The 144,179-nt window shown below is 41.3% G+C and overlaps 2 protein-coding genes across 6 annotated transcripts in view; both read right to left on the bottom strand.

Annotated features, from left to right (window-relative positions):
- Positions 1-7,872, bottom strand: part of LOC142665595 (CMP-N-acetylneuraminate-beta-galactosamide-alpha-2,3-sialyltransferase 2-like) — a 36,986-nt gene extending 29,114 nt beyond the window's left edge. For both annotated transcript variants that reach the window (XM_075845302.1, XM_075845301.1), the window contains exons 1-2: positions 7,690-7,872; positions 7,334-7,388 (exon numbers count right to left, since the gene is read on the bottom strand). The gene's annotated coding sequence lies outside the window, so the exon portion shown is untranslated. The remainder of the gene's footprint in view (positions 1-7,333; positions 7,389-7,689) is intronic.
- Positions 7,873-25,625: 17,753 nt separating this feature from the next.
- LOC142665929 (arf-GAP with SH3 domain, ANK repeat and PH domain-containing protein 1-like) lies at positions 25,626-136,316 on the bottom strand. 4 transcript variants are annotated; one of them, XM_075845745.1, is made up of 28 exons: positions 135,856-136,316; positions 78,207-78,279; positions 67,755-67,900; positions 62,550-62,624; positions 61,211-61,260; positions 59,846-59,975; positions 59,029-59,114; positions 57,669-57,744; positions 54,457-54,543; positions 47,182-47,282; positions 45,279-45,348; positions 44,535-44,622; positions 42,405-42,453; positions 41,421-41,584; positions 39,609-39,742; positions 38,882-38,973; positions 38,501-38,687; positions 38,098-38,183; positions 37,860-37,975; positions 37,294-37,361; positions 36,603-36,710; positions 35,988-36,321; positions 34,823-34,981; positions 34,324-34,390; positions 33,879-33,934; positions 33,193-33,341; positions 32,733-32,855; positions 25,626-31,454 (listed from the first exon to the last, which is right to left on the bottom strand). In XM_075845745.1, the coding sequence occupies exons 1-28, from the start codon at positions 135,979-135,981 to the stop codon at positions 31,380-31,382; spliced, it is 3,075 nt and encodes a 1,024-aa protein (XP_075701860.1). In that variant the 5' UTR covers positions 135,982-136,316; the 3' UTR covers positions 25,626-31,379. The 4 variants fall into 4 exon arrangements, with proteins under 4 accessions (XP_075701860.1, XP_075701862.1, XP_075701861.1 ...); XM_075845747.1 differs by having other exon boundaries at positions 36,096-36,321; XM_075845746.1 differs by having other exon boundaries at positions 67,758-67,900.
- Between the last annotated feature and the right edge of the window lie 7,863 nt (positions 136,317-144,179).

The raw sequence follows: 144,179 nt of genomic DNA, 5'->3' as shown, positions 1-144,179 counted from the left end.
CTCTGATCTGCTTATTGGCGATCTCGCTTCTCGGAGAAAGCTTTTGGATAACATATCGGTGAGACTGGCACAGGGTATTTGGCTGGTTCCATGCCCATGATATCGTCACACTGGGGTTGAAAACCCGACGAGAAGGGGAGACCCTGCATTTGCTTGATATATAGATCCCCTCACTTGACTTATTGGAATTATGGATATAATGAGCTTAATAGTAACGGTTATGACTGTTATGTTTTTGTTCCCCTCCCCCCCCCCCTATTTTTGTTTACTTCTCTTTAATTTTATTGAATATATATATTTTTTTATTTTTTTTATTTTTCTCCTTTTTTATTTATTGTTTTATCCCATTATTTGATCTTTCTCAATGTCTTGTATATTTCTCAGCCCCCATCCTCCCCTTTCTACTTTTTGTACCCCTTATTGGAAAATGTTAATAAAAACAATTTTGAAAAAAAAAAGTTGCCTTGTATGCACTTCCCAGCCCTTAACCATTGAAATCAATGATAAGCTGTTTGCAGGCGTTTTCAAAGTGTGTGTGTGTGTGTGTGTGTATACCCTTAGGATAGGGCACATTTCCTGATAAATGCTGCTGGCAGCGGCCACTAGGGGGAGCTAGCTGTATGTGCCTTTATACTACTCCGACAGAAATGTATTGAGTTCTATGGCTGCATGAGGGGAGGCACTCTACTGACACAGTTTGTGAGGGGACACTCTGCAGGTAGTATTGTTTATTGGGGAACTCTGCTGGCACAGTTTATGTGCAATATTTTTATAGGGGTACTCTTCTAGAAGTAACTTATGCTTAGCGGAGGGCATAAGGAGGTAGTGCTTTTCGGACACAAACAGCAGCGACCCCCTGTGCAAGAACTGTATATGGCACCCACTTCATAAGATCAGTCCATTTGATAAAACCTTATTAATAGTAAAGTGACAATGGCCCCCCTTATCTACTGAGCACCTGTGTAACTGCACAGGTTGCACAAATAGTATATCCACCCCATCTCAGGGATTCAAAGAACAAAGGGAGGATCCCTATGGTATACACGGACCTCTCAGACCCTATACAAGCCACAACAGTAACTGTGCCACATTAAGGAGATTTACATCTTTTAAAAAGACGACCTAATTATAATGGATTCCATCACAACAGTAACCAATTGTACTTTATACTGCCCTGTCTAAAAGGGAATAGATATCATGTAGAAGTTCTCCAGCTTTTGTATACGTATGTTATCATGTGTCCACTAAAGAAGCGCACACAAGCAATTTTACTTGAGAGGTCTGCCAGGGTGCACCAAAAGATCTGTTACACTCTAATTGTAGCCCGTTAAATACTATCTTCCTGCTCACTTAGCATTCCATTTGTCTTTTCCCTTAAGGCCTGCTAATAAATGTTTCACAGTTGCCCTAAATAGACGACTGTAGTTTACTCATGACTACCACATGGCAGACGAAAATATTTGCAAAGCTTTATTTACTGGTACATAGTATAGTATAGCTTCACAGCAGTTTAAAGAGGACCCGTCACCTCTCCCGGTTTTAGTAAATAATTCAATTCCCCACGGAATAACAATTCTGTAACCGCTTTTCTTAGAACTCTACATTGTGCCGTTCCGCTGTTATTCCTACTAGAAATATATGAATAAATTGACAACTGGGTGTTACCAGTTGGGGGTGTGTCTTTACACAGTCTGACAACTTCCAATCAGTGCTGACAAAGTGAGACTGTAGGGACACGCCCCTTCGACAAGGGGAATGTTAACACCCAGTTGTCACTTTATTCATAAATCGCTAGGAGGAATAACAGAGGAATGGCACAATGCAGAGTTCTAAGAAAATATGTTCTAAAATAGTTATTTCATAGGGAATACAAGGATTTACTAAAATAGACATATCAAGAGAGGTAAAAGATCCTCTTTATTCAACACACTGCTTTTTCTGGTGGAAAAAAAGTGTATACAGGAGCATGTTGGGCAGCGGTGACATTTAAGGTTCAATCATTGCTATGACAAAAAAAATATATTTACCTTTAACAATCTAATAAATAGTTACGCTGCCAATTCCAGTAACCGTTTTTCCTAGTATTCAGACATCCACACTCTCCCGAGCAGCTCACATAGCCAAGGGTTAAGTCAGGGGCAAAGCTAAAGGCTCATGGGCCCCGATGCAAGAATTCTTACTGGGCCCCCCCCCCCCGCAAACTTCTCATGGCCGACGGTCCGCAGCTTTCAGCTGCATCGCTGGGTCTCCTAAGTGGCCCAACAATGCAGCCGGGGGCGTCACTAAGGCTGGGTTCACACACCCTATTTACGGACGTAATTCGGGCGTTTTAGCATTGAATTACGTTCAAAAATGCGGCTCAAAAGCGTTGGCAAACATCTGCCCATTCATTTGAATGGGTCTTACGATGTTCTGTGCCGACAGTCATTTTTTTTTACGCGCCGCTGTCAAAAGGCGCGCGTAAAAAAGACGCCCGCGTCAAAGAAGTGCCTGTCACTTCTTCAGACGTAAATGGAGCTGTTTTCCATGGACTCCATAGAAAAACAGCTCCAATTACGTCCGTAATGGACGCAGCGAAAGACGCCTGCACATGCCATTACGGCTGAAATTACGGTGCTGTTTTCTCCTGAAAACAGCACCGTAATTTCAGCCGTAACAGACGCTGCCGTGTGAACATACCCTCAGGGCTTAAAATGTCAGGGGAAATAGCCCCAATACATATGTGTCCGCCCAAAAAAAAGTGTGTATATGAGGCAGCATAGCATATCTATAGCACTACGACCCTATAAACTATGGATAGGATTAGATACAGTGGCTCAGAAGGCAGTATTACACATGAGAGGATTAGATACAGTGGCCCAGCAGACAGTATCACACATGATAGGATTAGATACACAGCTCAGCAGACAGTATCACACGATAGGATTAGATACAGTGGCTCAGCAGACAGTACCACACGATAGGATTAGATACAGTGGCTCAGAAGGCAGTATCACACGATAGGATTAGATACAGTGGCTCAGAAGGCAGTATCACACATGATAGGATTAGATACAGTGGCTCAGCAGACAGTATCACACATGATAGGATTAGATACACAGCTCAGCAGACAGTATCACACAAGATACGATTAGATACAGGGCCCAGCTCGCTGACATTGCGGCTCCAGCGCTGGACCCAGGATAGGTAAGAATAATAATTTTGCTTCTTTATGTGTTACGGATTATTTTTGTGTGTTTGTGTTTTTTTACAGGTTCGGTTGTTGGACTTCGGATACGAGGACTTCTATGATGGCGTTTTTTTTATTCTCAATAAAATGGTTAATGAGGGTTGTGTTTTTTTATTTCAATAAAATATTTTTTCTATGTGCTTGTATCTTTTTAAACTTTATTATCACCGCCTTAGTAATGGCCGCTGGCTGATTGACAACCTCCATTACTAAGGCGAGGCTTAATGTTAGCCGCTGCAGAGGCCAACACTAACCCCCATTATTACCCCGGTACCCACCGCCACCAGGAGTACTGGGAAGAGCCGGGTACGAACCAGTACCCGACCATCTGTAGTGACGGGCAGGCACCGGGGTGGCCGCAGGCTGGTATTAGGCTGGGGAAGGCCCAAAACAGTGGCCCTTCCCACCCTGGTAATGCTGCCTGCTGCTGCTGTGTTGCATCTGGCTGGTTATGAAAATTGGGGGGGACCCCACATCGTTCTTTCCAATTATTTTATTTTTTTAAATGACGTGGGGTCCCCCCCATTTTTCATAACCAGCCAGATACAATAAAGCAGCAGCAGCCTAGCATTACCAGGGTGGGAAGGGCCACTGTTTTTGGCCTTTCCCCTCCTGATAATACCAGCCTACGGCCACCCCAGTGGCCGACCATCACTACAGATGGTCAGGTACTGGATCGTACCCGGCTCTTCCCAGCACCCCTGGTGGCGGTGGGTACCGGGGTAATAAAGGGGGTTAGTGTTAGCCTCTGCACCGGCTAACACTAAGCCCCGCCTTAGCAATGGATGCTGTCAATCAGCCAGCGGCCATTACTAAAGCAGTAGTAATATAGTTTAAAAAAAAAAAAACACAGACATAGAAAAAATATTTTATTGAAATAAAAAAAAAAACCCACACAGACCTCATTAACCATTTTATTGATAATAAAAAAAAAAAGCTGTCATTTAAGTAGTCCTGGAATCCGACGTAGTCCAACGACCGAACCTGTAAGAAAACACACAAAAAATGATTAGTAACACATGTGTTAGGCTTAGATACAGGGCCCATGTGTGATACTGTCTGTGGGACCCTGTATCTAAGCCTACCACAACGTAGACTTAGATACAGGGTCCAGCAGACAGTAATCTTATACAGTATAAGATTACTGTGTGCTGGGGCCCTGTATCTAAACCTACAGTGTGGTAGGCTTAGATACAGGGCCCAGCAGACAGGATCACGCATGGGCCATGTATCTAAGCCTACCATGTGATTGGCTTAGATACAGGGCCCAGCAGACAGGATCACACAATCTGTGATCCTGTCTCATGGGCCCCCTAAGCCTGATACATCGTAGGCTTAGGGGTTGTGCAGTCCCTAAACATTGATGGCCTATCCACAGGATAGGCCATCAATAGCTGATGTGTCGCTCGGGACCCGCAAATCAGCTGTTTTGAAGGGGCCGCAGCACTCGTACGAGAGCTGCTTCCCCTTCATTTCACTACTTGCTCACACTGTGAATCGCCGACACGGATTCACAGTGTGACCGGAATGAAGTGACAGGAATGAAGGGGAGCAGCTCTCGTACGAGTGCTGCGGCCCCTTCAAAACAGCTGATTGGCGGGTCCCGGGAGTCGGTCCCCGCCAGTCAAGGCTAACCTTACCTTCCTCTTCGGCCGCGGCGGGAGTTCTGTCGTCTCGATGCTGTGCGCGGCGCATAGCGCTGTGACGTCATGCGCTGCGCACAGCGCCTGACGTCAGGACCTCCGCTGCCATCCGGAACCAGGAAGGTAAGTAAAGTATGTTACTATAGTAACAGGGGCCCGCGGCCCGAGTTACTATAGTAACTTTTTATTGATGTGGTGCGGGGGGCCGTGGGCCCCCCTGGCTTCGGGGCCCGGTCACAATTGCGACCGCTGCGACCCCTATAGCTACGCCAGTGGGTTAAGTGATAAAATTCTTTCTGCCTTCTGCTGCTGACATCAGGGGCAGAGAAAGAAATAATAGGGCTCCACCACAACATTTATGCTGCGGTTTTTTTCCGCAGCGTGGGCATAAGTTTTTCTAAACTTTGCTGCTACTGTAAATGCATCGGAATATCTGCACAAAATTCCGTTGCAGAAATTCTGCAGTGTTTATGCTACGTGGGAACCCGGCCTAAAAGTTTGCACCACGGGTCAAATTATGCATGCTTTGTTAACGGATTCTTTTTGCAGCGTGTTGGTTAAGATTTGTGCAAATCTCATCCACTTTGCTGCTACTACCGCTGCAGATTTTCTGCAATGAAATCAGTTGCGGAAAATCCGCAGCTAATCTGCCTCATGTGCACATACCCTTACTAATTTTGATTAAGTGAACGTTCACTGCTCAGCCTGATTACTGTACATTTTTATGCATTTACACCAGATAACTTGCATAGATACATTGATAAATCACTATACCGATGTAAACAGTATTATGTACTGCATTGACAAATGCTGCATGGGGCCTCATAGAATGTTAGGTAGCTTTTTGACTCAAGACATTTTGTAGTGAAACGGAGGAGGAAGCCAGACAAAAACAACATTTAGGAACAAAAAGTTAATGAAACTCTGCCAGCAAGCAAACCGCTCTCTGTGCATTTGCCCAAAATGGAGAAGAAAACGCTTAACCACCACACATTACGTTCCCCTTTTATCAGCCCAGGTTCGCGATTCCGTTGAAGTTACAACCTTGGCCTTCCGTGTACCTGGTCATTCATTTAAACTAGGACACACAGCAATTCATTATTTTGCATGAGAACTAGACTACCCATTAAGAATTTGGATTTAAAGTAAACCTCCAACTTTTATAAAATAACAGCTAGTCAGATCAGACTGCACACTTCAACAGCATTGTACAGATGTAGTAGGCATGATTTTGTCATTTAAAACTTATTTTTCTAAACCATCACTTTTGGCATATGAACTCTAGTTTGCTCGGTGGTTTCCCTAGCTCTCATAGATTTTAATGGAGAATGACACTCCTGTATCTCTGGCTTGTGGAGGGCTCCAGCTATTCGACACCCACTGATCACATTTTTATGGTATTGCTAATGATCATGAGAAACTCCTCTCCCGCGAGTTTAGTTAATGCAGTGTTGGTGTTATTCTCACTGCAAAGATAGCAAATAAAGAATTGTTCTTTATTCCTGCAGCTCTTTACCATTAATATGCATTTACAAGTTTTGCAAATTATAGCAGTTAGAACCTCCTGTAACACTTCTGTGCATATGTGATATGATGTTCACCCGGACAGGAGGTGTTAGCTATACAATCTGGAATAACACAACCTCCAAAATGCAAGGGGGAGCTCCAAAAAAAAACAACAATAATTCGGCAAAGGCATATAAATTAGGGGCAAATATACCACCTGTGCCGCTGCATGATAGACAGACTGTGCAAGTGGCTGCTAAAGGAGATTTGGACGGTACCATTAACTACTATAAATTGCACACTAACTGTATAGCTGACCGCCAGGGTCTGCAAGCTTACTGTACCACTGACCACAAAGACTAAATCACTGACCACAGCGATCACTTGCCGATTGTAACACAGACCACCGGCCACATGCACGGCTTCTTTAATTTATTTCTTCTAGGAAGTCCTGAGAGAGTCGCTCTATATAAAGCTTCTCTTTGCAAATCAGCTGCTGTCAGGGGGTCACATAATGTATACTAGCGGGCCCCAACCTTTTATACCTTGTGAGCCACATTCAATTTTGATGGCCGCAAGCCAAAAGTAAAAAATATTAACATCTTACACGTAGAGAAACATAAATCACAAAAGTTTAGATTTGCTGGTAAATATTTCAGTTTGAAATTTAACTCACTGGTATCCCAGCGCCCAGATTGGCAGTTTTCTGGGGATAGTATACGTCTGTAATATTGTTAATGTGGATGTCGTATTGTAGCAAGAGCAAATGGTTATAACTCGAGGTTCCTATGGCGAGCCCCCGGTTGCGAAACACTGCTGTATACAGTCCTGCAGCAGAATTAGGCTATAAATAACAACATAATTGTATCTTTCTGTACCAAAAGTTGCTTAAAAAAATATATTTTAAAAAGAATGGAGGCCTTCTTTAAGAACAGCTAAAATATGGCCAACTTACATAAAAACGTCGCAGTTCCAAAGATTTTTGGCGATTACTTCTTCAATGGCCCCAGCTAGGAAAAAAAAGAGCGAGGATTATATAGGCAGAGTAGCGATTATAGCAATTACTACGGCATCCTTTCTTATGTAACATGCCTTTATGTACAGTCCCATACAAAGCAACATCTGTCTCTTCTTGCCTTTCCATAGAAACTGCATAAAATAAAGCTCAGACATGTTCTCAGCTAATAAAATCTGTGCTATTCAAACAAATGCCAAGCACTAAGTATAGACAGCGTTTCATCCTGCACATTAAAAACCTGCAACACCCTGAAATCCTGTGTTCTGCCAGTCAAACACTTCTTAGGACATTACCTTGGGGGTCCCCGGCACCACCACAAAAACCTGGATGTTCCTCCTGTTTGCAGAATACAGAGGCAGCTGAATGTTACATGTGAACTGTGTGTAGGAGACCGGTGAATGCTTACATCCTCACTAGAACCTCCCCCACAGTCAGACAGGAAACATAGTTAGCAGATGTTTGGCCAGCTAGAGAGTGTGGAGGGTAATGAACTTGCTGCAAACAGCCACCAAAGTCAATCTAACGGTCAGATGCTGGGCCGATACATTGTAACCTGTTTTCCTCTGCTACTGTCAAACCTGCTGACCGCAACCAAAACTCTGCTACAAAAACATCCTGACACCGTGATACAGGATACAAGAACAAGAATAGTGTTATCAGTCAGAGAAAAACAGAAAACACTAAATAAAATATTATCAAGAGGAAAAAAACAGAAGGTCCAGAATTGGGACCTTCTCTTCTTTTGTATCCCACTGAGGCATCCTATATCCAGAGAAGGGGGCCGCATAGCACAGATTAAAATGGAATCTCCATAATGGTGCCCAGTTTTGTCACCTATGACAGAAGGGCCTGGTATTTGTTTTCCCATAACCTTTGGGCCAATTCCCCAACCCATTGCTTGTTAACAATGCAGTTCTTCTAGAGGGATGGCCCACACTCAGCGTAAACCGTGTTTTCGCAAGTAAAACTGAAATGCTACAGATTGAGAATCCGCACCGGCGGTCAATTTCCCCACACATTTTATGCTGGTTTTTTTTTATCATCCGCTTTGCTGCTACTGTACGGGTATGTCCAGATGTGCTGTATACACTGTAGATTTTTTGTAATGTATTTCATTGCGGAAAATCTGCAGCGTAATAGGGCAACAGCAGAGTAGATGAGATTTGAATGCATCCTTGGCATCGGACTAGAGAAGGGTGAAGAACTGTAGGTTACCTTAACCCCTTCCCAACATTTATCATAAGTATACGTCATGGAAAGTTAGTGGTTCCCGCAATTTGTCATATACTTACGACAAATGAATGGCACGGGCTCAGAATCCGAGTACGTACCATCAGCCTCGGGTGTCAGCTGTATGTTACAGATGACACCCTGCTGTATGGTGGGGACTGAAGTTAGCGCAAATCCCCACCATTAACCCCTTAAATGCAGCGGTCAAAAGCGACTGTTGCATTTAAGGAGTTTGTAGCCAACCGACACCCCAGGGAAGCGATCGCCAGAGTGCCAATGGCAACCAGAGGCCTAAAACTGCCCCCCCCGGTCTGCAAACTATGGAAGCCTCCTAGGCGCCATCCGGAGGTGGGGCCTAAAAGGTTTCCGGTAGCAATGGGAAGAGGGCGCGGGCTCAGAAGCTAAGCACGCGTCATCAGCGGCAGCTGTATGTTACAACTGACACCTTGCTGTAACAGCAGGCACTGGAGCTAGCTCCGATCCCCACCATTAACCCCTTAGAAAGCGAGCGCTGCATCTTAGTGGTTTTTAGCCAAATCGGCAACCCTGCGATGCGATCGCGGGGGGTGTAGGAGGCTTAACAACGGCGTCCCGGTCTGCCAATTACGGAAGCCGATTTGGCCCAGTCTGGAGTCGGAGCCTAATCATCTTGCTGTCAGTGAACGATTAACAGTTCTAATACCTTGCACAACATAGGTAGTGCAATGTATTCAGACACAAATCAGATAGTTGGACCTTCATGTCCCCTTGTGGGATTAAAACAAACAAAAAAAACAAAAAACAGAAAATAAAAAACAAAACAGCAGCTTATGACCACATATCGGGTATTTCCGTACTCTGGAAAAGTTGCTTTACAAATGTTGGGTGGGCTTTTTCACCTTTATTCCTTGTGGAAATTTTGGTTTTTAGCTAAAACGACATCTGGAAAAAAAAATTTCATTTTTAATTTTCATGTCCAAATTCGAATAAAATCTATGAAATACATGTGGGGTCAAAATGCTCAATACACCCAATTGTGGGGTGTAGTTTCCAAAATGGGGTATTTTTTTGGGATGTTTCCTTTGTTTTGACACCACAACACCTCTTCAAACCATACATGGTGCCTAAAATATAATCTAATAAAAAGAAGGCGCCAAAATCCTCTAGGTGCTCCTTTGCGCCAGAGAAAAGAGAAATACCCGTCCTTTTCTCCTATCTTTTCTAATCCAAGCTGGACTCTTAAGTGGTTTGGGTTACCATGTCCCTGGCCTCCTGGTCTTGGGGTTCCACAAGGCGGTGTCCCCAACCCAGACATACTAGTTGGACTACGTGTCCTATTTGGGTTTTTTTCGTTTCTACTGTTCAAAAAAATAAACTCAAAATGTACAAACATTTGACATTTCAAATAAAAAAAAAAAATGTGACCAATATAGCTGCTTTTCTTTTCAATAACGGTCATAAGGCTTCCATCCATCGGCATCGGTCAGTTTCTTAATCTGTTGACAATCAACTTTTTGTGCAGCAGCAACTACAGCCTCCCAGACAATGTTCAGAGAGGTGTACGGTTTTCCTTCACCGTAAATCTTCAGTTTAAGAAGGGCCCACAAGCTCACAATAGGTTTAGGTCAGGTGAGGAAGGGGGGTCAACTCATTATTCTTTCATCTTTAGGGCCTTTACTGGCTAGCCATGCAGTGGAGGACTTCGATGCATGCGATGGAGCATTGTCCTGCATAAAAATCATGATTTTCTTGACAGGTGCAGACTTAGGGACTCCTAAAAGGGCCTTCAAAAAACTGGTAGTAGGTTTGAGAGTAGATTTTTAGTCCATCTTCAACACGAAAAGGTCCAACTAGCTCAACTTTAATATTACCAGTCCATAGTAGTACCCCACCTCCATCTTGCTGGAGTCAGAATCGAACTGGAGCTATGTGCCCGTTACTGATCCAGCCACAGGCCCATCCATCTGGCCCGTCAAGAGTCTCTCATCTCACCTGTCCATAAAACCTTTGAAAAATTTGTCTTCAGACATTTCTTGGCCCAGTCTTGACATTTCTACTTGTGTGTCTTGATCAGTGGTGGTCGGGTTTCAGGCTTCCTTACCTAGGCCAGGTCTCTGAGCACTGAACACCTTGTACTTCTGGTCACTCCAGGGAGGTTGCAGTTCGGGAATATGACCGCACTGGAGGATAATGGGTTCCTGGTCACTTCACGTTTGATTCTTCTCAAATCTTTGGCAGTTACCTTGCGAGTTTCTCCCTCTCTCAATACGTTTCTTGTAACCCTGTTGACTATTTGCAACAAAACGTTTAATGGTTCTGTGATCACGGCCCAAATATCTCAGCAATTTCAAGAGTGCTGCATCCCTCTGAAAGACTTAACAATTTTTGACCTTTCAGAGTCCGTTAAATCTCTTTTTTGGCCCATTTTGCCAGAGGAAAACAAGCGGTATAATAATTCTGCACACCTTAACCCTTTCCTGCCGCAGCGCTTTTTCAGATTTTCATTTTCTCCTCCGCACCTTCCAAAAGCCATAACGTCTTTATTTTTCCGTCGATATAGTACTATGAGGGCTTGATTTTTGCGGGACGAGTTGTAGTTTTTCGTAGCACCATTTATTTTGCCATATTATGTACCAGGAAACGGGAAAAAAATATTTGTGGGGTAGAAATTGAAAAAAATACAGCGATTCCTCCATGGTTTTTTGCGCGCAGTTTTTACGGAATTCACTGTGAAATTAAAGCAACATGTTAATTTTATTCTGTGGGTCAATAGGATTACACCGATACCAAATATATATCGTTTTTTCTATATCTTACTACTTTTACAAGTAAAAATCTAAGTGTAAAAAAGAAAATTTATTTTGTGTCGTCAAATTCAGAGAGCCATAACTTTTTTATTTTTTCATCGATTACGTGGTGTGGGGGCTTATTTTTTGCGGGATAAGTTATAGTTTTTAATGATACTATTTTGGGGTACATGCGACGGTTTGATCACTTTTTATTAAATTTTTTGTGGGAGATTAGGTGACCAAAAAATAGAGATTCTGGCATTTACAAAAAATTTTTACGTCGTTCACCGTGCGGGTTAAATAATGATATAATTGTAATAGATCAGACTTTTACGTACGAGGCGATACCAATTATGTTAATTTACTTTATTTTTTTCACTATGCTCTAGGGGGAAATGCGAAAAGGTTTTTTTTTTTACTTTTAATATTTATTTTTACACAAAAAAAACAACAACTTTATTTAACTCATTTTTACTTTTTTTATTAGTCCCCCTAGGGGACTTCAACCAGCGATCGCTAGATCGCTTGCACAATATACTGCAATGCTAATGTATTGCAGTATATCGTGATTCTGACAGGCAACTATTAAGCCCTGCCGGAGGCAGGGCTTAATAGGTGCACAAAGATGGTGGACCTGGGGCCCTTCATTAGGCCCCCAGGCAGCCACAGCCACCATCGCCCCCCCCCCCCCGCGATTGCGTTGCGGGGGGCGCGATGAGCTGTTAAGCTGTTAGAGGGGGCCGCTCCCCTCTAACGATTGAAATGCTACGGTCGCTATGGACCGCAGCATTTAAAGAGTTAAAGGAGCGAGATCGCGTTCGAACGTGATGCTGCTCGTTTCTCTGAAGTGTCAGCTGTAACAAACAGTCGACACCCGCATCGTAAGGAGCGGGTTCACTCCGTGAGCCCGCTCCATACTTCCCCTATCCGACTTTGGCGTATGGATACGTCAAATGTCGGGAAGGGGTTAATATAGGGTCTGATCTCCTTAGGCCACACCCTCCCTCATTACACATCACCTGACATGCTACATCCAATAAGCAGTCAAGTTTATACAGCTTGGAGTTGGAAAATTATGATATTGTCAAAATATTGCCTAATAATTGTGCACACAGTGTATATTTATATGAAGACTTTCTTTATGGCATATTTGCCCAGCTACAAATACAGGCATGCATACTGAACAAAATGCAGGTGCTTTTTATTTTTCGGGATTACATGACACAAATATAGGCCATTCTGCTTATTCAAATGCAAACAAAAATAGAACAGTGTACTGCTCAGCGGAAAAACAGACTTCCTATTCTGGAGTTTCAAATACAGAATCTGCTGTGCTTACAAAAAAAACACATCCATGTAGATGAGCCCGAAAGCAAGAAAACATGCAGGATTTTCTCAGTATCAGTTAGTTACAGTTATCAGATGTTCACTGATGGCGGTTCGGTTTCGGATACAATTGCGTGACTTGCTCGGAAGCCAATCAGAGAGCGGTGACCTCTGTCTACTCCTCAAAACAAGTCATCAATAGGAAGGACTCATTTGCCGGTCTTAATACTGATCTCAGAAACACAGGGTCAAGCAGTAACTTAACAATAGACCGACTGTGCTATTTGACCACGAGAATTTGTGTAGCTCTGAATGTAGGAAACGATACATTTATTGAATATACTCCAGCGGTAAACTGACTATTTACATATCTAGTTGTGTATCATCGTTCCTTTTTATGAACTGTGCAAATGAGAGAATATTGATTATTATTAGTAATTAGACCCTATTCAAATCACATTAGGGGCTTCTGTCGGTTTATACGTCAGATAGGCCCCCAACGCATACCTCCGACACAAGGCCCAAACGTATCCCACTGTATGGCATACAGTGGGATACGTTGCCCGGGGACCGGCCCTGGTAAAACTACTGAAGTAACTGTATTTATGGACAGCGACTTCAGGATTTCCCTATACCTGGATTCGGCGAGCAGAGCTTTAACTGATGCTCAGCTCGGGGTCTCCAGAACTCCTCCTGACATGACTGTCCATATATGGATAGGGACTTTGAGTTTTCAGGGGCCCTGGACAGACCTATCAAATAGCGCTCTGACCAGGGACTCCAACACTGTGGAAGCTCCTGACTTCATTATCCCTATATGGACAGCGATGTCGGGAGCTCCCCGAGGTATACATTTGACATATACCGGTGGTAGATGCCATACAGTGGCATCCATCAACTATAGGCTTCCATGTTAAAAAACATATACTGTCTACTACGTTACTCCATCCTTCAAAAAAAAGAAAAAAAAAAAAGGGCATAAACGGTATACCGACGTTTACCAACCCGACAGAGGCCAAAAGGACACTCTTTTGGTCTCCGTCGGGATAACGGAGCCCTATGGGTACGTTTATCTTGTACGTTGGGAGCTTTCCTTACGTACAAGATAATTGCATTGCCTTAACGTGATGTGAATGGGGCTACAGAAAGCATCTGAAAAAAAAATGTTTTTAAATATTTTAGCTGTAATGTGGATTTGAATGTAATCGTTATAGGCTCAGCTGAAAACACTTTGTTAAAACGCACAGGTAGTTAAAAAAAGGATGTGCTTTTCAGATGTATTTTTGTGGCAGTGTTTGGAAACGCAAAAAAAACCGCACAACTTGAACCCATCCTAAGAGTACGGTTCAGATGCGACAAATATTTTTTTTTTAAAGAAATTTCTTCGATTGTCCCCACCATCTGAATGGGGCTTTCAGAAATCTATGCACAGGCTGTAGAAATAACCCAATTCACATGTTTAGGATGGATTTAGTCTCAGAAACGTCTTCAACAAATCTAATTTAGGCCAGAAGTTTGAGGTTTTCAATGGAAAAAAATCTTCAACACATTCGTTTGTGTAGTATTTGATTGTTTTTTTTTTAAATTAATTTCTTGTCAAAAGAGTAGTATGCTCCGAATGTGGATTTCTTTTAGGATGTTTACCCAACGTACACGAATTATAACAAAAACGACTATAATAAAAATAAAAAATGGGACATCTCAATTGCCCGCATTTGCTAATTTTTTGGACGCATTTTCCTCCAAAATAGAGTCTGATCTGCTGTCCACCAATTTTTATTGACTATAAACTATGACACAATATATATATATTTTTTTAGGAAATTGGCCCTAGGGAAATTAGATACTAAGCCCCATTGGGGTCAGATGTGCATGGTGACCATCTCTGTGCAGCGCTGCAGAATCTAATGGCGCTATATAAGCAACATGAAATAAAGTGTATGTGGTTTACTGCTTGGCCAGGATTAAGACACCTTTATCAAATGCAACTTTTTTTTAAAAACTCGCATGGTGTAGAAAAAGTGCTGTCATTTTATCCAACATGAAAGGTATTGATGTGCGTTGGGTCAAATTTATATGTACAGCCACACATTTGTCAAAACCGGTCAATAAACCAGCTTAGTTTTTAACGAAGACATTGGTTAAAATTACGCAACTTCTGATAAACATAGGCCAATATTGTGGCCCATACGGCACAAAACCCGCAATAGAAACGCGGCAAAAATACCACGCCAGCATCCCATGACTTTTCCTTAGGACTTATTCACACAAACGTGTGCGTTTTGCACGCGCAAAAAACGCTGCATTTTTTGCGCGTCGCAGTTCCGTGTGTCATAAGTGTTTGCTGCGTGGCTGCGTGATTTTCACGCATATGCCATCCTTATGACACGTGGTTTTGATGTTTAGAAAAAGAAATGAAGGAAGTGTTTTTATTTTTCCCTTCATTTCTTGATCTACTGTTGTGCGAATCACGCGCGACACACGGAAGTGCTTCAGTGTGCTGCGCATTATTTTCACGAACCCATTGACTTCAATGGGTGCGTGATGCGCGAAAAACGCCCAAGTATAGGACATGTCGCGAGTTTTACGCAGCGGACACACGCTGCGTGAAAATCACGGATTGTCTGAACGGCCCCATTGACTAACATAGGTCCGTGCGACACGTGTGATTTTCACGCGCGTATCACGGACGTTAAACACGTTCGTGTGAATAAGGCCTAAGTCAGTTATTGCTCTTTAGGTGATTGATGGAAAATATTTATGAAGGGAACACATATAGGTAACATTTGGCTGATGTATTTTAAGAAATATAATTTAAAAAATATATATATTTTATAGAGGATCAGTCACCAGCAGAGGCCATGTTATAGTCAGTGGTTTTAACTAATGACCCCGTGATAATAAGAATAACGTTCTTGCAGACATCAGCATTGGGTTGGAGTGAGGAAGATGGAAGCAGCAGCCATTTTGTTTGAACCCTTCGCATGCTCAGATGTAATGATGACACTGGCACGGTGTACTGGCTGCCAGTAGTGTTGTGTGTTCTGTGTCTCTACATAAATATATACTGTAATACACCACAGGCAGAGACAAATTCCTCACAGAAACACACAGCTATGGGGTAACACATCTACATTATACGTCTATTTGTATATGATGTGTGAGAAGTGAGAGACACTCTCCTCTATAGCCTTACAATCATTGGCTGCAGCCAGTCACATGACATCACTGGGAGTGGCTTATCATAGACTTGTGTGAAGTTTACAGACATTCAGTACACAAGGAAAGCAAAGACATCCCTGTCAGTATAAGGCCTAATTCACACGAACGTGTCCGTTTAGCGCACGTAAAAACGCAGCATTTGTGTACTGTGCGCATCTGCGGTTTTTACGCGCGTATGTCATGCGTATTTTACATCAGCAGAAAAACCTGAAGGAGGGGTTTTATTTTTTCCTCACACACGCTGCGTGAAAAACACTGAATGTCTTAATGGCCCCATTGAATTGCATAGGTCCGTGTGACGTCCGTTGTTTTAATGCGCGTAACACGGACATGAAATACGCTCGTGTGAATAAGACCTAAGGCCCAGTTCACACAGCATATATTTTGCTGCTGATTTTGACACAGAAAAGCGTCATGCCCTATCTTGGAGCGGTTTCCGCCTCTGAATCTCTATTGAAATCAATTGGAGACAGACAAAAAAAAAAAAAAAAGGATTTTTTTTTTAGAAAAAGTGTTTTCAAACGCTTGGCAAAAAACGCTGCATGCACATACCCTAGCATCACACGAGAACAATAAATGCAGTCTTTTTAGGATGTTTAATAGTTGTCCCTAGCCATACAAACACATCCAATGCCATACTTTCCCATAAAATTAAAAAAAATTAAAAAAAAAAAATTTCGGCCTATCCTGCGGAGTTTAGAAACCTGTACAGTAAGGGTATATTCACAGGATTCGGATTCTTTGCGGAAAATTCAGCAGCTTATCCGACCCAGAAAATCCAGGGAAATCTGGCTGAATATTCGCACCACATGGTGTCTTCATTTGGTGCGGATATTCTGCTGTATTAACCCCTGTATTAACCCCTGCAGAAAACAGGAAGTAGTAAAAAGCCTATACTCTCCTCAGCTGGTGCTGCCATAGCAACGTGTGCAGCTCTTCCAGCCGCTTTCTGTACCGCTCGTCTCCTGTTATGACGTTTCATCACAAGAACCGCAGCATCCTGTGATTGGCTGCAGGGGCCACACGTAACGAAACGTCATCACATAAAGCTGTCAGTACTTCGAGCAGCCGGAAAAACAGGGAAGCAGTAAAAATTAGTTTAGTTTTTTTTTCACTTCAGGAATTTGCTGCGAATACGTAGCGTAATCGCAGTAAGTTCCATAACTATTGGCATTTGTTTTGGAATTTAACTTCCCCATTGAACTCAGTGAAGACATTCTACAAGAAATGCGCAGCCTTTCTGCAACATAAATTGACATGCAGCAGATTTATAATTGCCTAAATCTCATCCACTTTGCGGTAAACGATTCAGAATTTCTGCAAGGAAAATCCGGTTGAAAATTCCACAGCGTATACACCATGTGTGAACATACCCTAAGGCCTCATTCAGACGAGCGCGTTCCACGTCAGTGTGCCGTCCGTTTAAATAACCGACAGCACACGGACCAATGCAATGTCATGGCGCTATTCACACATGCGGCTATTCATGCGTAGCATGTGCCCATTGTGTGAAACGCACTGCAAGTCCTATTCTGGTCATTTTTTGGGGACCTCGTTGCTCATTGAAGTCAATGGGTGTGTGAAAACAACGGACAGCACACAGACAACTTCCTTGGCTGCTAAAGAAACGCAGGAAAACATTTTTTTTTAAAGTTAAACCAGGAAGTCCTTGCAGAAGAGAAACACGGATGCCACACGGATAATGTTTTTTACAGACACACAACGAACATGCTCGTGTAAATGAGGCCTAACACATCATGCACACGACCGCGTGCACAATCCGAGTCCCGTCAGTGATCCGAGAAAAGATGATAGAACGTGTTCTATCTTTCCTCAGATCGGAGACTCGGACCATTTTCACGGACTCGATTCACCCGCTAAGGCCTCATGCTCTCTTCAGTTATTTTCTTCAGGGTGCTATCCGTTTCTTTAACTGTTAGCACCCTGACACTTTAATTTCTCTGGGGCCATGCACACTTCCGTTGTTTTGACGGTTCCGTTCTGTCCGTTCCGTCAAAAGTAGTGCATGTCCTACTTTTGTCCATCGTTCAGTGACGGTGGGGCCCATTGAAGTGTATGGGTCCATCAAAAAACGGACAGCACACGGAAGGCATCCGTGTGCCATCCGTTTTTCACGGATCTGTTGCTAAGCAATGGCAGGCGAGCCAAAGTTCCCTGCATACAAACAAACAAGATGGAATTTAACGGACTGTTTAAAACGGAAGACAAATGGAAGCACAACAGCCGTTTAAAACGGAGCGGACACGGAGTGACAATGGAAACCACACGGATGTCACAACGGACACATGGATCAGTTTTAAACGGACGTGAAACGGTAAAGGATGTGTGCATGAGGCCTTAAGTAAATGGGCCGTTTTTGACAGCATACGAGTGGCACCCGATAGTCTTCGCAGACCCGAGTGGCACAACAGTTGTGTGCATGAGGCATTAGTCTCCTTTAATCAAGGGGCGTGGGAAGAGACTGGGCATTAGGGACTGTAGGCATACCTGAACGAACTTGTTCTGTGGCTTACTTTCAGGGTTTGGGGCCCACAAGCAACAGTAATACAGAAATTGTGCGTGGCATGTTACACACAGCATTATTTCTACGGTTATACTAGCTATTTTTAATTGTTGCGTATTTGTTGTAAGATGTTTTTGTGAGTGTCTTGCAAATAGCCTGGTAGTAGCGTGCTCTTGCTGTGTGCGCGTGTGTTAATGAAAATTCACATACAGATGTGTTCATTCTTGCACATGCGGCGGATTTTCTGCGGATCTTCCTTTTGGATTTGCGGACAGAAAACCTGCTGCAGGCAAGTGGATGACATTTTTAAAGAAAACGGTCATCCATATGCTGCTGAACATTTTCCGCACGGAAATCAGAGAATGCTGCAGATTTCCAAATCTACAACATGCTCATTCTGGACGTTCATGGAAAAACTTTGCTATGAAAACGTGGTGGAAAATCCGCTGCGTGCGTGGGTATGCAGTGTGTCATGATACAAATTCAATACAATCCCGCTCCATTCAGCAGAAAAATGTATGTTAGGTCTCTCACATCTGTTTTAGGAGCCGCCATCGCAGATTCCGTCAGATGGCATCCATCACAGCCATACAGTAAAATAACGTATACTTTTTTATCATGTGAGTCTATGGGTGACAGATGGCAGGTGTCTTTTTTTTTTTTTACACGCTTGTTTAACATCTTGCGCCATACATCTCAGGATACGTCAGGTTTAGAGGTAAGCTAAGGAAGGGCACATCTGTACTTGTAACATCAGACAGTGGCAAAATGGCACCAAGATGCCCTGTGTGACCCCAAACACACATAAGCCATACTTGTATCCCTCTACAAGAATATAGTAGAAACCCGTACTGAAGATTGAGCTGCAGACCGGGAATAGTCTTTAAACACCTCATTAGGATAATAAATGTATTCTTGAAACTGGAGTAACACTACGGCCACAACAACATACCGGACTCCGAAGAGTAAGAGCACACGGCAGCGTACATTACGGCTGAAATCACGGAGCTGTTTTCAGGAGAAAAGGAGAAAACAGCTCCTGGATTTCAGCCGTAAAGACATGTTGCCGGCGTTTTTTGTTGCGTCCATTACGGACGTAATTGGAGCTGTTTTTCTATGGAGTCAATGGAAAATGGCTCCAATTACATCCCAAGAAGTGACAGGCACTTTTTTTAAAGCGGGCATCTTTTTTACGCACCGTCTTTTGACAGCGGCGCGTAAAAAAAATGACCGTCGGCATAGAACATCATAAAGCCCATTCAAATGAATGGGCAGATGTTTGCCGGAGCATTGGAGCCGTATTTTCGGACGTAAATAGGGTGTGTGAACCCAGCCTAACAGGTGCTGCCACAAAAAAGCGATATAATGCTAAACTATGTAGTGCTACTGCCACCTTGTGGGCAGATGGATGTTATCAGCTGCTTCGTCCAAAGTGGCACACTGGCCACATTGACGAAGTCTAGTTTGGGGAATTTTTTTTCTGACAAGTTCTTATGTATAGGACTTTTTATATTTTTTTCTTCAAATTCTCTTTACTTGTTATTAATAAACTCGATCATCATAGCATTTAATCAATTATCACATATGGAAAAAAAATAATTAAATGTCCAGAAACAAAACACCAGAACGCTGGATCAGAGACACGTATTGAATCCTGTGACTGGGTTTCTTCCTAGAGGTGGTTTCCAATATTTCTGCAGGTTTTTAGTAGTCATTTAGGGGAATGTCAACTGCAACTAGTATGGGAGGTTTATCAAAACTAGCACAAGTAAGAAGTGGAGAAGTTACCCATAGCAACCATTCTTTTTTCAGAGGTTTTCTTTTTTTGCACTAGTTTCGCTATATCTTCCCTATGATTTTATTATTCGGTAATGTACAAAAATGTCAAGGCAAAGGAACTCATTTCATTTGTGCCCCTCTGCCAGTCACCAACACTATATAGTATAACAGGAGACTCACCTCTCGCTGCAGCTTGTACTGCCAGGATCCCTGCTGTCCTCTGCTCTAATAAGAAACACCTGAGGGCAAATGGGAGGAGCACAATGCAAAATACAAACCTTCGGTCCACACCTACTAGGGATATGTTCACATGTGCGGCTATTGGTGTGGTGTTCCATTTGGGCTGTGTTTACATGTTGCGGTTTTGCCACCTTTTTTGGAAATCCAAAGTATGGTCATACTGTTGAGCAGAAGCAGAAGTGGATTTTGACACGGACTTCGGCCTTTGCAACGCATAACTTTAAACCTGTGGCAAATCCCTTGAAGAGTCCGCAACTAAATCTGCATGTTTCCAGTGACTGAATTTGCTGCAAAATGTGCAGCGGAAATTGTCCACCATATCCGAACAATGTAGAGGGGTGAAATCGCATGGATTTTGCTGTCACATCACCATCCTGTGCCCTCCAGCTCCGAGGTTTAAGATTACCACAGGGAAGACTAATCTGAAATAATGGTGAGACCCATGACAACCACTGTACTCATAGAAATAAAATGTTAGGCCAGGATATAGCTACTTAGACCTGGACATTTTATGAAAAGTTCCCCTTTGACTTTGAACAAATCTCATCCACACGCTGCAGAAAAGAAACGGAGAAAAGAAGTGCGGACATTTACCTGGGGTGCGGATTCTCAACCTGCAGCATGTCAATTTCTCTTGTTAACAGCTCTTGCACACAACCGAGATCGGGTCGTGAAAAACGATCCGTGTGTCGGCCATATTTTCCAGCCGACACACGGACCGTTTTTCACGGCCCGATCTCAGACGTTGTAGAACACTGCAAAATTTCCTCACAGAACATCCAGTCAGAAATTCTGCACGGTTTAGGCTAACTGTGGACATCCCCAAATGTCCAATTCTGATTTTAGCTTAAAAAGTGCATGCAAAATCTGCAGCAAATCTGCACTGTGTAAACAATGCCTTATGCATACGACCGTGAGGGTTTTTACTGTCCGCAAATACGGATCCATGATGCATTCGTATTGACTGATGCACTACGGGAGGCTGCAAATGATGGCACCAACATGTGTCAACCCCATGGTGAATCCCGTCGTCGCATAGCAACGATTCCGCAATTACAGATGGCTACGGAATCTCTGCAACGGAATTCTGCAGCATTTACAGTAGCAGCAAAGTGATTGAGATTTAGAAAATCTCATGCCCACGCTCCGGAAAAAAAACGCACAAAAGTTGTGCGGAAAGTGTTCTGTATTGCGTTTTTCAATTCCGCCTTATGTAATTTTATGCTGCATGTTCTGTGCGGAGATGCTACGTGTTTGGCCCATAGACGTCAACGGGGAGCAGAAATTCCAAAGCAGATTTGTGTTGCGGTTTTTACAGCGTTTACGCAGCGGAAATGCAGTATAAACCATTGGAAATCCGCAGGTGCACATAAACATTGGTTATAGCAAAGTATAACACTAAATCCGCAGGTAAAACCGCTGCGGAAAAAAACAGCGTTTCTGCAGCAATATGAGCAGGAAAAACACAATTTGGTGCAGATTTCTGACAGATTTAGGCTGGGTTCCCACAGTGCAGATTTGCTGCAGATTTTGCATGCGTTTTTTTAAGCCAAAACCAGGACCGGAACCTAAACAGAAGAAATATATAAAGGAAGGCCTTATAGATCTGCTCTCCTGTATCCAATTCTGGTTTTGGCTTACAAAATGCATCCAAAATCTGCGCTTTGGGAACCCAGCCAGGTGCTATAACCAATGTTTAATACTAAGGCCGGGTTCCCACATAGCATAAACGCTGCAGCATTTTCCGCAACAGATTTCTGTGCTGAAATTCGGCAGCATTTACAGTTGCAGCAAAGTGGGTGAGATTTAGAAAATCTCATGCCCACGATGTGGCAAAAAACCCGCAGCGTAAACGTTAAGGGCGGGTTCCCACATAGCGTAAACACTGAATGCGACAGATACTGTTGCAGGACTATTTCAAAATTAAAATAAGTTCCATTCATCTGTTGTTTCTGCAGCAAGTATATGAATTTCAGCAAGTTCCGTTCAGATGAATATAACGGATTTTCAGTCGCAGATATTTCTGCACCAAAATTTGTCATGTCTGACTGCACCCATAGGCTGGATTCACAAATTACGTATTTGCTATAGATTTTGATGCAGATTTTTGAGCCAAATCCAGAAGTGAATCCAGGAAGAGGAAGTATAAGTTTCACCTTTATATTTCTCAATCCTTTTGAAACCACTTCTGTCTTTGGCTTAAAAAAAACTACCTTAAATACGCGGTGTGAATCCAGTCTTAGACGTTGTTCACACAGTGCCGATTTTGCCTGCATTTTCTAAGCCAAAACCAGAATTGGAACCAGGAGAGCAGACCTGTAAGGTCTTCCTTTATATATTTCTCCTGTTTAGGCTCCGCTCCTGATTTTGGCTTGAAAAATACTGGCAAGTCTGCACTCTGTGAACCGCAGGCTGGGTTCCAATGGGTGGGATACGCTGCATAAAACTACGCAGTATATTGACCTAGAACCCGCGGCACATTCCGTCTGAAAAACCACACTACATTGTGGTGCAGTTGTTCTGGCAGAATTTCTGCTGCAGACAGCAGCACTAAAAAACCTTTCAAACTTCCATTTAAGTGCAGTCCGGCCTCCCGGGATGACGTTGCAGCTCATGTGACCGCTCCAGCCTGTGATTGGATACAGCAGTCACATGGGATGAAAGTCATCCCAGGAGGCCAACTTGGAAGAACAGAAGATAGCGTTGCTATGACAATGCCCGGGTGGTAAGTATAAGCTTTTTTTTCTGAGTTTTTGAGGCAGAATGGCAGCAGTCACAACACGGCTATTTGTTGGGGGTTTTACATCCCCATTGAATTCAGTGGGGAAAACCCGCAACAGAAAAGCAACGAAAACACAGCATGCCGCGGATTTAGGCTGGGTTCCCAAGGGTCGGATACGCTTTGTAAAAATCACGCAGCGTGTCCCACCTGGAAGCCGCGGTACATTCAGTCTGAAAAAAATCGCACCACATTGAACGGAACGAAGAAAGCCATTCATACTTACCCCCTCGGTCTCAGATTTTCTAAATCTCATCCACTTTGTTGCTACTGTAAATGCTGCGGAATTTCCGCACAGAAATCTGTTGCGGAGATTCCGCAACGCTTACGCTACGTGGGAACCCAGCCATAAAATCTGCACACACAGGTCAATTTATGAACGATTTCGCTGTGGGTTTTTTTCTGCAGCGTGGGCATGAGATTTTCTAAATCTCATACACTTTGCTGCTACTGTAAACTCAGCATATTTGTTGCAGAAATTCCTGCAACCGTCCTGAATGGTACTTGCAGAAAACCATGCACATGCTGCAGAAACAACCCCATTCAGATGAATTGAACCGATTAAGTGCAGAAATTTGTACTTTAATTTACCTTAGGCCTCAAGCACACATCCGTGGCCCTTTATACGGCCGCAAATCATGCATCAGAGAAACACGGACTGCACACGGATGGCTTCCGTGTGCAGTCCGTCGTTTTAAGGGCTTTCCCACACGTAGCTGAATTGCTGCGTTTTTTCCGTCCGGAAATGCGGACGGAAGAAACGCGGCAGAATACAGTAGCAGCAAAGTGGATGAGATTGAACAAATGCGTAAATACCAAGCGGCAAAAAACGCTCAAATGGACCTGTTAATTGTCTTTGTGGAATCGCTGCATATTTGCTGCAGGTTTTCCAATAAAATTCAATGGGGAAGTAAAACCTACAACAATTAGCAGTTGTTGCGGGTCTTTTTGCGGCGGGTTCGCAGAGATTCCGCGGCAAAAAACGCAACTCTGAATTTAAAAAAAACACTACACTTACAGAGGAGTCTGTGTTTCTTCCTCCAAGCCGGCCTCCTGGGATGTCGTTTAATCCTGTGTGACAGCCGCTGCAGCCAATCACAGGCTATAGCCGCGGTCACATGGATGAAACGTCATCCTAAGATGCCGGCCTGGATGACGTCAGAGGACCGGCCTCCTGGAATGGCGCTTCATCCTATGTGACCGCCGCTGCAGCCAATCACAGGCTGCAGCGGACTCCTGGGATGAGACGTCATTCTAGAAGGCCGGCCTGCCTGCCAGCAGGCTGGTTAATGCAGCATTCTTTCGCAGTGGACATTCCGGGCGAAAAACTGCACCACACTTTCTCGCCCTGAATTCCGGCACACAGGGCGGATACGGCCTAACAGAGCAATGAATAGAATGGCCGAGACTGATCTGCAAAAACGGACAGGAATAGGACCTGTTCTATAATTTGCGGAACGGCCACACAGAGCCGCAAAAATAAAGGATGTGTGCATGGCCCCATAAAAATCAATTGGTCAGTGTGCTATCCGTTAAAGAAAATTGAGAGCACACTGAAGAATGTCACTGAAGTGTGCTTGAGGCCTTAAAGTACCAAACTATGCAAAACTCAAATACAACGCACACATCCATTGATACAATCATTAATTTTATTTAATTTTTCTTGGCAAGATAAACATTTTTGCATAAATAGAGATATGTATATATCACATATATAACCTGATGTAGTTATTTGTACAGATGTATGTACAGCAGGTATATAGAACATAGAAGGAAATAGGGCATTATTTTTCCATACAACTGTCTTAACCAAACTCTTCATAGAGACAACACACACACACACACACACATACACGACCTGTAAACATAAGTAGGCTGGATAGTGGGAAAATAACGGTATTTGTGCTCTTCTACTTACATGCAGTACACCATAAAACTATGTAGGCCATCATGAAAACAGCCATTTATGCTTTTATTCATTCAGCTACATTGTACGAGACCCCCTAACCCTCATTATTGCCAAACCTAGTGTGGATTATGTAAAAACCGCTGATCTGTGCTCAAACCAACCCATATAAATAGTAGTAGCAGTCCAAAGATGTAACACAATCCTATCAAATTATGAGCAGTAAAACCCTTTCCTAGATGTAGTGGTCCCAAACAATGAATTCATAAAATAGACTATTACATAGTAATTTAGTACAATTGTTAAAGATTACAATAATATACGAATGCCAGTGCACTGGTAATACTATACATTGCGTTTAATTAGATGTTTTGTAAACTTTCATAAAATTGTTGTTAAAGGTGTTATGTGGGGACCAAAAATGAATATCAGTGTACTCATTGCAGTATGTGAGTACACTCGCTAATATATATTCCGTGTCCCCATCGCGCGGATTCTGTGATTTTTTATAGCGCTGCTGCGGGAGGCTGTCTAGTTGCACAGCCTTCTTTCATGACGATACGACTTTTCGCCGCTGTACTCCATGTACTTTCTGTATTAGGCCATGTTCACAGGTGGCAGTTTTTCCGCTGCAAATGTTGGTGCAGATTTGGGGCAATTACGCAACGAATCTGCACCAACATTTGCATATTTGACAGGTAATGCAGACGTTGCAGAAAAGACAGCGGACTTGCCACAGATTTCAGTTTTTGCATTGCAAAGGCTTCAATCCGCAGTGAAATTCCACTTCTTCTCCGCAAAAGACAGTGCATGCTGCGGAGGGAAAATTCCGCACCGCAGCCTATGGTCCGCAGCGGAGTTTTCCGCAATGTCTGAACTAACTTGCCTAAAAATGTATTGAAACAAATGTAAAAAACGGCCGCTGGAGAATTCCACTGCGGACTGTCCGCAGCGGAATTCCACAGCAATTCCGCCACGTGTGAACATGCCCTTACTGCTACTGCTTGTACATACAGCGGGGCCGGTCACATGACGAAGAGCCTTGCAAATAAGGCTGTGCAACTAGACTTCCGCTCCCTCGGCAGCGCTACGGCTGTATCTATCTTTATCTTGACTCTGATAACTGGCTGCAGTGTGATATCACAGAACAATTGAAAAGTCATAGAAAAAGTCAAAATAAAGGATCTTGCCACTGTGTATTTAATGCGTTAAAAGTCAAGATAAAGACGGCTACATCTGTATAAAGATCTATGAAAATCTCAGAATCAGCGCAACGGGGGACCGGAATGTATATTAGCGAGTGTACTCACATCCTACTGTGAGTACACTGATAATAATTTTTGGTTCCCACATAACCCCTTTAATAGTTAACTTATGAATTGTACCCTCTCCCTTATTACTACAGGTTTGGAGACCCAAGATAACACCTTACTATATAATTAGGGTTCTGTTAAGAATAACAATTAGATGGTTACATTACAGTTTACACAATGGGTATACCATCCATTATATGTAAACACTTAAGGCTTATTCAGACGAACGTGATATACGTCCGTGCAATGCGCGTGATTTTCACGCGCCTCGCACTGACCTATGTTAGTCAATGGGGACGTTCAGACAGTCCGTGAGTTTCACGCAGCTTGTGTCCACTCCGTAAAACTAACGACATGTCCTATATTTGTGCGTTTTTCGCACATCACGCACCCATTGAAGTCAATGGGTGCGTGAAAATCACGCGCAGCACACGGAAGCACTTTCGTGTGACGCGCGTGATTCGCGCAACAGCAGTAAAAACTATGTTTGTATGTTTGTAAACAGAAAAGCACGTGGTGCTTTTCTGTTTACATTCAGAGTGTCATAATGGTGGCGGCTGCGAGAAAATCAGCATCATACGGGGCTGACACACGGAGCTGTTATGTACCTTTTGCAGATTTTGCATGCATTTTTTAAACCAAAGCCAGAATTTGATTCAGGCGAGCAGACCTATAAGGCCTTCGTTTATAAATTTATGTTCTTTAGGTTCCGTTCCTGGTTTCGGCTTAAAAAATACATGCAAAATTTGCATAAAATCTACACAGTGTGAACAAGTGATTATTTCATGAAAGGGCTATTCCTGTCTAAGACATTTATCGGATAACCACAGGATATGAGATGTGGAGACATGGCCCTAAAACAGTCCTTCCTGGTGAGGCGGCTGAAAGCCGTTGCATCCATCTAGAAAAAAAAATGGAAAGATGGCCGCGCACGTACACAGCTCCTTCCATTCACTTCTATGGGAGTTACGGAAACCGCTAAGCAAGCTTTCACTCGTTTTCAATATAGGTGCAGTGACCAGAGGGGGGACCTGCACCTATCAGACATTTATGGCATCTCCTGTGGATATGATGGAGTAGGGTCCCCCACTAGGAAAGCTGCTGGAAAGAGTGGCGGCTCTTTATGTCTGTCGCCAAAAAGACTCCTTCTCTCTTGTTTTTAGGCCTATCATGTTAGAATTATATAATCTATTCTGCACAATGTGAGGATTATCTTCTTTATATATTTTATAGTAATTGTCCTAAATTACTGTGTATCTTAGTCATCATGGCTGCTCATTAATATTCATTAGGAGTTTCACCTCTGTCCAGCCCCCTTTCGAATACATCATTTAGCAGCTTCCTGTATAAGTGAATAGTTGGCTGGCCCTGTCATGTGACCTCACATTCATTGCTGATCAATGCGCAGACCTCTTCGAAGCTCCAGTCTTTAGACTCATTCAGAGATAGCCTAAGCCCATAGACTAATTTTCTCGTAAATAAAACTTGTCAGCATTTAGCTGAATATTCCAAAAAGAATACATTATAATATGACATTGGTTAGAAGTAAAAAAAAAAATTCTTTACGACAGGGGTGGGAAGATGAGCAGTTGCAGATCTAATCACCCTGTGCGCCTAATCAGGACATTTGTCGACTCCGTGACTCAAAATGTTTACTGGTATCTAGATCATATATATTTTTGATCTTTTTCAGGTTTAGGGATTATGTGAAGGTATGTGCACGTAGACATAGGCATAAAGGCCCTTTCACATTGGTTAATTATTGGACAAACGAGCGTTCATATGAACGCTCCTTCCCGATCATTTTCCGGTGTACATTTTTCGATGAACAAGCAAACACTCTTTCATCGGCTGATCGTATCGTTTATGCAGCAGAAAATATTATCGTTCATGGAGCACATCTCCCTGTCTAAACACATGATGGAAATGTATAGGGACGAGTGATCATAGGAACGATCGCTCATCCCCGTGCATTGCTCCTTGTGAAAGGAGGAAACATGCATCAGTCAACGAGCTGTCTCGTTGATCGGCGCTCGTTTACACGGACCATGTTAGGCCATGTAATAGGACCCTAAGTGATCTGTATGAACTCTGCACATCCTGATTTTTATCATCTTGGGAGGTGTTTTGCATCTCAGGCTCTGCTTAGATCAAATTTTTACCACAAACATGAATTTATTTGAATTTTTTATAAAATTAACTGCATGAAGGCACCCATAATTGAAAGGTGCTGGGTGGCATTTTCACAATGTGCCAAGAGTCTGCTTTCAGAAAATATATGGGTATGGGGGTATAATATTATTTTTTTAAATTTGTAATTCAAATCAGAGTCAAACAATATACTGCAGTTTTGTCAGAATGATGAAGCTCTTTTTCTAACCGAAACCAAAAAAGAAGACTTCTATTTCTCCTCTTTTTTTGGATCCAATCCTGGTTTTGCCTGGAAAAAAACACATGCAAACATACACCAAACCTGAACTGTGTGAACAAGGCCTAAAGCTTTCGACTTATTTCTTAAGTTGATCCACCATCGACAGGTATTTAGATTTTGTAATGCAAATGATACTTATGAAATGTGGACACTATTTGAAATAAAATTGCAATTTATTAAAAAAGCAATAAAACTACTAACATTTTCTAGAATTGTGACAAGTATTCATTTAGTATTCATATATTTGGCTTTTCTAAAAGCATTTGATACTGCACCTCACAGCTGCCTTGTACTAAAGCTACAGAGGCAGGGACTATGTATGTACATGGAAAAATAATTGGTTAAGGCACAGAAATCAAGCGGTCATTATAAATGGTACATACTTAAAATTGGCTAATGCTAGAAGTGGGGTACCAAGTGGATCTGTGTTAGGTCCAATTATTTATTATTAGCTATTAGTAACCTTGTGTCTCAGGTGTCAGTTTTTGTGAATGATACAAAACTTTGTAGGATACTTAAAACTCAATTGTAAAATATTATAGAAAGACCTTAATAAACGGTCAGCCTATGCAAGAACGTTGCAGATGAAATTTAATGTTGATAAATGTGAAGTAATGCACCTAGGACACAATAATAGTATTAATTCATATAAATGAAATGGAAAAAACGAAGGTAACAGAATAAAAGAAGGACCTGGGTATTCTGGTAACAAATAAGCTAAGTAGCAGTACTCAATGTCATGTAGCAGCTGCAAAAGCATCTTATGAACCCTGCAAAAGATTTTAGGGTTCATAAAAACAGAGATAAAAACCCTACAATTCCGGGGTAATATTACCCCTCTATAAATCCCTTGTATGATTACATCTCGAGTACGGCATTAAGTTTTAGGATCCACATTGTAAAAAGGATATAGGAGAGCTCAAAAGGGGTTCAGAGGCAGGCGTCTAGATTATTAAATGAGACGGGAGGTCTCTCTTATAAAGAGAGGCTAGAAAAATTGTGCTTGTTCAGGTGATCTTATTCACATATGTGTTCGGTCAATACAAAGAACTGGTACATGATTTTGTTCCAATAACTTAACGAAGGACCATTCTTCACGTGTGGGAAAAAGGGCGTTTTAGACATGAATATGGGAAAAGATTATAGTATGGTTATGGTATTTAAACTACACAATGCAAGAGGTTGCAATGACAGATACCATGATAGCATTCAAAAAAGGGTTAGATGCTTGTCTAATGGCAAATGGCATTGGGGGGGGGGGGGGTCATAAAAAATTTAGCAATGAATTGATCTGGAACAGGTTGAACTTGATGGATATGTGTCTTTCTTCAACCAAACTATATGACTAAGTAAGTTGGGTTTGTGGAGGGCTTAAATATCTGCTCCTTTTGACCTGAGGCTTAAACATATACACTGTGTTATGTCTAATGCAGGGCCTAAGGGGGTGGTGCATGTCTCGGGCACTCAAAAAACACACCAAACGTGTATCATAAACTCTAAAGGCCTTTTGTAAGAAAATAAAAAGATTATGCTATAAAAGCCCTTATTAATGTTTATTTAAAGCTCTCCCATGCTCCTTTGCTATTGGGTGAAATCCTATTTCCTGATTGGACACACATTGTGGATGTATGCCAACCAAAAGGAGATGTCTTAATTGTAGTAACACAGCAGTCAATGATGAGTGACATCACATCACAACCTTATGATGTCAACAAAAGGGTGGAGCTATGTCAACTTCTCATTCAAGTTAATAAATCACTTAAGTGATTGGGTAACATTTGGAAGGCTGAAATAAACCAAAAATAAATAAACATGGAATCGTCGATGTATCATATATTTTAAGTAATTACATGATGAAAATGGTGGTTCCTGCCACCATTGTATTTAATGCACACATACAATTTTGAGATCTTGTATAGACACAGCTGAGAGGCAATGGTGCGAACAATTCAGGATTAATAAAATGGAAATAAGATTTGGCCTTATATTCATAAGAATGTTGTAACTGCTTCTATCTATTTGATGACAGTGAAGTATGAGCTCTTCTATTGGAGACAACTGTCCCATGTTGTATAATATATAGACAGTAAATTAGCGGCTAAGCAGACACAATAAGAATATGTTTGTAAAAATGACACAAAACTATTTGCATTACAAGGCACAGCACAAGCATATTATGCATGTCTAATAACCCCTTTCTCTCTCGCTTATATAACACAGTTTAGAGAGTCACATATTTGGCGATTATGGTGTAGTTCCTCTTTATTGGAAGGTTAACTACCAGAATGACCTATGCAGTTGAATTTTCTTCATGTCTCATGCATTCACCATTATCTTAGCTATTGCCAAGCCAGTCACGGTTCCATAGAGAGACATAAAGGTCTGTCTCAATATTATATATACACAATTGAAATCCTTAATTTTTCTGTTCCTCAGTACATTTTATGCCCATGGGATTGTGCTTTTTAGTCAGACAACATATGCACAAAGGATGCTGGGAAAACACCTCTTCTATGTAGTTGTCCATCAATGTAGCCATTCTAAGAAAAAATGAGGAGAAAAAAATGAGTCATGACACGATACAACATAATATCTTATTTGCAAGTACATTATTATAGGGGTTGTCTGGGCATGGACAACTGATGACCTATCCACAGGATAGGTCATCAGTATATGATCGGTGCGGGTCGGACACCCGGAACCCCAAACCGATCAGGTGCTATGTTATGAAGGGTATGCAGTAGTTCGAGCTGGAAGCAGATGGCTCCGACTACTGCACAGTGTCGATTCTGCATAACTGCAGCTCTGCTCCTATTCACTTGAATAGGAGCAGAGCTGCGGTACTTCCGGCACAGACATCCAGTGCCTGGAGGCAGCCGGAGCAGCTGATTTGTGTGGGGTCCAGGTGTTGGTACCCACTGATCATATACTGATGACCTATCTTGTGGACAACCCCTTTAAGTCTATAAAGGAGAAAAAATTAAAAAAAGGTATTGGTCTGTACAAAATGAAAAATTTACAGGTGCATGTACGCTGTGACCATAAATACCACATGTAAACACAAAAAAAACCATGGAGACAGCACTCTGAGACCGCCAAGATTACCTAATACACTAAATATAAATAAATATGCATTACTGCTGAATCTACTTACAATAGTGAGGTTTTTAGTGTACATTTTGACCAAATTGTGGGAACCCACCTGCCTGTGTTTTTGCATGTTGCGCATAGAGGTGGTGACTGCCTCCTTTTTGGTTTAGCACTCCTTCCATTTGCCCAAGGCTGCTTTTAATTAGAGTAAAGCTGTTTCCCATCTAACCACAGTATATTCTGCATGCTTAGACCCAGAACAGAGGTGTATTTTTAAATTAGGGACCCACCTCAAAGGAGGTTCGCCTTGTCGTAGCAGGTGGGCTCACATAATTTGATCAAAATGTGTGCTAAGTACCTCACTATTTTAAGTAGATTCAGCAGTAATGCATAGTTATTTCGATTGTGTATTAGGTAGCCTTTAAGTCTATGCTTCTTGCTAACCCATTTGTTAAAATTCACTCTATTAGCCCTAACTGATAATTGATAGGTATCTGGGAAATTAATTTTATGTGGTTAGTGGCCTGAAGGTCGTGAACCATCATCTTCTTGAAATGTGCATGCAGTTTCACTGCACTCAATGGTAGATTCTGGTGATGAGTGGGGGGGGGGGGGGTCACTGGGCAAAGATCTTCCTCTATGACATCTGAGTCATGCCACTGATCTTTTTAAAGATGATCGTTCCCTACAACTAATTATTAAGTGCAGTAAATGATTTAGGTACTTACCCACCAGTTCTGATCCTCCTCTTCTGTGACTACAATAATTTCTCCTATACTAAATGTGAGCTCATCTTCTCTATCTGCAGTGCAGTCAAATAAAGCCTTCACCCGACGGAGCTTTGACTTGCTCTTAAGACAGACAGAAAAATACACAAAACATTAGGTACTTCAAGGATTAGTATGTGAGCAGGAGGGTAAGACTAGATCCATGTAAATACATATTGACAAGCTTTTAAAATCCGTTTAAATTCCAAGGTAATACATAGGCTAACATATCTGACAATGAACAACAGTAAGTCGAAATGCTTATAGGTGGACGTGTGCATTACACAGTTTTGCAGTGTTGGAAACTAACTTGGTTACTTGTTTCCAAGATCCCTGGCCACTCCAAACTTTTTACTATAGTCGGAGTCTTGCCAGTGGGAAAAATGACGTCACATAACGAAGGATAACAAAGATCTCTCACCAGGCTCATCCTTCGTGGCATGGGTAGAGGGGGCTCCTGGCTGGGGGTTGGGACATGATAGACTTCTTGCACAGATGACCCTGGAGATGTATTACTCTGAGTTGATCTTTGGTTCCCTGGTTTTGGATATCCTTCTGTTCTGTAATCAACTAATAAATAGTAAAAAGCCATTGAACATACATTGAACTAATCAACTGAAATACTCTTATATTGTGAGATCCCTTTTGCACTTGGAATTACACAGTTGAGTGAGAAGGAGGCATTAAGATATCCATGGTATGGAATGATTTGCTTGAATATCATAGTTATAACTGTACCTACACCAAGATCATATGTGCTGTGACATAGAGTTGTTATCTGAGTGAAAGAGAAGGCTACTACAAAAAAAAAACCCAGTTAAAACTGCAGCTAGCCATTTGGTCCAAAATCGGTCAACCATGTAATGCATATTAAAGCAACCCGACTGTCCCCTAATGGCAAGAAAAGTATGATCAAACATGTGAGGTTTTTCTTATTGAAATGAACACGCATGTTTGGCAAATCGTGCATGTTTTAGGGAGAGTTGGACGAGAGAGCTGGCTGCCAAACACTCATATATACGACCATCTTTACTCAACTGAGGAACGCACACATGATATGTAATTCTGAAGTGACTGTGTACCACGTATATTAATAGAAAAACAAACCTTTTGTTGGGATTTCTGGCACTTCATGTAAACTACTGAGTTTTGGAGATCCAATGCTATAGAACACAAAGACAAACAATATAACTATATAAACATACAACATATATTTTGGAAGTTGTGCTAAAAGTATGGGATTATTTACATAGGTACTTTCTACTGCTTAAATGTTGGGCCATTTACTCCACAAAGCCAGGGCTGAATCTAAAGAAGCCACAGTAGTCAGAACTTCCACAGGACTCATGCCTGTGGTCCCACAAACCCCGCTCTGCAGCAATCGGTCCAGTATTTGTCCACCAGTCCACCTCATGGACTACATTGACCTTATCTTCTGACACATTTCTGGGACAAGTCAGAAGATCAATTGGTGGTAAATATTCCCTTTAAGTATTTTTTAAACTCAAAGGACTTAATATACAGACCTATACTACATATTTGATATATTCACCTTGGTCTCCTAGATATAACTTCTGACTGGAGAAATTTGGATGGAGACGTGCTGCACGAACCATAATCTGTAATATGAAGACAGCATTTAACTTTACTATTTTAGGGAGAGAACACTATGCACAGGCAGAGGACATATTTTGTTTCTGGATTAATACAATTTACATGAAAATTAAGTCAATACGTTCAAGATTAACCTTATATGTTTGAATGTGTTTACAACTAACTTGAATAACCTGTGGTTGGTATTCATTTAAAACCTCTGTAACCCCATTTTATATATTAGATTATGCATATAAAGGCGTTTGTATTTAATATCACAATGCAATAATTTACTTAGCATTTTGTATCCTGATAGCAGGTTACAATAAGATTGAAGAACATGTCTTTAAAAAATAGTATAAAATAACTCACAATCTGCTATACAAAATAACAAAGAAATCATATTGTTCCGGCATAATCCATATATTCAGCAACAGCCTAAATGGAGTTCCCCTTACCAAAGTGTAGATTGCTTTGGCTGGAGGGGCTGTGTGGAATGATGGGTGATGGCTCCGAAAGTGCCCGCTTGTGCTTTGTAGTCAATGGAGGGGTGGCAGGCAGTTTTTTGGGGACAGGTGAGGGACTAGCAGGGGGAGGAGGTGGTGGTACATTGGGTGCTGAGAAAAAAACAATATGAATTGTATACATATACGATAGCATTTGAAGATGTCCCTAAATAGATTTCTTCCCTGCCATTAATCATCATAAAATCTAATAAAGTCATGCATATTTGATTACAAATATAAGTGCTTTGAGGAAGTGGCCAACAAAGAAAGCAGGGGGCCTAATAGTAAAGATCATACTGGACCCCACCATTATGGTGCCATGTTTTGGTAGCCAAAACAGAACAGCCTGGTGTTTGCTTCCCACTGTGCAGGAGAGTCCTGCACAGATTCTCACCACCTAGTAGCAAATGTATTGAGACCAACCAGGACTAGTAGACGCCTAGACGGTCTCTATACAACATACTGTACAAACTCTTTGCAAAGATTTCCATATGCTGGTTGCACCAATATATCTGTAACTGATTTGTTACGCCTAGCGCAGGGCCTGAGGGACGGGGCACAATACAGGGATTCTGGCTCTGGTACTCTTTGAATCCCTGTGTCATGCTCGGCCCCTGTACTAGGCAGTACACGGTGCATCAGTTTTGCCCGGCATGTTTCTTTAAACAGAAATCAATTGAATAATTTGGAAAGTAACCTTCTTTTTTTTTTTGTCATTTATTGTTAATCATAATTGTGTAACTTAATACTAAGAGGCACACTAAACCTAACGTTCATATAGTTTTGTGAATTCAACATTGTAACAATTATTTTGTTTGAGACACCATGTTAATCTTAAAAACCAAAGTATCCTCCCATATGTTAATATTTACTAAATTACTATAAAATTAGCTACATTTTCTCATAGAGAGTGATAAGGATATTATATAAAAGGGAACCCTTGCTTTAAAGTAATATGTCAAACACAAAAGTTTTGTTTAGATTGTCTTTTCCCCTATATCTATTGTTCCTTGTACACTACTATAAGGCCTGCTCAATCATTCATTTGCTTCATCTTTACATACACAGACCTGCAATAAGTCATTAACCCAAGTATCACTGTTCTGGGTTTGCATACCTCTAATAGGATTGCGTGATGGCAGAGGGGATGTGAAGGGAGCGGTTGGTGTCATAGCGTTTTCAGTGCAGGATTGTCCCTCGCCTACATCGTACTGGGTTTGCATACCTCTGATAGGATTGCGCGGTGGCAGAGGGGGTGTGAAGGGAGCGGTTGGTGTAATAGCATTTTCAGTGCAGGATTGTCCCCCGCCTACATCATAGCGTGAGTCTTGAGAAACCTGAGATGCACGCCTTAAAAATGATGTGGGAGGTCCCCTGTCTGAGAACTGAGCACTGGGGGACTGGAAGCAACTATATGGTCGTAACGTCCTATCCTTCTTAACAGGGCCCAGCTAAAAAGAGAAAAATAAATAAAGTTTAGAAATGTATATACTGTATTTTTTGTAGTATAATGCTGTACATTTGGCAAATAAAGATACAATGCAGAGTTGAGTTGGTTATTGCCATTTCTTTGTATCGATTTCCACTCAACACTTCCTCAAAACAGCAATAACTTGTTGGTAATATTATATGTGGTCTATATTATTATTGCTTTCTACTTGCTGCTTAAAAGGTTGTGCAGTGAAATTCTGATCTATTTTCAATAGACAATCTACTGTATGCGTCTTCTTACCTTTTCATCAAGATCATCATCGCTTTCATACATGTCATCCTGATACAAGCGCCACTCATACTCCACATGGACACGCATGTTAAACTGATTGTTCTGCGCTTGAAGAAGCTGATGAAAAGAAATAAAGTTAAAACAAGAACAATGAAAAAGGTTGATCGATAAGATAAAAAAAAAAAAAAGTGCTTTGGCCCCAGTGTAAATTCAAATGCATTAAAGGGTTGCACTAAGAAAATATTTGAGACTTAGTAGATTTTAAGTCAAGATATAAAAGGGTATTCCATTATCAGCAAGGGATGGCATATCACTAGATTGTTAGACTAAAGCTCCCTATAGGTCTTGAGGTAAAGTGCTCTGCACATCGCCTAGACGAGAGTAGCGTTGTGAAGAGAAAATGCTCCTTAATTCTCATAATCGCTTCGGGTGTCAGTGGTTGGACCAGCTGTGATAAGCAAGGGATGGCATAAACCTATTTCTTTCTACATGTGTACCTAGCTTTAAGTATTTTAAAATGAAATACACAATATTTCTAGAACACCATGAAAAACCTCTACCTATTCAAAAAAGAAAAATCTCAATGCCTTTCTTGTCTGCAGTGCTAGATGATACCAATGTGTGCGCTCACTGATACATACACTCATCGGAAGCTAGGTCAATACCAGTTGTGTATGTGTGACCATTATAATTAACCTACCAAATCTTCACAAAGAGAATGCTTGAGGCGTCTAGCAATATCCAGTGCAGTTTCCCCAGCTTCATTTTCTGCAAAAGGGAAATGTTATAAAAAAATAAAAATAAAAACTGTCCTGAAATATCAAAGCAACACAGTAGAAAGGGATTGCACTGGCTGGCATCTTAGTTATCAAAGAATAGAAAATCACATGTTGACCATTTCATTCTTAGAAACCTGTGTGGAACTAATGTATTCGATATGCAAATCGTTATCCAATTTAAGTTTAGCAATTCAATCCTCCTTGAGGTAAAATACACCGCTAGAAAATAAAATGCCCAAAGTTATCCAGGAATGTAAAGAGCCAAGGTTCTCCTGGCCAGATTAATCTGAATCATGACATGAAAGTTGCTTGCAGTGGGGTGTCATTTTGTGCCCCATCTCGTGCATAAATAAATATTCCTTCTGCTAGAGCTTTTTATTTAAAAGTTTATACGGTGGGACTTTTGGGTGAAGGGTGGGTACCAGGTGTTCTATTAGGCTTAACTTTAAGGTGCAGTTCTACCAGAAATAGCAAACTTGGCACTTACTTATCTTTATGTTAACTTTAGCTCTCAGGAAGAGTTTCATGCTCTCAGTTTTGTTGTATAAGCTGCAGTAGTGAAGAGGAGTGTTGCCACGGACAGTTTGCTTTATTAGATTTCCACTGTAAAAAAGTTTTTTTTTTTTTAAAATATATTGATAATAACACAGATCGCATGTAAAACAAATCGATTCATATTAGAATTACTGTAAGTATTTTCAATTAAAATGTATACAATTGCTTACCTGTTGTGTACCAAAAAATCTACAACATGTAACGAAGTTCGGTCTGACAATAACACCGCCAAATGCAGAATGGTCTCCCCAGCCTCCTAAATTAAAATAATAATAAGAAACGATGATGAACCATGGCATAACCTAACTTGAAAAGCAGGTAATCAAAGTCCTTATTATGATTATGGCACGTCTAATACCTATAAGTATCTGTTAATGTGAACCAAGTACCCTAACTACCCATGGATGTTTTTAAGGGTATGACAGATTTATAAACTTTTATTTGTATAATGTGCATGCTCAATCTATATCAAACAAGTTAATGCTTCTTTACTGACAATACTGCAGATACATATTTTTGAGGAACAGCCATTCAGTGTCCTGTTTTTTGCAACATTCTGTAAATAACAGTTACCTGTGCTGGTTGGGGTATAGGCTCTGTTAAATCAAGCTTTTCTGCATAGGCCTGGATCAGTGCATAAATATCCTTAAACCGGACAGCGTCTTGAAGATCATGCAGCCGTGTCAATGGGTGTGAGTTACTTCTTTTTGTATATAACCAGTGCACATACTTGGAGGTAATGAAGTCTTTTCTATGGGTCCTATTAAATGCACCAAAAAGAGTTCCTGAATTAATTATCGATTACAAGACTAAATTGATATCTTCTTTCAGCACATACTGTATGTGTTTTCTCTCAATCTGGGTCTTTGGTCTTTAAAAGAGACACCAATTGCAGCTACTCAGTGCAGAACATAGAATGTAGATACTGTACAATAATAAAATCCTGATACTCACATGGCACTGTCTATAGTGGGTTTGATTGTCGGAGATGATAGATTGGTCTCTACAATGTCATTGAATCCAGAGTTGCCTACATTTTTGGCAAGCTGGGAAAAAAACATGTGGATGACATAGAAGCTATTGGAGCCTGTCCATCATAAAAGTAATAATAAGAAGCCTGACACCTTGCAGTCTACATCCGAAAACCTCTAGTATTTCAGCAAGTGGTGGGAATGTCACCATCCGGCTTATGTACACAGCAGGGCACAATAATGTCCCTCTAATATTTTCAGCTTTCACAATTTAGCAATAACATGATGACTGAAAAAGTTTGATAAATATTTTGTATAATGCTTTACTGTTTGCAAATATCAAATACTGTACTAGTAGCAATGACATTTTCAGCTCTTTCAATGTCAGTTTACCATATAAATTGCCTCATAGTGCAAAATATTGATTTTTTTCAGTTGATTTTCCATTATTTTTCCCAGTATTTTACAAAGTGTGCTAATTTCACAAATTTCATTTTGGACACTTTAAGACCTTTTAGAAAACAGTCTAAGGGACTTATATTAAGAGTCACATTTACATTTTATAATATTCACAAATAATAGAATATTGTGCACTAAACAATATGGAACATTTATGAAAATATATGGAACAAAAACAAAATGTTTGAATTGCCTGAATAGAATTTTCTGAATGGAGATCTACAATGAATCAGGGATTTGTTTTATCTTACCAAGAGCTCTGAGGTTCCAGGTTTGTCAAGGGAGAGGGACTGAATACGGGAGTGATGGACGCCAAGTTCTCTATGAACCCCTGAACATTCAATACAAGTGAGGATACCCAGATTTATAGACAACCATGTTGGATCTGATAAATAAATATACACACATTAATAAAGATTTTGATGACATATGGATAAAACATGAAGAGAAACAAAACAACAACTACTTCTGTAAAAACCATTACTGACTTTATAGTTACGAAATGTTAGTCAGGGGCATTAAAGGGGCCTTGTACTAAAAACCAAAACCACTCCTCCTGGTGGTGGATGTTTTAGGAAAGGCAAGCCTGATGTTTGTTACCCTTTCCACTTTCCTTGTAGGGTTACCTCTTGGGTCAATTTTGCCACGCTATTTTGCAAATGTTGTGGTGTCTGTAGGGCATAGAACAGACTGAGAAAAGGTGCCAAGGACAACATGAGCTGAAACCCACTCCTCATTGGCCACACAGCAGCTGCAGGTGCTCTCTCTATATTAAGAATACACTTAAAATTAATACAGCGACTTGTCACATTATCACATCATAGCCATGTAGATTTTGGTAATTTCTTATTAAAATACAAGCAGTGACGTGCTACGTCTCACAGCACATTGATCACTGACAGTCTCCAGCTGGAGCTTGTAAATGAGAAGCATTGATTGCTTTGCCGCTGTTATGCAGGTCTTTTAATGTCAAATGTGACAGCACAGAAATTTGTAAGTGAACAGGGAACTGACTAATTGGATAAAAACTTTTAAAACAGTCAAAGAAAGTTCCATACAATGCATTAATAGTTGTGACTTAAGAAAACTGGGCCCCAGTTCAGATGTAGAAATCACAGTTTCATGTCTGTGAGCTGATATTATTGATGGGTAATGTGTGGCAGTTTTATGCACGCCTAATCGAGCTTTTAGTTTTGAAACATACATCTTGATACAGTATATTCTTACATTACATTACTGAAATAATACACCTTCATAGTAGAATGCATAGGCTAGTCCAGAATTACATTATTTTCTCCTAAAAACTGATAATGACAGGAAAAGACTAAGTCGCGGTCCAGTAAGTTAATGTTTTTCCCATTATATTTTTAGAAATGGACATTATTGCTTTCGGCTGACTTAAAGAGGACCTGTCACTAGATCATGCAAGTTGAACTGGTTTACTGACCTCACTAGCGCGGTTTCCCTGAATCCAGTTTTGTTGTTTTTTTTTTTTTCTTGGACCCCGCCGTTCCAGAGAAATGGCCCACTGTTGTGTTGGCTGCCTCCATGCTAATTTGCTGTAGTTAGCCAACAGGGCGTTAACTACCTCCAGGCTGCCTAGCGCTGTTTGGTCAGCATCAGAGGCAGAGAAGATAGGTCCACCCGGTTATTAGCATATAGGGAACCAAAATAACAAAAGGCCATATCGCTAGTATGGGAGGGGGGGGGTCCAGGAAATAAGAAAAACTGCGCTGGAATCAGGGAGACAGTGCTATTCAGGTCAGTTAACTAGTTCAACTTATTTGACTTAGTGTCAGGTCCTCTTTAAGATGCCACCAGGTTGCCTGCTTTACCTCTGTTAGGCTTAGTCATGTTATCTGCGGCATATGTTAAGTGCTCTCAAGGAAGCCTAGGTAATCTAACAGGGGAAGTCATGGGCTGTTTTATAGAATGACAATAATAAGGCATTCCTCTATTAAAGCTAAACATATATTGTTACAGATCTATGGTCTTTACAGGGAAAAATATTTCCTCAGATATAGTTAACAGACTAGTACTTGAGGAGTATATTGATGTCTCACCTGGTGCCCCACAGTCACAGCACACACTATTCCCAGGCATTCGTCTGATGTCTTCAATAATTGCATTGGTGAGATCTTCTATGCTGTTCTCCTCACTGGGACGAACTTCATGGAATGCCATGTTCAGAGCTTCCTGCTTGCTGTTTGTCAATACAGAGATCCATCTAAAACAGAATATATGTTATAGATACAGTTCTCCCAGAGTCCAGCATGAGAACTCATTCATGAGATTGGAGGCTGTCAAAGCTGCTGGACCCCACCAATCCTACTTTCATGACATATCTGATTAATGGAGATAAGCCCCTTAAATTATCGTATTTTGCAGACTATAGGACACACTGGACCATTAGGCACAATGAACGTACTTTGAAGCATTCCACTGTACATTTCTTATGGATAATATGCAGGTGATATGGTACAGATACAGTACCGCACCACAATGCCAGCCACAGTGCCCCAATACAATGCCAGCCACAGTGATACAATATATTGGCAGCTATAGTGTCCTTACTCTCTCCTGAATTCACCAGACATAAGAGGTGTGGAGAAGCAGGGGTTAATGGGGATGAATCTGCTCAGGTCACTCCTTGAGAGTTGATGCTGCTCATAGGAGAAAGGGGCAAGGCTAGAAGGTCCTTGCAGATGAGGTAGATTTATTGTGCAGCGTGTAAAAATGTCTGTTATTTGCTCAATGAACAGTCATATTTTACAGAATTTTGTGTGTAAGATATGACTATTCAGTGAGCATAAAACACAGAGCTTCTTTGCATACAGCACAGGACATGCTGCTGCCATAACACTAAACTGCATGAACCTATAAATCCCCGAGCTCAGTCTCCTGCTTCTTCATACACTGGCAGCTGCCTGCATTCGGACTATTAGACACACGAGAAGATTACAGCTCAGTTTATAGGACAAGAAGTGCATCTGCTAGTCCGAAAAATACGGTACTTTTTTTAACTTTATTTTTACACTTTCACTTACGCAATACACTCCTGATCATCCTCGGCCAAGAAATGGTATGTGCGGTTATCTGGAATTAAGAACAGTTCACGGATTATACACTATTTTCCAATATAGACTAATACAATAACCTATTAGTAAATGCTGCAAAGAAATTCCCTACAACAATGCCAATTTATGTGCCATTCAAGGCCTTTAGAAAGCAGGCTGACAACACCTATAAGTAGTGAAAATGCTGCCACCCGTAATTTTCAGATTTGGAAATCCTAAATCTACGAAAGAGAGCTTCCAGACAAAAAGTAAACTTGGCTATCTATTAGTGAATCAGTGTATTTTTCATGGATTGAGAAACTATAAAGTCTCCTATAAAACGAAAGGAAGCAAACATCGAAGTTTGACTGAGCAAAGTATTGATTTTAATCTCGGACTTGTTCAATGGTATTTACAAAGTTAAATAACTACTGTTTTCACAAATGTATTTTTGCAATGGTTCGAGAATTAATATGCCAAGATTGAGCTGAGAGGAAGAGTTTAAAGGGACACTCTACCTTATGTCTATCTGCCTTTAATATGCAGTTGAATGTAATCAACTGTTAACTGCAAGAAGCCAATGTAGGCTGGGGAGAGGTGAATTATACTCAATGGGACTGCTAACATGAAGTCTAGAAACATGTCTGCCCCTATGATCACTACTCTTACATATTTTCAGTATTAAGAACCTCTAGAAAAATTTACATTTGCTTTAGATGTAGTAGCCCTTTAAGTGGTATTCCCTTCTTATTATGTTATGACATATCACTGGAATATGCCATAACATAATGATCAGTGGGGGTCCCACCTCTAATCCAGAGAACGAATAGGCAAAATCCTCTTTGTTTTTTCCTGCACAGTGTGGTTACCGGTTGTGCAGGGAACTGCACCACAACTCCATTCAAGTGAATGGGGCTTTGTTGCAGTTCCCTGCACAGTAGTAGGTGGGTGGGAGCGCCACTGTGCACTAAAAACGTTTCAAGGAGCCACAATGCTTAACAAGCAATGCGACCCCTTCATTCTGAGAGTCATGGGGTCCCAGCAGTTGGATCCCCACTGTTCAACAAGAGATGGCATATCCTAGTGATATGCCTTCACTTGTAAAAGTGGGAAAGCCCCTTTACATTTTGCTTCCTTACATTAGAAGAGCTGAGTGATCCAAGTAATAAGATAATCCAAGATAAGAACAGGCAGGCCATTGAGTTAAATTTTTTTAAAACAAGGCTACACACGAAGGCTTCGTTCACATATGCGCTAGGGCTCCGTTCTGACGGAGCTTTCTGTCGGAACAGAGCCCTGACAGACACAAACGGAAACCATAGGTTTCCATTTCCATACCATTGATATCAATCATGGATCCGGTGCCAATGATTTCCGTTTGTCCCCGTTGTGCAAGGGTTCCGTCATTTTGATGGACTGAATAGCGTAGTCGACTACGGTATTTATTCCGTCAAGACGACCGAACCCTTGCACAATGGAGACAAACGGAAACAATTGGCACCGGATCCATCACTATTGAAATCAATGGTGATGGAAACAGTTTGTGTCTTTCAGGGCTCCATTATGATGGAAAGCTCCCAAGGAACGTCGGAACAGAGCCCTAGCACAGATGTGAACGAAGCCTTACAGCTCTTGCACATGACCGAGATCGGGCCGTGAAAAACGGTCCAGGTGTCGGCCGGATTTCCCGGCCCAACCACGGTACAGGTGAACGGGACTTCTGGCATCATATACATTTCTAATGCTAGGAGTCTTTGCCTCCCTACAGAACTGCTGTTCTCTACTGAAGCATTTTGTCCAGTATGGAACAGCAGTTACGCGGGGAGGCAGGGACTCCTAGCATCATAAATGTTTATGAGGTCAGGAGTCCCGTTCACCTGTACTGTAGTTGGGCCGGGGAATCCAGACAACACACAGACCGATCTTGGTTGTGTGCAAGAGCTGCTAGACACTTTCCAAAGAAAGATTGGCATACACTAGGAGGCAAAGTATTTCTAGTTGGGGATAAGTGAGCAAGTCTCTGTGATTAGTCTTGTGATTTGTAAATTATCTTTGTGATAGCATTTTAAGTGTATGTTGCAATAAAAAAACATATTGACTCGTATAATAAAAAGAACATACGGGATATCAGGTCAAAGCATTTCTTATCTTCCATATTAGGCTTCACTTGGCACGTCAATAGATTTAGTTTGGCTGGTTGTCGGTTAGGCTTAAAAAAACGTAGAGAATGATTAGTTGACCACCATAGTTTATGTCTTGTTGATTATACATTTATGCTTCCTGTATACAGTAGTAAATAGACCAATATCTCTCCACAAAATCCAATAAAATGCTTATAGAGATAGTGGAAATAAGTAGAAACATTATTCTTAATGTAAAAAACAAACAGGCCTGTCCACACTTTGAACACCGTTCTGTTTTTGGTAGTTGCCTCTGATCTCCAAAATAATGAATACAATATACTAGTATATACTAGGGGTCTGGGATATGTAAAAATCAGGAAAAGGGTAGGGACAGGGGATATCAGGCAGCAGAAATGTTCTTCAGACCCTACCCCCACTCATTTCAGTCCAGATTAATACCTAACCCAGGACATAATTTAGCTTTTCAGTCTAAGCCTTTCTTGTATAAAGTGAAAGGGGGATTTGTATTGTCTACTTTGCCATTAGTCACAGCAAAAAAAGCAAAGGAGAAAATGCAGTAATTGAAAAATAAGTATGATCACACGGACATCATCCCCTCAGGGTCAGTAAAGACTGATCCGTGTAAAAACTAATTTATAAACCAGTTACTAAACAGAAAAATATTTGAAGATAAACCCCAATTAATTTTTTGTCTTTATATATCAGCAGGTACATTCATTACCGTTCCATGTGCAATGGTCAAAAAACAGTTTTTGACTGAGCATTTCCTCTTCTGCCAAACCTTCCTGAGCCTGAAAGTAAAGAGATGTTAACATACGAACTCTACACCAATCTAATAAGAATATTACTCATAATGGACTTATATCCTGCATCGCTTTGCAATTGGGAAAGAAAGAAACAAGTAAAATGACATGTAATCAAAACAAATGAACAAACATTCACAAAAAGAGAGAGGACTCTGCATGGTCAAAGTTATTTCCTTGGAGAACCCACAATGTCCCATCTGACATCAACATTGTGGCTGATTTCTATTGCCATAATGTGGACTTTACAAAGTTAGATGTTAAAATATCTACTCCCATTCTTGGCATTCCAGATTATCAGCAATGACAATATCTTCACACTAAAATTAACACACGTCCAATCATGTATCCGAGCATGCCTTGCTCCCAGCCAACCTAATGAAGAAGGTGGTAAAGTTCATAATATGAGCGCTGGTAAATTTATTCAACATTCACACTACTGCGCATTTCATGGGAATAACACTGTAAGTAATCTTAATTAATAGATGACACGCTTAGGCTTCCTTCACATCTGCGTCGGGACTCCGTTCATGGGTTCCGTCTAAGATTAACGTCAGGGGAACCCATGAACGGAATCCAAGCTGAAACAAACGGAAACCATAGGTATCCTTTTGCATCACCATTGATTTCAATGGTGATGGATCCGATGCAAATAGTTCCCGTTTGTCACCATTGTGTAAGGTTTCCATCATTTTGACAGTCGACTGCGCTATTCATTCTGTCAAAACAATGGAACCCTTGCACAGCGGTGACAAACGGAAACCATTTGCACCGGATCCGTAACCATTGAAATCAATGGTGATGCAAACCGAAACCTAAGGTTTCCATTTGTTTCAGTTTGGATTCCGTTCATCGGTTCCCTTGACATTAAGCTCAGACGTAACCCATGAACGGAACCCCGACGCAGATGTGAACGAAGCCTTAATAGCCGTGTTTTGTACTGACAATGGTTGTAGTCAGTTGATTGTCTAGTAAATACCACACAGAACATTATAGTAAATTTGTTATTTATAATAAACAATAGAATAACGAATAAACCCATATGGGTGGACCGCTAGAGAACTATTTAGACTTATCTAATTTATCCCTGTTCCGCTCCATTTTGCATGTACATACTGTATATGCTAAGGAAGCCATCAGTCAGCTGGATAGTTAACCATATCGAATTGCATATGGACAATTTACAGGAATGTGCCTACGGATGATGGAAAAGCTATAAAAAAAAACACCAAACGGGTAATGCATATACATATATAGCTTATACAGATCTAAGCAAAACCAAGGCAAATATCACCAGCTAATATAACACGTCTATTGCAGATTAGTCATTTAGTCGTTGTGCAATGTCACAACCCATCAATCTAGACTGACTGAGACAGCGGACCAGGACCAGGCTGCTAGGAAAACTAAATCGCCTGTAGCACAGTAAGCAGCGGACAGCCCGCGTTTATGAAGCTGATGTACAGAGGTAGCCATCTTTATCTTGACTCTTAACACATTAAACACACAGCGGCCAGAACTTTACTTAACTTTTCCAATGACTTTTCAATGGCCTTTGTTGTGTGATATCACGCGGCAGCAAGTTATCAGAGTCAAGGTAAACTTGGCTACATCTTTATCAAGCTCTTGTAATGTGTAGATCAACAAGCAGAACATTGGAGAACAACATCAGTCAAACCACTTCTGCTCTCTTCTGGTTAGAATAAGGAACCAGTCTTATCACATGTAAAATGTTTCTTGCAGAAATCCTAAGTCATATCTCGTGTTTTAATCAATTATTTGTCTACTAAAATGTAAAATACCAATAGAGAGGCCACATACCCATCACTCTTCTTGTACAAGTACCCATCTTTCTCAGTGCCATACTGCATATTTCCTTGCAGCTGATGCATGCTGTAGACAAGCTGCTTACTGATTGAATCCTATAATTTTTTTTTTATAAATAAATAAAAAAAATTTTTTTGAAAAATATACAAAGACATGAAACTGTTATTGCATCAATCAGTTTCTGCTTTTAAACTAAAAGGCCTTTTTATTCGCAACAATTAATTTCTGGCAGAACAGAGTTCATTAGGAACTTTGCTATGACAGTTCTGAGCAAGCAACATCCCTGGGAACACTGAATAAAGTATTTGTGCACATAAATATACAGAATTTCACCATGACAAAAGAGGATGTTAAATGATTTGATAATTTAACAATGCAGTCAGTGTATCTTATTATGATGTAGGATTTGAGGCCTCATGCACACGACCATAGTGTTTTATACGGAGTCGTAATCATCTGCAAATCTAGGACGCTGTCCGCAGATACGGTTCGTTGTGCATCCGTATTTATGGATCCGCAAAAAAAAAAAAAGGGAGGATACAAATGATGTCACCAAGATGTCCCAAATCCTCAGGCGCCATTTTCTTGGGGAATCCCCTGCCGTCTCATAGCAACGCTTCCGCAATTCCGGATGGTTACGGATGTACATCCGTAGCCGTCAGCAATTTTGCACGCGCCCATAGAAATCTCCCTAAATGTGTTGGAAAGTTTTACTTGTAAGGTATTAAACCATGGACAGTCAACGATTAACAACCCAAACAAAGTATTTGAAGTCTGTTATATTGGATGATGGATAAACATTATGGTCACGATATAAATCTAAAATGTTCGAAAACCACAACTTTAAAAAACACAACTGTAGTTTTTATTGATTAGGGACAAGTCAACAGTTTGTATCATTCTTTTTGTCACCATAGACCCATCATTTAAGGCCCTGTTCACATCTGCGTCATGGGTTTCAGTTGTTCAGAACATGGGAAAACCAGAAGCGATGGTTCTGTTGCACCATATATACCACCGGTGGCCAACCGGACCCATTGACTTTAATAGGTTCCGTCGACTTTCCGTCGGGGTGTCCGTGGATTTCCCAGAAACAAAAGCACAGCATGCTGCGCTATTGTTTCCAGTAATCTCTGCCAGACCTACTATGGAGGCCCCTAATGGAGTCTCCAACGAAGATGTGTACAGGGTCTAACATGTTGACAATTCCTATTAAATTATAAGCATGGTGGTCAGCAAGACCTACACCAATATAGGACTCATTTAGGGACATCATCTCTCATATGGGATAAATTTAGAAAACATAATTAGTGTATATGGAGAGAGAAGTGCAGAATACATTATACCTTACAGACAGGTAGTTCTCTCCCCCCCCCCCCCCCCCCCAATACATGCCATCGCTGGCTGACAGAAGTTATCTATTCAGAACATAACATTTCTAATTAATCTGTCAGAGAAATTCTCTTCTCAACAACATCCAAGAGGAATTGTTCCTCCTATTTAAATACTATTAGTGAGAGGACTGGTTAATGGCATATTAAATGACCCATTAATGTTCTCTTTTCATGCAGCCCGTGTAAAGTAATTTGTTTTTCTTTTTGAAGGCTTCTATTCCTATTTTAATTACTGGAAAAATAATTTGTACCATTTAAGTGTTTGTCAAAATGAGTCAGTCTAATTGCATTTTACTTATTAAAAGTGCAAGGGGCTTAGTTGGGATGCTGTAACTACACATATTTTCATGCAATTTAGAAAATTAAAGTATTTGTTAACAGGTACTGCATCATTTTCCTAGATTTTTGAGCAGCCAAAATTACAGTGAAAATAGTTTTCTAGGAGGGATATTCTCAAAGAGCAGGGCTAATATTTATAGGATATAGGAAAGATGAAAATTAGTCACAGTAAAATATTTTCTAAATCAGGTGTGATCTTCTCAAAGAGGGGATCTGATGGAGAGGTTTCACTATATATAAATACAGCTAAAATAACTATGCTGTAAAATTGCTGATTTAGGCCCCATGCACATGACCGTATTTTTCATCCATCCGTAAATACTGTCCGTATATACGGAACCGTAGTCAGCCGTAATTTATCCGCATATACGGAAGGGTGTCTGTAAATACAGTCCGTAGTCCATCCGTAATGCATTCGTATTTACGGATCCACAAAAAACAGGGAGGAATCTAGGGTAATCCCCTGGCATCACATAGAAATGCTTCCGTAAGTACGGGTGGCTACGGATGCACATCCGTAGTCGTCTGTACTTATGGAAGCGCACATAGACTTCTATGGGGAGTCCGTGCTGTAATTACGGACAAAAAAGTACACGTTCTATCATTTCTACGGCATGGACACCCATCCGTAAAAATACAGAAAGGTGTCCATCGGTGTCCATGAAAGCCCACAGAAATTAATGGGTCCATAATTACGGAGGAAAAATACGGTCGTGTGCATGGGGCCTTACAGGTATTCTTACATGTATATAACAAAAGTAAACCTATGCAGTTGAGTACAACAATCGTTATGTCGTCCATGCTCTATTTGTTAAAGAAGCTTCTGTTATATGTGGTGCAGACAGGGGGGCATATAGAAAAATCAAAATGGGTAGAAGGGCCTTGCTAACCATCCTGGGATAGTAGGGCCCAGTGCTTGTGCAAATGTTATGATCCTTGCGTGTGTTCGCATTGGTCATGGTGAAAGGGGATGGGACCAGCTCAAGCTTAGACTTTTATCATCATTGGGCTGCTATTATTGTACATAAGGTTGATCTATAGCCCTCAAAACATATCATTTTGCAGCAAAATGTTATATACAAAGCAGCCATTAAGGCATCATTTCATTTCCGAGACGATTGTTTTACGACCTACTCTTTTATGAGGCATAATTAACATGTTGTACACATTAATCCCACAAAATACATTTATAATCCACGCAGCTGCTCCTATAATTTCATATAGCAGTTTATTAATTACAATAATAAAAAATAAATGTGTAGAACAATGAGAATCAACTGATGTAATATGTTGACAAATACAGCAAAGAAACTGATGGCTAAAGCCAATGAAATGCAGTAATCCAGATAATTTTCTGTCTGGAAGATAAATATCGACTTTTTCTATAAATACGTGGAGCTGTTGTTGCAAAATGTCATTTTTTGATATTTACGAATAAAGCAGCACGGAGAACAGAAATGAAAGAAAATCAATTAACTTACTCTTCTGAACTTTGGAAAGCAAAGGGAGGAAAGAAGGACACAAAGATGAATATTGGAAGAAAAAACAATTAGTCCCAACCGAATGTGCGTGTCGCCCATATACTGTGAGTAAGGCTCTGTTCACACTGGCGTAATGGGTTCCAGTTTGATCTAATTTGTAACAAATCCCATAAACTTATAATGGGTTCACCAGGTTTTAATTTATTTTTTTACTGGGCATAGCGCATCAGTCTATATTATTCTATTCAACAGGGGCAACAAAAACCTGATGTAATGGAAGCATGGCACCAGTGTGAACAAAGCCTAATGGACAGAAACTCTGTATATGTTTACTACTTTGCATGGATCTATAGAGAAGTGGTATTCTATGTATCTTTACAGCCATTAGTTATATATTTTTACATGATCTATTTGTTAAGTACACATTGTACACAAGTTCAAGGATACTATAGGCAAATCATTCACTTGACGCTTAAAAAAACAACTATTTTCTCAATGGTTCCGATTTCTAGAGGATTTTCCTTCTTCCTGACCCTCACAATGAATCGCCTTGTCTACTAAGGGAGGTGGTCATTTATAAATTTGGTTTTGTCAAGGTAGAGCTTTATTGTTATTAAACAGAGGGTGTTTCATTGGCAGTTATGAAATTAGGGGTTACCAGATTTGCTTTTTTGGGTCTGTCATTGATGCCCGTTTTGTCATACATACATCAAGAGGCATAAAAAAATCTCATCGCTATGGTCAGAAGAAAACCATGTAGCGAATCTATTCTAGACCTACTCATTTTTACCTAATATTAAGATAGTCGTATTTTAAATTTAAAATCGGCACACCAATGGACTTCTGCCGGTTTGGAATCTTTTTATTTTTATTTTTAAAAAAGCGTTTTTTATCCTGCTTAAACTTGTACATTACAGAATAACATATGCCATCCTACTTCAATTTCAGACACCTATCATTAAAGGAATGATGGAAAAGCTATAGCCTGTAGAATAATATCCATCATTTGGTACTTTAATGTTTAAATAATAGTGCAGTCTTGTTCCCCGAATCATCCTATGACAGTTCCCTTGCTCAGTAATGCTGGAAAGAATAGAAAAAAATCTCATCTGGTCTTCTATGAACATCTTCCTGCCTACCAATATTATCATTCCGAATGCCTACAGAGAAAGACGTGGAGCTCCCAGCTTGTCTCCACATTGCAGAATACAATCTCCCTTCAAACCGCTGACTGGAAAGGAGAGGAAAATAGTAATAGACAGGTGTGATTCTGTTGGAGGTCTAATCTCCCAATAGGTGGTCTCTACTGGTTACCACAACGGCATAGAAAAACCACCCAATGAATATTTTTTTCTTATTGGTCCATCTTACAAGTCATTACTAGCACAAGAAATTATATATGTCATACATGCAAGGCCTTTCTGATAAGCCAAAAACGTTTAAAGGAACACTACAGAAAAAAATAAGGATGGTGCATGACACTGTCTGCATACACTAAAGATTTATCATGAATCACTAATCCTCCATCACATCTATTTCTTTATTATATCTCCATCTCCAGGAGATATCTAATAGATATTTAGGAGATTGTATAGACAATATACAATCTGTGCAAAGCGTACATTGGCAGGTGGGTATAACTATGGGAATGCGGAAGCAACTCCCTAATACAGTTTTTGTAATAAGAACTCTGCACGTGTTGTTGAAGGAAGCTTATAGCTACTCACTGGATACAGACCGCTCCATCTACGGTGAGAGAATTTATCGTCACAATGAACAGTATTATAAATGTGGGAAAGGGGTATATAAAAAACGAAATGTTATACACAAATTTAAGAAGGTCTGGAATGCCTGGATAAATGCCCCAGGATTGCCCTCAAATAAATTTCTGAGGGACAGGCTTGTAACAAGATATTAGTCTGTTTTTGATGCGAAAGTGGAAATACTTCCATGTATAATGATTTACCTGTACTGCTGCTGTTTGGCTTTGTATAATTATTCATGTATTGATATCTCTGTATATTCTCTGCCCATGGAAAACAGATAACTACTACTCATGGGTCATGTTTTCATGATTATTATGGACTCTCTATGGACTTGTTCCCAGGGGGTGGGTCGGGGAAATGTTGATTGTATTGAGTCTTTGACTGTACATTTTTTATGTTTTTTTTTTGTTTTTTTTTTAAATGGAAATCTGATTTCTGTGGTCTAAAAAAAATTACCTGATTTAAAAGAAAAAAAAACCTCCAATGAGTTATTTTGAAAGGTTTTTATTACAAATCCCAAATTATGACGTTTCCATCCACAACAGACTTTTATAATGATGAGAAAATAAGTAATATTAACTATCATAGGATAGACAAGAATCGTTAACCCAAACTTGTTTGAATTATCACATATATAAATACAAAATCTAGTTCCGAATATGCAAAATGAAGAGAAAAATATACACTTAATGTATGTGATAGTAATGTAGTATATAGCAACAATCCCCCTGACTAAGCTGAGGCACATATGATCCAGTCGTACAATGAAGACATGGGAATAATGCAAAGAATAAGACCTCAAGAAAACATCAGAAAGGTGGGGCTGCCATCCGGTCCAGAAGAGGGCCACAACATTAGTCTATATAGATCACATAATTCAGTGTGGGGGCACCACACTAAGACAGATGTCTTTATGTTTATAGCGCTACCTCACCAATGATTTGGACTTTACGGAGAGAGACAGTTCTTAGTGCAATCGGTAACAGACCAGATACAGATTCACTTAAAGGGTTTTTCCCATCAGGAACATTCATGTCAGATAGATGCGGGTCCCATCTCTGGGACCTGCACCTATCTCTACAACAGGGCCCCCTAAACCCACCTCTCTGTGCTTCAGCTGATGCGTGTGATTCCCGACCATGAAGAAGAATACAGCGTAGCACCCCGAGCTATGCTGTTTTCGTAAGTCTCATAGAACTGAATGGTAGTTACAGAAACAGCGTAGCTCAGCGAGCTACGCTGTTTTCTTCTTCATGGTCGGGGATCACACGAGTCAGCCAGAGCCCAGAACGGTAGAACGGGGTTTAGGGGTGTCCGTTCTAGAGATAGGTGGGACCCGCATCTATCTGACATTTATGGTATATCCTGTGGAGTAGTAGCCCTCTTTTGGACTAGATGGCAGCCCATCTTTGCTGTTGTTATTAGTCTATTATAATGAATGCTTTGCATTATTGCCATGTCTTCGTTGTACAACTGGATCCTATGTGCCCAGCTTAGTCACGGGGATTGTTGCCATGTACTACATTACTATCACATACAGGAAGTTTATGTTACCTTCTTATTTTGCATATTGGGAACTAGATTTTGTACCTATCTTTGTGACTATGATTATGCTAGTGAATTTTGGTTAATGATAGCCTAATCCGCAATACTTGCCCACGCTATGATCATTAATATTACTTATTTTCTCATCATTATGGTGTTTATAAAAAAGGTTCGCTGTGGACCGAAACGTCATAATTTTGATTTTGGATTTGTAATAAAAACCTTTTGAAGTAACTCTTAAGGGTATGTTCACACGCTTAGCAAAAAATGTCTGAAAATACGGAGCTGTTTTCAAGGGAAAACAGCTCCTGATTTTCAGTCATTTTTTAAGACACTCGCGTCTTTCCCGGCGTTTTTTACGTCCGTTTTTGTAGCTGTTTTTCTAGAGAGAGTCAATGAAAAACGGCTCGAAAAACGGCTCAAGAAGTGACATGCACCTTTTTACGGGGCGTCTTTTTACATAAAAAAACGCCCCGTCGGAACAGAACGCAGTATTTCCCGTTGAAATCAATGGGCAGATGTTTGGAGGCGTTCTGCTAAACGGCCGAAAATAAGCTGTGTGAACAAACCCTTAGAGTGCAGAGTTCTTTTTCCATATATGTTTGGATTTGGACACTACTTCTTAATACTAAATACCTGGAACTGAGTGCTGTTTATCTTTACCTAATACAGTTTCAACATAGCAAAGTGACAAATCAGAGGAGAGCTGGCGAAATATTAACGCAAATTAGGAATTATCGTTACCTCTTTGGGTTCAATCTGCAGTGTAGGCTTCAGCATGTCCCGCAGAGAACAGAGTTGCTTCTTTTCCTCCTCCTGTCTGCTCTTGATCTGACATTCACACACAAAGGACAAAATTAAAAACCATGCTTGCAATGTGCGGAGAGTCACTATTTTGTTTAATAATCTTGCAAGGACTCATTTTACTGCTAAACACAAACTATCTCCCTGCCCACGGGTGCACAGGCAGCTCCCTCGCCACTCAGACATGTCAACTATCCCAAAACATGTGAGTCATCAATTCTCAGGAACAGTCCTAGGAGACACTTTCTTTCAAACTAAGACAAGTGGTTTGAATTATGTTTTTTACATGGCTGTCAGACTCAAATTTCACAATTTCTTAGCTAAAACAATCATCGATATTATTTAACTTTTTTAAAGAATGTTTTTTTTTTTTTATCAATGCAGTGGTTAAGTTGTGGTTCTCAAAAGTTATCTGCCAGTTAAAGGGGTTTTCCAGTTATAACAAATTGATCTCCTATCCTCAGGATAGGCCATCAATACCTGATCGGTGGGGTAAGGCGGTAAAACAGTGAACTGCCACTACAAGTGTGTCGGCGTATCGCAGAACAAACAGTGACAATAATAAATGGGAACCAGCGATTTCATAAGCGCTATGGCCCAATCAAAGCAACTGATCGGCAGAGTGCCGAGAGTCGGACCGCCACCGATCAGGTATTGATTGCTTTTCCTGAGGATAGGCCCTCAATTTGCTGCCTGTTTTCTAGCTCCGTTCCATTAGGGCAGAGCTGTGATGTGTAACTGCAGCTTAGCTGCATTGTTTACCTTCTGTGTTATCAGAGTCTCAAAATTCTGCTTGATCCCTTCTACAAGTTTTATACTGCAGCTCTGCTTGAAAGGATAGGAAGATGTTTGAAAGAACGGACCCACTAGGAAGTCAGTCCATAAAGAGCCAATTTCAATGACAACATTACGGGATAGATTATAAACGAAACGACACTAAACCACCAGTGAGAAAAAGGAGATTATCAGATAATAGCGACAGTTCGCAACTGTGTGAAGGCTGATGTTTCTGACAAATACGCCATGGGTGCCGCATTAACGTATAGAAATTGATGCATACGGGATCCTAACGGACCATACTGACTTATTAATATGATTTGTCAGGGTTTTCTTGTTTGCCTTTATTTTACACGGTAATGTAGCGTAGCAGCGTGCACTATTCTAAGTACTAAATACAACAGAAACTCAATGGAACGGAATGCCAAGCGTTGCTCAACATTTTTTGGTAAAAATTACATTCCAGAAGTTGAGACAAACCCCAGTGTGTACAGAGCCTTATACTAAGGTAAATGAACCACAATAATGGGAATGACGGAGCTCTCCTGTGTCCTCACTTTTCAAAATCTTATGGCCAGGATCACAAATGTAGTTTTAATGAAGTTTTTGTGGCAGTTTTTTTTTAGCCAAATCTAGAAGTGGGTCTAATTGAAAGGAAGGCTATAGAGAAAAGACTGATGCATATTTTTTTCTTTTGTGTTCAATCATGTGTTTGGCTCAAAAAACTGAGCCAAAAGCTGGCACAAAGATTGCATAAAAAAATGCGTGCGTGATTCTAGGCTAAAGGGGGTTGTATGTGATTAGAAAAACATGGCTGCTGTTTTCCAGAAACAGCACCACTCTTGTCTATGGGCTAGGTCTGGTATTGCAGCTTAGGAATAGTCAAGTGAATAGGACTGAATTGCAATACCAGACCTAGCCCATGGACAAGAGTGGCGCTGTTTCAGGAAGAAATCTGTCATGTTTTTGTAATCTCATACAACTTCTTTAATTAAAATCACAAATCCTTAGTCTGGGTAAGCTGAGAATACACAATAGTTTCCCTCTTGAAAGTGATTTCACGCTGTATGTGTGTGACACATTGTAAGTGCATAAGAATAATAATACTTGTATCATTTATGGTGTAAAGAGGGCATATATCTATTTGATAATAAAACATCTGGGCAGAAATGTGGGAGCTAGGATGATACATTTCATACAGCCAGCCGGATCTTGCACAGACCTTGAGTTCACCTGCAGCCGTCTGCGTCTGGACAGTCTCAAGGGAAAGAGAGGAATGAGCTAATTACTGTATGAGAAGGACAGATTGTGTGGTTATAGGAATCGGCTTTGTGGTCAGATGCACTCCAGCAGTCTGATTTATGCACTGCACTTCTTAATGTTTCATTATCTGCAGCATTACACATTGTAAGAACTTTTCGTTCCCCAATAATTGTTTCTACTGTTCGGTAACCTAAGGCCAAATGCACATGATGCGTATTACGTGCGGATTTGCATCACATTTTCCAGCGGCAAATAGGCAGCGTAATACAGTACCAGTAAAGTAAATGTGATTTCCATTAAACTCATCTACACGTTGAAGAATTTTTCAGCATGTAAAATGACCTGTGGTGCGTATTTTAAAATCCACAGCCTGTCAATTTATCTTGTGTTTCCGCCTCAGAATTTTATCTGACAAGTTTATAAAAAATGCACCAAATTCCACAGCATAAAACCGCACCAATTTCTGCATTAAAAATGTAAACACTCACCTAAAAAACACTATTACCTGCGGTTTTCTGCACTAAATTATGCAACATGTGCATGTAGCCTAAAGTTTAGCAGCACATTTCCTATATTCAGTACATAATTAAATTAAGAGTTTGCTCAGCTTTACACATGTATAGATTTCAAGCTCTTAAACTGGCCATAGATGTAAAATTCAGCCCGCATCCGGCCAGCGTTCTCATATTTTCATTATCAGGACACTGGATGTTAAGGAACATACCATGCAAAAATAATTACAATGATGGGAAACTGCATGTCAACTGTGAAAATGTATTCCCAACATATTGTTTTCTAGAGCAATGTTTGGGCGGCCCTTGGAGCGTGGCACAAAACTGCCGTTTATGAACAATCTATCACCAACAACATGCCGGCAGAGGTGTCCACTGGGCTCCTGCCCTCTGGCTTCCCCCACCCGACCCAGTATGATTGACAGGACTCTTCCTATACACAAATAGAGGGGGACCTGTCAATCATAGCATGTATACACAAGGCTTAGTAGCTCTATCCAAACTGTACTTGTACCATATGTCGTATGTGAATATTATATCAAATGATGCATAACAGTAATTCCGACATTCAGGCTTGAGTAAGATAAGGAAAATACTCACATTCTGCAATTCATTGGTCAGGCCTTCAATGTAGGATTTCAGTTTTTCGGTGGCTTGCAAACATTCCTGCAGAAAGCTACAAATAAGTCATTATTCTGGGGTCATATCGCCACTTTGATGTATACATGTGAGGGACTGTTCAGTGCACACAATTACTAAAAGCAGTCATTTCGCAGCTGCTGCTCTTTGACTATAGGCGCTGCAGTCGTGACTCAGGAGAGTTTTTATCCCCGTGTACTTTTACATGACAGGCTTTATTTATCAGAATGACTCTCTACTGAGCAATCTAACTGTTCTCATGTTAAAAGAGCCATCGCTTTTACATCAGAGAGGATGAATGTCCTTGGGTCTCTATACGGAGCACAGCAGATACACCAGCCGTCTGTAGCTTTCAGAAAATAAATGCTGCTTTTAAAGCTAATAAAATTATAATGTAATTTATAGCTCACGGTTAACTTTTTACTTGGAGAAGATCTAAAACAGATTGCGAAAAGTCAGACTTCTAAATGGCATGCGTATTACAGTCCCATTTATAAAAATGGGAGACTCGTCGACGTAGCTAAAATTTGGCAAAATTCTAGTCATGACGAAAGGGCACTGGGGTCTGTCTAGCAATGGGAGAGGACTCGGCTCATGACCCCTCAATGACGACATCTTCCGTATTACTTCAGCTCCATAGAACGGAGAGCGGTATGGCAATTTACAGCCTCTTTGCACATAAGGGTATGTGCACACACACTAATTACGTCCGTAATTGACGGACGTATTTCGGCCGCAAGTACCGGACCGAACACAGTGCAGGGAGCCGGGCTCCTAACATCATACTTATATACGACGCTAGGAGTCCCTGCCTCTCTGCAGGACAACTGTCCCGTACTGTAATCATGTTTTCAGTACGGGAAAGTAGTTCCACGGAGAGGCAGGGACTCCTAGCATCGTACATAAGTATGATGCTAGGAGCCCGGCTCCCTGCACTGTGTTCGGTCCGGGACTTGCGGCCGAAATACGTCCATCAATTACGGACGTAATTAGTGTGTGTGCACATACCCTAACTCAAACTGATCAGGAATTTTTTGGGCTCAAAAGCAAAATCTGTAAAGGGCACTCTACTATCAGGGTATCATTTATAGTACTGGTTTCCTCATATGAAGTAGAGGGGCCTTTTTGGGCCCCCTCAAGCTCCAGGGCCCAGGTGCGACGGCAACTATTGCACCCCTTATTGCTACACCCCTGGTTTACAGCCAGTCATTGTTTAACTATAGTACACTACTGAAATCTTTGCAACATCTATACACAAGAATTGATCACACTGATGGAGGAAGACTTAAAGGTTTGTTAGTCATAAGCATTGGGATCTTACTTGCACTGGGAGGTGTAGTGCTTGATAAGGTTCTGCAAAAGATCCACACCTTTCTTGCTCTTGATCTCATTGACTTTTATCAGATACTACAAATAAAAGAAGAAATAAAATGTTCATATGGTTTAGATGGACATTTTTCATTTACATTCATCACAAGTTGGGCCCTTAACATTTATTAATAATTTTAATAGTAATTTTATTATTAAAGGCTATGTAAATGTTTGAAAGTGTTGTTTCTTTTTTAATAAAAATGTGTATTAGTGTGTGTTAATAAACTTTGTAAATACTTTTTATTAAAAATTTGTTTTACTTTTTAAGATACAGCTGCTATCTATACAGAGCAGCTGTATCTAGCGCTATTCACTGAATCCGTCAGTCCCGCGGACCCGACTGGTTCAGTGACAGCGGGTCCTGCGTGTTTCTGATTCACTTGTAAGCTATCACATCTAAGTTCATAACTTAGTCAGAAACACGCAGGACCCGCGGTCACTAATCCCGTCAGGTCAGCGGGACTGACGGATTCAGTGAATAGCGCTAGATAAAGAATATATATAAAGAATACAGAGCAGCTGTATCTTAAAAAGTAAAAATCATTTTTAATAAAAAGTATATTAACACACGCTAATACACATTTTTATTAAAAAAAATAATAATATTTTCAAACATTGAAATAGCCTTTAAGTGTATAATGTAATATAATATATTGCTGTGAATGTGAAGACAGATTCATTTAGCTCTTATAGGAGCAAACAGATGAACAATACAAAGACCACTAAATGTAAGCGACATATGGTGAAATACAAGTTTAGAATCTTACTTCACACATCTGTAACTGGAACATCCTACGCTCTTTCTCCAGCTCTTCAGCAATTTCTCCTCCTGCCACCTCATTCCTCACCATCCCATACTGCTTGGCCAACTCTCTCTTCTCCTTCTCAATTTTAGTGCTATCAAAACACATTCAACATTGTAATATTAAAGCATTAAAATGATGGATTTTCATCCTAAAATCAAGCTATCATATACCACAAGGAAATCTGCCAAGTGAAATACATATCTATAGGATGAAGAGAACCGTGGGTCACACTACCGTGTCATACTAGTCAAAGAAGGACATTCACTGACACAAGCACTGTCACAGGCAAATCCGACATGTATTTACTATAGGATCCTCGGCAGAAATCCAAGCCTGACACTCGGAATTCCAGTACCAATGTGCAGTTTGATGTGCCGCGGATCCGCAGGAGGATTAGCATACTACTCATTCTTGCATTCTGCGGCATGGACAAAAATCAATTAAATCAAGATCTAATCTCCACTATCTGTACCTAGAAAACTTGACATTGGCCATACACATACATGGAAATAATATTGATAGCATATTTCAGTTCACTCTTAGGTTCCATGCACATGGCACCGTACAGCGGCAAACAGAGTCCCCCTGGCTCCGAATTCCGTATGAATCCATGATAAAAAAAAAGTGTGTGTCTCTGTGTGAAATCAGAGTCGCACATAGTGACAGGATGGGCCCATAGCAGCCTAGGGGTGCTGTATTTCAGATCCATGTAATACAGTTCTGTATTACGGCTGTGTGCATGAGGCCTAAGCCTGAGATGGTAAGGGTATGTTCACACGACAGAAAAATACAAGGCTGATTTAAAAAGAAAACAGCCTCTAAATCCAGGCGTTTCTTGAGCGAATTATCAAAGCGTTTTTGATTTTAGCAAGCGTTTTTGAAGCGTATCTTTAATAGTTTTTCAAGAGTATTCTGAAGCGTATTTTCGAAGCGTTCTTTGTAGTGTCAATATAAAATCAGCTTGTAAAAGGCTTCAAGGAGTCACTTCTTTTTTACGAGGCATTTTTTAATTCAGCAACGTAAAAATATGCCTTATATAAACTGAAATGAATGGGAAACTGTTTTCAGGCGTATTTCGGACATAATACGAGTGTTTTATGCTTGAAAATAAGCCGTGTGAATATACCCTAAAGAAGAGTCCAGCCAAGGTTTCATAAAGAAAGTTCAATAATAGATTTCTGCATGCAGTTTCATAAACATTAAACTAATGTTGATGGATCTTGCCAATCTAATATATAACTATTTCTTTATGAAAAATGTTGATCAAAGACACAAAAATAACTGTGTTAGCAAGATCGAAAATTAAACTTTACTGTTCCAACTTACAACTTATTTTCATAATCCTTCCAAGCTTTTTCAAATGGTTTCTTTAAGTCCTGCAAGAAATAAAAGGTTGTAATAGACAATGCAGTGTCAATGGACAAACACACAGTTCGCCTAAAAATCAAAGATATATATTGTATGATCCGTGATTACACACCATCAGTTCAATACAGAACACCGTGACCTCTGAAAAACATGGAGTCTCCTGGCTCATTGCTAAGAGTTAGTTGACAGGGATGACATATTTATTACTCTTTTAGCTAAGAAACTTTTTTAGGCGCATGAGACAGGGTACTTAATTTATGCATATATTTGGCTTATCTGTCTGTACCGAATTTAAATGATCAAATTGTATATCCAGAACGTGTGAATTATACAGGAGATTAGAATATGGATGGTAACATCTACCAGAGAACGATAAATTGAACAAGTGCTATGCAGAGTCAAAAAAAAGAGGCACACTCATTAAATAGCACAGTCGAATTACTTTTCAACCTAATCTCTACATTGATGTGCATTCATCCAACAATCCTTTACAAAAAAAAAAAGAAATCCAGACAATACAGCGGTGAATAAAGGAACAGGAAAAAATTTCTACGTTTAAAAACTATACACAATCATCATGGAAATCGGATCTTCACAGAGTCTTAGTTTTTAATCTTTTTTGGTCTAATCCTAGGAGACAATTAGGCAAAATTTATACAAAAAAATATTGCTTCCTTCTCATTGCTTGATGTCATTTTATTTGATGCTACAGGATAGACAACTACACCTGCTCTTCATAACATCATGTTGCCATTCCGAACAGACTTAGGGGTTCCTAAAAGCTACGTAATGTTGCACAACCCAATCCCTAAAGGTCCGCCAAACCAGACCCAATAATATTCTGGAGGTTCTTTCACCTACAAAAGGAAGTAGTTCTGGTAAATAGAAGACTCTACGTTTTACGCTAAGTAAGGACACACAAAGATCCCACTTCATGTGCTGATGTTTATTTATCTAAAAAAAAATTGTTCTGTCCTACATTATACAGACAGCCTATTGATTTGAATGGGCAGTGTGTAATTCTTCATTTTTCCTGTGGTGGCGCTGCAGGGAAATTGAACACTTACTGCAAGGTTTCCCCACAGATTACAACTGATCGTAGGGTGTCCCAGCTAGGGGGAACTGTGATCAACTTATTGCCAAGGGACCCTTCTAACAAGTAAAAAATGTACAAAGCGGAGAACCCCTTTAAATGAATCTCATTTATTTCCATAATTATTTCCCGATACCGTGACTCAAAGATATTACAAGACAAGTTGAATAATGCTGGCAGCGTTACTTCTTCGCTGAAACTCACCCCTTTCACCTCCTTCAGATCTCCTTTGACCAGCGAGTTTAGAAAGTAATTAATGTTGTGATTAAAACTCTGCAGCTGTTTGAGACAAATACGCAAATTAATGACTGTTAGACAAGTCAAGCAGATAATTTCTCACATATACGGTTATACTCTAGTCAGCAATCTCTCAGTGAATATATTATACATTTAAATGCATTATATAATACATCTATTCATGCCACAATATCATTTCCATCACTGCCTGCCCCCACTACCCACAGACATTATAATCTTATATCTTAACACAGTGATGACTAGGAGATCTGGTAAGGATGAAGAAGATATGCCCAAACGATCTTTGAGGAAAGGCACAACAAACATGTTAAGTGAAAGTAGCCTTTTAATAGCAGTAAGTAACAAAATATCAAGCTTAAAGGGGTATTCCCAACTTAGACAGTTATGGCATATCCACAGGAAAAGCCATAAATGTTTGATAGATGCGGGCCCAACCTATAACGAGAACGGGGGTCACCAGACTCCCGTATCGCCTGGTGTGGCGGCCGCAAACTGCCGATTGCAGGCGGGGACTAGCGCCTCTAGTTTGCTTCCGTAACTCCCATAGAACAGAATGGAGAGAGCAACGCAGCCATATCTCCAATAGTGGAATCGAAATTGGGAATACCCCTTGAAGATATGACAGACTTCTTGAGCTGCAGAACCAGACACAGGCTATGGACATTGCTGTTTCTAGAAAAAAGCAAACCCTTTTTTCAAATCCTGGACAACCCCTTTAAAAGGGTAGTCCCATCTTACACATCTATGGCATACCCACGGTAACTCTGATAGACTTTAATGGAGACTCCAATAAAATCTATGGGGACAGTGGCTGCACAAAATCGGCCAATGGGGGGTGACGGGAATAAAAATCGTATACAAAACTTGAGGACAGCATCAATATGGCAAAAATATGATTGTATTTATTAACACATCCCAAGTATATCAATAAAGCTACGTTTCAACTCCGCTGGAGCCTTTCTCAAGCAGGTGGAATATTTTCTACAAGGGAATAAAAATCGTGACATGTTCCATTGGACACTGTATGTATTCGCTTCTACAGTAGAATATCTCTGTCCATACGGAGTCCGACGGAATATGTACAATAGCACACAGCTGTGCGTCTCCGTACTAATGCATACATGGCCGGCTGTACGGCTCCGTGCACATGAGCCCTTTAAATGTCGGGTGCCCTTTTGACAAATGAAAAGATGTATATTTAAGATTGGAATATACAGCAATTTTCTAATATAAATCTGTGGTTGGAATGGTTCTCAATCAATAAAAATTTGTGCCTGCATCCCATCAGCAGATGCATGTGTTTTTTTCTTAAAGGACAGTCTTTATTCTGCTCAGGTGTTTAGCTGCAGGGTGAGTGGAGGTAGCAGTCGCTGCTCTGCTAGAAAAAAAAACAGTATTTTTTTTTAAATTCGGTTTATTTATAAGATTCAGATGTAAACACAAAGGCTAAATCGCCAAACAATCCAACATGGATAACTAAGCATTATACATCTCAACAGTTCAGACAAAGTTTCACAGAGTATAGGCAAGGAATAAACATAATATAATAGCAAGTGTCAACATGCATCTGCACAGTCAGCGTCAGAGATAGCACGCCAGGAGGCCTTCCGGGCCATAAACAGATCCTCATGGAGGAAAAACTTTTGATGGTGTGAAAAGGAGTGATCATTAGTCAGACTAAAGAGGCAAAATAACGGGTCTTGAGGAACAGGGGCCCCATTACCCTAGAAAGATATAGCAATATCTCATCCCAATAGGATGCAATATATGGACATGTCCAGATCATATGCCAAAAATCAGCGGCCTCCTGGTGACATCTGAGACATTCAGTGGACGGGATTACTCCAATTCTGTGCAGACGAGTCGGTTAAATAAGCACGGTGAGTGATATATAACTGAATGAGCCTATTGTTAGCTGCCAGTAAGACCAGAAGGTGAGAAGATCACATATTCTCCCAATCGTCATCAGAAATGAGGGGGAAGAACCTCCATCCATCCTGCTTTAGCAGACTGAATACGTTTAGAACATGTTTTTTGCATCAGGGATGTATAAAGAACGGACATTCGCCCAAGTCTACTTCCATTAGAAATATCATATCAATGATCTCAAGTGTTTGCAAAGCATGTTGAGGATATTCTGGAAATTGCATAGTGAGGGCATGCCGGAGCTGCAGATACCTGTAGAAGGACCGATAGGAAATCTCATACTTGCGTTTCAATTGTTCAAAAGTCAACCATAATTTGCCCTCTATCAAATGTTTGATGTGGGTGACACAAAGGCCGTCCCAGAATTCAGCACCTGCAAGCTGATGCAACTCTCGGAGCATGGGGTTGTGCCATAAGGGCCAGGATACAAGGGGTCCCATAATATCATATAATTTCTTAAGTGTGGTCCACACCTTTTCGCCACTCGATGTAGTGGAGTTAGTATGAGCCCTGGTGTTGGAGCTCCCCCTCAAGGTATACGAGCAGGTCCGACACGCCCAACTCTCCCCCCAGAAAGCATTCATCTCCTGCATAAGTCTCCAGTGACAACCAGGGACTCAAATACCTCAGCTGAGAGGCCACATATTACAAAAAGTAGTTGGGAAGGGCCATACCCCCTAGCTCTTTGGGGCGTTTCAACAAGTTTAAACCAAGTTTAACTCGGGACCCTCTCCAAAGAAAGGATGTCAGTAGACTATCCAATGTGGCAAAAAAGGATCTCGGAATGAGAGTCCTGGTATGCTGGAAAGTTTACTGTAGCTTTGGTTAAATCAACATCTTGACCAAGTGGACCCGCCCAGCAAGTGTCAGGGGTAGCTTACACCACATTAGTTTTATTTCGAACCCAACCAATAAGAGGAGTGATATTAAGTCTCAAAAAATCAGTAGGAGCAATGACAATACCCAAATATTTGAAAGTAGGAACCACCTGCAGGCGAAGGCCCCGAGCCGCCATATCAGGCATGTACCATCCAAGGGATAGAATACCAATTTTCCCCAGTTAATACGAAGGCCCGAGTGGCAACCAAATTCGTCTATGATCGACATAGCCGCCGTCAAGGAGTGTCAAGTATCTTGTAAAAACAAGATCAGATCATCAGCATACAACACAAGCTTCGAGGTAGTCCCCCTGCAGGTGAGCCCAAGGAACTCCTCAGATGATCCAAGACTAATGGCCAGCATCTCAATGGCTAGCGCAAGCAGCACCAGAGCTAGGGGGCAACCCTGCTTAGTTCCCCTAAAGAGAGAAAAAGTGCCCAACAGACCCCCATTAGTAAGTACATTGGCTGTAGGCAAAATATAGAGGCGCTGTACCCACTTACATAAACCACATTTTTCCATGCAGGCCCAGAGAAACCTCCATTCCAAAGAATCAAAGGCCTTGGCCGCATCAAGGGAAACCAAGGCTCTATCACCAACCAAATTATGCACTATAGAATTATGTATATGGACTTTACTAAGGTTGATAGAGGTAGACTTGGTAGGCATAAAGCCCGTTTGGTCACAGTGTATTATATCTAAGATAACCTTGTTCAAACGTAGGGCCAGGACTTTAGCTAAAATTTTGCAGTCCGTATTGATGAGGGAAATCGGCCAATATGACCCGCATTCCCCACTATCCTTATCAGGTTTGGGAATAACAACTATGGTTGCATCATACAGTGAAGGAGGGAGACAACCCTTCAGAAACCCTGCATTATAGGTGGCAAGGAGCTGACGCACAAATATCTCCTGACAGCAGGCATAAACATCCGGAGGAAGGCCATCAGGACCTGGGGCCTTCCCAGAGGGGAGGAGGGAAATAGCCTTTGCAATCTCTTCTACAGTAAGGGGGGCAAACAACAGTATTTGAAATGGCACATGGTAGGTGGGTGGCCCCGTTATAGATTTTGCATTGGGGCCCAGTAGCTTCAAGTTACGCCTCTGATTCTGCTAAGCGTTTCACATGATAACAGTGGATGCCTTTCTGTATTACTGGATCGCCTACATATAAAGGTAGGAGTTCTGATAATACAAGCATACAAAGAAATTTAAGTATATACAATTTGGCAAAACACAAGTGTAGGCTAAGTTGCAGTTTACTCAAGATGAACCTACGCGTTGAAACAAAAAATTCTACTGGTGACAAGTCTTTAATATTGTGTTATCCTTTTAATACAAGTGCAGATAATTACATTATGACACACAAAATCTGAGTCATATTTGCATTAATTTAGCAGATTAAAAGGAATAATATTAAGTCATCTGAGTTTTGTGTGAAAAGAACAGTACTGAGTTCTACATATTGTACAATGCTGTTGGTGGGGCATTCCTGGACCTCATAATGTAATGTAATCTAATGTAATTTCATAATATGCTGGTCCCCATGTAGTAATACGGTCTTGGAGAAAAAGTGCCCCTATGAACACAGCTGCCAACCCAGATGTCACCGGGGCCAAAGATTCAGTTCACCCCATAATAAAACATCACAAGCGTGTGGTGGGAAGAGGGACAATATATTCCTATGTCAACGCCTTAATTATGAATATCGGAGAAGGTTATCAAATTCTAGAATGTCTGACCAAAGGGTTCGTATTATAAAAAAAACTTTATCACAATGAAAAAAACGGCTAGACATTTATATTATAACTAAGGGTATTGGGGTAGTTAATGGGGTTGTCACACAATGACAACCCCTATCCATATGTCCTATTAGGCATGAAAACATTATAGAGGGAAGGGGGTGTCCCTTGCTCAGAAAAAGTGTAGTAGTAACCAATCAGGTTACTGCTGTAATTTTCAAAAGGACCTCTGAAAAATTTAAGGTAGAATCTGATTGGTTGCTACAACTCCCCTTTTCCTTTGCACCAGTTTTGATTATGGTCCCCAATGGGCTGCATTTATCCAAACTGCCTAACCGAAAAAATGGCCTTGTTGTCCATAGAAAAAAATCACAGTGCAACTTATATTAATTTTAATGACCCAGATAACCCAGGATTTTAAAAACCCAGATAACCACTTTCATTTTCGAGAATATATATGCGTTACTAGAGTATCCTTTACATTTGCCAGTGTATGCGTGATAAATTCACTCCAGCTAAATGTAGCATAAAGTACTTGCACAAAAAAAAAGGAGCGGACTAGTTTTTCATCAGAGAATCCTCTACCTGAAGTAATAGAACTTACCACCTTTTTCATTGGCGTCAACAATTCCTTAGAAAGCTCAGCGAAAGCATTGAAAGCGTTGCTCAGAGCTTCTTCTCCATTGTCCCGGCAGTTTAATGATAGTTTTTCCAACGTTGCAATATAAACCTCTAGGTGTGTGATGTGTTCTGAAATGAAGAGATACAAAATACTGTAATCACTGCCTAAAGCATAACAGGGGGAAATAATGGCAAACAATGTGAATTTACAACAAGGACTGACATTAACCACAAAGCATTTACTCCAAAAATAAAACAAGTTTGCTACAAGAGAGGCTGTTATGTATTAAAAAGATGTCACATTTTTAATCACGTCCTAAAGGACTATGCTGCATGTTACATTCATTTGCCTCTAATGGCTTCATATTGTAAACTATTTGCTTAAGAGTCAGGATCATCAAAAGGAGTGAAGAACTGGCATGACCCACAGTGGTGAAAATGGTGAAAGGGACTATGACTGCAGGATCAGACTATGCAGGGTTTGTTTGTAGTCTGTAACCATGGAGACAGATAGGTCTGCATAGGAGCTGTAGATGATAAACCATTTACAAAGTTACTTAATTTTTCATTTCAGTGGGCCAATAAAAACAAAAAATCACTGCAAAGACTATAAAGGTATCAGTTTAATGTATTCATTATAAAAGGCTGTTGAAAAGCCTATGACGTATACGTTAAATATATACCTGTGGCATATGCCATACACTGGCAAACGTCACCCATAAGTTTCCATGTTAAAAAAACATATACCGTGCGGTATCCTTTTTTTTTTTTTTTTTGCGGAATGGAATAACGTAGTCTATACTGGTATACTGACTTCTGGCCTCCGCCAGGCTAGCGAAACACTAAAGGCAGGATATATGAAACAGCATAACAAAGATGCTGATTAAAAAACTGCAGTACAATGCTCCCACAACATGTTTCAGTGCTACATGGTGTCCTCTGCAGTATAGGGACAATGGCAAATAGATTTGTTTGATCATTTAAAAATAAAAAAATTAGCAGTCAAAAAAGACCAACCAGTTTAAAAAAAATATATTTTTTACAACCTACATGGAAACTTAATGCTATTTAGTAGGAGGAGGGTTAATGACAAAACAACAGGTCTACTACATTGCCTTGGCCAAGAAAACATGCATTACACGGACAATAGCAATGGGAAGATTGTAGGCAGGTAACACAGAGCAGACTGCAGCCCAGGAGTATATGAGGAAGGCTAGGAACTTGAGAGAGGGACAGTGGCCAGCAGGACAAGTAGGATGTAGAATGAGTTAAAACATATTTTTCTTAATCATACTGTACATATTGACCGCCCCCCCCCCCCCCAAAAAAAACAACAACATTTAAATAAAATTTCCAAAATTCTAAATAGCTATTAACTCAGCTGCCAGGCAGGATTTAACACGGTGGATGATCTTCCCCTTTAAATTAATGTATTATTCACTCTTCTGCTGGAATAGCTAAATCGCACCCCAGTACATTTACAGATTGTGATATGTTATGCAATCGATAAAACAAGTTCCTGTGCCAGCGCCCTTTAATATGTGGTTAGTAATGTCAGTTGTACCTATATGTGGAGACCAGTTATATATTCACTGTCACCCTAAGTGAAGTATGCCAGCGGTGTTTAATTCAGATTCATTATTAATAGGTAGTGTGGGTGTCACAAAACTCTACACAAATTACTCTTTAATATCCTGACAGCGTGTTTAGTGGGATCATAGCTTCCCTATAAGTGGTGCTGAATGCTCACAGCCCCTCACTCAAGGTACCGAGAATACCAGTCCTGAAGCACACGGATACAAACGTAGAAGCCATGTTTATTCTTGTACACGGATTGTAGGGATTGTGTTCAGACCTGTAAGCTGAACTGTATAGATGTTCGTGCTGCTATATTCATTATTAGACGTTGTGGTTACACATTATCATGCCTGGTGCCAAGATCTTCAAGGTATATACCTAACGCACATTTCACCAGCATGGAGCAGGCTTTATCTAGGGGCCTGAAGAGGGATAGTAGTTTCTTATATGTAGAGAGCTAGTAATGTCACCGACAACAATTAGTTACAGTCTCCTCTGGGTACAATGCGTATTCTATTACGCCACGTAGTGACGGGAGCTCTACAGAAAGTGAATACAGCCTAATACATAAAAAAATAAATATTACATTAAAACAAGCAGAAATAATAATTCCTATACATGAGTTAGACAAATGAATATATAGAATAGTGTTATTTTAATTGCATTGGAAATACACACTTCTCCCTATCAGAATCTTAATCTGAAACCAACCATATTGAAAATATGGAAGAAATAACAGCCATTTCCCAAGATGCTTGCACATACTAAACAACCAGATGGTGGGACTAATACCAATTTATGGAACATGATGGAGCTCTCATGTTAGCTTAGAGGGCTGATACGTTTTTTGATTGATAGCCTAACTCCTCAGGTGTGACAACAGAGACAGGTTTTCATAATTGATTTCAATTTAGTACATAGTTTTATACTGTTACAGTACAAAAAGGCTGTGGTAGAAGAACTTTAGATATAATAAAGTTGGACACTGTATGGGTTTTCTATTCCTACCCCATCCCTACCCATTACTCCATCAGTTTCTTGCTGCATATGTACAGGCACGGCAAGGTCTCTCCCAAGCAAACAGCAGTATCTATATATGATGCCTAAGCTCTTTTCAGTCAGTAAAAAAACAAAAACCAGGCTGGGTGCAGGGAAACCAGCATGGTGGAACTGCAGAAACCGTCATCAGCCATGGTAACTGCATGCGGGAGATTAACATCAAGCTAATGTCCAGCACTGCTATCACTTCTGAACCCTCAGATACCATTGGAACATCGCTCTGGAAAAGCCTTTTAAGTAGTGATCTACCGTATATATAAATATGGAGGGACTAACTAGTTCATAAAAACACATCAAAGTGACACTGTGGGCACAACTTTACCCCCAAAGGTTTACTTACCGTTTCTTGCAAGAAGAATCGTGTATATTGCTGTTGCACTGTAACGTTACTTTATGTTTATGGCAGGTGAAGCGAAATGATGGTTTGCTCGCTGGTTGGTCTAAAATGACTTGCCGCTGGGATGTAGTGCCTGGATAATGGCTTGGCTAAAATTCTGCTGTGCCATAACAGCGCCAGGACATCGCAGAATAACTACGATGCGTCCTGATGCAGGGGGCGTGCTTTTTCTAAAAAAACGGCGGTGTTCAGGTGGAAAAGGAGGAACCTAGCTGCACAGATTGAGAGAGAGCTTCTGTGAGAGAAGCTGGAGAGTGAGCTGTGAAACTACCGTACAAGCGACAAGCACGAGAAGTTTTGGCCTGATTCCGTGGGTCCTGGAGCCAATTGTGATCCCCCGTGAGAGTGGTGTCGTGCAAGCAGTGGTGGGTTACGGGCAGGAGCTTTCCCACGTGTATCAGCCTGAGGCAAGTAAGACCCAACAAGTACCGTGTAGCCAGTTGTGGCCTAGTAGGCATAATATTGAAGGGCCAACCCGCTGTGCCTCTAATATTGAGAAGTGTTTATTTTCTACAGTGACCAGGAGTGTCAAAATCTCCTAGTATCCTTTCCATCGTTTCCAGGACACATATACTAGTCCTTCTCAATGAATTAGAATATCATCAAAAAGTAAATTTATTTCAGTAATTCAATTCAAAAAGTGCAACTCATATATTATATAGATTAATTAGACACAGAGTGATCTATTTCCAGCAATTTTTTCTTTTAATGTTGATTATTATGGCGAACAGTTAATGAAAACCCAAAATTTTGTGTCTCAGAAAATTAGAATATTATATAAGCACAAGTTAAAAAATGATTTTTAATACCAAAATGTAGGCCTGCTGAAAAGTTCGTACAGTATATGCACTCAATACTTGGTCGGGGCTCCTTTTGTATGAATTACTGAATCAGTGCGGCGTGGCATGGAGGCGATCAGCCTGTGGCACTGCTGAGGTGTTATGGAAGCCAAGGTTGCTTTGATAGTGGCCTTCAGCTCGTCTGCATTGTTGGGTCTGGTGTCTCTCATCTTCCTCTTGACAATACCCTATAGATTCTCTATGGGGTTTAGGTCAAGCGAGTTTGCTGGCCAATCAGAGGGAAGCATGAAGCGCTCGAAAATTTCCTGGTAGACTGCTACATTGACTCTGGACATAATATTGTTGCTCAGTGGTCCAAAGTCCTGTTTTCAGATGAAAGTAAATTTTCATCTGGAAATCAAGGTCCCAGTGTCTGGAGGAAGAGTGGAGAGGAATCAATACAAGTTACTTGCAGTCCAGTGTGACGTTTCCAGTCAGTGATGGTTTGGGGGCCATGTCATCTGCTGGTGTTGGTCCACTGTGTTATATCAAGTCCAGAGGCAACGCAGCCATCTACCAGGAAATTTTAGAGCACTTCATGCTTCCCTCTGCTGACAAGCTTTATGGAGATGCTGATTTCATTTTCCAGCAGGACTTGGCACCTGCCCACACTGCCAAAAGTACCAATACCTGGTTTAATAACCACAGTATCACTGCGCTTGATTGGCTAAATTTTGGGTTTTCATTAACTGTTAGCCATAATCATCAACATTAAAAGAAAAAAAATGCTGGAAATAGATCACTCTGTGTGTAATTAATCTATATAATATATGAGTTTCACTTTTTGAATTGAATTACTAAAATAAATTAACATTTTGATGATATTCTAATTCATTGAGAAGGACTAGTATATTGCTCACTTAAGTTGAATAAATCAGCCTTGTTTCATCTTCATTGAAGTCCTGGTGCCGTTCCTTTGTCCTCTAGTCTTTCTCTATTCAAGTTGGGGAACTGATTCACGGATTCATCCCCTGGTAAGGTGCACATGGCCTAATATTTAGCTGTATTGGAGTGCTGTGTTAATTTTTCTCTGGACTGTGCGTATGTGTATGTGTATATATATATATATATATATATATATATATACACACATACATACATACACACACACACACACACACACACACACACACACACACACACACACACGCTCCTCAATGCTTAAAGCCTATGAAAGCTTTTGTAGCCTTTTTTGTTTTTTAAATATGTCTTATGTGTTTTTAAACATTTTTCAAATTGACATTTAATAAAAATTGTATTTCGTTTTTATGCGTTGCAGCTTCTATGTAACCACTCTATAAAGAATCTGATGTTGTAAGCCAAATCCTTCAGTCAGCTGAACCGACGGCCGCTGACACACAGGTTAATCCGAATATCGACCAAAACAAGGTTTATGAACTGAGAGGTGATCTGTATTGGGGTTATCATGTGTGTCAGAGGCCCACAGGAGCCGCTGTCAGCCAAGCCGTCGGTCCAACTGAAGGACGGATTTGGCTTTAAGCGGTGTTATGCAGCTTCTGTGTAAAGTGGATACATAGAAGCTGCATCACAAAAAGTTAATAAAATTTGTAATAAATGTGAATTTGAGAAATGTTTTAAAACACACAAAACTTGCATTTCATACATAAAAAAAAGGCTACAAAAGCTGTACACAGCCTTTATGCAAACAGTCATTGTCACTGTGGGAAAAGTTCTAGCTGGGGTCTAGACATTTTAAACTGTTGGCCTTTATACATGCAGTAAGCAGGTAAACTTACCGAGTTACTTCAACTCAGCAAATTATCACGTTGTACAAAAGAAACAGTTCAATGAAAACTCCAGCCCTTCTACAACTGTAGCTTGAGGGATAGAGAAGTCATAGCAGAGTGCTTATTCTTATAAGTCATAGAAGAGTGCTTATTCTTATAAAGTCATAGCAGTGTGCTTATTCTTATAAGTCATAGAAGAGTGCTTATTCTTATAAATCATAGCAGAGTGCTTATTCTTATAAAAGTCATAGAAGAGTGCTTATTCTTATAAGTCATAGCAGAGTGCTTATTCTTATAAATCATAGCAGAGTGCTTAAACAAAAACATATTGGGGGGAAAATTATTACTAGTTCTACACCAGTTTTCTGGCATAGAAAAGTCGCAAACTTTGCACTGAATTTTCACTAAAAATATTTACTTTTGCGACGTTCATGCCATTTTTCTAAAATGTGTGCGAAGCTTAACGGAAGGGGATGGGGCGACCCACCGCCCAACAAATTTACTTTCAATTATGCCAGAAACTGGTCTAAGTTACAGCACAAATTTACTACAGTTTCAAGCTAGAGTAGATTTGATTTTTTTTTTCCATGGACGGCCAGAGCTGTACCTAATTTATTGAGGCATGCGCCTCAATCTAAATAGTGCTGGAGTAAGAGGTGCCTAATTTATTAAGAATGGCATCTGAAACACTTTGACCAAAATCACATCTGAGAGACCACTTTGAAATGGAAACTGCATTATAAAGATTATGTACTTTTCATTCTGAAGAAAATTATCTGTATTCTCTTCTCCTGGACAACCTATTATTTAGTTCACCTATGAAAAATGCAGTTAGGCCTTATGCACACAGCTATGTTACAGATCCAGGTTGTATGGCTATATAATATGTCACACATTGGAATCTATGGACCCATACAGTACCCCTGTGTGCCTCTGATTTTATAAGCAAGCATACAGATTTTTTGTCACTGATTCATTCATATAGAATTTGTGAAAAAATCATTGTGGCAAATTCAATATTACTAAACAATGTTTTCTTAGAAGCAATGATAATATAGTTTCGTATGAAGGCCAGTGAATAGAGAACCAACAGCTCTATATTATAAAACTGCAAGGACTCTGCAAGCCGCTGTACAAGCTCCATGAACACAACCTTGTCGTCTGGTGCATTGACCCCAAAATTTTTTTTTTAATGAAAATGTCTATGGCTAGCCTAGCAAAATATGAAGTAATCTAGTAAATAGATAGCAATGTACGTAATAATACTTTTATAGCAAAAAGATATAACAGATCCTCAGCTGAAATAAAAATGCAACAAATACCACCTTACATTTGTATTGTGCAGTAGCCCTAGTTGCAATTCAATATTTTTAGATCACCAACGTATTCAATAAAGCTGTTCGAACAGTCCATGTCAGGCACATACATAAACACATGCCAATTACATAGAAAACCAATAAACCTGAGCAACTTTTTCACATGTGAGGGTGGGGTAACCCTAGTACCCAAAGAGAAAATCCACACATACAAAAGGGAGAACAAACTCCATATAGATATTGCTCAGGACCTCATCTCTGCAAAGCAGCTGCTTGTTAGTTAACCTCTGAGCAGCCTAAGTTGGGAAGTATTAAAATGTCACGGTTTTCTATAGACTTTTATAAATTCAAATTCTGATTTAAAATCAGGCAATTCTCTAAAGTGAGCTCAGCAGTTCTACTTTCCGAAGAGCATGCAGAATATTGCAAAAGTCTATTCTGTTTAGGTATTAGACTCATTTTTCTTAATAGAACTTGGTAACGGCAATGCAGCTGACTGCAGCAACTTTCCTAATGCAATATAAGCAATGAAACAACGTGCCATGCATGCTGTATGCCCTGTCCAAGGTTCTGAAAACAGATTAGCACCATTACAAGCTGGGGATGTCAATATGTAGGTAGTTTGTTTTTTTTTTAGTTCATAAAGGGATACAGATGGCACTCGGTCACGAGAGCCTACAACATAATGATCTGGCATCTGTTTTGCAGCCCCAGTAGCAGATGTTACTTTTTGTGACATCGCTACTGAAATATATCTCAAAGCAAATAAATAAGGGTGTTAATAAAATGTTGTATATTCTGAGGGACTTCCATCTACTGGGAAAAAAGACAAACTCTGTTAGATATATATGACAGATCATATAGAAATGTGTTCGACACATACATGGAATAGATTGTTTTTTATGCTATGTATGGAGATTAGAAGAAAGATTGTTTAACTTTCAGTCAAAGATTTAAACATAAAGGTTCAATGTAAAATGGAATATATAATCCACGATGGTGAGAACAGCAGTTTGATCGATCATGATGAATAGACAAACAGAGACCTAGGAGTTTGGAAAAGCTGGGAACGGTTACTATTTTTTGTCCCTCGGCTTTCCTAGAAATGGATCTAACTCAGGCTTTGTTCACATCTACGTAAGAGCTCCGTTCAGGCGTTCCGTCTGAGCTTTCCGTCAGAACGGAACCCTGACTGAAACAAACTGAAACCATAGGTTTCTGTTTGCATCACCATTGATTTTAATGGTGACAGATCCGGTGCTAATGGTTTCCGTTTGTCTCCGTTGTGCAGGAGTTCCGCCGTTTTCACGGAAACAATACTGTAGTCAACTGAAAATGACGGAATCCCTTGCACAACAGAGACAAACAAAAAGTTTCTGCATCGGATTTATCACCATTGAAATCAATGGTGATGCAAATGGAAACCTACTACGGAACGCCTGAACAGAGCCCTGATGCAGATGTGAACGAAGCCTAAGCCATGGCTAAACAAAAAATTTGTAAATACTCAACAAATACAACAACATTTTAAAGGTACAACAGGTGAACAAACTAAGCTGACAACCTTCCTATTAACTTTTTACAATGCCATTGGTGACAAGATGATTTTGGCTATGGCTTCCTATCTATACATTACAAATCCCACAGGTACCTTCCCGATGTACTGATCTAACAATAGTGATTGTGTCTGCCAAGCTCTTCAAATCCTCAAACCTCAAAGGACCATTCATACATCTACAAAACTTATCAAAAATGTAGACAATATTCACACCTTGCAAAGGCATTTATAAATCTCTTAGGACTCTTTCACTATGTATCACATTTCACATTGAATCTTTATACAAATCTAACTGCAAATAGTCTTTTGTCTTCTATATTTCACAGAGAAGACCCATAGTGTAGTATGCAGGAGCCTAGTAACTTAGCAAGTCATGTGGACCCTCATAGCAGTGCTGAATTTGTAGATTCAGCGCAATTTAGAGAAATGTTTAATGAGCAGATTCAGGGTCTACCTCTTTAAAATATGTGGCTCTTTAAAGCGCCACAGTCACAATTGACTGTATACTGTGCCTGTATCAAACTGAAAAGGACATGAGGGAGGAGCATTGTGAGGTCAGCTGCTCGCAGCCAATTTGCATCTCTGGAATGCTCCCAGTTGATTGGCTGAGAGTAAATGACTTACAGGGGTCTCCTCACAATGCTCCTCCCTCATGTCCTTTTCAGTTTCATACAGGCACAGTATACAGCCTCTCATGACATTGCCACTTTACTTTTCAGGTTTAGAGAATATGGCTTCATAAGCGTAAATGTTGCAATAATAAACTAAGTTTGTCATATACTTATCTTACCTGCCTGTCTTGGCCCCCTTCTGTTGACATAGTATACGTGATGACATCTATGCAATGTCTCTTGATATAAACAAGGTGGCCGATTGTTGCCTGCTACAATAACATTTTATTTGTGCTGAATTAACGCCATGATGTGACAGCATTGTAATGGCACGTGATATTTTATGAGCATTATATAGTCACGTACAAAATATAAACAGTCAAAGTAGCAGCGCTACAGGAATGGACCAAGCTTGGTAAGGCAAGTATTGCAAAAATAAGTTTCCGAAAAGTGTGGGGGGCTTCAGTCACTGCTCAATCTGCAATAAGAGACCGAGCAACCTTGCGCTCTCTGCTGTTCGCCAGCAGGAAATTAAGGGTACCAAGAAGAGATAAACCCGTGTGTTATCGGACAGATTTCACTTTTCAAGCTGAACGCCTAATCAGGTTATTGAAAGCAATTCATATACATATCAAGCATTGAATGACATACAAACACGGGTCCTGAGGTTGAAGATTCATATAAAAGCCTGTTCATATTTACAAAAGAAAGTCTTCACTGACGGACGTGTATCTAATAATTACACTGACAGTACCAATATCTGCACAGTAAAGACAACAAGCTGCTGGCTATCGAAGGACCTAAAAAAAAAAATGAAGCCTCCTTTCCAGTACACTGCACTGCTGGGGATACTGTACATTATAATTTATATCTTGGTATGCGCCATCCGATCATCTAAACCTCAATGTGCCCATGCAGGCACAGCTTCCAGTGAAAAATGATGGGCACAGCATAGCATCTCAGCAGGGTACAACTGGAAGCTCCAGAATGTAAATCTTGTTTGACAAGATATGAAAGGACTTCAGGAATAACATATCTCTCGCACTACCTGCCAATGAATGGAAAGAGACAGGATATTGTATTCCTCCACAACAAGGCATTGTTGTGTTTGTGAGAATGCCAGATTAATGAAACTCAGCTCATGATACAATGTCAAATATAACTGGAAGGGAACAAAAAGAACAGCTCTGTTTCTTTGCATGTAGTGTACCCAAATATGATATGTCATATTCCAGTATACATGTAGATGTTGTACCTAAGACCTAGTATATTAGAAATAATCAAAGTCAGGCACACAAGATATATAGGACAGTAGTAATTCAGTCTCACCTTCACCTGCACTGTTCTTTGCTTTGGCAGATTTCTTCATCTTGTGGAGAACTGTTCGGTCAGTGTCCAGTGCCTAAAAGATAAATTACCAGATTAAGATAAATAGGACACAAGATTATGATTTAGCTGCTTTTTTGACATCTGTGGTTTACATTTGATTTCCTGAACGACATCAATTAACTAAAATCCATAAACTACATCAGCGGTGGTAAATCCAACACATTATGAGGCCTCAAATATGCCCATGAATCATTCACAAGGTTGCACATCCCATTCAGTCAGAACCGGAAATGAAATAGGCTTTAGGTTTGGACATATAAAAAAGAGCTTATCAGTAAAAAAGCCACATTCTTCCCCATCTCAACCTGAATTATTAAATAAGATTTTTATAATGACATTTTATTAGCAATAGATCGTATAGAGATTCCGCCACCAACAGCCAAGATATAATACATATTGCCCAGTTAATACATATTCCGAATTGCAACATTTTAGGTGTGTTGTTTTTTTTTAGACACATAGGGATGTTTTTTATATTTTTTTCATAGTAATATTTTTTTTATGTTTTTTCAAGTAAAATATAACAATATGGAATAACATTAAATGAAAGTGACAAAGCCATCTAATAATAATTACATTAAATTGTGTGATAAAGAATAGATCTTACATAGCTATCAGTCTAAAGAGTCAATTACAGATTGATAGCCTCATTAATCAAGGTAACAATTTTACAATAGTTCCATTGTACACTTTGTGGTAGAAAGTGTGCAGCCAAGTTTTCCCGATTGTACCATTCCATATATTTGAAAGATTGTACTAACTCTTCTATCGTCTGTTTGGAATAGTAGGCTCCAATAAAGATTTTCCATTTACAAAAAAATTGTGCGTAGTCTTTTTTCCTTGTGTCTTTCTATGTCCAGTCGACTTATTCTCATCAAACATTTCAATTTAGAAATGACTGCCACAATCTTTGGTCTCCCTTGCTGGAGACATGGAAATAAAAGGCATCTAAGCGAAATTACCAATATGATGTGGACCATTTGGGGAACCTCTCTTCTACTTATGGTGCATAAACTGGGGATCTAATTTGGTGAAAGAGCATAGTTTGTTGGGTTAGTTTGATAACCAAACTTTGAATGTGCTTGAATGTTTCTTGCTACATCCTGGCAAAAGATTTTAGTAAAAATGCAGACCCAAACCCCGGCCGTGCCATAAGTTGTTGTGTGTCCAGAAATTTGGGGCATGCCGTAATTCTATAGGGAAAACTTAGGGATGGCGGTATGATGAACCATACAGAGCAGAGTATTTTTTTTAATATGTCCCCCATGAATTTCTAAAAAAAAGACCTCTGGGACGCACACATATAGAGAGACTGACAGACAGACATACATATTTTAGTAGTTTCCTACTATCTGGCGCATCCTTAAGAGACCAAGTTACAAGTGCAAACAAACCCCTAAGACGCAGGAGCTATGCCATTGTGGGTGTCCACTTAAATGCAGACAAAAATCAAGTCACATTTTTATACCTTAGAAAAACGACAGCTGTAACGTTTTATGCCAACGTCATTTAGTTAGATTTGAAGTCCCATCCAGACCAATGCAAGTATTTTGATTTAAAAAAAAAAAAAAGATTATAGATATTTGTCACATCAGGGGTTAATATGCGCCTCTAAAGCCAGATTGACCTTTAAAACAGCTTATTTATCATCTATACTTGATCCTTATACTCCACATGTATGAAGAACACATATTTTTCTAGGGCCCACTGCAGGGTGTTAATATTCCCAGGTCCCAAGGCGCTAGAATGTGGAAGTTCTGAACAAATACTGTTGTGCCTATTGTGAGACTGCCAGCAGAATAGTGTATCTTGGGGGATGCGCACAAGAAACAGACTGGGTAAATATCAGTGTTGATGCAATTAAAGACATCCTTTTGGGAGTCCCAATCCAATAACTGGCCCGCTCTGGATTCTTGTTTGTGAGTCATTGTAGAATCACCACACAGAATTCATATTAACCTATCCATGGCTCAAGTTAGAGAACAGTTCATAATAGACAATATCTCTAAACATATCACAATATGTTTCTCTTTAAAAATTTGGTATGAGAAATATTAATTTACAGGATAATCATTTGGGCATCAATATTTCCAAATAATTTTTGATCAGAAGTCTCAATATTTTAAGGTAGTGCTGGGCGATCAAATTAATTTGACTAATTCGCCATGTGGGTGCCTCAGGATTCAGTTTTCACAGAATTGTTAAATATATTCTATGAGAAAACATCACTGGTAAAGCACCCATTTGGTGCTTTACTAGGGATGCAGGTGGCGATATGACGTCATCGCGCCGCCTTCGTCATTCCGCTAGAGCAGGTCCGAACAGATAAAAACAGGCCTGCATTGCTGAGGAGAGGATGGTGCAGGAATGGGGACAGGTAAGTGTGGCGCTATCTACAGGGGGCTGTGTAGAGCTATCTTCAGGGGACACTGGCACTATCTCTATAGGCATTATCTATATGGGCACTGTGGCACTATTTACACGGGCAGTGTGTGGCACTATCTACATGGGACACTGTGGCACTGTCAACAGGGAGGCTCTTTGGAACTATCTGCAGGGGACACACTGACACTATCTACAGGGGGCACTGGGTGCGGCACTGTCTATGCTGGTTTTTACACTACCAGTAGTGGTCAGCAAATATTCACTAGCTTAGCCCTTTATATTAGTGCTTGTAACATAAAGGGCTCAGCTGGTGGATACATGCGGACTAATAATCGTGGCGTAAAAAAAAACGGGGTAGCGGGAGCGTAGCGAAAATAACCTGGTTTAAAAAGCATGCATCTAGTTTCAAAATTCTGCGTTTGCCCCTAAAAACGCGGGGATAAACGCAGGATTCTTGGAAGCTCCAGCTACGTTACCTACAGTATTCTTTCCTCACACTTTTCACGTCGAGGCACCGCAAAGAGCTTATGTTGGGAGGAAATCTCTCTCCTCTATCCACTGTGGAGCGTTGGCTCCATCATGCACGGTACTTAAAGAGCACTGTTACTATGGAAAACAGGATGCTCCTTTGGCTTTCTAACCAGTCCCGGCACTGTAACCTGCCTGAAGTGGGAACCCACGCAACCTACCTAGAAAACAAGGACGGGAGAGGGGCAACACCAGGAGGGCGCAGGATCCCTGTCACTCCGGACAAGAGATATTCCCTAAGACAAATAGGGGAGAATGGCTTGTTCCCTTCCTCCACCTTACATGTATAAACTTATATACTGTGTCACAGAGGTACAGTATATACCCATTTATAAAACGCACAACTACATTATATCAAAGTATAATCCACAGTAGTATATATCCATATATAATGCACAAAAGGTACAGTATATACCATGTATAATATATGCGTATATACTGTACCGGTGTGTATTATATTATAGTTCTATACAGATTCATTGCTATAGGCAACTACATCATTTTTGTCTAGCACTAGTCTTGTAACATCTCCCCTTAAAGTGTAGCTAAACGTTTGACAAACTTTTGACATGTCATCATGACATGTCAGAAGTTTGGATTGGTGGGGGTCCGAGCACTGAGACCCCCACCAATCGCTAGAACGAAGCAGCTGAAGCGCTCGTGTGAGCGCTCAGCTGCTTCGTGTCTGTTCGGCTTTTTCCTGAAAGCCGATGTATCGGAGTACGGGCTCATAGACTTTCTATTGAGTCCGTACACCGATACATTTCCGGAAAAAGCCGAACAGACACAAAGTGGCTGAGCGCTCACACGAGCACTTCAGCTGCTTTGTTCTAGCGATTGGTGGGGGTCTTAGTGCTCGGAACCCAACGAATCCAAACTTCTGACATGTCACTATGACATGTCAGAAGTTTGTCGAACATTTAGCTACACTTTAATGTCTAAAACTTCCTATTTATGCATGAGGGCATTGCTGTGGGTTAGTAATGTTAAATACACCAAAAGGACATGGCTTCCGTCGGGTAATGATAACCTAAGACACAGAACTTTCCTGGCATACACGCTAACCGTAGGGAAAAAAGTGATGTATATTTTACCTCAGGTCTCAGAGCCGAAGGGCTGACTTGGCGTGCCACGTTTTTTTTCCTATTTTTAAAAAGTTTTTGGTAAGTACAATAAACCTTGTGTTTTTTGCAAAATACTGGCGGTGCTACACTATGTGTTGTCTCTTTCTTAGTAGGCTTATGGTTACATCAGATTGAGCCGGAGACATCTATAGAACTACTGAGCCCAGCATTTCACGGACATCTGCTACACCAGTAATACTGTATCTTTACCTTTCCTCAGGACACTTAGGAGAAGGATACTATCAGGACTATTGGACGGACTTTGTGGATTCCTTAGGTTGTATTGAGCTGCTGGGTATTCATTTTAGCTTATGTTATGTTCTAAAAGAGTTTTATAGGACAACTCTGAACTTAGCTTGCTCCAAAAAATTTTAGAGTGTGCGTAACACAACGATATATATATGTAATTGTTTAGTTACATTTATAGCTGTATTTCTGTCTTTGTATCTGCCATCTGCCGCCTACTGTTGCCCATTGGTATATGGACCATTTCCTCACTGTCCCTGCCTGTGACCTGTGGCCCCTGCCTGTATCATTGCCCCTGCCTGTGTCCTCTGGCCCTCGGCCATGTCTTCCACCTGCTGTCTGACGCCTACAAAGTTTGCTGCTTCACATGGGTGAGATCTTTTCACATTCTTTTGATATTCAACCTTTGATGTGTTCTAAAGTGCTATGGATGTTTATGATTTGGACCATGACCTGGAGCTAAACTGTGAGAAGATTTGAATTTAGTTCATCTTGAGGAAGAGGGCGTCTCCAGAGCTCTGGATCAGAGATTATACGTCTAGTTGTATGTTAACAGCAGTCAAGGTTAGAAGAATTTTTAGAGGCGGTGGAAGTTGTGGAGATTGCACCCCTGGACTAAGATATAGTAGTTGTTCTGTTTAAAGCACGATTGGATAGTTGGCGGGCATAGAAGTCGGATTGGTGATAAGGATGGTGAGAAAGAGGGAAGGGCATGGAGCAACAAAAGGATATAAAATGGATACGTTTTTTAGTTCGTCTACTCAGCTTAAATCAGGGACTTCCAGATTTTACTATCACAGCCTCGATGTGAGTCTTATAGGAATGAATGGAGAAACTGACTTCTTGTCCACACATGAGACGCTGTGGCAGTTGGAGAGTCCTATTGTTGGTCACATGACAGCTGAGGACCAGAAGGGAGTGGATAAAACATAAATACAGCCACCGGTAAGAAAAAGGACCTTCACCACAATTTACAGAATGTGCTTTTCCAATGGGCCAGAGAATAAAAAAATTTGTGGGAGTGCTTCTTTAAATACCGGTGAGGCGTGTGTTGTGCGCTAGGTATAGTGACATATGACCTCTAGCACATGGGTACATGTGTCAGTGTGTGGGGATTGGGGGGGGTGGGTAAATTGGGTTATCGTTTTTTTGTTTCTCTTCCTCCCTTTACCTCCTTGCTTGGTATTCAATTTTGGAAGATGTTGGGCCGTTATATAGGATATAAAAATTAGATTTTGAAAATTGTGGTATGGAATGTCAGGGGATTGAGCGATCGACTGAAAAGATATGCTGTCATGCAGGTGATGGGATAATATTTGCAGGCAATCATATGCGTGGTAGAGACACATTTAAAAAAGGAAAAAAGGTATATGTTTTAGCCCATAAGTGCACAGCATTTCAGTTTCACTCTATGTACTCAGGGTATGCTAGAGGGATTTGCCTGTTGGTACACCAAAATGTTACATTTCAGAGAATTAAGGAACGCATTAATCCATTGGGAAAATAGGTGTTCTTGTTATGTGTACTAGAAGGTCAGTGTAGTCTCCTGGCATTCATGTATATACTACCTCCTTTCAATCCTGCAGTGCAGATATATTTCTATCAATTTTCTTTGGGTCATAAGGGTATACCAATTTATGTATTTGGGGATAATAATTGCTTAAGGGATGAGGAGAGGAATAGGTGGAGAATGGCGGAGCAGTCCCAAGGGATACAAAGTACACTATTATTTAAATGAATGCAGAAGTTTTCATGGGCGTCATTTGCATCCATAGGAACTAGAATATACTTGTTTCAGCTCGACCCATAATGTTTTTTCCAGAATTGACATGCTGATGGTAAATGAAATTAGTATTTCAAGGCTACGTGTGGTTACACATAGTGTCTCTGATCATGTACCATTGGGGGTAGATCTGGAGTGGGTGAGGCATGAGAAAACCAGATGTTAGGGATCTGCCAGGTACTTCATCTAGGTATACTCCTGGGATTAATCAATCCACACCTGAGGCCAGACCTGTTCGACTGACACCATCTCCCACCAACCAGGGTGGCAAGCTCAGGAGTGGGAGAGCCTATCGCGGCCTGGTCTGTCGGAGTTAGCTCCGCCCCCTGTCCTTTATTACCTGCCCTGTTCTCTCCCTCAGTGCTTGTAATTCTTTTGGATTCCTGGCCCCACTGCTGCTTGCTCCAGCCTGCTTCTGCCGTGCTTCTGCCTTGCTGCAGTTCTGCTTGACCTTCTTTGCTTTGCCCCTGGCTTGCTTCTGTCTCCTTGCCCGCTTGGGTGTACTCACTTCGTCCTGGTCCTGACTGTCCGTTCGCCGCTCCGTTTCCTCGTGGCGTTCCGTGGCTACTGCCCCTTCCCTTGCATGTTCCCTGTTTGTTTTCCTGTGCACTTAGACAGCGTAGGGACCGCCGCCCGGTTGTACCTCGTCGCCTAGGGCGAGTCGTTGCAAGTAGGCAGGGACAGGGCGGTGGGTAGATTAGTGCTCACTTTCCCTTCACCTCCTTCCGGCCATTACATAATTACAAGCCCTTACCTAGTCTACCATTTCTCCTACGCTGACGCTATCATGGACCCCCTTGAGACCCTGGCCCAGCAGATGCAGGGCCTCTCCCTACAGGTCCAGGCCCTGGCCCAAAGGGTCAATCAGGGTGACGCTGCTTTAGTAGTACCCCTCACCTCACCTCTAGAACCCGACCTCAAATTACCTGACCGGTTCTCAGGGGACCGTAAGACGTTTCTCTCCTTCCGGGAGAGTTGCAGACTGTATTTCCGCCTAAAGCCCCACTCCTCAGGTTCCGAGAACCAGCGGGTGGGTATCATCATATCCCGACTCCAGGAAGGGCCCCAAGAGTGGGCCTTCTCCTTGGCTCCTGACGCCCCTGAACTTTCCTCTGTTGATCGTTTTTTCTCTGCCCTCGGACTCATTTACGACGAGACTGACAGGACTGCCTTAGCCGAGAGTCAGCTGGTGACCTTACGTCAGGGTAGGAGACCGGTTGAGGAATACTGTTCTGATTTTAGGAAGTGGTGCGTAGCTTCTCAGTGGAACGATCCGGCCCTAAGGTGCCAGTTTAGGTTAGGATTATCTGACGCCCTGAAGGATCTGCTGGTTAGCTACCCCTCGTCTGACTCCCTTGACCAGGTTATGGCCCTAGCAGTACGACTTGACCGACGTCTCAGGGAACGTCAGCTAGAACGCTTCAGTGTGCTCCCCTCTGACTTTTCTGCGATCCCCCCCGAGGTCCCGTCTCCTCGCCCCTCCACGGAGGACTCGGAGGTACCTATGCAACTCGGGGCCTCCATGTCCCCTCGACAACGTAGGGAGTTTCGCAGAATGAATGGTCTCTGCTTCTACTGTGGGGACGACAAGCATCTACTGAACACCTGTCCCAGGCGCAAGAATAAGAAGCCGGAAAACTTCCGCGCCTAAGTGATCATCGGGGAGGTCACTTGGGCGCACAGGTATTTCCCGTTAATGTGAAACGCAATAAAATTTTGCTTCCCTTTCAGGTCTCGTTTGCTGGCCGGGCTGCCACGGGCAGTGCTTTCGTGGATTCAGGGTCATCTGCTAATATCATGTCTGCGGAATTTGCTATGTCTCTAAAGATGCCTTGTATTGATTTACCTTATCCTATCCCTGTAGTAGGAATCGACTCAACTCCCCTTGCTAATGGTTATTTTACTCAGCATACTCCTGTTTTTGAACTCCTTGTTGGCTCCATGCATTTGGAGCAGTGCTCTGTACTGGTGATGCAGGGATTATCGTCTGATCTGGTTTTAGGCCTTCCCTGGTTGCAGTTGCATAATCCCACGTTTGATTGGAATACTGGGGATCTCACCAAATGGGGTAATGAATGTCTTATGTCATGTCTTTCTGTTAACTCTATTTCTCCCCGGGAGGAGGTAAACACGCTTCCTGAGTTTGTTCAGGACTTCGCCGATGTGTTTTCTAAGGAGGCCTCCGAGGTGTTGCCCCCCCCATAGAGATTACGATTGCGCTATCGATTTGGTGCCTGGTGCCAAGCTTCCTAAGGGGAGGATATTTAATCTTTCATGTCCTGAACGTAAAGCTATGAGGGAATATATCCAAGAATGCCTGGCCAAGGGTTTCATTCGCCCCTCGACTTCTCCTGTAGGTGCTGGCTTCTTCTTCGTGGGGAAGAAGGATGGTGGTCTTAGGCCGTGCATTGATTATCGTAACCTGAATAAGGTCACCGTAAGGAACCAGTACCCACTTCCTTTGATTCCGGATCTTTTTAATCAGGTTCAGGGAGCCCAATGGTTTTCTAAGTTCGATCTACGGGGGGCATATAACCTTATCCGCATCAAAGAGGGGGATGAGTGGAAAACTGCGTTCAACACACCCGAGGGTCATTTCGAATACCTGGTCATGCCCTTTGGGTTGTGTAATGCCCCTGCTGTCTTCCAGAATTTTATTAATGAAATCCTGAGAGACTACCTGGGTAATTTTCTTGTTGTGTACCTTGATGACATACTGGTGTTTTCCAAGGACTGGTCCTCCCACGTGGAGCATGTCAGGAAGGTGCTCCAGGTCCTTCGGGAGAATAATCTGTTTGCTAAGACTGAAAAATGTGTCTTTGGGGTACAGGAGATACCATTTTTAGGGCAAATCCTCACTCCTCATGAATTCCGCATGGACCCTGCCAAGGTTCAGGCTGTGGCGGAATGGGTCCAACCTGCCTCCCTTAAGGCGTTACAGTGTTTTTTAGGGTTCGCCAACTATTACAGGAGATTTATTGCCAACTTCTCGGTCGTCGCTAAGCCTCTTACGGACCTTACCCGCAAGGGTGCTGATGTCTTCCATTGGCCCCCTGAGGCCGTCCAGGCCTTTGAGACCCTCAAGAAGTGCTTTATCTCGGCCCCCGTGCTGATTCAGCCCAACCAAGAGGAGCCATTTATTGTGGAGGTTGACGCTTCCGAGGTGGGAGTGGGGGCCGTCTTGTCCCAGGGTACCAGCTCCCTCACCCATCTCCGCCCCTGTGCTTACTTCTCTAGGAAGTTTTCGCCCACGGAGAGTAACTATGATATTGGCAACCGCGAACTTCTAGCCATTAAATGGGCTTTTGAGGAGTGGCGGCACTTCCTGGAGGGGGCCAGACACCAGGTAATGGTCCTTACGGATCACAAGAATCTGGTTTTCCTAGAATCGGCCCGGAGGCTTAATCCTAGACAAGCTCGGTGGGCACTATTCTTTACCAGATTTAATTTCTTGGTTACCTATAGGGCTGGGTCCAAGAATATTAAGGCTGATGCTCTGTCACGTAGTTTCATGGCCAATCCTCCTTCTGAGAAGGATCCTGCTTGTATTTTACCCCCTGGTATAATCGTCTCTGCCACGGATTCTGATTTAGCTTCTGATATCGCGGCTGATCAGGGTGCAGCTCCCGGGAACGTCCCTGGGGACAAATTGTTTGTTCCCCTGCAATACCGGCTGAGGGTACTCAGGGAAAACCATGACTCCGCTCTATCTGGTCATCCTGGCATCTTGGGCACCAAACACCTCATTACCAGAAACTATTGGTGGCCTGGGTTGCCTAAAGACGTTAGGGCTTACGTCGCCGCTTGTGAGGTTTGCGCTAGGTCCAAAACCCCTAGGTCCCGACCTGCGGGCCTACTACGTTCCTTGCCCATTCCCCAGAGACCTTGGACCCATATCTCCATGGATTTTATCACCGATTTGCCTCCATCTCAGGGCAAGTCGGTGGTGTGGGTGGTAGTCGACCGCTTCAGCAAGATGTGCCACTTTGTGCCCCTTAAGAAGCTACCTAACGCCAAGACGTTAGCTTCTTTGTTTGTGAAACACATCCTGCGTCTCCATGGGGCCCCAGTCAATATCGTTTCTGACAGAGGGGTACAATTTGTTTCCTTATTTTGGAGAGCTTTTTGTAAAAAGTTGGAGATTGATCTGTCCTTCTCCTCCGCCTTCCATCCCGAAACTAATGGCCAAACGGAAAGGACCAACCAATCCCTGGAACAATATTTAAGGTGTTTCATCTCTGACTGTCAATTCGATTGGGTCTCATTCCTTCCCCTTGCTGAATTTTCCTTGAATAACCGGGTCAGTAACTCGTCAGGGGTCTCCCCGTTTTTCTGTAATTTCGGGTTTAACCCAAGATTCTCCTCCGTCTCCCCTGGTTGTTCCAATAATCCTGAGGTAGAGGATGTTCATCGGGAACTGTGCACCGTCTGGGCCCAGGTTCAGAAGAACCTAGAGGCGTCCCAGAGCGCACAAAAGATTCAGGCGGATAGTAGACGTTCTGCTAACCCCCGGTTTGTCGTCGGGGATTTGGTCTGGTTGTCGTCCAGGAACTTGCGCCTTAAGGTCCCGTCCAGGAAGTTTGCTCCCCGATTTATTGGACCTTATAAGATCATTGAAGTCCTCAACCCTGTATCCTTCCGTCTGGAGCTCCCCCCATCATTTCGCATACATGACGTCTTCCATGCCTCCCTCCTTAAACGCTGCTCCCCGTCCTGGTCCCCCTCGAGGATACCTCCTGTTCCCGTTCTCACCCCTGAGGGGGTGGAATTCGAGGTGGCCAAGATTATGGACTGTAGGATGGTCCAGGGCTCCCTCCAGTACCTGGTCCATTGGAGAGGATACGGGCCGGAGGAGAGGACTTGGGTACCTGCCCGTGATGTTCACACTGGGGTATTGATCAGGAGGTTCCACCTTCTCTTCCCCACTAAACCGGGTCCCCTTAGTAAGGGTCCGGTGGCCCCTCATAAAAGGGGGAGTACTGTTAGGGATCTGCCAGGTACTTCATCTAGGTATACTCCTGGGATTAATCAATCCACACCTGAGGCCAGACCTGTTCGACTGACACCATCTCCCACCAACCAGGGTGGCAAGCTCAGGAGTGGGAGAGCCTATCGCGGCCTGGTCTGTCGGAGTTAGCTCCGCCCCCTGTCCTTTATTACCTGCCCTGTTCTCTCCCTCAGTGCTTGTAATTCTTTTGGATTCCTGGCCCCACTGCTGCTTGCTCCAGCCTGCTTCTGCCGTGCTTCTGCCTTGCTGCAGTTCTGCTTGACCTTCTTTGCTTTGCCCCTGGCTTGCTTCTGTCTCCTTGCCCGCTTGGGTGTACTCACTTCGTCCTGGTCCTGACTGTCCGTTCGCCGCTCCGTTTCCTCGTGGCGTTCCGTGGCTACTGCCCCTTCCCTTGCATGTTCCCTGTTTGTTTTCCTGTGCACTTAGACAGCGTAGGGACCGCCGCCCGGTTGTACCTCGTCGCCTAGGGCGAGTCGTTGCAAGTAGGCAGGGACAGGGCGGTGGGTAGATTAGGGCTCACTTTCCCTTCACCTCCTTCCGGCCATTACACCAGATTTCAAATGTAATCCCTATTGGTTGAAGCTGCTGTAAACTCATGATAAGATCAGGGAGGAGGTGGTGTTCTTTTTCGTGTGCAACTTGTGGTAAGTGGAAGTAAGGATAGTTTGGGATGCAGCCAGGGCCGGACTGGGACTTAAAAATTCCAGGGCTGATTACGCAACACTGGCCATTGTTGGGCTGGGACCACTTTCCAGCTATGCAAGATATGGGGAGATTTATTAAAACAGGTGTAAATGAAAAGAGGAATAGTTCGTGATAGCCCCAATTCCAACGAATCCACTGCTTTTCCACGAGAATAATGTACATGCTCGTTATTCTAGAGGATTTTTTTTGTATACATATAGCCCCTCCCTGCAGATGGTGCCCCACATATAGTCCCCCTGTATATGGTGTCCCACATATGCCCCCCCCTGTAGATAGTGCCTCACATATAGCCTCTCCTGTAGATTGTGGCCCACACATAGCTCCTCTGTATATAGTGCCCCACATATAGCCCCCCCCCCCCCGTAGATAGCGCCACTCACACTTTTAAGTGGGAAAAAAGACAGAAAAAAAGCCAAAAAACTTTACATACTCACGTCGATCCCGTTCCCACGTCATCCTATGTCAATGCAGGCCTGCTCTCTTCTGAGCAGGTCTGTGGGGCTGAACGACAGTGCTGATTGGCAGGGCAGAATGACTTGCCACGTCAATCAGCGCCTTTCAACAACAGAAGCAATTGAAAGGTGCTGATTGGCGGGGCAAGTCTTTCTGCCCTGCCAATCAGCGTCATTGTAAGGCAGATACAATTAGTGCATGAGGGGGTGGTGGCAGCTGGTTTCAGTGGCGCCGCCGCCCAGGGCCAATTCTAGGTTTTCTGCTGCCTGAGGTGAAAATTGAAATGGCGCCCCCTAGATCTTGATTGGCATCCCCCTGACTGTTCTACATTACTACCAGCCTTCTCCTTTGCCTTGTACTCCCCTGGCATGTGCGGTGCAGTGATGAAGCCGGGCAGAGTACAACTCACTGAACGGTGCGTGTTCGTTGTAGTACAAGGCAATGGTGCATCCAAGAAAGTTGGAGGAGACTGGTAGTGATGTAGAACAGCCAGGGGGATGTCAACCAAGAATGGAAAGGTGGACTTGCATTTAGGACTGTGTGAGTCTACAGGATAGCGGCACCGATTATATAGTAATTAGCATGTAGCGTGGACTTTTGTCATATGTATAATGCTTATTGCGGATTTGGTTCCTCTGCCCATTACACTGCTCTGGGGCAATAGCTCCGATTTCTTTTCTTTGCTGTCATTATTTTGATGTCTCAGAGGCTTTACATTTCATCTCCTTTCTTCTTGCATTTTGTGATTTTTCTATTGTACGGTTTTTCATTGCAATATTTTGTAACTGCTTCAAATATTTCTATTAAAATTTGTTAAAGAAAAAATAAATATTCTGCCACCTACTTGAGTGTGAGAACAATGATCTATATACAAAACAAAATCTACAGTGTAATATACAGACAACACTGCACTGTCAAGTGTTAAAAATGCAAGCAGCTTGTAGGACTAACTTAACTGCTCAGATAGTAAATGGCATCATAGGAGTTTTTGGTTATTTCTCCTACAACTGTGAATATACCAATAATAGAGATGGTAAAGTTTTTTGCATGGTACGCCGGGCCTTCTCAGAAAAATCACTCTGAAGCAGCTTTCCCTAGCTGTTTACTATTGCATCACAACTCGCCATGAGTTTAATGCAGATAAATTGCTTCTCCTCAGAGAAGTCATCTCTCTGAAAAATAATGTTATTTATATGGTGTATTATAGTCAAAATGCTATAAAATCTATGAGCAGTGCCAAAAGAGGGTTCGGAGCATGCTCAGTATCGGTCCAATATTACTGACTTCATCAATGTAATCTTCTCAGCAACTAAAAGCCAACGGTTGTTTTCTCAACATGCATCCTTAGCCCCATATTGCTTGCAGAAATCACATTAGGTTCCCCAAGGCAAGAAGCAGGAGTGAAAGGTCCTCTTTGGGGAGGTAGATAGGTTCTGCGGTTGTCGCCCAATATATGCAAAGACTATCGCTATGCAATGGCCAAGGCAAATTCTAGAGGATAACTTATTATGTGAAAAGCCATACGAAACAACAGCTTCAGACATTATGACTTTAGGTAAGAATTCATATGCGGAATTCTGTTTTTTACTGAAATTCGGTTTTTTACTTAAAAGTTTTTCACCTTTAATTCAATGGAGTTAGAAAAAGTTATAACATAACTCTTCAGAGGACAACTTAAAATTAGGCTGAACCTGTGGTGTGAGGAAAGACTTGTACAAGAAAATCTAATTTAACACACTCTCCCCCCCCCCTCCCCCAAATAAAGATATAAAAGAATGCTTGACAGTATCATGCCACTACCATGTCATGCCAGGCAAAACCAATTTGTACAGATAAAGTAATTTCAAGGAGTTGTGGGCTTTTGACAATCCCTTTTTGAAGAAGGGTTCTACAAAAATAATCTGATTAAAGGATGTTCCACTGCTGAGACTCCCAGCGATCAGATGTAATCTGCAGGGGAATTTGGGAAAAAGCGTTCTAATCCATCGCAGCATTACACAATCATCGGGCTGTTCGTGTAACTTATGGATATGCCAGGTCCTCTAGAGTGGGAAACAGTCTTTTGTAGCCACTCTCCACTCCTGCAAATTGGTGGAGGTTATGAATGAGAGCCCCCTTACTGTTAACTCCGGATACCCGAACAGGGTATTTGAAAAAAACAACCTCTAAGACAACCCCTTTTGCCAACTACTGTATTTCTATATTTACATTTTTATAGATTAAAAAATATTTGAATTTGGCTCTTTTTTTTTTTAAAACAGTTTTTTATTGAGTTTTGTTAGATTTTTTTCTCTTTCCTTTACAGTTACAGGAAACCAAGTATGACATTGCCCATATCTTGGTGAAAGTACAATGATATACATAACTTTGTATTTGTCGGAATATCATCCTGGTACAATGACTTTTACATACTAGTTTCTGATATTTCGCATGTTTTCCAATAAACTTTGTTAACAATTAACATAACAACAACATTGGCAGTCCTTATTTTATTTTCTATTTATTTCTTTATTTATTTCTTTGTGGGTTTTTCCCCTTCTCATTTTTTCCCCTTCTTGTCATAGCGTGATTCTCCACTCCCTATGTCTTTCTACCTAATGTCTTGTTACTCTGACCTTCAGCTTACCCAAGGTCCCTTTAAGATCCTCTGTGAGATACCATTTTGTTTGTTGAAACCCTTCCATCACTGCCTCAATATCTAGCACACACATCTGTAACAAGAACGGTTTCCATTTTTTGAAAAAGCTTGCAGTTTTTCTTTCTTTATGTGTTAATGCTTCAACCCTGTCTGAGTGTAGACATATTTTCAATTGTTGCACCAGTTGATCTAGTGTCGGTGCGGCAGCTTCCAGCCAGTTTTTCAGTATACATCTTTTTGCAACAAGTATTATTATGTGTACTAGCGGGGGTATCTGTGTAAAGCTCCCTTCCTCATCAGCGTTCATTGACGCTGTGGATTGAAATATAAGAAGTGTTGGTGTCAGTGGCATGGTTCTGTCCCATATTTTCGTAACATATGCTATTATCTCTGCCCAATATCTTTGTGTCACTGGGCATAACCAAATGCCATGATATAAATCAGTATGTGGTTGAGCACATTTCGGGCATGCATGTTTTCGGTCTAGATCTCCACTACTAGGTGGAATGTTAAAAGCGTATATGGCCGCATGTATCAATTTAAACTGTGTCTCCCTCCACACTTCATTAATAACATGCTTCCTCACTGTTTTCCATCCCTCTAGTATCTGCGCATTAACATCTGTTGTTTTGAAAATGCGTCTCCAGTACGGGAATTGATTTCTTGGTTCTATTTGTACATAAATATCTTTCATTGCCCTATATAAGTCTGATAGGGATTTCCTATTTGGTTCTTCACCTATTAGTTCATCGAATTTGTTTTCTACAATTTCTCTCTCCAAGTTATTTACTATTTGCGTACAGAAGGATCTAACTTGCATGTATTGAAGAAAGTGTGTTGGCTGGATCCCAAATTCACTCACTAGTTCTGGCAACTTCTTTAGTCTTGGTTCTGTTGCATGTAGTATGTGTTTTACTGTGTTTATCCCCTTTTGCTTCCAGGTGGTAAACAAACTACTGGTCCTCCCGGCCGGGAACTGTATGTGTGACCATAATGGCAAATACTTTGACAATTGGAAAGATAGTCCCTGCTTCTTCCTCACCTCCTTCCAGCACATTATTGTGTCTCGTAATATGACGGAAGATTTAACATGCTGTGGGAGACTCCCAAGTTTTGTGTGTAGTAAAGCTCGGAGGTCACACTCTCCTGCTAGTGCTGACTCCAGCCTTTGATTGGAATAGTGGTTTGTTTTGTGTATCCAGTCTAAGACATGACGGAAAAGGCTAGCAATATTATAACCTCTCAGATTTGGAATGTTAACTCCCCCCTGCCAATGATATCCCTGTAATTTAACTAGCGCTATTCTGGGTCGCTTATTTGACCATATAAATTTTGTTATCGCAGAGTTAAAGTCTTTAACATCCTTATGCTTCAGTAGAATAGGTAATGTTTGCAGTGGATACAATAGTCTAGAAAATGATATTATCTTGACCAGATGACATCTGCCAAAAATGGAGAGCGGCAATGCACTCCACTTTTGCAGTTCTAGCTTTATTTTTCGGAAGATATGTTCATAATTCAGGTGGTATAAGGTTCCTGGGGTCCGCCCAATCCGAATCCCCAAATATGTTATCTGCGCTTTCGCAATCTTAATCCCCAGGTGCTGGAGGTTGGTATCTGTAGTATGATTGTGTGCTGTTAATCCTAAAAGCTCGCTTTTGGTTGGATTTATTTTGAAACCTGCAAATGACCCGTATTCCCCTATCACCTCGAAAATTTTTGGCAGATGCTTAGATGGTTGAGAAAGAAACAGCAGAATATCATCTGCAAATACTGCAGACTTGACTTCTGCCTCGCCCACTTGTATGCCAGAATATATCTGCCCATGTTCTAAGACCTGTATCAATGGTTCCAATGCCAAGTCAAATAGAAGCGGTGATAGGGGACAGCCCTGCCGTGTTCCTTTGTGTAATCTAAAAGCTGCTGACCTAAATCCTGGCGTACAAACCGCCGCTGTGGGATTATTGTATAATGCTTTTAAATAGACTCTAAATTCCCCTTGTATGTTAAATTTGTCCAGGACCATGTCCAGCCACCGCCACTCAACATTATCAAATGCCTTCTCAGCATCTAGTAAGACAAGTGCCGATTGGTTGTGTAACGCTGGCCAAGCCACCGTCCCGTCCATGACTCCCAACACTTTCCTGATGTTAGTGACCGCTGATCTACCCTTTATAAAACCCACTTGCGATGGACCTATCAAGAGAGGCATTAAGTGAGCTAACCTGGCTGCCATAATCTTGGATACCAGTTTGAGATCTTGATTTATTAATGATATGGGCCTGTATGAGCTCGGTAATAACAAGTCTTTTCCCGGTTTGGGTAGTACCCTAATATGGGCCATGTTCGCTGCAGCCGGGATGGACCCACCCCTCATCAGGGAGTTAAAATAGGACAGTAGTGTCGGGGTGATTTGTTCCTGCAGGATTTTGTAGAATTCAGCCGGGTACCCATCAGGTCCCGGGGCTTTCCCATTTGGTAATGATTTTATCGTTAGCTGTAATTCTTCTACTGTTATTTGCGCATTCAGATCATCCAACTGTCCCTGATCCAGAGTAGGCAGGGTCAGCTTGGATAAGAACTGACTCCCCCTTTTATCTCCGGGCTCGTCAGAGGTCGCGTAAAGCTGTTGATAAAAGGCATGAAATATGTCGTTCATTTCTCTGGGTTTAGCTCGAATATGGCCTTCACTATCTTTCAGTTTGGTAATATGTGTGTGAGGACGGAAGCCTCTAGACAATCCCGCCAGCATCTTACCTGCCTTGTTGCCGAATCTAAAAAGCTTGGCTTCGTAGATTGACCTCCCAAACTTCTCCTTTTTATCTATCCATATTTCAAACTGTCTTCTAGCCTCTATCCATTTATGGTTTTTTTCAGGTTTAGGATCAGCTAGGAATGAGGAGTATGCCGCTCTCAGACTGTCACTACTTTCTCTGTATTTCTGTTGTGTCTGTTTTTTCTTGAATGTAATGTATGATATAAGCCTCCCTCGTAATACTGCTTTAGCCGTCTCCCAGAATAACGCCTGATCAGTAGCATGTTCCGCATTATCACTGGCATATTCCAACCACCATCCCCTTATCCGCTGTTGAAAGTCTCCATCTTCTGCTAGATTTGAAGGGAATCTCCATGGGAAAAAATCCCCCCTGGGGTGCGCGTCTGCCAGCACTAGCCGTACTGGTGCGTGGTCTGATATAATCATGTCAGTGATATCTACCTGTTCTACGCGCTGTAGTAGCTGATGGCTTAAAAAAATGTAATCTATTCTGGACCAGGATTTGTGGTATGAAGAGAAGTAGGAGTATTCCCTGTCATCCGGATGACTATATCTCCAGCTATCAGTTAGTTGTGTATCGTGTGTAAAGTCAGGCAATATGCAATCTGTGGCTAACGCCGGAGCACGGTTGTTTCGTCTCCTATCCTCATCCGCGCATACTACAGAATTAAAATCTCCCCCTATCAACTTCATCGCACACGTGTCAGCTATAATCGATGTTTGGAGGTTCTGAAAATAAGTCCTATTGTTTGTGTTTGGTGCATATATATTGTATACACTAATTTCTCCCAGTGGTGTGTCTAGCAGTATTTGCAGTACTCGTCCTTCGGTGTCTACATTTTTCGCTCGCAATGTGGCTGCAAAGTTCTTGTGTATTAAGATCATTACCCCATTTTTTTTTTGAATTGCTGGGGAGCCGTATACCGTTCCCACCCAAAATTTACGCATTCTAAAAAAATCTTTTTCTTCCAGGTGCGTTTCCTGGAGCAAGGCTAAGTCAGCTTTCATTTTACCAAGATGGCGTATTATCATCGATCTTTTGTGTGGGGATAAGAGCCCCTTAACATTCCATGTCACTACTTTCATAGAGGGTATTTCTATTTAGTGATTTTGTTGTCTGGCCCTGTGTCTGTGACATATAGTGTTTGTTCCATGTCAATAAGGAGCGTCTAAGAGTTTTGAATTTGGTGTAATATAACTCAATTAAATTAATGTGACCACCAATTAACCATACAACACAACTATTAGATAACAATTTAACCTTCTCCACGTTCTTCGGAGATTCCCAACTCCCCCCCTCATTTCTTCTCAGGACTTCTCTTTTTTCTGTCATGTGATGTTCTCTACCCTACATCTATTTGTGGCCTAATCAGCAATCCCCTTTTTACAATACATCTGTAAACAATATGATTATGCATTTTTCTGATTTAACTTTATCTCGCTATTATCCCATATCATTTAGCCTCGACTAATGCTATACATATCATACATATCAAATAACAGACTAATTATTTCCAATTCCATTAGTCTCTGTTACTCACGACTCCCTTCGACCTAGGAGCCAACTTGCTTGTAGTTCTGGGTGTCTGCTACCCGTGCCTTGGGGTCTGCGGCGGTCTTTTTTCTTTCGGCGGTGGTCCCTGTGAATGCGATGTTCTCTGCTGCGAGCGTCCTCTGGGAACTTTGTTTTCTGCTGTCGACGTTTCAGAGTCTTTAAGTAAATCTTTATACACCGCTTCCGCCTCCTGGTGATCCGTGTATGTCTGCAGGGTACCACTTGGAGTTGTGACTTTTAGTGTCGCCGGATATTGTAGCTGGAACTTCATTCCCTGGTTATGGAATGCTGTGCAGATTTTGCTGAATAATTTCCTTTTTTTTGAGACTTCCGCGGAATAGTCGCCAAACAGCATGACCGTGCCACCATTTATTCTCGTCGGTCCTTGTCTGGATTTATACAAGCGGAGCAGCGTTTCTTTATCGGAGTAATCTAAATAACGCACTATAACTTGTCGCGCTCTCTTCATCTGACCGACATGCTGCGGCAAATTTTGTCTGTCGGGTCCCACTCTATGTGCTCTCTCGACTTTGCATGGCCCCTCCATGTTTAGCGTTCTCGGTAGGTCGTATTCGCAGAGGCGTTTTAGGTGTGTGGCCGGTATTGTTTCCGGTATTCCCACTATCCGAATATTATTTCGCCTTGACCTGTTTTCTAGATCATCAATCTTGGATAACATCTTTTGTTTCTCTGCCAATAGTTCCTGTAGTGTGCCATGTGCGTCTGCTGCATCATCCTCTAGCAGAGATACTCTCTGTTCGATTTCATCTAAACGTGTGCCATGTTGTGACACTTCGTTTTGTAGTGCTTTCAATGAGTCTGATACAGTATTAGCCAGGGTGTCTTTGATGTCGGGTGTAATACGTTTGGCTACTTCTATAGCAAGCTTCTTGTAGTTTATCTTTGCCGAGGTCCCCTCCCCCTCTTCTTCGTCTGACATTATGTCCTCCTGATCTGAGGATGGACGGCTTATCTCCTGCTTCTCTTTCCGGGTAACCGGTGGCATCTTGCCCTTTTTCAAGTTTGTGGTTGCTATCTTTAGATATAAGTCTTATTTTTTTGTCAGGATATGCGTGTTGCAAGGGGCCGAGACTGATCCAGCGTGGAACTACCTCTGAGCTCAGTGAAAGATGACTCCCCTTATCTCCTGATACGCGGCTGTGTTATTTGGCGCCAAAATGTGCTCCTCGCTTTAATATGTGATCTTATATACCACTTGCACTATACCTGTGCAATTGATTGCCTTGTCTTTTCTCTGCTCGATGTCTTAGGGGCGGCACTTCTCGGCTTCCCCGTAGTCCGATCCAAAGCCTCTCGGACCCCTCGGCAACTACGACCTCCGGCACACACGGTGAGTCTTCTGTTGATGTCGGAATTTCAGAATTCCGTTTGTCTGCCTGCCCCGCCGTGCAGTACCACCTCTGACGCTCTCGGTGTGATTTTTGGGATTGCTGGCTATGTTAGTCGGTGTTATTTTGCAGCGTAGGTCCGGAGAGCTCTTTTCTCCCTCCTCACATGGCAGCGCCGGAACCGGAAGTCTGAATTTGGCTCTTGTAACAAAGCATCATGGTCTGAACATTTTGTAAATGTGGTAGTTTAGCAGTTATGGTGTGGGAAGTAATGTGAATAGATTAAAAGCGAATAATGTATAATACCTTCATGGGTCCCATGTTAGATGAGGGTAAGTAGTCCTTTTAAATGACTTGTAATAGAACACTACAGGTTCAGAAGGGTAATACAAAAAAATTTAAAACAGCCAAATGGACACCAAAATATGGCTAGAAACCACCCAATATTTTGGCAGAGAAACTTTACTTCGGTTACAAAGAATAGTTAGCCACTTGTATGTGTTGCAAAAGAAAACTCTCTAGGAAGACTCTGTGGCAAGTAGAAAGGTTTCTTTGTGAAAGATCCATAGTGAACAAAGCAAATTAACTCAGCAGAAGTCAGGAGCGGAGAGTAATTGCTATTTGCTTTCCAAGGCTTTCTCATTATTATTCAGATTCTCGTCTCCTTGGAAACCGCTTCCTCCAGCTGCCGAGCTCTTCCCGAAATGATTGACACAGTGCTTTTATGAATCTTTACAGAAGGTGTATTTGTTAAGAGTATTGACTCCATCCAATGCCGGTAGACTTCCAATTTCTCTTTTTGTGTCTTCTAAAACTACTGTAAGAATTACCCTCGAGGAGTTTTCCCATCTTGGACATTTATTGTATATCCACAATAAATGGCATAAATGTCCGATAGATGCGGATCTCACCTCTGGGACCCGAACATATCTCTAGAATGGGGTGCCCTGGCCTTCGTCCAACCATATCCGGCTTCCTCTGCTACCTGGCCCCTGTCTAACTAGTGGTTGGGAGTTACAGAAACAGCCGAGCTCACTCAGCTACACAGTTTCCGTAACTCCCAGAGAAGTGAATAGGAGTTACGAAAACAGCATAGTAGCTATGCTGTTTGCAGAACTATGGAGCAACAGAAATAGTGTAGCTCGTGGTGATATGCTATTTTCGTAACTTCCATTCAGTTCTATGGGAATTACAGAAACATAGTTGCTCAACAAGCTCAGCTGTTTCCGTAACTCCCACATCCTCGTTAGTGATCGCCGAGCAGGGGAACAAGGTAGGACCCCCGTTTAAGTGGGACCAGCATCTATCAAACATTTATGGAGTATCCTGTGGATATGCCATAAATGTCCAAAATGAGAAAACCCCATTATTGTGTCTGAGGTAAAGTTCAGGCTGAATGCCATATTTATAATAGGGCTTCAAACTTCAGGCATGACTTATTAGTTAAGATTTTCCACTACTTTTTTACTTACAAACGTGTCAGATAACAACGAAAGGTTATGTGGAAAGTTGCCAGCAGTGCGACAGTCTCCCCATTATCTCTACCTACTTTTTGAGCTTTCGGAAGGCTGTTTTAAAGAGGCTCTGTCACCAGATTCTCAAATCCCTATCTCCTATTGCATGTGATCGGCGCGAGGAAAGAAGACTAGCCTATCTGGTCCGATTCCACGGTAGAGCTACTGTAGTGCAAATTGCATAAAAGGTTACTGCAATCTATGATAGAAAGGTGTCAGAACACACAGTGCATCATAAATTGATGCATTTGGGGCTGCGTAGCTGCAGACCCGTTCAGCGTGCCAATGCTGACCCCTGTCCACTGCCAAAAGCGCCTAAAATTGGCATGTGAGCATCAGAACTGGACCATGGAGCAATAGAATGTGGTCTGGTCTGATGAAATCACATTTTCTGTTACGTCAGGTGGATAGACATGTGTATCGCTTACCTGGGGAAGAGATGGCACCAGGATGCACTGTGATGTGGATAGAAGGCAAGCTGAAAGAGACAGTGTGATGCTCTGGGCAATGTTCCACTGGGAAACCTTGAGTTCTGACATTCAGGACTAGACTAGAATTACATTTTCTACTAGGTCTATTAGGGCATCACACGGATGGTCTAATTCGAAGAGGTCTGTCGTAATAACAAGTTCTCTTTAAAGACCGCAATATAAAAGTGCTGGAAAATGTTGATACCCCTATTGCTGTAGCGTCCATTATTAAGGGTTAAAAATAACAAAATACACTGGGTTATAAAAAAGAATGAAATGAATTAGCAGAAGTGTTTCAGGTAATAGTGGAGAACAGGTGCTTCGAACAGTCACCTACTGAATATGGACACCTCCATAAATGTAATTCCCTAATATACAGCTAAAGATTCACCAAAGACTAACAATTATATTAAAGGGGTTGTCCACTACTAGACAACTGATGACCTATCCACCGGATAGGTCATCAGTACATGATCTGTGGGGTTTCGACAACCGGAACCCACACCGTTAAGCTGCTCCGGCTGCCTCTAAGTACCGGACGTACATGCCGGACGCAGTTGTCTCTGGCCACTAAATAGTGGCCAAGCTGCAGTACTGCAGCTCTGCTCCTATTCAAGTGAATAGGAGCAGAGCTGCAGTTCAGCAGCATAGCCGCTATGCTATGTATGGAGCCAACTGCTTACGGCTCCGCACATCGGATAATGGGCAACAACATCTGGCGCCCGGAGGCAGCCGGAGCAGCTTAACGACCCGCACCAATGATATTCTGATGACATATCTGGTGGATAGGTCATCAGTTGTTCAATAGTGGACAACCCCTTTAAGAGGTAGACTAAATTCAAGAATTTAAATTAATTCAATTAAACTAAAACACTATATTAGAAGTTTGTGATCATCTACTTAATAATCTGCTAAAATCCAACTGTAAAAGGTCTAGCAACAAAACGATACATCAACAGATGGCGTGAAATCAAGAAGAGCACGGCTTGCAGTGTCATTCTGGAAGAGAACAGGAGGCTCATTTCCAGTGACATCATGGAAAACTGCTGGTCATGAAAAGGGAAAATTATTTAAAAGGAACATCGCAAACCCAAAATCTACAATTTACAGTACATAGAAGAATTCAGAGTTGAAAGTTAAACAATTATATGAACAGGAAAATAAATTAGTGGATTAGAGGAAAAATAGGTATAAAAGTGTTGAGAGAATAAATACCAATAAAAGCTAACTTAGTTGACAGAATGCCAAGACACCAGACATCAGTGATGCCATGGAAATCCATCTATTGAGTTTGTATGTCAATAAGGTAAAATTCTGCATTAGGCAAAGCATGGATACTGGAAGGAGAGGTGTAGCAGACACACAATGGCACCAAGAATGCCAAGTTAGGTCCACAACTTTTGGGCTTTAAGTTTGGTCTATTTGATGGGAAATTCTTCCGAATTATAGGTCTAACGTGCCCATAGAATATCATAAGCCAAAAATACACCAACAAAAGTGTCCTTTTGGTATACGTTGGTATACCATAGGCTAATTTTTTATGCAACTGTATGCAAAAAAAAAAAAAGTATATACCATGTGGTATAAATGTAATTATAATCTGAGTTAATAACAGACTAATGCAACTGCATATGTATACAATAACACATTTCCCTGGAAAGATTCCAGTCCCAGTGAACGTAGAGTCCAAATGTGATGTGAATCTAGTCATACAAACATATGAGGCTTTGCCTCCCCACCCCACCTCCCTCACGTTTTTCCATTCTCAGTCTAAAAAGTACAGAGAGATGCAGGGGACATGAGTGGGTAATAAAATAGTGTGAACGAAGCCTTATCCTGCAGCGTCATTAAGGAATAAACAACATCAAAAGAACAAAATATGGTACACTTGCCAATTCAAACAAACCCATCATCACACTGTGGGGCTTCCATATTTTAAAATAATACATCTGTAACATAGGACATTCTAGCGGCGTTACATTTAATTAGGCTACAATTCTGCCTCTTTTATTTATTGTGAGTGCCAAGCTCAATAAAAAGTTAAAATAATCTACTCCCACTCCAATCATGATAATTCAGATGCATTCATTTTGAGTTCAGTAGAAATAGAAATTTCCAGCAGAGAAAACAATGACATGGGGGTGGATACAAAATAACAAACATATTGCCAAAATATAAGTGGAGACGTAATTAGAAAATTTGCATCTTACAAAGTTGTCACTAATCGCCCTATTGAAGATTTAGTATCAAAACTTTTTTTTAACAATACCCTCTGTGGCACATACATATCAGTCTTAAAGGCTGTAAACCTTTGAAAGGGATTTTTTTTTTAAATAAAAAAGATCAGTGTGCTTGGTGAAACTTTATAATTTGTTTTTATTAAAACTTCTTTTTACTTTGAGATATAGCTGTTCTGTATTCTGTATACAGAGCAGCTGTATTGTTCATTAAGACCTGAATCCGTCAGTCCCGCGGACCTGACGGGTTCAGTGTCAGCGGGTCCTGCGTGTCTCGGACACGTAGGATTTAGCTATAATCGATCACATCTAAGTTATGAACTTAGATGTGATGGATTACAGGTGGATCCTGCGTAGACATGCAGGACCCGCTGACACTGAACCCGTCAGTCCTGTGGACTAGACAGATACAGGATTTAGCGACCGATACAGCTACTCTATATAGAGAATACGGAGCTGCTGTATCTCAAAAAGTAAAAAGAATATTTAATAAAGACTAATTATAAAGTTGCACAAAACACACGGATTTAACTTTTTATTTATAAACAATTAATAATAATTACACGCCCATTATTACACATACACACTTGGATATACGCTTTTCGCTTTTATATTAAAGGAATACTCCAGGCAAAATTATCATCATGTGTTATGCCCAGTGAAGGGCAAGGCGGGGATAGTCCATTCACGCAGAGATTCGAAGAACACCAAGGAGAGATTCCATGTGTCATACCCGAAGTCTTGCTTTAACATGTTACCCTATTTTAGGTTTGTCTCATCTGCACCCGTTCTCATTCTGTACACCCTTATAAACCCCAAGCAGAAGCCGCAATTGATGTTTCAAAGATATAGATGACAGGTAGTCATTGAGTAGAAATCCTGGACAGCTCATATTTTGAAAAAGGTTTCCTTGCAGCCATGGTACCAAAAAATTTAATAAATCATACCATAAGTTATGTCATCTGGCAAGCTGAGGTACTCCAGAATACACAGACAAATGCAAAGACCTCTAAAAGTTAAAATGATTAACAATGTAAGGACTCATGCACATGGCAGAGCGCTGGGTACGAAGCCTGTACGGCTCCTTTATTATTGCCTACTTCAAACTACTTGTGTATGGAAATATTCTTCCCTAGAAGCAATGTTTCTAGGGGAGTACACCTCCGTACATACGGCATCCCATTCGTATGGAATCGGACATAAAAAACTCTGTATGCCTCCAAATTGGCAACATTTTTAGGCATGAATGTACCCAATCATATTTTATGCGTGTATTTCACTCCATGGTTTTTTTTCCTAAAAGATGGAAAAAAATTTTCCTCCTGCATCGGTTTTGTTTTTTGCCTATTTAAAGCGTATGTACATGTTTGCAACCTTGCTTCATTGCATCTTAAAAAATGAAGCAACTCTGCAAATAATCTGGATTCATGACATCATGAGTTGTCCTATATTTCTATTTCAATCTAAAATTTTCAGGTGTTTAGGATTTTGTGATGCTTCAAGTGAAACTCCAAAAATTATTGCATTTAACATACTAGGTCTTTATTTCTTTAAGGCTACTCTCACATCCTTTTCCCCCTGACGAAGCCTGGTGGCGAAACGCGTTGGGTGTAAGTGGGCTCCTTGCTCATCACTACTCTTTACCCCATTGTATATCTGCATGGTTTGTCAATTGTTTTTCTCATTTTCTGGCCACCTTGCCATTATTGTCTATCCATTTTGATGGTCTATTTCATAGCTCTATACTTGTTTGTTGTACTGTCTATGGCCGCGGACCGTCGTCCTGACTTACCCTCTGATGGCCGCAGCCATGGACGTGTGAGTTCTCGGCGGCATCTCTCTCCTGAGACGCCGGCACTCACTTCCTGGTCCAGACACGGTCTCCCGCAGGGCGCGCGCGCCCACGTCCTTAAAAGGTCCAGTGCGCGCACAGTTGCAGAAAATCTGCAATTAGCCCAGAATGCTTCGGGACTATAAAAGGGGCTCTGCCCTCTTGATCATTGCCTGAGCGTTGTTGTGTTACCTAAAGATTGTCATTGCAAATGGTCTCCTAGTGTTTTCCTGTTCCCAGTGTTACCCGTTCCTGCTGCCTGTACCCTGTATCCTGTGCTACCGTGCCTCTGTGCCGTCAAGAGTTGGTGTCGTGTTGTGTCTTCCACTGCATCTATTGTGTCACACCCCGCCGGATGTCTGTCTACAGTTGGAGCCTCATCTTAGCCTGAATCCACCGCTACTGTCTACATTGCCTCAGGTACCCTTTCTGGACTATAGACATTGTATTGTACCTGTTTGCCCAGCTGCTATCCCGCTACGCGGTACAGCCCAGTGGGTCCACCCCCCGCGTTGTGACATTTGTCTGACTTACCCTGGCTGTTTATTTTACAATGTACTATACTATGGTATAGATGTTATGGCCAGTAGCCCACGCAGTATTTCTTTACTGTGAGGACTTATATTTTAAATCTATTTTTGATGCTACTATTTGTATTTTGTATTTTTATCATGTCTCAATAAAAAACTATTTTATTTTGAAAATGTTTGGGTTATTTAACACTGAATGTTGGCATATGTGTTCTGACAAGTAGCGAATTTGCTGCAGATGTTCCGACCGGAATTGTAGATGGAAATTCCGCAGCGCAATACAGTAACAGCAAAGTGGATGACATATGAACAAATCTCATCCACATGCTGCGGAAAGTAAAGCAGCTCTGCACCTATTCAAGTGAATAGGAGCAGAGCTGCAGTTCTGCCGAACGGCCGCTATGAAGGTGGTCAAAGCCATCTGCTTCCGGCTCCAACTACTGTATACTGTTCCAAACATCCGGTGCATGGAGGCAGCCGGAGTGGCAGATCGGTGCAGAGTCCGGGTGTCGAACACGCATCAATCATATACGGATGACCTATCAGGTGGACAGGTCATCAGTTGTCAGAAGGTGGAAGACCTCTTTAAGGTCGACTAAACACATTTTGTTCTACATTAGAAGGGAAACCTGTCGAGTTAAATATACTGTCCCATCTGCTGGCAGAGGAGCTGAGCAGATGGATATATAGTTTAGTGGGAAAAGGTGAACAATTTTTACAACTTTCCTTGTGTGAGCTTGAATACAGATATGCCTGTCAATCCATGAGTAGAACTGCCCACTGGACTCCTAAGCCCAGAGTGAGCAGGGTTTTAAAGTGGATGTAAAGGATTGGCTGCTTTCTAAGTGAAACAGCACCACACCTGTCCATGGGTTGTGTGCGGTATTGCAGTTGAGCTCCATTAAAGTGGTTGGTGCTAAGCTAAAATACAACACACAACCAGTGCAAAAAGGTATCACACTGTTTTCGGAAGAAATCAGCTATGTTTTTCTAATCCTGTACAACCCCTTAACATTAATAAATTCCAAATTACACTGAATATTTTCCGCAAAACTAAAAGCTGTATCTGGACATAAAAAAACAAGTCATGAAACCACTGTTATATTATAGACATGTCTCACATATGGATGCAAATCAAATCTAAGCTCTGCCTCATGTTTGCCGCCACATTTTTAGTGGTCTATAAAATGCAGGATGCAGGAAGCACACGAAGGGGATGTTGCCTTAGTAATTTTAGGATTAGATGACGCAGTACTGATAAAACTAAGAAAACGCTTGGACTGCATAATTTATCACCTATCACTTAGGACATGGCAGGATATACTAATTACACAGCAATGGTTTGAGGGTTTGACAGACTGGGACAAATGATCATCTTGCTCCGTGGAGGGAGTTCATTTTCTGTTGTGTGTGGCGCATTCATCCAGTAATAGCCTCAAAAATCAATGTATTAAACGCCTAGACAAAAGGGGCTGCAGATCAATACCGTTTTGTGTGATCTGTGGCGAAAAGAATGTGCCGTCAGCGACCGTCTGTATTTTTCCCCAGAGCCGAACAAGTGTCATCTGAGTGCTCTTATTTCATTGCTCTGAACTATGATGAACCACCACCGGCATGCGTCTGTGCTATTGTAATGATTACAGTTACTATTTCATACACACACACAAAATAATTTGTCTGGTTTAAATAGTTTTGCAGCTCATGTTATATATAATAATCATAAAAATATAAAATAAAAATGAAAGAAAAAAAAATGTTGGTACAAAAGTCAAGAAGCAATAAATCGGGCCCCTGTTCCACCATGACTACCTTCAGCAGTGAGTTCAGAACATGAAAAGCTTTTTATTTTGGCACACCTGTAAAGAACTTACTAATTACTCCCACATCACCCTGGACTATAAAAGGACCCTGCCCTTTTCACTCCTTGCCTGAGCGTTGTTTGTATTCCTATGTTAGTCTTACAAATGGTCCCTTAGTCGTATCCTGTTCCCAGTGTTCCCGTGCCCTGCTACCTGTATCCTGCTACCTCTATCCTGTGCCCTCTCTAGTGTTGGAGTCGTGTTGTGCCATCTGCTACGCCCGAGGTCATAAACCACGTCTGGTGTTATCTGCCATGCCTGGTACCTCCTGACACGTTTTGCATCCCCTGCCGTCAAAGTACCAATTACCATCTGAGCCTAGCCTTGCTACTGTCTGGACTATTACATGTACCCTTGTGCTTGCACTTTGTAGAGACTTGGTACACTGTTGTTTGGCCAGCTGCTACCCCGCTACGGCAGTGCGGCCTAGTGGGTCCACATACCCACAGATCATGACACTAATGATTACAAATTACTACTTAAGATGCCTCCCTTCCAAATGAATGAAATCAACTCAAGCAATATAGTATATATGATTTAGAAAGGGCTGAAAAAAATACCTTTTTGGCTGTCCAAATGACTAGGTTTACGCCATCAGACTAATATTTTAGCCTAACAATTTATAAGAACTTTAAGTATCCCATTGAGCTGCTTCAAACCTAATAACCCTGTTGGTTGAAATAAATGCACTCTAACTATATATACACACACACGTCTCCAAAGTCTCTCGTGGGGACATCATTATATACAATTAGGTATAGATAGGGCTTTTAAAATTCCTTCCTACATGATATACGGGACAGGTAAATGGGACAGGTGCATTTTATTAAAGCCTATCCATGTAGCCACATTGCATTCAAGGAAAGGTCCCCAGTTACTACAAGCATCTCATTAGAAATCACTTTACAGATATTTGATGCGAACATTGGTAGCTCAAAGCTGATCAGAGATTTGTTAGACAAAGATTAGAGAACTGAACATATTCTGCCTCAAGCTAAACCACATGAAAAGGGAAAATCTAAAGAGGATAGGCCAAATGGGAACATCGTTTACGTGTTTATTTTGATAAAGTCTGAATTGTAGAACATGACACTAGCACTGGGCATGAATTTAAATGTACATGTATTTTTTTTATTATTTTTTTTTTTAACTCTCTCAACATACAGTACACAGCGTAAACCTACATAATACATTACTCATTCTGATATTGTAAAAAGTGTAAATTCTTTATTAATCTGTTATTTCAGCATCAAACATGGAAACAAAACATGGCACAAATTTGTCCCAGTCATGCACAAAAATGTCTCCCGGTGTTTGAGGAATATGTTAAGACCATTTATGACAGCTATTTGATTTAATGCATTTCTGACACTGATTTCTTCGCAATGGACAAAGTCTTAAAGTGTTTTTGTCTGCAGTGTTGAAACATAAATATATCGAAAGCTGCTTTAATGCAAAATGCAATATGCACCATTTAGTCTTGGTTAAACAAGGCTCAAAAGCCTTGTATACAGAATTGTGAACAGACCCTAATGTTACGTATGGATGTTGTACAGAGCATAAAATGTATATTTAATAGATTATGCTCCATTTTTCGTGGCACCTTTTCCTCCACCTGCAATATGCATGACTGCATGGAGAATAAGGGTGCGTCCAGACGTGGCGGATTTCGCATCACAAATCCGCAGAAATTTACAATACAAGTTACAAAACCCCATCCATATGTAGCAGAAAAAATCTGCACTGAAAGCAGAGCATGCAACGGATTTTCAAATGTGCAGCATGCTTATTCTTGTGGAGAAGCAGCAGATATTCACCATGGATATCATCCTTTGCAATGCATAGGGCGATACCTGCGGCATATCAGCTGCTAAATCCGTGACAAAATCGGCATGCAAGATACGCAAATTGTTTTACGCAAATTCATTGCGGATTTGATGAGAATTTGCAAGGGAAATAAAAGGGAGTAAAGGGCAAATCCAGCTGAAAATGCTAATTAAATCAATGGTCAAAGCTCAGAACTATTAAAGTAAAAGAGTGATACTGCATAGAAATGACACATTTTAGGATTTTTATTCTTAGACTGTGTTCACATCAGCGTTGCCCTTCCGTTGAGGGGTACCGTCTGAGGTTTCCATCAGGTTAACCTCTCAACGGAAAGGAAAACAGAAACCTTAGCTTAGAAACAATGCAAAGTCTTGCCAATTATCACTTAAGGTCAGATTCTAGGACTTTAAAAGCATGGTGGGAATTTCAATTTGAGACAGGCTCGGCTGGGACTAGGCAGCAGGCAGGCACCAGGCGTGGCGTAGCAGGACAGGCGTGGTATACAGCACAGCATGACTTCAGCTCAACACGGCACTTGACCAAGATAGCACGGGATACAGGAACGGGAAACACTGGGAACTGGAAAACACTTAGGAGACCATTTGCATAGACAGACTAGGTTAACGACAAAAAGACTCAGGCAAGGCAGGAAGGGGCTGGGCCCCTCTTATAGTCCAGGGACAGGGCCGGGAGAAGCGGAAGGGAGCGCTCAAAGTTCCATGGCTGCGGGCATCAGGAGGTGAGTGAGCCTGATGGCCCGCGGCCATGGGCATGACAGTTACTTTCTAAAAAAAAGTTAAACAAAGTAAATCCCTTTAATGCAAACTTCTAACAGGAAACGTTACCCTTAGTTCCCTAATAGTTACACCATATTAACATTTGTGAAACGGCTGTCTCTTCTAAGAAAATTGCACACAATTAAAAACATTGGAGATGAGATTGCTCAAGGATTTGCCGAACAGTGTAACAATAAATGTGTATGGCCAAACAAACACGAGTCCCTACATACAACTCAGGGGTTGAATTTTTGAAACAAAGCATAATGTTAAGTAAATGAACATTTAAATGGACACTAACTTTGAAACAACTTGTGCTACTCTAATAGTATACCTGATATATATCAACTACGTAATTTACTTTCTTTTAAAATGTTGTTTTATCCCTGCAAATTCTGCATTAAATTACTGCCACTAGGTGTCTCCCTTCTTGTAATCTGCTGTCCACCACCTGGCAGAGGAGATGGACTGCAGAAGGTGGCAGTGTGTCTCTTCACTGCCTGCCCATACAAGTCTATGGAGAGGGGAGGAGGGAGCAGAGTGAGAGAGACACGCACAAAGATGTGCAGCAGCTTCCGTGTAAGTGTTTTATCTCACCCCAGTGCTGGATTCTCAGCTACACTGTTCATTACTGCCAGGATTTAAAAAAGTTTGCTAAGAGCAGGAAAGTAGAAACTCATCTGTTCAATCCCCAGCCACTGCGGTGGTTGTCGCCAGTCTTTGTTGACATACCTGCAGCAATGATGTGCTATTCTTACACGTGACCACTGTAACCAATCACTGCAGTGGCTGCAGCGTTCACGAGCATGAACGCCACATCATCACCAAAAGACAAATCAGCAAAGACTGGCAGGGACCACCGGGCAGTGACAATGGATCTGTGGGGATTGAACAGGTGAGTATTATTTTTTATCGACTTTCCCGTTCTAAGCAGGTTTTTTTGTTTTGTTTTTTTAAATCCTGTACAATGCCTTTTCATTTCTAGTCTGGTGTTACAGCTCTTCTGATCAATTAGTGTTCATGTTAACAAACATGAAGGCCAAGGCTAAACGTAGGCCCACATTTATTAAATTACAACGTGGTGCATTATAGAAGTAATACATGTGCGAGCGTGGTCTCCAGAGGAGATGTAGATTAGGCCCCATTATGTGGAATAGTAGGAAATGGCGTATTTAATTTTCTCACTGTCAGACTGTTAAAAATGTGCCAAATTTATTAAGCAGCATGCACCTGGAGGGGGGCGTGGCCGGACACAGATCGGAGAGGACGTGCATCTCAGAGCTCTGGGTCCTAACAAACCCATCCAGCCGAATCCTTCCTCCACTTTGCACAAATGTGCAAAATAATTGGATATTTAATGCCAGCGGCACGAGAGGAACATTTTAATACCAGCAATGAGCCGTTTCAAGTATTTTTATAATTGTGGCCTAGCGCCGCATGTGAAGCCACGGCCTCGATTTTAAAGCCATGCCATCTACGGATCCACTTCCTGATGAAAACTCCTCCAGATCACCCAAAAGGTAAGCACCACTATCAACACCACCCCAGCTGTGGAAACACAAGGGTGCCAGATCGGGGAAGCGGGATTAACCTAAAGTGGCGGGACATAATAGATCTATCCACACATTACACTGGTGTGGAAGATTGGGCTGGCAGACAGGAAGGAGCGGTTATAGGAAAACTGAGCACCCAACACAATATACCTCCATCAGGGTTATTTCATTCACTATAGAACTTGGAGATTACTCCTGGGTTTTTCACCTAGCCCAAACTTACTGAAAAAACCCGACAACATGAAAACATCTGCAACTAACTAAGCAGCCACAGACATAAGATGGGACATTAGAGACAGGGACCCGCTATATCCCTGAGAGGAAAGGATAAATACATCTCTGAGATGCGGATCCCCTTCACGCCCTTTCTAGACGCTGAAGCACTGGCCTAAATTTTTTGAGCCGTGCAATTTTGACAACGCCGTGAGCCCTCCCGCATCTTATGACCACCACGGAAGCCGGGACCTAAAGTAGTCCCTCCACAAAAGGAGCCGCGGTGGCCATCTTGGAAAGTGTTGCACACAAGGAGGATCATGTACTCCCGACTCCATATAATGTAGCTTATACATCCTCTCTTGGAGGGAAATACAAAGCAGGACCTTTCTCTGCCACCAGGCACAGGCAGCAGACAATCATCTTTATTGTTGCGGACATTATATAACTAACTACAGACCGTTTATCTTATTGCACTTGTGAAACATCCTTTAAACACCATAAAGGTGAACGGAACCCTGACACCACAGATGTGAATGGACACCTCTGACATTAAAGAGATGTAATCTGTACTTCCGGTGGGCGCGACCTCCTGCATGGCCGCATTTTACCAGAGCTCCGTGTAAACTGGGAGACAATCCACGGTGGATCAACACCATTCGACCTCTGATTACTCCCAATTTTCTACATTACATAGCCCACATAGTGGGTAATACTACGAAGCTCCTCAGATTTTAGTTTGCCACCGGAGTCGTTCCGAAAATCTGGGGAAAGCCTTAGCGATAAGCCACACTGCCTGGGACGCCATCCCCCATTTTGTTGTTCCATACCTTGAGAGCGAACCCACGCTTCACTGAACACCCATTCACCAACTCGATTAGCGTGTCTAGGGTTGATCCAGGGAGCCCCCGAACCTGGGGACATAAGACTATAGACTGAGGCTCTGAATAACGACTCGTAAGTCACTAAACCCCCATCCAGCACTGGATCGCCCACTCTCCGGGTGACTCACCCTAAACCCTTTGACAAGGACCGAAATAAGGGCAATCGACCATACTTATATGACTGGAGGACCGGTTGCCTGCTCACGCCGACAGGATCCTGTAGACCGGAGACCTTGCACCACGTTATTGGCGGGAAACCGCCACCTTGGATAACATCATACAACCACAAAGGTGAGCTGACGAAACACCATCCCTCTCTCATGGGACACTGATTGATCTACTACCTAACGAATACCTCTTTTGACCTGATGTTCATCAGGACCCTTGTAAAATACCTAGTCATTTTTGGCAGAGTGCCCTGACAACTAGGATAGTAAGATCCTGACGTGCCACAGACATATAACATAGTGCAGATTACGGCATGCACTTCAAAATAGGGGACTTGAACTGTCTGACCCCTAATTCTGGCAATTGCATCATCTCACCAAACCCCTATTATAGGGACACTCTAAAACCTTCTACAAGCCTTTGTTACTCAACAAATCTGAAACCCTGTATAAGTCTGCTGATATCACACCTCCCTGATATCACAGTGTACCAGTGGATACTTACCTACATACAGACGCTGAAATGCCACTGTTGGACAAAACCGACCCCAAGTAATAACAACATCACGCCCATCGGGACGATGGACTTACCTATGCACTCCGGGAATCTCGTCTCTATCTCCTTTCCTGCGTATATGATAATGGACAAGTTCCTCCATTGATCTTTCTCAACTTCACACTTAAGATCGACCAGACAAACATAGATGCCACGATCGACAATGTCAAAGATGTCAAAAGGCAAACAGCTCAAAGATAATAAAAGACCAAACCAAAAACTATCTCCGCAGCTGATAGCCGACTCAACCCCGATGTCTCTAGAACTTCTCACAGATGGGAACATAAGCTATCTCCAGCACCATCCCCTATATCTTCACATACATCTGAACAGGGGCAGGCCTTTGATATGGCTCAAGAAGTCTCACGACATCTACTGCCAATGCTTGATAAACGCTTTGATGTCCTTCATGCTTCTATAAATTCAGCTTTAGCACAGAGAACGGTCAATGCTAAAAAACTTGTTGACCTTGAGACCAGAATGGTATCATGTGAAGACACCCTCTCAGATCTAGACCGAGCCATGTCCCAGAGACACCACACCAAAATCATACTCCGTGACAAATTGGAGGATCTTGAAAATAGAGATAGAAGAAACAACTTACAGTACGTTTCATAGGCATACCAGAAAATATCTCTAATGATGCTCTCATCCCATATCTGACAAAAGACCTCCTGATGGCGCTCCAGTCAGATTTATTACAAGACCCCTTGAGCATTGAATGAGCCCTCAGGATTGGCCCCTTGAAAGGAGGGACGAACACTAGACCCAGACCGGTCATAGCCAAATACCTTAACTGGACTGTTAAGGAAATGGTCCTTCGTGCATATCGGAAATGTAACTAGTTGCAAATTTCTGGTCAAAAGATTCTAATATTCCAAGACTTCTCTGCAGCAGTTGCAACTAAATGAAGGGCCTTCACTCCGATATGTAAGAATCTCTTTGAGCAGCAGATCCGGTTACAGTTATTATTTCCAGCTCACCTGAAGGTGATGGAAAATGGAAGACCTGTATTCTATGAGGACCCAGTTCAAGCCAGGAGTTCCCTGATTAGGGAAGCACCTGACTAGATTATCTCTGTGTACTCCTGGAGGAGAGACTCTCCATTTCATTGTGATACAAATGCATTTCTATGTTCTATCTCCGATGCATGATGTTGCATATGTTATGTTTATATATTAATCTATGGGGTTTTTTTCCCTTACGGTATACTGCTCCCCTCTCTTCAGGCATCCTGGTTCTCACTACGACGGAGGCTCTTTGCTGGCTGGGACGAGGAGTCTTCAAAGTATGACAGATACTGTATTTATCACAACCTACCTGCGGGAATAAGAGGAGTACTACTTCCCCTGAAGCACCACCACCACTACATATACCACTATTAAGACTCAAAATTGTATCATGGAATGTAGCAGGTTTGAACACGGTTGTTAAACGCAAGAAAATTACGACCCATTTACATAGGCTAAAGCCACATTGTTTTCTTACAGGAAACATATTGGAGCAAGGAACGGGAGGGTACTTTGAAGGCCAATTGGATTGGGGATTGTCGGACAGTTTCACATACTTCCAAACCAGAGGAGTGGCCATTATCCTACACAAGGCATTATTTTATACAATACATGAATCTCATCCAGACCCTGAGGGTCACTTACTGTATCTGGATATAACAATCTAGGACTCCAGATATAGCCTCCTTAATTTATATGGCCCTAAGTATACCAACGCTGGTTTTTTTTCCGGGCCTAATGGACTTTCTTTTACAGAGTACACTCCACACCCTTATTATAGGAGGGGACTTCAATACCACCTTACATAGTGAAGTAGATCACACTCGTCTATCCACACAGGACACTGTGGCAGCCTCCGTCATACTTTGATGACTCAGTTTGCTCTACGTGATCCTTGGTGACTCCTACATTCAACTGAAAGGGATTATACCCATTACTCATGGGTCGTAATTACGGGCACGGTCGTGTGCACGAAGCCTTACTCTTACTATATACATGTAGACATAAGAGACCTGTTGTTCGTTCTGCATCTCCACAGGTTCTATATAGATCATTGATGATGTGGCACATAACATTAACAATAGATTTAAATTGTTTGTCTTTTCTCTTGAGACATTTATCTATATTAATGGTGTCAATGACACGAGACATGTATTATCTCATGTACCGCTTCCCTTCCCGATCCCTCTCCCCTCCCCCCTTTTTTTCCTTCTGTACCCCTGACCAAAAAAGTTTAACATTTTCAATAAAAACATTTTGAAAAAAAAAAAGAAGCATGCGCCTCTTAATTAATTTGGCACAAATCACTACATCGGTCTCCTTTACTTGGACTGGTTTGAAAAATAGCAGAAGCACATTCAATCATTTACCGCTAAGAACTTGGCCATATTTAAAAAGAAATGTTGACAAAATTGCTGATATTTCAAAATTAAAAGTCGCTATTCAGCCTTTTATATTACCGTTTCTATGCATTATAAAAATAATTAATTCATTAACTAGAAATAAATGTATATTTTAAGGGTTATGACACTATTCCAACCCTTAATAATCCAGTTACACATTCTCTCTCTCTCAACACCTAAAGATTTTTATAAAGACGATTCCTGCCTTGACCCTTTAAATTGAAGATGATTCAGATACTTCCAGACGGTGTACATTATTTATTGTATAGATGTGGGACCATCTGATGTTTTGTCTGCCTGCGGGCATCATATAAGTGAGATCCAAGGGCTAACAAAGTTGTCAATTTATGTATCCCTTTGGTTGGTCAATATGACCAAATTGTGTGGGTTCCACAGGAATTGTTCTAAAACTAAAGGATTAGATGAAAATGATGTCATGGTAACATAATAAATGAGATGTCCTTCTTGAAATAGGTGCCCATTGGGCAGCACTCTCAACTGAAAAGTGCTGTTGATGCAGCAACGTAATCCCTCTTATCCAATCAGATGAAAGGTTTACTTCCTACAGGAATCTAAGACAGGAGTTTGACATAGCACCCACTGACGTAGCCCCCACTGGATTCTCTCAATTATAGATATCTTCTTAAAAACTACTGCTATATTTGATTCTGTCTGATCACATGCAATAATATCATGATGGGCATAGGTATAAAATGATAAACAAATCAGTTGTAACCCAATATAATATTGTTTATAAGATGAAATTGAAAGGGCTTATGCTGCCTGCTAGTAAAACCAAAAAATTATTTTCTGAAACCTGAAATACTCATTAAAATGAAGACGTAGGTGCTGAAATAAAACATGTGGCTTTAATGGAAGCAATCAGAATAGGTCAGAATTACGATATTGCGGTGGCACGCAATGCACTTTTACAATAAAGCCTTCTGAAGCAAGATAACAAGGAATGGTAATGTGATTAGAATAACGTGCGCATCTCACTGTTAGGACCACTAGTCCTCGAGGACATCATTAGGGCAATGTCATACAGAGGACAGCAGTGCAGGAACTTTCTCACTGAACTTCGGGCAAAATTAGTCACGCCAGAATTGTTGCAAAGATCCATGCGCTTTATTTATTACATCAATGCTGGCATCCAAACTGAATCAATGTACTATTGCGCTTATTGATTCTGTCGGTCCCTAAATTGCTTGGCTCAGGGGGGTAGAGAATTAAATCAAACAAATAAAAGTTGTAAAACACAACATTATTGGTTATAAAAAAAAAGCTAATCATTCACAATTTACTTTAATTGTAAAGATATAAAAAACAACTGTTCTTTTCCGCACCGAAATTGATCAAATGAAATAATCTGTATTTTGGCAAGTGAAATGGATGCAATTTTGTTGTGCACTATGTGATTTGCACTATGCAGACACATGCACGGGGCAATTGTTTCTGCCTCCTGTGCAAAAATAGGCGAATTCAGCAGTACAACTGCACTTGTGTTAAAAAACAAGGACCACAGGACCTTTTGGAAACAAAAAAGTCTCACAATATTGTATTTTTTGGCTCTAGTCTAGACCATTAGATACCTCACGCACGGGTCTATGCGTGGCCATACCTTCTAGTTTACTTTCTCAGACCATAAACCAGCACATTTGTCCTTGATAGACCAAACATGAGCTGTAAGCTGCAACATCCCAACTATCCAACCAACCTGGAGCAAATGTGTATCCTACACTGACAAATCTAATATAGGTACGAAGAACAGCCGCTTAAAAAATGAGCACTGCCATACAACAAGATTCAAACTCCCCTTTAATGCCATCTACACCAGTAGAATACAGTATCATCCCAGCAGATAGCCGTTCTACCACTCCAATATATTGTTATATGACCTTCAGAAAAAAGTTTTATTTTGACTGTTAATATTTCAGAGAAAAGAAAATTAAGAGCAATAATAATGTGCCAAGCAGTATTACTTCACACTGACCAGCACTTCCTCCCCTTAGTACATTAAAAAGGGGAAGTTGTGAAAGAAGGAAATGTATTGCAGAAATATAAATGTATATCCAGCAACAAAAAAAAGGTACTTCTGCAAGCTTAAAGATGCCACCCTAATAATGCAGCAGCTTTTTTATTATGGTACCAGACAGAAAAAAAACAAAACCTAGTAATTTCATAGTGGTACACTGATGACCCTATGGGACACCGGTGATGATATTGATCAACATTCATCAGCACAGACAATGAAAAGGTTTAGACCCCTTCTTTACCCTTTGTCCCGTGAGGAAGGGCATGCTACGGTCATGGCAATATTGGTCTGACTACCACTATTTGTAAGAAAAAATTTAAATAGCATAATTTAACTATTTAGCCTCTGTTATTTTATAAAAGTGTCTAGAGCCATAGACTCCTCCCTTTTAGAAGGCCACTCCTTCAGTCACTGCTTGTACAGTAAATCGCCAACACACTTGAAGTGGCTGTTCACAGTATTATAGCCTTCTCCCATTCAAGTGAATTGGACAAGGCTGTAAAATCATAGTTGCCAACAGTCCCGAATTTGCCAGCACTGTCCCGAAGTTACAGAGATAGTTTTGGCAAATTACTGTTCCAGATGTGTCCCGGCAACTGCCATATTCAATTGTATATGTATCCTTAGGACGCAGATAGAATTGAATTAAATACTATGGCAGAGCTGGAAACCATCCGCTCCCTGCTCTGCCATTTGCTCCTCCTGGAGCGTAATCCCCGGCCAGAGAGTTGCCTACGCACTGGCTGGGATTCCGCTAATAGAGGGAGCCCCTGATGTCACTGTCAATATATGGACAGCGACGTCAGGGGCTCCTCCTGGAGCAGAATCCTCACCCAGAGAGTTGCCAATGCTCTGGCCTGGGATTCTGCCCCTGAAGGAGCCCCTGGCATCACTATCCATACATGGACAGTGATGACAGGGACTCCTCCACGAGCGCAATCCCAGACAGAGAATTGACGATGCTCTGGCTGGTGATTCCGCTCCTAGAGAGAGCCCCTGTTGTCGCGGTCCATATATGGACTGTGATGTTAGGGGCTCCTCCAGGAGCAGAATCCCTGACCAGAGCGTCGGCAATGTATGGGGATTCCACTGCTAAAGGGAGCCCCAATGGCACTATCTACAGGAAGGAGGGGTGTCGCGCTATCTACAAGGGAGTGTGTGTGTGCCGCTATCTACAAGGGTGTGTGTGGCGCTATTTACAAAGGTGTGTGTCTGTGGCACTATCTACAAGGGTGTGTGGCATTATCTACAGAGGGCAGTGTGACATTATCTATACAGGAGTGTGTGGCATTATCTACAGTGGAAGAAATCTAAAAAAAAAAAAACTAAAAAAAACGCCTCTTCCTGAGGTAAAATCCCCAAAAACATTTTTTTTATATTTTTTTATTATTTTGTATTATATCTGAGAAAGGGGCTGATCCGGCCTCGAAAAGCGTTGTATCTTATACAAATAAAGCATATGGAAATAAGAGTTGGAGGATCCTTGACTCTTTGAACAACCTAAAAACTCCTTAAAGAACTCCTAGCAGCGCCAGGGTGATATACTTTTTTTCTGCTATTTCTTCTGGACGATCGCGATCCAGACCGGAACCCAGGCTGAAGCATCATTTGGATATATGCACTATTGTATGTTGTGTTCCTAGCACAACTTGATCAGGTCAGCAGAACTGATCACCCTCTTGTCCACCTCTCCTTTTTACCATTTGATGCACTATGTGCGCTCTGTGTTTTTGTGTTTTTTATTTCTTTTAGCAATTATCTACAGGGGGGCTGTTTGGCACTATCTACAGGGAGGCTGTGTGGCACTATCTACAGGGAGCCGTGTGGCGCTATTTACGTGGGGGGGCTATGTGGCATTATCTACAAAGGGCAATGTAACACTATCTACAGAGGGCACTATCTAAAAAGGGGCGGTGTTGCACTATCTACAGTCGTGCAGTGTGGCACTATCTAAAGGAAGCAGTGTGTGGCAACATCTACAGGGAGCAGTGTGTGGCACTATCTATTGGGGGCAGTATGAGGCATCATCTACAAGGGGCACTGTCTATGCTGGTTTTTATGCTACCAGTAGTGGCCAGCACATAACGCCTAACCTTAATGGTAAAGTGAGACATTACCTGCCTGTAAACAACTGTATAACCAGAGAGATACTGGCCACCAAAGTAGTTGTCAGCCAAGCTATGTAAGGACATTTTTGTTCGTCTGTTTGCGGAAATTCTGGGAATAAAGCCACGCCCTATTAGCCACACCCACCAGACAAGTCACACCCCATTAGACACACACACCACAGAAGCCACACACTAAGTGTCCCTGGAAAACATTTTCAAATGTTGGCAACTATGTAATACTGTGAACCGCCACTACAAGTGTATCGACGATTCACATGACGAGGAGTGACAGGAATGGAGGGAAAGCAGCACTTGCATGAGTGCCGCGGCCCCATAAAAACTGCTGATCATCGGGGGTTACTATATGGACTCCCGAGATGCTTGACAGAACTGCACTGTTGTTATGGCAGCACAGGCTTCTGCTGCGGCCTAGTAGGGGACACCAGGGGTTCTTTGTAACGACACTATTTAGGTAAATGAAACTATGGGGACTTGTAGAGCTTCATGACTCTGACCAAAAGCTACATTGTTAGATTTTTACTGGAGTGACCCTTTAAACAAAATTATTATGTACAATGTAAGTACATTGAACGTAATTTATGTAATTCATGCCAGCAGCAGATTGTATTTCCTTGCATGACTTCTTCGCATTGGCACATAATCTGGGAAGATGTTAGAGCTGCAGGATTCATGCACACATTTATTCTCAATACCAATAGCCTTATATCTAGATCAGATATATATAAATGGAAAAAGAGAACAGCAGTTCACAAAGACGATAACAGTTCAGGGCCAGGCTCTAAAATAGCAACTATTGAATCCCATTCATTTCTTGAGACAAGGATAAAATGCTTGGAATGTTTGATGACAGAGTCAAATGATAAAAAGGACTTCACTAGCGGATGTAGAGAAGTTATTTTTAAATATAAAATAAAAAAAATCAAGGCTTGGTCCCAGGCAACACCTACATGAAGACTAGACTGGCATACAAAGCAATGACCCCCACAGTGCCGTGCCCAACAAATGTAAAGAAGGTTCTATTCAATAGTTTTCAATCATGAGTCCAGTTGTCTATAAAATCAGGACTAAGAATTCTACTATCTTCTAAATTAGTAGGAAAAGGGAGAAGGGGAGGAATCCTCCAGCTCACCTGACACAATGATGGGTGTCGCTGTCAGCGCCCGGATCCTTCGTGTCGGCACACGATGCGAAAATAGAGGTAGCAAGAAAGTTGAATCCAGCGCTTTAAGTGGAGATAAAATGGAACGGTTTTCACACACCAGGACTACAGTCCATTGGACTTTTTAAAGAAAACCATTAAACTTGGAAAACCGTTCCATTTTATCTCCACTTAAAGCGCTGGATTCAACTTTCTTGCTACCTCTATCTTCTAAATTAGTGGTGGTCATTGGAAGAAGTGGATAAATGGTTCTTTCCAAATAGGAATAGGACATTCAAAATCTTTCCGTCTTGCACCATCACAAGGTTTCAGAAATAGCGGAATTTGCAGAAGTGTTTCCAAAGTGGATATTAAAAGTTCCACATTGCTTTTATGCACCTTTTTTGATTGCAATGTTTCTCACCAGCGATAATTTTCCAGCACTGTCCTGCTAGGGATACAGGTATACAAAGGGATTTTCCTTGTTTAGGCAGATTGTAGTGTATGGTAATGTCAGAGTTTTTTCATGTACCCTTCTTTGCTTGTAATGACTCTTGTAAAACGAAAAGAAAATCTTTAGAACTATCAATACGAAAGAGCAAACAAGTCAGACACAGCGTGAATAGAAAGTGTTTACTCAGGGCTATTTCTGCCGATCAGCAGAAACAACACTGTGTACTTGATTTGAAACTGAGTGAATCTACTGTGTCCCTATACTATACAGTTTCAGAATGATAGGCATGTTACCTGCATTATAATCTTATCAGTCCTGCCATAGATGCAACTATAATTTGGCCAACCGGACCAAATAATTATAGTAGTACTATTAGTGGTAAGAGTAACAATCAGTCTATTTACTTGGTAACAAACCTATCAGTTCTGACAACGGTAATCTGTTTAATTAGTTTGGAAATGTATAAGGCCTTATTCACACAGTGCAGCTTTAATGCAGATTGTTCATAAATTTTTGGGAGCCAAAACCAGGAATGGATTGTTCGGGAAGGGGGAGTATATAACAAATACTTTGTGGCTTAAAAAACGGCACCGAAAAACGGCACCAAAACTGCAGTGTGTTAGTATACCCCTTCCTTCACACACACACTATTTGTGTGACAATTTTTTGGGAAAAAAAAATAATACGTTATTTTACTAAAATAGTACAAGACAATTTGGACGACAACTCCATAAGTTAAAATGTTGATCGTTCTCTGCTTTGATGAGTGGCATGTTCTGGTCTATTGATGGGATGCAGATCTGTCGATTAACACAACCACTTTCCAACGATTGCCCCGGACAATGACCGCAAAAAATCCAACACGGCAAATCGTTTTCACAGTCGGCAGAAAATGGTCTACATCGGCTTTCCAAAATCTTTAGTGTATGGTCAACTTTAGACTTGAGGACCTATTACTTTTGAATGAATCTGAGCAGCTGAAGAGTGTTCGGAGACACCCATAAAGCGGGTGCATGTGTCCCCAGTGGCTTATCCTTATTTGTGCATTTCACAGATGGTGACAGATACCGTTTAAAACATATGTCAATGTAACATTCCATCACTGCATCTATAGATTTATTATTATGACCAAATTACAGTCACGATTCAGTAATATTTCCAGAACCACCATAGAGGGTACAAGAACATCTGTACTCCGTTTTACACCTTCCTGTAAACTAAGCTCACCTATTCCATTGGGGATTACCAATACTAATGTCATTCTATCACGGTTTTATTAATAAATCCATATTCGCCTACTAGGCTCAGTCTCTACTTAGTAAAAATACAATATGAAGCAATAACAGTTGGTTGTGGGAGGAAAAGGCACAATCTCAAGTGAATAGACGCAGATGGAAACATTATTCAGGACACTCTGACAGCATGTTTAGATACTTTATATTTGCATGCAAATCTGTGATCTAGCGTCATACTGTATGGCTTAGCTAATATGAAGGAAGATCAAGCAAAATATATGTTTTAGGGTCAATTTTATGCTAGTAAATAAATGTGTAACTGAGTGACTGGCTGAAACTATGATGGTATAACCGAACCAAAATGAGCATAGGGGTTTCCCATTCAAGAATGAATCCAGTGATCCTACTCCTCCACCTACAGAACTAGACTCACACCCACATGTTTCTCTTTACAAAATATATTATTGCCAATTCCGGTTGAATGCCATTACAGATCGCTGCATGCTGCACTTTTTACATGACATACTGTATGAACATTTGCAAACCTGCGAATTTTCCAATATATAAAGATAAATAAATGAGAAATCCAGCCAAGAATTGGCTCGTTTGTCAGCTAATTGCTGGGCCCTTTTGAAGGGGCCGATGATCAGGAATGAGTGTTACATTCCCCTGATCATTAGCCCATGTAAAAGGGCCTTTACTCTTCTTCAATGGTCTAAGTTTTGAAAAAAAAGTTGACTGTACCTAGGGCTGGGCAATTAATCGAAAAATAAATCGAAATTCAGCGCAAATAGTTGACAGCATCTTGCGAATTTCCAGTTTATCAATAATTTTTTACCGGTTTAAACTGTATCTACATTTTCAGGACGTAGATATAGTTGAACCCAATTGTAGATCAGGGGAACGTAAGGTCTCTGCTCTACCAGTCACTATGTATTGCCGGACGCGAGGCAGTGACGTCATTGTGCCTGTCTGCACCGTGCCACACAGCCAGAGGAGCAGAGGGATCTCCTCCACTCGTGGTTGGAATGGGTTAGGTGAGTATGTATATTATTATTTTTATCAGGCACTATTGGGGGCAGCTATAGGGCCATTATGCTGTGTGAATGGCAACTATAGGGGCATTATAATGTGTGGGGGCAGCTATGGGACATTATACTGTGTGGGGAGCACTATGGGGCAATATACGGTGTGAGACAGTGTCAGGGGGCATATTATATACAGTGGTATACAGCAGGCTCAGCGAATACATATGAATTCAATAGCGAAACATGCAAATAGGGGGTGTGGCATGCAAAAAAGGGTGTGGCCTAAATAATTGTTCATTAATCGTAATCGAGGTTACATGTTCAATTGATTGATTTAGGTTATAATTGCCTGGCCCTAACTGTACCTTTCTCTAAAGATTTTGATAAATATTTGGTTAGCGTAGATTAAAGAAATATGATGAAGCGCAATCTACTGTAGTCACTTTATTCCTATCTGTGACCGTGTTTGGAGGTCAAAATGACTGCCTGTTACTCATAAAACATCTGTTAGAAATTAAAGGAAAGGTTCACATTAAAACATTTTCTAACAGGGGATGTTATTGGTATGGGTCTGTCCCATAGAACGCTCACTGATCACTAGAACGAAGGGGCTGACTGTGACTCTTCATCTTCTGCAGTGGTACTGCATGTGCATTACCATTCTAACACGGTTAAGAGGAGATTCCGAAGACAAACTAGAAACTGGTATATACCAACCAAAGATATGCAACAAAAAATTAGTAAAAGCAAGTGAATAAGTGGTTTCTAAGACTATGGTCACACCATGTTCCTTGTATACGCTCAGCGTATTTGAGATGCTCCCAGCACACACACTGAACAAGTCCAAAGATCCCTATTGACCTGATGACTTCCAAATGAGTCATTTTGGCATCCGCTGGGTAGTTATAATTTGGTATGCTTTTTTTACAGTATTGGTAACACAGCCTGCTCCGTTTTCCTAATCAGTTGACCTCTGCAAAAAAGTATACTGTGTATACGGTTTACATTAGATGTATTTTCCTGGCGTTTGCACCATACATAAACACTATGTGGACAGAGCTTAAGCCCAATTAACAAACTGTGGGAAAAAAGATCTGCCCTAACTTCACGTTTGGTAAAATCAGAAGCATAATCTGCATGCAGAATCTGCCCTAAAGCTTTCAATTATATTTCTCCTCCCTTCAGGGTGAGTTCACAAGTAGCGTAAAAATAACACCAGATCAGAATAAAAAAATCTGCCAGCATCATTTTCTTAAACAGTTTTTGCTTCTTTACCTGCGAAATGACATTTGCGCATTTTTCTACAATGTTTTTTGCTGCGAATTTGCATTGCAGATTTCAGTGAAACATTTTAAACTACTAACAATTATGAAAAAATGCTGTATCCAAAATCCACAATACATAGGGTACGCAGCAGAAGACATTTCAGCAGCAGACAATATTATGCGCCAAAAAATACGCCATGTATTAATTGAATAATTTTTTTTCTCCATAGGAGAACATGGAGTAATTTTCTGTAGAAGAAATTTTACGCAACGAAAACATGAAGTGTATTTCCACCCTAAGGGCTTGTCCACACGTAGCGGAATTGCTGCGTTTTTTTCTGTCCGGAATTGCGGACAGAAAAGCCGCAGAACAATAAAATAGCAGCGAGGTGGATGAGATTGAACAAATATCATCCACACGCTGCATAAATACGGAACGTAAAATTTGCTCAGAAATGGACCTGTGGTGTGGAATTTTATTCCCCAGCATGTCAATTTTATTTGCGTAATCGCTGAATATTTGCTCCAGGATAAAACCCACAAAAAATAGCAGTTGTTGCGTTATTTGCAGCAGGTTCGCAGCAAATCCAATACAAAAAACACAACTCTGAATTTAAAAAAAACACTATATTTACCTAGGAATCTGTGTTCCTTCCTCCAAGCCGGCCTCCTGGGATGACGCTTCATCCCATGTGACTGCTGCAGCCAATCACAGGCTGCAGCGGTCTCCTGGGATGAAACGTCATCCCAGGCGGACAGCCTGCTCGCAGGCCGGTTAATGCATCTGTTTTCTGCAGCGGTCCTTCCGGGACGAAAAAGTGCACCAGTTTGGTGTGCTTTTTCGCCCAGGAATTCCCTGCGGCACATAGGGCGGACACGCTGCGTGCTTTTACGCAGCGTATCCGCCCTGTGTGAACACGGCCTAAGGCCACATTTACACGTAATGTTTTTGTTGCAGCTTTTCGGTGCGGATTCATCCTACTCAAAAAAAAATTGCGTTTTTAAATATTGAAAAGTGACTAGGGCTCTTTTTCATAAAAAAAATAAAAATAAAGTAATTAAATTCACTTTTGGCAATGGATAACATATGAAGAAAATATTTTTACATTATATATCAAATTGTAAAATACTTGCTTTTCTGCTGTGACCCCCTTTTTATCTTGCTGAACAAAGAGGATGACAGTAAACGTCTCCTAGCATCACAGGCAATGTCATTTACAAAACTTAAGAGAATGATAACCGAGACAGATTAATCTTATGGGCGATACAGCCATGGTGCTTTATTACCGTATTAATATGTCATTTAAAATCAATAACTCAATTGACAATCCATTAATCAAAATACAAACAGTCGAGCCAACAATATGAGGCTACAGTAGGTACAAAAACATTTACCATATACGCTTAATTGAGCAAAAATCACGCTCACTCAAGCAAAAAAAGGAGGAGGAAAGCTATCATTGGTTAGTTGCTGTCTTCTCCATGTCCTACACATATACAGTATCCTGGTCAGCACTTGTCATCCTCGGATCTACAGTATTACGCCGCCAGCACTGAACGACATAGTTGATGACATGCACAAGTGAAACTATACCCATTGGGGTAGTAATCTGTCTACCATTCATTTTTTCAGTATGATTTAAAAAATTAAAGTTTAACTCAGGTTGCTATGTGCAACAAGCCCACTTTTTCTTTGAGACAGTCTACAAAAAAATCTGGCCTCGTTGCCCATAGCAACCAGATCTGGCTCATCTTTCAATTCTTAAACTGCCCTTTGATTGGTTGCTATGAACAAGGTCAGTTTTTCAGTTAGACAGTTTTAACAATCTAAAGGCTGCACAGGAGGGGTACAGTAGTGATAAAGGGAGATTTTAATTTCCCAGATATTAATTGGGTTCATGGTTTGGCTTTAACTGCGAAGGGGAGAAATTTCCTCAACCTGTTACAGGAAACTTTTATGGGCCAGTTTGTGGAAGACCCGACTAGAGGTGAAGCTCAGTTGGATTTGGTCATTTCTAATAATGCAGAGCTTGTTGGGAATGTCAATGTTCGTGAAAACCTCGGTAACAGTGATCATAATATAGGTACATTTGACCTATACTGTAAAAAACAAACACAGGCTGGGAGGGCAAAAACACTTAATTTTAAGAAGGCCAATTTCCCCAGGATGAGGGCTGCAATTCAGGAGATAGACTGGGAAGAACTAATGTAAAATATTGGTACAAATGATAAATGGGAGATCTTAAAATCCACGTTGTATAATTATAGTGCAACATTTATTCCTATAGGTAACAAGTATAAACGACAAATTAAACCCCACATGGCTTACACCTTCTGTAAAAAGGGCAATACATGACAAAAAAGAGCATTTGAAAAATACAAATCTGAGGGTACAGCGATAGCCTTTATAAATTATAAAGAGCTTAATAAAATATGAAAAAGGTAATAAAATCAGCAAAAATACTAAATGAAAGGCAGGTGGGCAAGGATAGTAAAACAAATCCCCAAAAATCTTCAAGTACAGTATATAAATGCAAAAAAAGCCAAGGTCTGAACATGTAGGACCCTTGATAGTGGTAATGGGGAGTTGGTCACGAGGGATCAAGAGAAGGCAGAGTTACTAAATAGGTTCTTTAGCTCTGTATATACAACAGAAGAAAGAGCAGCTGATGTAGCCGGTGCCAGTGCTGTAAATATATCAGTTGATATACTGAATTAGATGAATGTAGATATGGTCCAAGCTAAATTAAATAAATGTACACAAGGCCACGGGACCAGATGGGTTACACCCTGGAGTTCTTAAAGAGCTTAGTTCAGTTATTTCTGTCCCCCTCTTCATAATATTCAGAGATTCTCTAGTGACTGGTATAGTGCCAAGGGAATGGCGCAGGGCAAATGTGGTGCCTATTTTCAAAAAGTGCTCTAGGTCTTCCTCGGGTAATTATAGACCAGTAAGCTTAACATCCATCGTGGGGAAAATGTTTGAGGGGCTATTGAGGGACTATATACAGGATTATGTGACAACAAATAGTATTATAAGTGACAGCCAGCACGGTTTTACTAAGGACAGAAGTCGTCAAACCAACCTGATTTGGTTTTATGAAGAGGTGAGTAGAAGCCTAGCCAGAGGGGCTGCTGTGGATATAGTGTTTTTGGACTTTGCAAAGGCATTTGACACTGTCCCTCATAGACGTCGAATGGGTAAATTAACCAGTTCAGGATCGGGCTATTTTGAGCCTTCAGGACCAGACACCGTTTAGCCCTTTTTAGCACGCGTTAGTTAAATGGCTATAACTATGTGTTGGGCTAGCGACGTGATTTTTGCAATGATTTTTTCCGTAGACAATGCAGGTTTCTTTTATAATTTTTATACACATCCTTTTTGCTATTTTAGAATTTTTAGGCTTAAAGTTTGAAAATAATAGTAAAAAAAAAAAAAAATAAGCTTTTTTACTTTTCAGCTATTTTTTTTTGGTAATGACATAGTTTTACCCTAAAATAGACCTTTTATTTGTGATCGTCATTGTCTACTGGAAATTGTAATATGTTACATGTCTATGTTAGGGTAATTTGCTCAGGGCTAGTGTTACGACAATGATTGGCGGGGGAAACGGTTTTTTTTGGGGTGGGTATTTTATGTGTATTTATTATTAAAAATCTTTGCACTTTACTTTTATTTATTTTTATTACTATGGTCTGTCCCTCAAAAGGTCAGAAAAGTCCTTTGGGGGACTTTATATATATTTTTTCTCTCTTTTACACCATCTTTTTCCACTGTAACTGGGGCTGTACAGCAGCCCCAGTTACAGAGGAAATCAGCCCTCTCATAGTGACTATTGTCACAGGGCTGTGCTGGGTCTAGAAAGACTCAGCAGCAGTCTGCCACTAATGGCATCCCGGCGATCATGTGACCAGTCAGATTATCACCTGGACCAATAGAGACGGCGGCACAGCCACTGCCTCTATACCTATATTGTGCGCTGTGTAAATGAGATCTGAGAAGACAGAAGCAGCGAAAGATGCTTCTATCTTCTCCTCCGGGACCCCGGCAGTCACTGACTGCTGGGGATCCGACAGTCAGCTGCCTGATCGCTCAGGCAGCAAGCTAAAACCCACACCGTAAATAGTCTATGGCGCGGGTTTTAAGGACCCTGACCGCTGGCCGTAAATACACAGCCAGCGGTCGGGAACCAGTCAAGGACTATAGGTTTAGAAAGTACAGTTTGTAATTGGATTGAGAATTGGCTCAAGAACCGTATCCAGAGAGTTGTGGTCAATGATTTCTACTCTGAATGTTCCCTGGTTATAAGTGGTGTACCCCAGGGTTCCATGCTGGGTCCACTATTATTAAATTGATTTATTAATAATATAGAGGATGGGATTAATAGCACGGTTTCTGTTTTTGCAGATGACACCAAGCTATGTAGTATTGTTCAGTCTATGGAAGATGTTCATAAATTACAAGCCGATTTGGAGACACTAAGAGTTTGGGAATCCACTTGGCAAATGAGGTTTAATGTAGTGTGACAGACCATGTGGACAGGTTGTGAATGGGGTCTATATTTCCCCAAGATTTCTGTCTTCTACTATCTGAAAACAACCAGGGAATAAATTCAGCAGAGAATGTGGTTCTCCCTCTGCAATAGGTTGTGTCTAAAACCTGAAAAAGGGCCTGGTTGTTGGAGTGGGGAGAGATGGGTGGGTCCCCACTCCATCCACACAGTCCTGGTCTTGGGCTGTCTAGCTATTAATCAGGGGTCAGGTGTGATAGCCCTTTAAAAAGGCTGCAGTTCAGTCACACTCTCTCTCAGCCTAGGGAGAGGAGCTTGTGAGAGCAAACAGACTGCATTCATAACAGGTTGTATGGTCTGCATGGTTTATGGTGCCAGGCAGTAGGCCTGCACTGTGTTAGTTAGGATACCTGACTGTATAGTTAGTGCCGGACAGGCATAGAGTTTTCTTTTGTTTTCTTTTTATTTCATGTACAACCTGTAAATAAAACTGGCTGAGGCCAGTAGTACCACATCTTTGCTGTGCGGACTGAAATTTACTGGCGTGTTTGATACCGAGTGCCCATCTACCCCAGGAGACTACCGTTCCGCTACCTAATTCCCTTACAGTAGATAAATGTAAAGTTATGCATCTGGGTACCAATAATCTGCATGCATCATATGTCCTAGGGGGAGCTACACTGGAGGAGTCACTTGTTGAGAAGGATCTGATTGTACTTGTAGATCATAGACTAAATAACAGCATGCAATGTCAATCAGCTGCTTCAAAGGCCAGCAAGTTATTGTTGTGTATTAAGAAGCATGGGCTCGCATGGATATATTATTACCACATAATAAAGCATTAGTGCGGCCTCATCTAGTATATGCAGTTCAGTTCTGGGCGCCAGTTCATAGAAAGGATGTCCTGGAATTGAAAAAAATACAAAAGAGCAACTAAGCCAATAAGGGGCATGGAGAATCTCAGTTATGAGGAAAGATTAAAATAATTAACCCTATTTAGCCTTGAAAAGAGACGACTAAGGGGGGGGGACGGGACGGACATGATTAACTTATATAAATATATGAATGGCCCATACAAAAAATATGGTGAAATCCTATTCCATGTAAAACCCCCTAAAAAAAACAAAGGGGGCACTCCCTCCGTCTGGAGAAAAAAGGTTCAACCTGCAGAGGCGACAAGCCTTCTTTACTGTGAATCTATGGAATAGTCTACCGCAGGAGCTGTCACAGCAAGGACCGTAGATGGCTTTAAAAAACGAAAAAATATCAGCTCCTATGTGAATGTGTAGAATTTTTGTTTTATCCCTTCCCTTTTCCCATCCCTAGGTTGAACTTGATGTCTTTTTTCAACCGTACTATGTAACAAATGAGACCCAAAGTTTTTAATGCCTTGGCGCAATCTGCTGTAAGTCTATAGTGCTGGGAGCTAGTACTTCGCACAATAAATCACTCTAACAGCTGCCTGTGCATTTTATTTGCACAGGCAATAATGCATTGGAATACACAGGTATGTATAATAAATTAAACATTTTTTAAACGTAAAAGTGCCCTTGTGGGACAAAAAAAAAACACAAATTTTTTTTCTACCAAAAAATATACAAAAACAAAATATAAAAAAAATCAAAACAAAAAAAAACAAGACCTCTTCAGCAATGTCAGTGAAAAAAATAAAAAAAGTTATGGCTGTCGGAATGTAGTGTAGCCAAAGCAGAAAAATACGATTTGTCCTCAAGACCAAAATCAGCCGCATGCAAGTGTAAATCTGTACAGTGTAGAAATCCCTTTTATTGCAGTTTCCTGATGCGAGAGTTATTAAAGGGCAATGGTAAATATGCAAACTTGAAATGTGGAAAATTTGCATGATCATTATCAAATGGCTTCAATGAGTCATTCTGAGTCAGAATACAGAAAGGGGTGTACTGTACTTCACACTAGAAGCCAATTACTAATAATACAGCTAATTGTCATGCAGAACTGCAGAAAAGTGACAAACCCGTGGAGAAAGGCGAGAAAATACATTAACTGCAACTTTACCACATACGGTACAGGCATTAGGAAAAGATTGGGTCTCAAGTATCTAAAGTGTTTAAGAGGGAAGTGACCCTGTTGCCCACTCAGAGTCGAGCTCTCATTTTCTAAATTGACCTGGAAAAGTGGAATGGAACTGATTGGTTGCTATGGTTACTCAATTTAATGTCATTAATTAAAGGGGTACGGCAGAAGCAGTTATATTAAAGGGGCTACATTTCAATAAGGCCTTATTCACACGGACGTGTCTGTTTTGCACGCACAAAAAATGCTGCGTTTTGCGTGCGCAAAAGTTCCGTGTGTCATCAGCATATGATGCGTGGCTGCGTGATTTTCGTGCAGCCGGCATCATAAAGACACTATGTTTTTATGTTTACAAACAGAAAAGCACGGGTTGCTTTTCTGTTTTCATTCATTTTACTACAGTAGCGCGCATCACACGCGGCACCCGGAAGTGCTTCCGTGTGCGATTTGTACGCACCCATTGACTTCAATGGGTGCATGCTGCGCGAAACACGGGCAAGTATAGGACATGTCATGAGTTTCACGCAGTGCACATACGCTGCGTGAAATTCACTGACAGTCTGAACGGCCTCATTCAGTAACATAGGTCCGTGCGACGCGCGTGAAAATCATGCGCGTAGCACGGACGTATAACACGTTCGTGTGAATAAGGCCTAAGGGGGTTGTTCTTACTGGGCAACTTTTTAAAATACTCTGCTCATTTCATAAACCCGGAAAACCCCCTTAGTACTTCATACAAATGCACATACATTATATATATATATATATATATATATATATATATATACACACACACACATACATACACTATTGCCCATACCACATACTTAGACACTGCTATATGGCCATGTAAGTAAACTCATCTTCTTTACAGCAATTATATTTCATTAGATCACCTCTTGAGGACAATTTCTGAACATGTAAAGGGACATTTATTAAAAGATCCACATCACAAAAGTGGCATAATATGCATCAAAAAATGGTGCCAGTGACTTGTGCCCAATGTATGATCCACTTGCACCATAGTTCTGCCACTTTTAGAAAATGGTGCATAAAATAGGCGTGGCCACAAGTTGCACCAAATTCATTATGGACATAGGTCAATTGTTAGGGCAAAACATAGAATAGAATTGTGCCTACTTCGGCCAAATTAATTAAACTGCGTTAATTATAAACACAATTTGCCCCATTTTTGCAAACTCGTAAATGCACTGTATAGTTTCGTTTCCATGAGGCTGGGTTCATACACCCTATTTACAGACGTAATTCGGGCGTTTTAACCTCGAATTACGTCCGAAAATACGGCTCCAAAGCGCCGGCAAACATCTGCCCATTCATTTGAATGGGTTTTACGATGTTCTGTGCCGACAGTCATTTTTTTTTACGTAAAAGAGACGCCCGCGTCAAAGAAGTGCATGTCACTTCTTGGGACGTAATGGGAGCCATTTTCCATTGACTCCACAGAAAAACAGCTCCAATTACGTCCGTAATGGACGCTGCGAAAAACGCCTGCACATGCCATTACGTCTGAAATTCAGGAACGGTTTTCTCCTGAAAACAGCTCCGTAATTTCAGGCGTATCGAACGTGTACGTGTGAACATACCCTGACACTATAAGGCTGGGTTCACACGACCTATTTTCAGACGTAATGGAGGCGTTTTACGATGTTCTGTGCAGACGAGCTGTCATTTTACGCGTTCCTGCAAAATACGGCGCGTAAAATGACAGCTCGTCAAAAGAAGTGCAGGACACTTCTTGGGACGTTTCTGGAGCAGTTTTCTCATAGACTCCAATGAAAACAGCTCCAAAAACGTCCATAAAAAACGCAGTGAAAACGCACCGAAATACGCGAGTTGCTCAAAAAACGTCTGAAAATCAGGGGCTGTTTTCCCTTCAAACAGCTCTGTATTTTGAGACGTTTTTGACTCTGTGTGTGAACATACCCTAAGGGCTTGTCCACACCTAATGGAATTTCTGTGTGTTTTTCATCTGAAATTGCGGAAGGAAAATACGCAGAATAAATTAGCAGCAAAGTGGGTGAGATTTAACAAATTTCATCCCCATGCTGCGTAAAATTTCAGAGCAGAAATTCACCTGCGGTGCGTATTTTTCGTACCGCAGCATGTCAATTCCTGCTGCGGATAGTGGACTGAATTGCTGCGTTTTTCAGAGGAGATCTCACCATTTCCCATCATTGAGAAAAACACAGCAAAACACGCACCATTTTCTGAGGTTAAAAACGCAGGAAATGGTGCCGTTTTTCCGAAGCAGAATTTCTGCTAGTTTTTGCGGAATTGCTGCAAAATTTTCTGCAGCAATTCCGTTAGGTGTGGACAAGCCCTAACTGTGCCCCATGGTATAATAAACTTTGTGTTCTGTTAACTGAGGTCTATTTGTAAATACTGCAGAATCCTACAATAGTTATTTCCTCTTTTTTTGGTATATGAAAATAACGTTCTTCCAGTATTTCTAAATAGTGTGTTGCACCATGCAAACTGACAGGTCTATTCAATATGAAACTGTGACTAGTAACATTTTCATCTAAGCCAAAGAACTATTGATTGTCATTGCTCATTATGGCATAACACCGTCTACAACACATGGATGCTCTTCCATGCACTCTACCTTTATAAAAAAAACACTAAACCTAAAGTTTACCTTTTCTTCTTTGACAAATCTCAATTCAATCTATTGTTATCAGTAAGCAGCCATTTTAGGCTGAAGTGAGGTTGACTAGTCTTCTTTATTGGAATTATGACAAGAACTCCAGGAAAAGGTCTACACTATTAGTACCCCACATATCTCCAGTTTTGAAAACTTTCAAAAACAAATGTTCACAGTATAACGGCAGCTCTTTTATGAGCTTCATACTCCATGTTAAGTTTGGAGAGAATTGCCCCAATGTCTAAGGCTACATTCACACGAGCGTGACAGATTTCCACACGTAAAAAAACTGTCCATGTGCGTTGCGTTTTGCATCAGTGTCCTTTGCGAGTGTCGAGTTTTTTTACGCACTCGCAAGCACTTTTTCTCAATGTAATTGATGCGTAAAAGACGCACAGCACGCGGTTATGCATCCGTGTGCTGTCCGTGGTCTTCACGAACCCATTGACTTCAACGGGCGGCTAGGAGCGTGAAAACGCAGCAATATAGGACATGCAGGGAGTTTCACACAACAAATACTCGCTGCGCGAAAACTCACCCATGTGTGAATAGCCCCATTTAAATCCATGGAGCCGTGTGCTGTGCGTTGTTTCAACTCACAGCACATGGATGAGATTCACGCTCATGTGAATGAGCCCCAAGGCCCAGTTCACACATCTAAACCTCTTGAGTGAATCTGATGACAAAACTGATACCATTGTTTCCTATAGGGTCAGTTTTATATCCGGTGGCATCAGTAGGACGTCAGCCCGTGCTGGATAGTGAAAGGCTCTGTTCACATCTGCGTTGGAGGCTCCATAACAACTGCGATGAAGACCATTATTTGACATGAAGAATAGCGCAGCATGCAGTGCTATCCTTCCTGTAAAAAGACTACGGACACCACGACGGATCCCATTAGAAGTCCGGCACTCCATCAATTTGGTTTTTCTGCTCCTATGATGGAACAGAAAATCGGAATGGATGACGCAGGCGTGATCTCATCCAAACATTGCATGCAACGTTTCTCTGTCCAGCTATGAAGGCCGGACAGGCGCTCAAAGTGTACAGTTTTTCCATCAGTTGTTGCTGAAAAAAAACAAAGCTGGCCAAACATAAGCTATATACGTCAGTGCACCCTAACTTACCTGCGGTGTAGAGATGTCAGCAGTTTTCCGCCCAACTTCTAATGATTGTGACTACTGAGAACGAATGTCAAGATCTGGCTAGGAATCTGCATAAAACGCAGCCCCTCTTGTACATAATTGGTATCCTGCAAAAGGAACTTCTAATGCAAATTCACAGGTGGCTTATGACAGTGATGCAGAGCCAGGTTTCCAGGTAAGTAAGACTATGAGGCTAGTTTTTTTTAAATGAAGTTCCACTTTAAGCAAAGTGGTAAAGCAGATTCCAATACAATGAACACTTTCCATATCTGTAAAGAAGACAACTAATGAGCTTCTGTAATATTTACCAACAATGTAAATCATAAAAGAAATACAAATGAGCCTTAATAAAACCATTCAAGAGGTTGTGGCTTCTCCTACCTGACACCCTTCACAGCTCAAAACTTTTAACCCTACATGCACCAGTCTGGAAGTTTGACTTGCTGAATGTCACACAGAATTATAATTCAGACACTCAAATGCTGCAGTACCAAGCAAAGAGGCTAAACTACCAAGAATACAATACTCCATTACTAGCAAAGAGCCCCTTACCTCTTCAATACTGCTCACTGTGTTCCTGCAGCTACTCATCCTAGTGGTGAAGGAAGATGTGGTGGGTGAGCTGTGGTCCTCCAAGGTCTCCATGATAAACTCACTTACACTGATGACATCAGGCATGGTGCTGATAGGTAAAGGGCAGGTAATGCGTTTTATGGAGTTTGGTCCTGGTTTCTGTATGTGAACAATGCTCTGTGTTTGCCAGTTTGTATTGCCAGGGAAGTATATGTGTATATTGTATATGCTGCAATAATAGCCTCCTAAATCAGTTATAATAAACCCAGGCTCTTCATATAAGGGGACAGCTAAATGCCCAAACACTGTGAAGTGCCCAATCTCCTTCGGGTCCAGTTGATGTCTGCTGTCCAGTTATTGTGTATTTGCAGTATATGAATATCTGCTGTATTGTATATCCTGCTTGTTCTGCTGCAGCTCCTCTATCTGTGCAAGTGAATGAAAGGGGAACTGAACCGCGCGTGCGCAGATGACACCAGAGGGCTAAATGAGAGTGGGTAGGATCTGAAAGGAGAGAGGTTTGGTTTGTGAGAAAAGAATGGATGGGGGTTGGAGAGGAGATACACTGAATAGGGATGGATGTAGGAGAGACTTGGGGTTGTGGAGGGGGGGGGCTTGGAAAAGGGGATAAGGATGTTTGCTACAAGCTTCAGTTACAGAATAACCATGGGGGGGTAGATTTCCAAGGAGAATCTCTGGCAAGCAGAGGTGAGAAAAACTCTGGTGAAGTATTTTCTACATACAAGCATGAGGAAGAGCTGAGGATTATTAGGAAATGATGTGAACAGCGGCCTGTACATCTGCAGAGCTGATAAATGCTTTTCTGCAGAATATTGCTTTTACACATGAGCAAATCTTATATGTATAGAGTCCCTATATGACACATAAGCACAGGTCAGAGAATTGCATAAATTACAACTCCCTAATATAGTTTTGTTTTCAGAACTGCTCTCTCTTTAGCAGCAATGATAATCAGGGGAAGCCATTGTAATTATTTAGTGGAGAATCACTCAGAACTGTCACCTTGCACCTCAACCAGTTGATGATCACACAGTCAATGACGTCATGTTCTTGTAGGGACTGGCATAGTCACCCACTATACTGCGGAAACATTGATCACATGCCTGCCCAGGATTTCTCCTGCCTTGACTGAATGTGGAGGGAGATGGGAAGAGGCATAAGAATCTCTTGTTTTAGGGTATGCTCCCACAGGCAGGATGCAACAGAAAATCTGCAGCGGAATCTTAAACAAAAACGCAGGTGTATCAGTCACAGATATGCGCATTAAATAGTGTTTTTGCTGGGCTTTAGGCCTTGTACACACGTAACGGAATTGATGCAGAAAATTTCTGCAGCAATTCCGCAGATAATAGCAGAAATTCGGCTGCGGAAATACCGCACCATTTCCTGCATTTTTCAATGCAGAAAATGGTGCGGATTTTGCTGCGTTTTCTCAATCTTGGGATTTGGGGACATCTCCTCTGAAAAACGCACCAATTCAGTTCACTTTCCGCAGCAGGAATTGACATGAAGTATGAAAAATACGCACCGCAGGTCAATTTCTGCTCGGAAATTTTACGCAGCGTGTGGTTGACAAATAATATAGTATAAAGTATAGTCTTACTGTAATGGGTAGTTCTATGTAGAAATAAAAGAAAATGGGGAAAAAATATTTAGATACAGATTAAAAAGGGTTATTCCCACCTTAGACATTACGTGTTATGCCATAGACGTTTGGCATATGCAAGTCCCAGCTCTGGAACCCAAACCTATCTCGAGTAGGGAATTTAACCGACCCTTGTCCCGCCTAGTGAGATGGCCGCCGCATCCAGGCAGGAAGGAATAAAGAGGTGGTTACACATGTCACATGCCCACTCGGATGTTTCCGCAACTTTCATAGGAATCAATGGAGATTGCCGTGCACATGCATAGCCAACTCTCCATTCACTCCTGGATCCGGAGGCAGCCTCATTAGGCAGGATGGGAGTCCCGCTCCTCCGTTCCTCTTCACATCCTGTGGATGTGCCATTAATGTCTAAGATGGGAATACACCTTTAACTCAATCAGTGTAAATTATGTTGGTTTTTTTAGACCTCAGCTTTTCCATATGTTTTGTTAAACCTCCTCAGAAATAAATCTGTCATTCATTGGAATAATCATACCACTTATAAAAATAGAGTCTTCAAACAATGAATAAAATGTCATTTCTTAAACAGCAGCTGTCTTTAGTTTGCTACTGAATTTTATTCATACAGAATGAAAGCATTTCTTAATTCCCTTGCCCTGTGCTTTGCAGTGCTTACCAGGTGCCAGTCACTTATTTAAATGTCTAGTGGCCCATGTTCTCTAAGTGACATCCGGACATAAATTAGTCTAAAACTGGCAGTCACCTAAGACCCAGTTCAAACCAACATTTTTAAATTGATTCATAATTATCCTCTTGATGCGTGTTCTGAATTTATGTTATTTTATTAAATAGCTTTTTAAAGGTTTCTGTATGAATGGCAAGAAGAATGTACTGTAAGTCAATGGTTTGGCTTCATAGGCTCTGTTAATGAGGTTCAGAATTTTTCTTCATAAGAAAGCAAATTACTTTTTAATGGAGACAGTTTTCATGTAAAGTACCCAAATGATACATGCAGAAACTGCATACAGAAGGTTACTTTTTAGCATTGCACTTTGTCGTGTAGCTTGTGCTCTTAAATTTAGTAGTAGAGGGCAACAACATATGGAGTCCAATGTCAAATTTTTATTCCCCCTATATAGTTATAGTGGTCAGAGCATTTTCTTTCTGATACAGAGCTCCAAATTCTGTGCATAAATAAAATTCTGTGTGCCTGCAGCCACCACTAGGGGGAGCTTAGAAGCATGTGGCATACTGTTTTATTGAGTTCAGTGTATAAAGAGTATACAGTAAGCTTGTAAGGTGTGGCTCTTCAGATGATGTGAAACTAAAACTCCCAACATGTTCGGACACCCAATTCACAATCAATAATGACTAACTTAAATTGCTGTAGCTTTGCTGTTACAATGAATAATTTTATTTCTGCTTGCGTGGATCTCTGTGTTCACAACTGCGTTTGGGTTTCCATTGCTCTACTTCATCATAGCAGCAGAACAACGAAAATACCAGAAGCTTGCCCTTCATTGCACGTTGGAAACCATCAACGCCCGACAGAACCCATTGACTGCATCTAGTCTTTGACATGGTTTCCGTTACTTTGCCAGACATAATAGCGCAGCATGCTGTGTTAATGCTGACTCTGTGATGGTGGCCTTCACTGTCCTTGTATGGTGTAGGCTCAGTCCCTGAGCCCGCACCATACAGTTACTGCGCTCAGCCGCCGTACATTAAATGTCGACAAGCGGTTTAATATACACAAAAAACAAAAAATACAGAAAAGTGACAGGTCCCCTTTAAAACATTAACAAAATAAAATAAGTTGTTTCATGTTTATACATTGTTCAGATCTTCAAGAGTATGTCAATCTATCATCTAATATATTATCAATGGTAGTACATCAGCTGAAACCTACAATCCCTAGAATGAACAAGGCACAACTCATATTTTTTAGTGCTGGTTTTCCCGATTAAATTCAATGGGAGGTAAAACCCACAACAAATAGCAGATGTTGCGATTTTTATTGCGGAAAAGCTGCGATTCCACCACAAAAATCACAACTTTAGGAAAAAAAAAATCTTATACTTAAAATTCTTAGAATTCTGTGCTTCTTTATGCAGGCAGGCCTCCTGGGATGATGTTTCATCACATACAGTAGCAGCAAAGTGGTTCAGATTTAATAAATCGCATGCCCATGCTGCGGAAAGAAATCACAGCATAAACATGAATAAATTGACCTGCGGTGCAGAATTTAATTCTGCAACATGTCAATTTATGCTGCGTTCTCATTGATTTTCTGTTGCAGGTTTTCCCCATTGAATTCAATGGGGATGTAAAACCCACAACAGAAAGCCATGTGTTGCAACTTTTGCGTATTCGCAGCATTTACGGCGCAAAACTCACAATGCCGGAAAAAAATAAAAAAATAAAAAAAAGCATGCTTACACAGAACGCCCTCCTCCTTATTGGAGACCGGCCTCCTGGGATGACGTTGTATCCCATGTGACCGCTGCAGCCAATCACAGGCTGCAGTGTCACATGGCCTAAAACGTCACCCAGGGATGCCGAAGCGGACGTCAGTGGAGGGAGGGGGTAAGTATGTGCGCTTAATTACAAAGCGGAATTTGTGTCCGAAATTTTTTTCAGACGGAAGTCCTGTGTGATACGCTGCATGGTTTTATGCAGCGTATCCGTCCCGTGGGAACACAGCCTAAATGTGGATTTCACACCACATATTCACAACAAAGTACAGTACAATGCATGTGAATTGAGAGTCTTCTAAAACCTCCATGCGCTGCAAAAATAATCAGCATAGGTTTGAAGGCATTCTACATTTAAGGCATCATTCACACAGTGTAAATCTTTCCATTATATTTCTCCTGTGTTTAGGGTCCACTCCTGGTTTTGGCTTCAAAATACTGATGCAAAATACTGACCAAATCTACAGTGCGTGTAAGTGAGGCCTTAGGCTAGGTTCACGCAGTGAGTTTTCATATTTTTTTTTTTTTCATTGAAACATGCTTTCTCCCATAGACTACCATTTAGCAAAACATCGCAACCACAGGCTTTTTATGTGTTTTTCGTTGCAGTTCTTATGTTTGGTTTTAAAAAAAGAGTGCATTTACAGGAGACGTTTTTGCCCATACAGTAAAAACCACAACAAAACCGCATGCGTATTTTGTTTTTATTTGCAAATTGACACGGTTTTGCGATGCGGTTTTCGGCTGTTCAATTTTTACAGGTGAAACGTTTATTCTACAGGTTTTACCTGTAAAAACTACACAGGCAAAAACCGTGCAGGCTCTCTGCCATACCATTATTCACCCATTACCCTTAGGGTATGTTCACACGCAGTGGTTTCAGACGTAATTCGGGCATTTTACGCCTCGAATTACGCCTGAAAAACTCCCCTAATACGCCTACAAACATCTGCCAATTGCTTTCAATGGGAATTACGATGTTCTGTTCCCACAAGCCTTTATTTTACGCGTTGCTGTCAAAATACGGCGCGTAAAATGACGGCTTGTCAAAAGAAGTGCAGGACACTTCTTGGGACGTTTTTGGAGGCGTTTTTCATTGACTCCATTGAAAAACAGCTCCAAAAACGTTCGTGAAAAACGTGAGTTGTTAAAAAAACATCTGAAAATCAGGAGCTGCGTGTGAACATACCCTTATCCTACTGAATAAGATATTGGTTCATCCGATTTATTCCAGTGACTTTTAATATCATACTAATTATTCTCCATGCTAAACTGTAAAACTAAACGATCCTGCTCTCTATTCAAGGTGAAGTACATGTGGTCACTGCAGTCATTTACAGAGAACATACCTTTATTAGATTTGTGCCTTTCTACACGGTATTAGACATACCGTTTCTATTATGAGATATATACAGAAAAATAAAGACTTGATTGGGTACAAAGTTATACTGCTAAAGTGATTTAATAAGTGGTATATAAGTGAGAGCAAATTGGGTGCATGGCTTTGGCAAGATCAGATTTGAATGGGCACAGATGTGTCTGAGTGTTGCCAGTCTACAGCAGGATGCTGTATCTGAGGCCAGACGTGAGTATATGGATTAGCTCTTTGGCAGCAGCTCCAGCCACAAGGAAACATTAGCTGGGAAGGAGGTGAAGGTGAAGCTGCAGTAAACAGCCATAATATGATAATGAAGGAAAGAAAGGCCGGCCAGAGCTGAGCCACAAATATGACGGACGAGGAAGATTTACAATAATCATGACGAGCACTGGAGATAAACAAGAGAATTAGCTGCACTAAATACATGTAATGTAAATGTTAATAATAACTAATAGTTGCTCCTGTTTGGAGCTACTTTACACGAATATTAGAGAATTGCATTAGTGGTAGATACCTAATATATTGTTATAAACAGAATTCAGAGATGGAGCAGAGGAAAAACAAAATGTGAGGGTTCACTCCTCCTGCTGCACCAATACAGGGAAATTGTGGTCCTTCGTAGTCAGCCATTTTTGATGCACCTCCAAGCTCTTACCCCTTTAACCATAGGATACGCCATAAATGTCTGATAGATGTGGGTCTCACCTCTGGGTCCCGCACCTATCTCGAGATCATTGGTCCTGCGACCCCGTCCGGTGAGATGGCCGCTGCATCCAGACGAGGAATCGGTGCAGAGGTGATCAGCGTTCTGGAAAAGCCAAGCTCGCTGAGCTACGGAGTTTCTATAACTTCTGTAGAAATGAATGGGAGTTATTAAAACAGCGCAGCCATCGGCCGTCTTACCAGGCAGGGTTGAGGAACCCACAATCTCGAAATAGGTGCAGAATCAATTGCGGAGACCCGCATCGATCAGATATTTTTGGGATATTCCATAAACGTCTGAGATGGGAATACTACGTATTTAAAAAGAGGATTTCCACCAAAACAAAAAAAAGTGTCAAAATATTAGGAAATAAGAAATTCGTAACTAAAGTTTGCTAATTAGGTTTGCGCTACTTCTAAAGATAATGGCACTTTTCTATTTAGTTACAGACTTCATTTTTGAAAAAGTTCAGCCATGTGGTTGTCCCCTTTGATTTAGCCTGAGAAATTGTATGGATGTGTTTAAAGTCCATAGTTTGTCACATCTTTTCTGTGATTTGGCTACAATGCAGCAAGAAAATTGTGAAAGGATCGGTTGAGTGCTGCAGCATCTTCGTTGAATGCTCTATTTTGGACTTTATCTTGGACTGCTGAGCCACACCAAGTTTGAGACAGTCTGCTTTATATGGGGTTTGTAAATCTCGGTGTGAGAAGCAGTGCCAACCATTGTTCTTTGGTAAGGGTATGTTCACACGGCCTATTTTCAGACGTAATTCAGGCGTTGTTCAGAAGAGGTGTAATTTTTCGCGTCGCTGTCAAAAGACGGCGCGTAAAAAGATACTCGCGTCAGGGTATGTTCACACGCTTAGCAAAAAACATCTGAAAATACGGAGCGGTTTTCAAGGGAAAACAGCTCCTGATTTTCAGACATTTTTTGAGCAACTTACGTTTTTCGGAGCTTTCGCAGGGGTTTTTTACGGCCATTTTTGCCGTTTTCAATAGAGTCTATGAAAAAACGGGTCCAAAAACGTCCTAAGAAGTGTCCTGCACTTCTTTTGATGAGCCATAATTTTACGCACCGTATTTTGACAGCGACGCGTAGAATAGAGGCTCGTGGGAACAGAAAAACGTCGGAAAATAAGCCTTGTGAACATACCCTATGGGTATGTGCACACGCTTACTAAAAAACTTCTGACAATACGGAGCTGTTTTCAAGGGAAAACAGCTCCTAATTGTCAGATGTTTTTTATTCAAACTCGCGTTGTTCGGGGCGTTTTTTACGGCCGTTTTTTGGAGCTTTTTCACAGGGTTTTTTTTTACGCAGCCACTTAAAAAAAACTTCGTCGGAACAGAGCGCCGTTTTTCCCATTGAAATCAATGGGCAGATGTTTGGAGGCATTCTGCTTCTGGCTTTTTGGCCGTCTACGGGCCGAAAAACGGCCGAAAATAAGCCGTGTGAACATACCCTCAGCCTCCTGTGAAAGCACACAGTATTTCTCATTGAAATCAATGGGAAGCTGTTTTCAGACTTATTTCAAGTGTATTTTGGAGTGTAAAGGTATGTTCACACAGCTTATTTTCAGCCATTTTTCGGGCCATAAAATCGGAAGCAGAATGCCTCCAAACATCTGCCCATTGATTTCAATGGGAAAAACGGTGTTCTGTTCCTACGGGTTTTTTTTTTTTTATTGCAAAAGACGCCTCGTAAAAATAAGTGCATGTCACTTCTTAAGACGTTTTTGGAGCAGTTTTTCATGGAGTCTATAGCAAAACAGCTCCAAAAACGGCCGTAAAAAACACAACGAAAAACGCAAATTTGCTTAAAAAAACAGCTGAAAATCAGGAGCTGTTTTCCCTTGAAAATAGCACCGTATTTTCAGACATTTTTTGGGAAGCGTGTGAACATACCCTAAAACAAGGCTTTTCGGCTTCAAAAATCACCCTGAAAAAAGCCGTCTGAACATACCCTCATTAGTTTCACTATTGTCACCTATATGGTAAATCAGCAAACTATAAGCGTAAGGTCACACGTAGCGTAAATATGACGGATTTTCCGCAACAAAATTCATTGCAGAAAATCCGCAGCATAATACAGTAGCAGAAAGGGGATGGGATTTGGACA

The sequence above is a fragment of the Rhinoderma darwinii genome, chromosome 13, assembly GCF_050947455.1.
Source record: "Rhinoderma darwinii isolate aRhiDar2 chromosome 13, aRhiDar2.hap1, whole genome shotgun sequence".
Lineage (NCBI taxonomy): Eukaryota > Metazoa > Chordata > Amphibia > Anura > Rhinodermatidae > Rhinoderma > Rhinoderma darwinii.
This window is presented reverse-complemented; position numbering and strand designations above follow the sequence as displayed.

Bases quoted from the DNA above. Each gene is read 5' to 3' on its own strand.
- LOC142665929 (XM_075845745.1), bottom strand. From the start codon at position 135,981: ATGCCTGATGTCATCAGTGTAAGTGAGTTTATCATGGAGACCTTGGAG. The intron at 38,184-38,500 runs GTAACTGTTATT...ATTTTAATTTAG, and splicing joins CTATACCCCAACCAGCACAG to GAGGCTGGGGAGACCATTCT. The intron at 32,856-33,192 runs GTGAGAGATCTT...GTCTGTCTTAAG, and splicing joins TGCCACGAAGGATGAGCCTG to AGCAAGTCAAAGCTCCGTCG.